This window comes from Pimephales promelas, chromosome 20 (genome assembly GCF_988280905.1).
Source record: "Pimephales promelas chromosome 20, fPimPro1.hap1.1, whole genome shotgun sequence".
NCBI lineage: Eukaryota > Metazoa > Chordata > Actinopteri > Cypriniformes > Leuciscidae > Pimephales > Pimephales promelas.
Window position 1 is genome coordinate 21,237,833 of NC_142788.1, and position 124,126 is coordinate 21,361,958.

Genomic DNA, 124,126 nt, shown 5'->3' on the forward strand with positions numbered 1-124,126 from the left:
AGTTAATGTACGTTTAAACTGTGTGTGTAAGGAACACAAAGTGCATATCACAGCAAGTACACTGACGCTTACTGTTTGCGGGCGAACCCTGCATCACTGTTGATAAAAGTGGCCAAAAAGAAAGAAAATGTGTTTGATATTGTGTGTTGTGCTTCAAAGCCATCATCTATTTTTCTTTTAATATATTTATAAACTGAACACATGAAAGAGATGAATATGGTGTAGTAGATATCATCCAAGAGCTGGTTCAGGATAGCTTTGTGGTAGAGATGCCTCCCATAGCAGGGCTGCCTTTTAATTAACATGTTCCTTTAGACGGGAGGTATATTTTAATCGCACATAAGAATCTTATCTTAGCCGGTGTCTGCTTAATTATGCTTTATCTCTTTCGACGGTAGGTGTCGCAGACACCTGCGCCCTCCGGCTGCCTTTGATATTTAAATCATATCCTCACTGTGTTCTGGATTTTGGAGGGAAAGAGAGCAAGAGAAAGGCTGCTCTGGAGGGGAAATCAGAGGGATGGAGGATTTCAATACTTGTTTAGGGTCAGTGGGTGTTTTGTTTTCGGGGCATTTCTTCTAGGGTCAGAAATGAATGTGGGCTAGGGGCAAAAATTAGGCAAACATGTGGCTGTCGTGGTTAAAAGAGAAATGCAAATGAATAAAAAGTGTTGATTGTGGCGTTACATTTAGATCTGCTTAGGTTGCATCAGATTTCTTTTTTCTTTTTTGCAGCATTGTAACCAACTACACTTTCTGTCGAGCTTATGAATTCATTTATGTATTCTATTATTCAACATAATATTGGTATCATATCGAGAGCAATAATCGCCAATGATGTTTTTGTCATAAGTAGTTTTTATATTTTTTGGTGGCTATTTACAATATGCAATTGTCTTGTAAAAAAAAATGGATGCCAACTTTGAATTAAAACAAAAGCAGTTGGTTAAATGGAATTATTTGACATAAATAGCAACATGTCGGAAGCCTTATGCCCTTTACAAAGATAAAATGCCTCTGGAAGTCAAAAGACAATTCTATGTCTTTCATTAATTCTTTTAGATTTCAATTCAAGGTGCTTTATTGGCATGACAAATATTTTTACATTTAGTTCTGTCAAAGCACTTAATAGAAATTGCTGTCAGATAGAAATACCAAGTTCTGTCGTGAAAGTCCAGCCCTCGGTTTCACAGACAATGCATAAACTTAGTCCCAGACTAAAAATGCATGTTTGAGCTGTTTTAAATGAAAGCAACTTGAACTGACATATCTTAAATACACCACTGACATTGTTTTGTCTCAAGATGCACTTCAGGAAAGTTTTTTTTTTTCTAAGGCATTTTTATAAAAGCTACCTTCATGTTCTAAATGAACTAAGGCCTAATCCTGGCTTAATCTAAGCCCTGTCTGTGAAATCAGGCCTAAATGCAGGGTTGCCAGGTCTGTGCAACAAAAGTAGATCAATGACCAGTCAAAAGTTCCGCAAAAAATTTCTCCATCAGGCGGCCAAATTCTCTAAATTTGTACATTTGGGGGTGTTGGAGAGCTGAAATCATACTTACGGTGGTGGAAACCTACCCGCGGCAACAATTTACGGCCTAAATGGCACAGACTGATGATTCCTTAATACAACCTGATGACATTGACGTCGTTTACTACATGGAACGTGCTGATTGGTTCCTGCAGCCAATGAGCTGGCTGCTCAACATGTAAATAGCTGGGGAGTGTTTACTCCACCCATACACAGTAGATTTGCAACTGATCATTTTGATATATGCCCATGTCTGATGCCACAGCAGCGGATTGGTTTATCTATTGGCTATACCAAGGCCCTGCTGTACTTCTGCGGCATGCAGCAATAATCTACAATATAAATAATCAGCAGCAGCAGCACAGCTATTCCGCCAAGACCAAATACATTAGCATTGTCATTCCCATTATCATGCTAAAATTCTTCCAAGAATTGTCATGATGGAACTGAAAATAAAGCAATAAAAGAAATAATATAAGTGACAAAGATATATAAAGTGAATACAATGAATTTACTAGTACAAGTAAACAAAAGTAATTAAAAAAATGAAATATGAAAGAGCATTTCTCACATTGCACTCTTGTCCTTTTCGCATAGAGTTCAGCTGATTCCTACACTAGTAGACCATCGGATTCCGACCTGTCCCTGGAGGAGGACAAGGAGGCGTCTCGGCGTGAGGCCGAGCGCCAGGCCCACCTCCAGCTCGAGAGAGCCAAGGTTACACAGTCAATTACATCTCCCCTTTAAATAACTTTAACTTCTCTTAGTTTTTTGTTACTTTTCTAATGTTTTCTCCTTTTTGTGTAGACCAAACCCGTGGCATTTGCAGTGAGAACCAATGTCAGCTACTGTGGGGCTCTTGATGAAGACTGCCCGGTTCAGGGTACTGCCATCAACTTTGAAACCAAAGATTTTCTACATATAAAAGAGGTAGGAAGCGATCAATAAACTAAAGTGATCAGTAAGCTGATGTTTCAGTGCTTTATTGAGCACATTGTCTCAAATCCTACAGAAGTATAATAATGACTGGTGGATCGGGAGGCTGGTGAAGGAGGGGGCAGATATTGCCTTCATCCCCAGCCCTGTTAAACTGGAGGCCATGCGGATCAAACAGGAACAGAAAGCAGCTCAGAGGTCTGAACTACAATTTCATTTCATCATATCTACTCATTGAATACTGTATAGAGACCCATTCACACCAAGGACGATAATTATTTAAAAGTTTGTTCATTCTAAACATTAAAGAATAGCCACAATACTCCACACTATAGCTATAACGATAATGGCACAGAAAGACAATATCATTGGAACGATAACAACATTGACAGCCAATCAGAATCCATGCTGCTTTAAAGAGCTTGAGCATTTAAAGCCACAGATGACATAACTGAATCCCGTGTTTATAATAAAACGAATGGAGGATGATAGCATGCATTGGTGTGCCCGCTAAAGAAGCTGACATGGGATTAAAAAACAACACAACATTAAAAGTTAAATAAACAAGAAGTTAATAGTGAGTAGCGTATATTTTAGAAACAATATCGGCAGTTACTTTTGTGTATTTTGCTTTGTTCAAGACAAAGCCAGAAATGACCCTCGCCAACAGTGATGATAATTAGTGCTGGTTCATTTTTGCTATTAAAAAGAAATCTCAACTCATAAGTCCCCCATGGGATTCTGAGTTCAAAGTATGATAGCATACATTCAGCTATCCACATGTCTTATCGTATAATTTCTAAACTGTTCATGTTGTCAACAGGAAAATGGGAGGGAATGCTTCATCTGGGGGCTGGAGGTCTACTCCTCCTTCTGCAGGTGAGAGGTATTTAAATACTTTTACTGTAATGCCAGTACTGTTGAGCCACTCTCATTTGCCCTTAGGGCATACCCTGCTTTTATCTGTCGGCATGATTTAATATTTCGGTAAAAAATTATTTTGCCATTTTGCGCAAAAACAGTTAAATTCTGATTTTCTTGTTTTCAACAAGCCAAACAGAAGCAGAAGCAGGTAGGTGGTTAAAGATTTTCCCTCGATTCCTTAATGCAACAGTCCCTTAAAAAGTGCTATTGCATATTCGCAGTTAGTGTCTGGCCTCTCTGATGATTCACTTTAAGATACTTTAATGCTGTGTTATTGAAACTGGATCCCTTGAGGCTACTCATTAGATGTTGAGAAATGTTAGTTAAGATTCAGAGCATGTGAGTGTGTGTGTGTGTGTGTGTGTGTTGCAGACTGAGCATGTTCCACCCTATGCTGTGGTTCCATCTATGAGGCCTGTTGTTCTGGTTGGCCCCTCACTGAAAGGATATGAGGTAAATTCTGCAGGGTTGAGTTTAATGAGTAAATAAAACTTTGCATATGTTATGTTGCAGTTCCTAATGTGAAACATTTACTAAGAAATCATCACTCAGTCATTTCACAAGTGTGTCTTTTACCTTGTAAATGTGATGACTATATATTAAGTCACAAAAATTGCAATGAAAAGCAAAACAATGTTATTTTAGTATTATTTAGATAACATTATAGTATTTCTAGAATTTTAGAAGTAGATTTTTTTGTTTTGTTTTAATTTTAGTTAGTAATAGAAATAGTCCTAAAGTTAGAGTTTGGCATAAAAAATTGTTTTATATTTAAAATATTTCTATACATCTTTAAAGCATTTTTATTTCAGTTAATTTTATTCATTTTAGTTGTTCAAAATAAACTTATATTTCAAGTTTTTTAAAAGTTTAAGTTATTCATAACTATATATATATATATATATATATATATATAGTTACGAATAACTTAAACTTTTTATTTATCATATCATATATTAGATAAATCAGTCTCTGCATGATGATTTTTGAAATGTCATTTTTGCTCAAATTTAATGTATTAAAATGATTTTCTAAATAATTTTAATACATTAAATTTGAGCAAAAATGACATTTCAAAAATCATCATGCAGAGACTGATTTATCTAATATATGATATGATAAGTCAGTGACACAATGACCTGCACTGTTTGTCACAAATGAAAGAAAAACAGTTAAATAAAAAAAAGATTATAAAAAGATAATGCAGTTTATACTTATATTTACATTAAATATAAGTTATATTTATATACTTATATTTACATAAGTTATATTTATATACTTAAATTTACATTATATTTACATATACTTATTTATATTTATATACTTATATTTACATTAAATAATAGTTTTATTGTTTACATTTAATATAAGAGTTTTGTTGTAATTTTATAAAAATGCAAAAATGAATGAGAAATATTTATGGTCAGTATTTTTATTTATATTTAATAAATAATATATATATATATATATATATATATATATATAAAACATAATTATTATATTCAATAAAATACAGTTTCATTGCCCGTGGAAGGTAATTATGGTGTGTAAATTCTTATCATTCACTTTTGGATCCTGTTATATATGACTGCTCGGGCAGTGTAAGGTATGAGAGGATTCACGAACGTGAAATATTTAAGTCCACAGAGCTCTGGACACATTTGTCAGTCAGCTCTTTAACAGAGACACCAGGGACCTGCTTCTCCTGCTGACTCCACTCTCTATTTCAGGAGTCATTCATTTTTCAACCTGTGTCTAAATAAAACCACATCATCCAAACTATATTAGCTTTTTACATTCTTCACAATCCCCTGTTTAGGACTCCCAGTTATTTTCCCTTTAGATTCATTAGACAACAAAATCACTGGTTACATGTTAACACTATTTATAGCTCAAGACCTGAATTACCTCAGATTGACAGGTTAATTATACAGTACATGAAACGTTTCTGGGGTGTGCATGTTTTCTCACAATCTTCTCTGATACAGGTGACTGATATGATGCAGAAAGCCTTGTTTGACTTCCTGAAACACAGGTTTGATGGGAGGTGAGTGAGTGAGCTAAGCTTAAAGGAACACTTCACCCAAAATTTGAATTTGAAAAAATGGATATAAATGGCTTACTCACCCTCATGTCGTTTAAAACCAATATGACTGACTGAAGAAAAAAGTTATTTTTGTAGCCATTTTAAAAGGTACACTGTTTACCATGTTGCCCTCTAGTGGTTAAAAAACAGACTGCATGCATTTTACAGAAGAGCATTAATTGTTGTGGTTGTGCTTCAGCTGAATATGGTTCTTTCTCTTAACTAAAAAACAAGAGAGAGATTATCCTACTGCTCATAAAACATTCTCTACTAGGCTTACGAGATCTAACCAGAGAAGCTAAGGATCTCAAGCTGACTAGCTGAAGACGTTACACTCTAAAAAATGCTGGGTTGTTTCAACCCAACTTTGGGTCAAACATGGACAAACCCAGCCATTGGGTTCAATTTTAAAATAACCTTTTAACCCAATGTTTGGGTTTGTCTATATCTGATCTAAAATTGGGTTGAAACAGCCCAGCACTTAGAGTGTACTGTATCTCCCGTTAATAGACAAGGTACTTCCAGCGCAACAACAGCTATAATGAAATGACCCTTCACAATAGATAATGCTTTACAATCAACTCTGTTAGAGAGCTACATGGGGCAATTTATCTGTTCAATAAAATACCTTACTCACCTGTTGAGTAATATAAACGTCATCTCTGTGTCACCTTTACAACAGTTCAAATCCCTCAGTTCTCACTATCTCCGAAAAGCCAAGCCAATGTTGATTTTCATTTTACTATGAGCTCTGTCATGAGCTTTTACTACTATCATTTTACTATGAGCTCTGAGAACGGGTGATTGGAGGTTCAGTACTTAGTGTGTTCCATGTCAAGTTTTTTCACTCATTGTGACTGCCACGCCATACACTGTCAAAAAATATTGTTGGTTTAACTTAAAAAATTAAGTAACCTGGTTGCCTTAAAATTTTAAGTTGATTGAACTGGAAAAAGTGAGTTAAAACAATGAAGGAGATTGATTTAATCATCAGAAACTCATAATAATAAGTTATCTGAACTAAGTTGATTTGACAAAAGAAAAAATGTTGTGATAAATCTTCAAAACATTTTTTACAGTGTACACATCAAAGTAGCTAGAGCAAGAATGAGCATACGGGCGAGTGACGCATGTACGCAATTTCCCACAAAAACCATCCACTCAGGTATAAAATATAAACACTTATAATAGGCTTACCGAGCCCGTTCTCATCCCAAGGCGTCATATACGACGCTTCTAAGCGTAAACATCCAACGCACGTGGCACCCTTTAGCGGCCTACTAGTGGTGCCACAGTGCGTTGGATGTTTCCGCTTTTGCAAAAGTGTCGTATATGACGCCTTGGGATGAGAATGCGTTGGCTTACCATAGTGAATCAGGGTAAGACAAAACCCACTTTTTGGAAGAGGAATTGATGATGTATTGAATAAGTTACATAGTGTGCCTTTAAATACATGTCAGTGAATGGGGACTGGGGCTGTGAAGCTTCAAAATATCAAAAAAACACCATAAAGTATCATAAAAGTGGTCCTGTGTGCTATATTACGCGTCTTCTGAATGTTTTTCTATTTTTTTGGCAGGATTTCTATCACACGGGTGACTGCAGATCTGTCTCTGGCTAAAAGGCCTAATATCAATAAGAAAGCTATCATGGAGAGGTCGAACACTCGCTCCAGTCTGGGTGAGTGACAAACATACAGGGGTAAAGCTAAATAGTACATAAATATAATGAGTGATAAAGTATTTTTGAGTATAGAGGATCTTATTTGTTGTTTCATTATTAATGTAGTTCCTATATTCTCATGTCTCTCTCTCTCTCTCTCTCTCTCTCTCTCTCTCTCAGCGGAGGTGGAGAGTGAGATTGAGAGAATATTTGAGCTGGCTAAAAGTCTGCAGTTGGTGATCTTGGATGCTGATACTATCAACCATCCCGCACAGCTTCTCAAGACCTCTCTAGCTCCCATCATTGTCTATGTGAAAGTGTCCTCTCCAAAGGTGCAACAATATTTAACGGGTCAATAAATCAGAACCCAAGTGCATTTTATTTACAGACTGATCAAACATAAAGGGCAGGGCAGGCCAGGGGTTACATTGGTTCAATTAAACAGTGAACCAATAACATCATGACACATCAGACAAAGGAACACATGGCAGGATCACATGACTATAACAGGGAATGACATGACAACAGGTGCTTTTAATGCTTGTTTAATGTGCTTTTAAGTTTTTTTTCCTGTCCCAGACTTGGACTTAAAATATGAAGAATCCATAATAAAAATGCAAATTATTACTTTTAATAATTCAATTATCATAAAACTATGATCATGAGTAAATAATACTGTTATGATTTATTATTATTTGAAAATTGAAAATGATTTATATAATTTAAGACCCATTTTCTCCCTCTATCAATTTCACCATAACCAGCAATTTGGCCCCTATATTATTTAGATATTATTATTATTATTATTAATCACTCAAAATTATCAAACAAAATACATAGAATTGGGATTAAAGTTACATTTGCAGTTTCAAAAAAAAAGAAAAATCTCTGAACATTGATACTAGCCTAATTAATTTTGTGTTTGAAAAGTGTGCCCACAGGGTTAAAAGTTATATAATTCCCTGAAGCATTGCTCCCACTTTGTCCCTCATTTTCTGTCACTCCTTCTACCTCAGGTTCTTCAAAGACTCATTAAGTCCAGAGGGAAATCTCAAAGCAAACATCTCAACGTGCAATTGATGGCTGGAGATAAACTAGCACAGTGCCCTCCAGTGAGTCCCAGTACTGCACATACATCCAGCTCCTGTTAACAGACATTAAACCCGAGCAACAAATGAACAGATGCAATATCCTGCACTTTTACATACTGTTTATCCTCATTAGGAAATGTTTGATGTTATACTGGATGAGAATCAGTTAGAGGATGCCTGTGAACATCTGGCCGAATATTTAGATATATACTGGCGTGCCACTCATCTGCCAGGCGCCGCCCCCCTGAACCCTCTACTGGAGCAAAATGTAGTTACACCCCCCTCAGCTAACTCTAGCCAACAGGTGAGTGTTTAAATGTTAACTGCATGGACTTCACTTGCTCGATTGATCTTAAACACTCTCTCATTCTCTATCTACAGTTCTCAGAGACACAGGAGCTAATTGAATGAGTACTTCCACAAATAAGCGTGAGTGTTGGATCGATTTTCATCCGTTAAGATCAGTACCGTTAATGTGTATTTCCTGGTCAGGGTTTATTTTGCATGCATTATCTTTTTTATTGTTAAAATTATAATATTAACCCTGAAACCGTATTCTGGACAAATGTGGGCAAAATAGTTTGCCTCCTGAACACACAAACTTTTTTGACTCAATTCTACAATGTTAAGTGGGTGAAAAAAACTCCTTAATCTTGTATTTGGGTCAAAAATGGGCACCCATAGAAATGAATGGGAAAAACTGTAATTTAGAGCATTCTAAAATAAGCCAAAATAAGACTCAAGGTGACAGCAAAGTCACTTCATCTTTAGGTTTTAGCTCTAAGGAATGATATTTTAATGTAGTTAAAAAATAATAAATAAAACTACATAACAATTAATTTACATAGAAATAATTTACATAGAAAATATGGTACTTTTTGAAGTAAATAAATTTAAAAATACCCCCAAAATAAAAAAAATAAAAAAAATACCATAAATGGATAGACAAAACTTTATCGAATACAGTGATATAATATTTATAATAAATAAACATTAGGATCACACCTGAGTCCTCTGTGCCCACATTTGTCCACAATTACAGGATTAAGGGCTATAAAGTGAATACGGTTTGAGGGCTACTAATAACAACAATACAACAGCATGTTTATGTTTGAAAAATATTTAAAATAATGTCTTACATACATCAGACTAATAAATGGCGATTTCATTTAGAAATTTTCTGTTTTTATTTTATTGATTTTTTTTTTAACTACTTTTTATCATATCTCGGTAATCTACCCTATATTTGGACACTTTCACTAGCATAATAGATTAATGTAAATTCTACAATGGCATCTGAAACCAGTTTTATTTTAGAATTATTTATTCTACTGTTCTTGTGTTCATTATTATTTTTAATTAGCTTTTATTTTTATATTTTTTATTTTAAAGTACATCATTTTGTCATTTTTATTAGCTTTTTTATGAATATTTCTATATAATTTGTTTTAGTACGTTAACTTTTTTCAATTAGTTGTGATGCAACATTTCTATTTGTTTTGTTTTTAAAATGTATTTATAATGTAATTTTACCTAACAAAAACTCATTTGAATTGTTTTCATTTATTTAATGATTAACTGAAACACTTTGACGAGATGACCACTAGGTGTCAGTAATTACAACGGCCCTATTGCACAACAAACAAAAACATTGGTGCACTATTAAATAACAAGTGACAGTAGGCTTGTCACCAGGGTGTTTATAACCATAATGATCCCTTTCTCCACTGCTCTCTGACTGTTATAGAGTGACACAGAACATTCCAGAAAGACCCCCAGAATATTCCTCAAAGGCCAGCCACTCACTGCCCCAGAATGAGACGGGGCTCAGAGCAACTCCCCCCCCCACCCCTGATGAGAAAGAGGAGGAGCGGAGGGATGGAGAATGAGATGAGGGCCAGAGGAGAAGTGGACCAATCCCAGCCTCACTGGCGGTGACAGCACACACCCTTCGGTGCACTAACGCATGTGTCGTCCTTTACATCTCAGGACCACTGCTGCAGGCCTTCAGCCAACACACACACACACTGGCTGGTATACACACATTCAACTGGTCTGAACGTCCCTGCAGAGACCCACGCTGAGATCAAAAGCGGTTTTCCCTAAAACCCCTGGGTGATGCCGTCTGTCCGCCAGGTTCTGCCAGCCTGACTCTTATCTCCGGGGTGAGGCTGGCACTGGCATCAGAGCATCCGTACCATGCCCTAACAAAGAAGAGCACCCCGTGTCACAACTGCCAGTCAGCTCACCACGTCTCCACCTCCTGCATCGCTTTTGATTTGTTTTTTAAAGGTTTATCAAGACCGTAGCTTTTGCCCAGTTCACTTCATTTAAATGATTAGCTCATAATTAATAACCCAATAAGCTTTATGTAGCACAACTCTCAAATTACAGTTGGGACTATTTGTAACTGAAAAAGTTCTCCTGTTCTCCTTTTCTTGTGTCCTTTTTACTGCATCTACTGGGAATCTTTAGTTTTATATCAACCGAGGTAAATCCACTAGTAACTCATCAGTATTTACAACCACACTGCACGAATATCAGATCAATGAAAAGCAGACCACATGAATGTTTGTACATCTTTTGCTCAGATCTCAGTATTGCATTAAACATCATAAAACAGTATTATTTACTTTGTGGTTCTCTTCTGATGGGACAACAGCTGATTTAAAAAAAAGCTAAATTATATAAATAGTATGGAGCCCATGACATGCAGGGGGGAAGGGGATATATTGTGGCCACAAATTAAGAATTCCTTCTCTCGTTTTATCAAATTGTGGCCATTTTATTTTTTGTAGTAAATCGTGGCCACACATTAGGAATTTGTTTCCATGACTTATTACAAGTAAATCGTGGCCACGATACTAATTTGTTTAACTAAAAAAAGGGAACAAATCAGTACAATGTGGTTATGATTTAGTAAAATGATGGAACAAATTATGTCGTGCACACTATTTACTTACATTCTCTAGGACACATTTCTCAATATGTGGTCATTTTTTCAAAACTAACCAACTTTAAGCTTGGAACACAAGATAATTAACTTCACATTCAAAATGCACTAAAACACTCTCAAATCAACACTAACACTTGCAAAGCTTTAACCAATAAACTCACTTTGTCACTCATAAAACACTAACAACCGTTAGCATTGTACTGTTTATAATTCACGGCAGTACGTTACTTAGTCCATGTTTACATTACAGTTCAAAATTATTCCTAAGTTTTCCCTTTGTTTGGATGGTAATGAAATTGAAAGGCGAACATGTGTAGGTATAATCGAATTACTTTGAAAGTTTTTCATTTTTTTAGATTCAGAATATATTTCAATATGGAATTACTGTAGAAATATAGCAATTTTCTTTTATTTATTTTTGAATTAGTAAAACATGCTGACATATTAGTAAGTTATGGGAATGAATAGTTAAATTGTGGCCTTGATAAAAAATATTTTATTTCCTCCCTGTCATGTGCGGGGCTCTGTAATACTGCAACTAACTATTTAATCATGCATAATTAGAATGACACAATAATTAGGCTTTTTAACTTTTAAAAAGAGGACATTACTAATCAAAACTATATGGCTTTTTGGTACAAAGTAAATTTGGATTAATACCAACCTGGATGTGTTGGCTGACATGCTCTCGTCCTTGAAACAATGAACAAACTAAGCAAAGTAAAAGAAAATTTCACTATTATTTGTAATGAAGTGAAACATGGTTTATTATGCTGCAATGTGCTTTTGAGTTATTCACTATTTATTTTGATGATTTAATTATTATTGTATTATTTATTTTTTAATTATAATTTGATTCGTATTAATATTTTATTTTGTATTCGTATTTGTTTTATCACTGTACATAATCGTACCATTGTTCCAACAGCAAAAGTAAGACACTAGAAGTCCTGAATGATATTTTTTTTTTATCTTTACCATCAACACTTATATGCATGATAAGTGATGATCTTGCTGACATATCTGATTCTGAAATTAAGTTTTGCTTGCTACTGTTCTTCCATGCAATAACCAAGACATTACCAATTTTAAATCACACATAACAGAATGACTTATGTCTTAATTTGCAAGACAATCTCTTAACTAAATGTTCACTAATTTTACTCTTTGCATACACGCAGATGCAATCCCATTGTACAATGAAGCGCCTAATCATGACTATGCATGACAAACGATCAGACATTTGTAGGAATACACTGCACTGTAAACTGAATGGGAAGATGCAATGGGCATAGAAATGTATAAACCGTCACAAACCATCCGCTTGAGTATACAGATTGCACATTAAAATTCATTGCCCTCATCTGTATATAAATGCACAAACAAATGACTTTCTGTTAGTTTAAGATGTACAATATTATTTGCATATATCGAACAAAAATGTTATTTGGGACCATGTTGAATCTTCTGTCAATTTGTGAATCACTGAATATGAAAAGCAACAAGCAAGAGGCTTTAAAGCACAATGAGCTCTTCCCAATCAAAAATGTGATTGATATCCTTCCAGGTGAATTTTGTACATAGTCAAAAACTATGTCTTTGGGTCTCCAAAGTATATTTTCAAGGCTAATTGTTTATTTTATTAGATATTATGTTGTTCTCTATCACAATTTACTGTATGCAACACCAGAGGAAGGTGAAACTTGGCTTGTACTAATAAAGGTCTATCAAAGAATAAAGGGAAATCAATATGAATGCACTATTTTGTTTTTGAGGTTTTCTTTTGGTTTACAATGCAATAAAAGCACTATGTAAGTGTGTAAACCCTCTTCCAGTTGAAACCTTATCGTATTGTACTAATGTGACTAAGTTCATGGCCGAAAAAGGAAAAGAACTGCTGAGCAAAAGTATTGTGTGCTCTGGGGAAGAAAAAATGATTAAAAATGAAATTAAAAGAATGGTCTCTGGTTTCTGTCACTTGTGCATGTATTGTTAATACATAATGTCTTTTTAAAATAAACATTTTAGTATAAGAATACTTTAGACTTGCTAAATTTACTTTATCTTGTGGTGTGACATTATTTTAAGTCAGTTAATGAGGTTATAAAAGCCGCGTGCAAAATTATAATTAGAAAAGAATTATAGATTCTGTTATAAAATAGTTTTAGATTAAGTGTATATTATGTCTTACCCGGCATGTCAAACATTTCACAAGTTTATATCAACTAACCAGCTACATGTAAAATGGTTGAGGAATCTCAAACATAAATTCAATATTTCCTCTAGAGGTCAGTGCAGGAGCAATAGTGCAGTCAGAATGAAAGGAAAATGTAAAAAAATATTTTCATGATTTGTAATCACAACATTTTTTCTTTTGTCAAATTCACTTAAATAATTTATGTACTTCAGATAACATATTATTTTGAGTTTCTGGTGATTAAATCAATCTCCATCATTGTATTAACTCAATTTTTCCATTTCAATGAACTTAAAAGTTTAAGGCAAGCAGGTTACTTATTTTTTTAAGTTAAACCAACAAATCTTTTTTACAATGTGTCTAAATGCAAAAACACTTCGTCTTTCTGTTTTTTTCTACAGATTTACATCTTTTAAATGTGAAACTGCAATAGTTACTTGAAGGAGGATTTCTACCTGATCTGAGCCTTAAAAACATTTGTTTGTTTTTATTTTTATTTTATTTGACATATAACCTCAAATTCATCAGGTTATTCAGGTGATATTAAAATATTGACTTCAATGAAAGTTAATTTTAAGCAGTGAGCATATTTTAAGTCACCAGCTAATCTGTTATTCTGTTTACAATGCAGTGCACGCATTTAGCAATGAGGTCACATTTTGTCAAATATTAGACATACCCAAAATTTGGGAAAACTTGGGGTCAGACTAAGTCAAACACTCAGATTTATGCTTGAACATGGGTGGAAACGAAGAGCATTTACTGTAGATGCTTGTTACTGCCGCAAACTAACAGCAGCGAATTGCATTTACTGCAGGGGTGTCCAAACCCTGTCCTGCAGAGTTTAGCTACATGCCTCAACATTAGCTGGTTCAGGTGTGTTTCCATTTGGGTTGGAGCTAAATTTTGCAGGTTCCCAAGAACGGGAACTTTGAATTTCCCAAGAATTTTGCAGGCCCTCCAGGAGCAGGTTTGGACACCCCTGGCCGAATGTGCTAGATTTGCAGTTCAAAGTATGTCCGGCTTGTTTGTAATTGTGTTTACTACAAGCACCGTGAAGCAGACACACCATACCTCCACACTTTTCCTGCACTGCTGAGTGGGTCACCCTGGAACAGGAACTCATTAACACATGCTAATTAGCTGCCTGCTGGGCCTCTGTCTGCTGCAAGTGGGCGGTTGTGGGTCAGGGGTGTTGTTAGAGTCTCTCTCTCTCTCTCTCTCTCAGTTGGATTTCTAGAAGCAAGAAGAGCTGATTACTGCTGTGGCTTGATATGCTCTCAGTATCACGTTCCCTGTCATCAGAGGATAACAGGCCTATAACAAATCTCAAAGAAAGATTTGGCTATAATGAGAGAGCTGGAGAAAAAGAGATGGTGGTCCTGATCGACTGACCGGAACGTAAAGTTCGACAGAGAGCAATTGCCCTGATCTACTTGACCTCATCGCTGTATTCATCAGATCCACACATGCTGCAGAACAAATGGGCTTTGCCATTTCCATATGCTACTTTTCTTCATTTCTGTATGCTCCATTTCCCTCCTGAGAGGCTGACACTGAAAATGCTTTCATTTTTATCTGCAAATGACACAGCCATCTGTCACACATGAGGGTTTATCTTTATCTCTGGCACGGTAAACAAATGCTAAACGTCCATCTACGCAAGTTACATGCATGAAACGACACAAAAATACAACATTAAACATCTCCATAATTAATAACTTCCCAGCAATATTGCTGTGTCTTTATTGCTTTAGTGCATGCAATATATAGTTGTCCCTGGAAGTGAATAAAAAAATAACTATGTAAATGAATATAGAACATTTTTACAGATCTTTCTAATGAATTAAACAAATTGTGAAATTTGTGGATAGTTTGGTCAACACATGTCTAAAACCTTCATAACATATCTTTCATCATGCAGTTTAGATATAATAAAAGTTTCCCAAAAGAGTGGGTTGTCGGAAATGTGTTTCTGGAGTCTTGACAAAGGGAATATGTCAAATGCACTGAAATATTTAAATAATTGAGGTCATCTCAGAAGGAAATTAGGAGATTCACAGATCATTAAAGGTTAGAGTGGTTTAGGAGGAAGGACGAGAATGTGTGAACAGTCCTATTGTCCTCATGTCTGTGGCTGTTGATGCTGAATGAAAACAAGTTAATTGATTACTTTAGACACAATGAACATGTCAGAATATGCAGGAAATCTGGAAAAATTGGCAAAGGGCCTATACTTTGCATGTCAAAGCATTGAAGAAGTAATGGGACCACGAGCATAATAAAAGTGAAAACTATTCTGACCCGGTATGTTAATTTTATGCACGAATTTATATAAGCATCTTGTGTGTGTAATTTGGTCAACAGACTTCTAAAACACTTTATGGGGTTTTCATAAAATATCTTCCATTAGTCATGTCAAGTCACCTTTATTTATATAGCACTTTTTACAATATAGGTTGTATCAAAGCAGCTCCACAGTGATAACATGAAAATAACACAACAAAGTTTGTTTCTAGAAGAAAATTGTGTCATCGTCCACCAGAAGTAAGACAGATCAATTATATTGTTGAATATTAAATGTCCTCAATTAAGCAAGCCAAAAGCAAAGGCGACAGTGGCAAGGAACCAAAACTCCATCAGGTGACAGATTGGAGAAAAAATCCTTTGGAGAACCCAGGCTCAGCCGGTGGCCAGTTCTCCTCTGGCCAACAATCGAACAGTGTGTGATTGATTCAGGCAGCATTACAGTTAGATTGGATCAGACCATTCACAATATTACTCCGTTCCATCTGGTTGGAGGTCGGAGTCATCACGTCTAGTCGGTATGGAGACCAGTTTGTTGAGGTGTCCATGAGGCCTTCAGGGGGCTGATGAGGCTGGCACTTCAGGAAAACGTTGTGGTCATGTCCAGGCGCAGGTTCACCGTCTGATCAGGATTTGGACCGGATCGGGCTGACCTCAGTAAACGGAAAGACTAACAATAGCGTAGATGCCATTCTTCTTAATGAGTACATCGGATGTTTATAGGAAGTGTCCTCGGTTCCAGCTGACCTAATCGCAGCCTAATTATTTAACTGATTTGAATAATAGAAATGTACAATGTTCTATGTGAATGCCAGGTAAAAGAGATTGTCTAGATTTAAACAAGTAAAAATGAGATTAGTGCACTAGTCAGTAGAATGATGTTTCTGAACAAAGGGCAGCTATAAAGTACATATTTAAATCTTAAAATATACTGTATATGCATGTATGTTGCATATAGAAATTATTATGCATCATGCATAATGTATGTTATTATTAGGGCTGTGCAAAAATTAATTGTGATTAATCGCATACAAAATAAAGGTCTGTGTTTACATAATATATTTGTGTGTGCTGTATATAATTATTTTGTATAAATAAATACCTATGCATGCATGTATATATTTAAGAATTATTTGCGCTTAAATTCTGTATATATATAAAAATACATAATCTATATTATATAAATATAAATATTGTATATATGAATAACACATTTTCTTAAATATATACATGCATGTGTGTGTATTTATATATACAAAATAATTATATACAGCACACACAAATATATTATGTAAACACAGACTTTTATTTTGGATGCGATTAATCGCAATTAATTTTTGCACAGCCCTAGTTATTATTTAACTTTAATTTTGAAAATATTCCACATATTACAATATTTCACATCTTACATAATTATCTTAAATAGATGCCATGTGACCATAAAACTCTGAGGTTAAACAAAGGTAGGAACCCAACTACAACCTTCTGACACCTTATTCCTCTATCTCCTACAGCAGATTGTGTTGTGACACACTGGGCTGTTGATTATTCAGCTCCACCTGCTTTCCTGTGCTTTGTGCCCTGCTGTTACAGCAGGGGAATTCTTCTCATACATACTTCATGTGGTCTCCACCCCTGCTGCGGATACTACAAGCCTCATCTATGATACCTCTAACTGGTTCAATATCGGTTGAAAGGCATAATAAAAAAAAAAGAGTACAATGGCTTCCATTCAAAATGAAGACAAAATATTTTAATGCCACCACAGAACATTGTTTGCAGTTTGACATTGTACGACTTTAGGGACAAAAACTGAGACAATGTGCTACACACATGCAATATTAATGTATAGTGCTCTGAAACCATTCAGTGATGTGAAATTAGACCATCTAATTTCAGTTTGAAGAATAATTGAATTAGTAGGGGAGAGGGGAGAGAAGTGTTTGCGTAAGGTCTATTCCCCTCAGCCTGCTGTCTCTGAGGTGTTTAACATACAAATATAACCTTGAAAGTGTCAGAGCCTCTGCGCCTAGTTTCTATCAGACTACTTTAGCCTTCTTAGACTCCCTGGGAGCTTACATTTTGAACTTCCTCATCAGGCCAATAAACTTTTGCCCTCACATTCCGTCCTTAATTAAACTACTGAGTGTCCAAAACAAACACAGACTGGGATCAAAAAAGCAATTGGTCCAATAATCCAGTCCGTTAGTAATGTTTCATCTTTTTAGTCAAGGGGATTTTTTAAGAGGAGTCATGCAAGACTTTACAGTAAAATGACTAAACATGTCAAAATGGATACATTTGATCAAAACAATGTTTTCAGTATAATGGCAGGGAAAAAAACCTAATAGTTTAAGAATTAGCTATTGAATTTTTGGAGGACATACCCTATGGTTTGGGGAATATTTGAGGTTGTTGTTGTGATTTTTAAAAGAAAGACCTCAGAGAAATGAAAGGAAAACTGAAAGAAAGTAGGCAATTCACAGATCATTAAACTAGGTGGAAGTAAAGTCGTATAGGTGGAGGGACACTAATCTGTGAACAAACCAAATGACTGGCTTTTGGTGCTGAGTGAAAATAATCTAATTAACCTAGCTATTCGGGAGATAATTAAGACGCCACATTATGCAGGAAAAGCCGTGAAGTGGCATTATTTAGTTTGTTTGTGACAGACATACATTGAAGCAAACTTCTCAGAGGCTATTATATATTTGTAAAGCGTCTTTTGTAATCACAGAACAACCCTAGTGTGGATATTTTGGACAACTCATGTATAAAATTAGCATTCTTGTGGAATTTTTCACCGATAAGGATTAGCCAAAAGTTTCCCAAAAGACTGAGTCGTCGGGGAAATACGTTTCCATCCAGATGGAGGAGGGAATAATGCGAGACGTCATGAGCATCCTGCAAGGTGATTGGCTGTTGTGCGGCATATATAAACCCACAGTCCACAGTGCAATCACTTCGGCGCAGTGTTGTGTATTATCACCACAGAAACAGTAGGGTACTCGCGCATCCTCGTGTCGGTCTGTTTTAGGCGTATTACTTTTTGTTTATTTTATTCTGTTAGAAGACATCGTGAAACCATGAAAGAGAGAAGAAACGCACAACCAATGGTTGTCAGATGTAAACTGGTGCTGGTTGGGGATGTTCAATGCGGGAAAACTGCGATGTTACAGGTTTTGGCGAAGGATTGTTATCCGGAGGTCAGTAGCCTACAGAATTTCTCATGAACTTATTTGTTAAAACAATTCTGTAATATTATTAATGCTTATTCCGAATGACATTTATGTCTAGAGTAACTGTTGTTTTCACTCATGCATGTTAAGAATAGTGTTATTGAAACATTCTTTGGTTACCAAGTCCGTTAGGATTTTACAAAATGACGCAATCATTAAATTGGTTTACGTAGAGGCGGGGAACAGTAAAAATTTAAAGTGTTAACTTACCCCGGTTTGTTTTTAAGCATCACATAGGCTATACATGTAGCATCACATGCATGTTCATCAGTTTTAATATGTTGCATCTCTTCCTCAGACGTATGTGCCCACAGTATTTGAGAACTACACGGCCTGTCTGGAGCTTGAGGACCAACGTGTTGAATTGAGTTTATGGGACACGTCAGGTAAGATTAAATGGGTGACCCCATGACTAAATATTAAAATGCATCTAAATCTAAAGTAACGTTTTGTTTTTGGCATGTTATGTAACTTGGAGCACATCATTATGTAAATGCGTCTCTACATAAAATGAAATGTCTTGTGTAATGGAGGAAAAACGTATAAGCTCTGTTAATTTATAAAAACTTTAAATCAAATACATTAGTGGGATTCTTGATTGGTATACTGTTATGAGATAATGTGATGTCAAAATGGACTAGGAGTATGGCAAGCCGTTTTGTCATTTATTCATTCCCAGGACATTCATTTTGACATCAACAATTACATTTTTACTAGTTAAAATGCCACTTCTTGATATCAGGAATTAAATTTGAACTTGTAAAAACTAATTCTTGATATTTGTAGCTAATTGAATTTTCACTACTTAAATTTCGCCATAGGCTGTTGCCATTCAAATCCAATTGTTGATATCAGGAATTGATTTAGTTGAAATTCCAATTTCACATATCAGAAATACAACTTGTACCACCTGTCAACACTCCCGTTTTACCCGGGTTTGTCCCGTTTTTTAGCCCTATCTCCCGGTTTGTTATTTCTCCCGGGAAACTCCCGTAATTTGCATGGCCCAAACTCCTTAATGAATAAACGGACCAATATGTTTGTCTAATATTGACCAGTTGCCAGATCTTGTATTAAATACATTATATTCACACAATCCACACTACATAAACAATTTCAACCCGTTTGTCATCTCAATCTGGCAACCTATACCCCAGTTGCGCAGTCGCGGAAAGCTCAACCCGAGCGCGAGCAAAAGAGTCAACTTCAGAATAACAGTCAGTTGTGTGAACAACACAAGGCATCTGTGTATGTCTGAGCACTTTGGACAGAGTGGTGATAATGAGATTAAGATGTTTACATGTCTGTTTATTAGGATTAAAATTGGCGTACTCCATAGTTTAATGTGAATATGGTTACTACGATTTAGAGCTCAACCACATTAGTTTGTATTGCGTTTAAATGAGAAATAGTTTAATCACAATATTGCCAAAGTCCCATTATAATCGCATTATGAGGGTGCATGTACACACACTGATTGTCACTAGTGACAATCAAATTATACAGTAGATATCAAAAATGAACTTTTTCACAATTCAATTGTTAATTTTAAGAATAGACATTAGCACTAGTAACCATGTAATTATTGATATCAAAAATGATGATTTTTACTAGTACGAATTGTATTGCTGATATATGAAATTAGAATTTCAACTAAATCAATTCTTTATATCAACAATTGAATTTGAATGGCAGCCTATGAAATTTAACGCAATTACAGATATCAAGAATTAGTTTTTACTAGTTCAAATTTAATTCTTGAAATCAAGAAATCATATCCCTATTGATTAAAAGTCAAAATGGCTTGCCATACTAGGAGGGGGAATTTTATTAGGGACAGTGCATGTTAATAAACATTTCTGTAAATTTGCCAGAATTAGCCAAAAGACTATTTTTTATCAGCAGCCCCACAATGTTGCATCTGTGTAGTTAATATCATCAGTTATTCATGCATTTTTGCTTTAGAGTGTATTCATAGTCTAATTGAAATTGTCTGGAGAAAACACTAGAAATTGGAAACCACAGAATTGTTTGATGTTAGAAAATGTGCCAATATCTTAATAGTCAGTAGTCACTGTCAATTGCTACATTCCTTACAGTTGTTACAAATTGTAGCTGTTTTATATTCCGCTCAAGGAAACAGCCTGGCTTGTTTTGATCCGTGTTGGACCAATCCAGTCATGCTGATTACTAAACCAGACCTGCTTTGAATATTCAACATATTATTTATGCTAATTCTGAAGCAGAGTAGGAAAATGTAAATGTAGAATAATTGTAACAGATGCTCAGTTTGCAATAGAACACCATATACAAACTATTTGCAACAAAGAAAATATATAACATGATGTATATAATATATAATATCTAGTGAACTTGAAAATCATTCCAAGAATTGATACTTGAATTGGAAAATCCAGTGATTATTTTATCCTAAAAAGTGCCATGTTAATGTGATTGTTTCCAAGATGACTGATGATAAACCCTGTACACACTTAATCCTGGAAGTCAGCCAAACAGATTAGAGCTTGCCGAATCAAGAAAGCACCTTTTTTTTTTGGTCCAATATGCATGAGGCATGAGACTATAGACTATGTCTGTCTTTCTAACAACTGCTGTACATAATCCGTAGCCTAACGACTACATGATCACTGAGGCAGTACACATCTCCCCACGGCTTCCCATTGTAGCCTATTGACCTGATTACAATGTGCTGTGTCTACTCCTCACTGCTCATTTCTGAATCCCTAGTAAATGACAGGCATGATAACCTCATGTCTCTTTGGAAGTGTTGCCAATAGAAGCATCATTAGCACCTAGTAACGTCTGACTGTCAAGTGTGGCTGATAGTACTAGGTTTCTAAAATGTGTTTGTGTACGTGTGCGATAGTGATTGCTAGCGAGGGAGAGAGAGAGAGAGCAAGATTAAGATTTCATGTACAGATTGCTGAATGAAATATGTGCTGTTAATATGCCCCTGCCTTTTGCTCATGCTTTTTGATCTGATATAGTCTGCTTGGAGACAAGCCAGCTGAGAGAGAGTATGGTTTAAGGGGATGAATCGGGGCTTGAATGAGGATGAGAGGGCAAACCAGAGTTTTATCCAGTTTTTAGCTCTTAATCATGGCTGGTGTTGTAGAAGTCAGACTGTATTTCCATGAAGTTAAATGGATATTTCAATTCAATCTACTCTCGGATATAAACGGAATTGGCTGCATATCCATAAGTTCGGGGAAAAAGATAAATTGATTATTTGGCAAAAAACTAAAATGATACTGAAGTATTTCTCACAAAACTATATTCTCCTAGCAACACTATTAGTATCTTATGCTCACCAAAGCTGCATATATTTGTTTAAAAATACAGTAAAAACAGAAATATTACAAAATAAATTTTTCCATGTTAATGTAATTTATTCCTGTGATGATAAAGCTGAATTTTCAGTGTCGCATGATGAATCATTTTATTTGCTGATTTAGTGCTCAAGAAACATTTCTGAGCATTATCAATGTAAATATCGTTCTGCTTAATACTTTTGAAGGTACCATACATTTTCTTAGAAATATTAATAAAATGTATTTAAAAAATCTTAAATTTTAAATGTCTTTACTGTCCATTGATCAATTTATTGCAACCTTGCTGAAACACTATTTTTTTCTTTCTGACCCCAAACATTTCAGTGGTAATGCATGTGTGCATTCATTACCTTCAATGTGCATTTAAAAAAGATTTAATTGTGTAAAAATAAAGCTGGTAAAATTAGGTCATTGCACTTTTTCAATCACTTTGATTTTAATTACTACTAAAGAAAATTTAGCTTGAACTTCAGTTAGAAATGACAGAAATTGTGACAAGTGAGATGGATTTTAAAAAAACGACATAATAAGAACATTTTACAGTCTGGCAGATTTGATTTGGAGTGTTTTCGGTTATATGCTGTGTGCTATTTATATCGGCTTAGTGATACTGCTCAATGTGAACACTTCTTATTTGTCTTTTCCTCATTGATTGTGCTGACCTCATCATTGGGTTTCCAACTGCTTTCTTTGAGGCTCAGAAAGGATTTACAGGTGAAAATCAATCCTCTCACTTAATCGCGACAGCAAATTGGACCTTCTGCAGGCTCTTAGAAGATGGCCGTGTGTATTTCTAATATGGAGGCTATATTTAATTTGCATTGGGGGGGGGGCATTAGCAATGGATTAGGTGGCATTTGCTGTTACACTGATGGATGTACATTTTTGTGAATATAAATTCTGCTGCTTCAGTATGGGATGACTACACAAGATCGGATGTGTAAAAATAGTGCTCCATTAGCACATTAAAACAGCCAGTAGATTAATGTGCTCTCCAGTGGCCATTGGCAGTTGATGACGGGCACCAATGAGGAAACACCACAGCAGCTCTGAGATGGTATTCCCTGAGGGGTCATGGCCAGCCCCTGCAGTGAGAGAGAGGGGGGATTCTTTGTTAAGCTCCCATCATGTTCTGTGATGGAATCTCTGGGATCTTAAGGAAAAGGGGGGTTGGGGATATGGAGAATGCTCTAGGTTTTGTTCTCATCTCTAGTGGGAAGACGGACAGGGGCTTTCACTTGCTTCTGGCTCCTTTGTGAACGTTGACCTCTCTCAGCCCCCTGCTTGCATCTACATGAGTCTCAGAGTGCTGATTAATTCTCACATATTCTACTATATCGGAGTTTACTCTTATTCAGCTTATAAGTTCTGTTATAATATCTGTTGCAACTTGCAAATGCACATATTTAACTACAAGTCAGTAAAGATTTCAACAAGTACACAAAATAAGGGATGCACGAAATTTATGGGCCGTTATCGGCCCAATAAGAAAATTCGGCCGATATATTAAAGATGATAAATGGATTTTTTCCTTTAGCTGAGACACTTCAGATGCTCAGTGTGTCATGATGGATTTGAATTGCTTGAAATATGATTGCAATCACTTACAGTTAAAGGGATACTCCACTTTTTTTTGGAAATAGGCTCATTTTACAACTCCCCAGAGTTAAACTGTTGAGTTTTACCATTTTTGAATACATTCAGCCATTTTTTTTTTATATTTTGAAGAATATCAGTAACCAGACAGTTTCTGGTCTCATTGACTTCCATAGTACGAAAAAATATATACTATGGAAGTCAATGGGACCAGAAACTGTCTGGTTACTCATATTCTTCTAAATATTAGAAAATCGACTGAATGCATTTGAAAACAGTAAAACTCAACTGTTTAACTCTGGGGGAGTTGTAAAATAAGCCTATTTCCCAAAAAAGTGGAGTATCCCTCTAAAATACAGGTGACAGTCCACTGTCAGCATGTGCAGTGCAAGTCTGTCATATAGGCTACATATAAAATTATAATGAGAACATTATAACTGTGTGCTTGAGACATGACTTTTAATGGTGAGACTTTTGTTTTTGTAATCAGGCTTTCAAATATAAATAATTATTGGTTATCGTATCGGCCAAAATTTTTATCGGTGCATCCCTACACAAAATAACTTGTGCTTTGTTTTGAGTCAAACATGAATGATAATGATTTGCACATCAATAACAACTGTTCTGATTGATTCAGGTCATTAAGTGAATTATTCTTCCGACTGATTAGTCTTTTTAAACACTTAATTAAAAGAATCATGTTATTTGTTCTTGAGTTAGACTTGGGTTGCTTAATTGAGCTAGTGACAACCCTAAAATAACGTATTGTCTGGAATTATTTTTGCAGCCAGACTTTTTCATAGTTCAATACAGCAAGCTCATTCACTTGTGTAAAATGCTTTCTTCTTTTCATTATGATACCATCTTCACACTAGAGTGATATTTTCTTTCCCTAGTAAATGACATTAAGCCATAATAATTGACAGGATCTGTTATCACGGTCTCATTTAGACTGTCAGAGAAGGCTTAGTCATGAGGGACGAGCATTGTGAACATGACTCTTTTAATAAGTACTGAAGTGAATCATACCCAAGACCACCTTTTCAAGTGACGTTTTTACAATCCGAACTGTGACGTCAAGCACACTCAGGTCAGGTGCGCACCAAAAATCTTTCTTTAGTTTGAAAGTGATTCTTTTCATTATGTTTCAGAACATGTCTGATGCAACTTGATAGTTACATTCATGGTTCAGAGTCATTGCTGAAACGCTGCTAAAATAGTTTTTCAAAGAATGAAAGAGATCAGCAGATGGAATACGCTCCGGCTCTGGTCTGTGCGGCACACAAAAGCAGCCCACTCTACCTCCATCTGTTCTCTTCACAAGACTCTTCATGCACCCAAGGAAAAGGCCATCTCATATCAAACACATGCTCACGTTGGCCCACTTTTCAGTTAAGCTAGTTTGCTCTAGGCATGGCTTCACAACAAAAAAGCATTTAGTGTGATTGTAGCTACTCTACACTGCTCTTTTTTCCCCTTTTTGCATGCTTCACCAACCCTACATCTGGTAATACACGGCCAGCATAACATCCTCATCTTAGTTATCCAGGGAACATGCGGCCCAGGGTTGAGAGCGGAGAAGCGGTTTGTTCACACATAGTGCAGTTCTGTGGTCCAAGACTGCAGGTGGTATACATGATTCATGTTGGAAGCGCTCCCTGCCAACAGTATAAGCGTCACGGTGTCCTTTTCTGATTTCAAACAGTGGTTTGAGTGAGTTTTGGTAAGCTCACCATGTGGAGGTCTTTTTCTCTGACTGCTGGGATGTGGCATTTTGTCAAGATTAATTGAAATTGCTTCTTGTCCCTCGGTGTACATCTACATCGATCTCTGCATTATAATCAACAGCAACTGAATGCAGCCTCACGCCCAGGTTTGTGTGTTCGTGATTTCCTGGTAATAGAGGAAAGAGGCGGTGATCTGTGCTTCAGAGTGATATGTCTGCAGTGTGGCTCACACTCACTCAAACCCATTCCTACTTTAACCAGAGATCGCTCCATAATGAAATGAGTGAAATTAGCTTTTTTAGTTTCATGTTGAATTTTAGTTCATTAAAACTTAACCAACATGACACACAAAGCCTGCCCCAACGTTTCTGAATGGTGCCGCGATTTCGGCGGATTGCCAAACTAACTTTCAGTGCAAATCTAAATTTGCTGGAAGTTGTCTGGGTTTTCCCAGGCTAGCTCATAAGAGTCATGTTGGATAAGTTTTAATCAACCTAAAATCAACATGACATACAATTGAATATTAATGTATTGTTTAGGGATTTTACTTGATGTTTACAGATTGAAATCAGAGAAATATTATTTTAGTGGGCGTACTTGCGTAAAAGTCATTTTTGAAAAATTATGTAACGGTTCTTGCAGAACGTTTTTCAGACTTTATACTGTATTCTATATATATATATATATATATATATATATATATATATATATATAACAAAGTAAGTTAATAAACAGTGGGAGTTTGAGTCACTAAAAAATAACCTAATCAACTATTTGGGAATCAAATGTGGTTTGATTCAAAAATAAGAATCAAAGAATCAGTTATTTTGGGAATCAACTGGTCGCACTGAAAAGTTTTGATTTTCTAAAATGAAATAAAAATGATTCAATTCATAACAGTGACATGTTCTGATGCAGACCCCCCCACCCCCTTTTTTTTAAGTAAGCTTCTAGAAGTAAGCTTTTTTATGAGGCTTCTAGACTGCAGTGCATGGCTAACAATCATTTCACTGACTCTTGCAAAGACGTGGAGACTGTTACACGTGAGGTTCAGAAGGAAAAAAATCATCCAGTAAAGGAGACTCTGCAATAGTGAGGTGTATATAAGGCTGTTTACGCCCCCCAACCATCTTCTCAGTACCAAGTGGGTGGGCACTGCTCTGTATCAAATGATTGATGGGCAGTTAAGGGATGCCTTTAGGAAGACGGCGCTCTGCAGATGGTTGACTCCAAGGCTGTTGCTGTGGAAACAGAGGGACTGGAGGTACTGGGGAGGGGGGGGGTGACTTAAGGATTCTGAGCAAGAGCGGGAAAGAGTGCCAACCCCATCGCTCCAGTTGCATAATCTACTGGAAAAAAAAAAAACGAGGAAGAGAGCGAGACACCTAAATCAATGAGGATTTAGAGCTCAATTGTCATTTTCTTCATCTTTACAATGCCAATATGGCACGCAGTGAGAAGAGGGCTTTAACAGGATGTATGATGAACAGGGGAGCTCTACCTCTGGCCTTTGTCTGCTTCTGTCTGCAGATACAGCACATTCACAGACAGCTGTGTATGTACTGGAGGAAAATATTTAGAAGTTGATTTTATTTTTAACTTATTTTATTTGTACTTCAGTCTCTCTCTCTATTAGGAACACTATGCTAATACTGTGTTTGACCCCCTTTCGCCTTTATTTTATGTGGCATTGATTCAACAAGGTGCAGAAAGCATTCTTTAGAAATGTTGGCCCATATTGATAGGATAGCATCTTGCAGTTGATGGAGATTTGTGGGATGCACATCCAAGGCACAAAGCTCCCCTTCCACCACATCCCAAAGATGCTCTATTGGGTTGAGATCTGGTGATTGTGGGGGCCATTTTAGTACAGTGAACTCATTGTCATGTTCAAGAATCCAATTTGAAATGATTTGAGTTTTGTGACATGGAAGTAGCCATCAGAGGATGGGTACATGGTGGCCATAAAGGGGTGGACATGGTCAGAAACAATGCTCAGGTAGGCCGTGGCATTTAAATGATGCCCAATTGGCACTAAGGGCCCTAAAGTGTGTGAAGAAAACATCCACCACACCATTATAACACCACCACCAGCCTGCACAGTGGTAACAAGGCATAATGGATCCATGTGCCAAATTCTGACTCTACCAACAGAAAGTCCCAACAGAAATCGAGACTCATCAGACCAGGGAACATATTTCCAGTCTTCAACTTTCCAATTTTGGTGAGCTCTTGCAAATTGTAGCCTCTTTTTCCTATTTGTAGTGGAGATGAGTGGTACCCGGTGGGGTCTTCTGCTGTTGTAGCCCATCCGCCTCAAGGTTGTGCGTGTTGTGTCTTCACAAATGCTTTGCTGCATACCTCGGTTGTAACGAGTGGTTATTTCAGTCGAAGTTGCTCTTCTATCAGCTTGAATCAGTCGGCCCATTCCCCTCTGACCTCTTGGATCAACAAGACATTTTCGCCCACAGGACTGCCACATATTGGATGTTTTTCCATTTTCACAACATTCTTTGTGAATCCTAGAAATGGTTGTGCGCAGAAATCCCAGTAACTGAGCAGATTGTGAAATACTCAGACCGGTCCGTCTGGCACCAACAACCATGCTACGCTGGTCCTGTACCGTATTGTCTCCTGTACCGTATACGCACTGCAAATGGAGTATGTGAAACAGGTGTTAAACTAAAAATTAATGTTTATTTTGTTAATGTTTCTGATGATCAATACACCAAAATTGTCTATTCATTTTGTTAATGTTGCTGGTTTGTGGATTTCAAAAATGCTTGCGGTCATCATTTTGTATTGAAATGTAATTTAAAAATATTCTCTACCTCTGAACTGACATTTTATTTTCTCCTGATTTCCTCTCTCATCATTGTAGTCATCTCTTCATTAGCATCTCTCTCTTGTTTCAGGATCTCCATACTATGATAATGTGAGACCCCTCTGCTACAGTGACTCCGATGCCGTGCTCCTCTGTTTTGACATCAGTCGCCCAGATATCTTTGACAGTGGACTTAAAAAGGTAACTAGATATTCCTATTAATATTCAAACCCACCACTGACCTCAAGAAAGCACTGCATTGGACTTTCTTTACCATAAAATGTTTTGTCAGGTAACCTTAAAATGTGCTTCATGTGGGATTATTAAGTTTAATTCAGAGTTCTTTATGAATGATTAATTTGTTTTTGCTTTTTTACTGTACTTCGGCATTTTGGGGCTGTAATATTTATCACACCATACTTGCCAGAAGTGCTTGGCACTTAAGAATCAAGATTACAATTGTCATCATGCAACCCTATTTATACAGAACAATGTGTTTGCTCTGTAAGATTAATCAAAAACAATTATTTTATATATTTCTGTCTCTTTGCAGTGGAGGGCTGAGATCCTCGACTTCTGCCCTAGTACTCGTATTCTCCTTGTTGGTTGCAAGACAGACCTTCGGACAGATGTCTGCACGCTGATGGAACTGTCCAATCAGAAACAAACACCCATCACTCATGAGCAGGTACAGCCACACGTTGTTTCTTTCCTCTGTTGCATTGATCTTGCTTACTCAGGCTGTAAGTCAATATTCTCTGTAAAACTGCTTTTTGAACTACACTACCACAATTAAAAGTTTGGGGTTAAGAATTTTTTTGAAAGACCTTTTTCTGTTTTAAACGGTAACTGCCTATATAGACGACTCACAACGTGAACAAAGCTTTTGAATTTATGACCTGTATCTTTGGCTTCTATTAAGAACCAACAGCGAATTGAGTTTGTGCATCTGCTTCCATCACAGGGCTCTGCCATGGCCAAACAGTTGGGTGCCGAGGCTTATCTGGAGTGTTCAGCCTTCACCTCCGAGAAGAGCATCCACAGCGTGTTCCGCACAGCTGCGCTGGCTTGCATTAACAAGCTGCAGCCACTTGCCAAGCCAAGCCCGACCCGCCGGCTGTCCAAACGCCTGCTGCACCTCCCCAGCAAATCTGAGCTCCTATCCTCCACCTTCAAGAAGGAGAAGGCCAAGAGTTGCTCAGTAATGTGAGTGGAGAACTTCACCCCCATAACAAAAGCTACACCATTACCTGCGCTTTGGTCTGGGGAAGGGGGTGGGTTCCGATGGCCACATCATTGACGTGTGGGATCCTTCCTCACCCCCCAAAGAAACCCCTTTCAGAGCAAGTGGACACCTCGCTGTCCTCCTTGTCCTGAGCTCTTCAACAGTGCATATGTATTTTCAGTACTGTATCTTGCTTTTTTCAAAACGAGATTCAATCATCAGCCGTCATCTATTCACTCCTTGTTCTTGAGAGATTTGCTGTCGTTGTGCCAGTTGAAGCTCGGAGTGATTCAACTTAGGAAACAGATGTTTTTAAAGAGGTTCCAAAGTTCAATGTAATGTATAAATACGAGCTCTCTAGTGTAAGATTCAAAATACATGCCTACAGAATGCACTGACTAAATCTGAGGGAACCGATCCAAGGGAATTGTGAAGCCGGGACCGTTGGGGATCTGTGCGCGAGGCCTGGGTCATGTAGAGGAGAACGAGGCCCATTTGGCTTTATCATGCTGGTCGAATTGGCTGCAGTGCTGGAAGCGAAATGTGTGTTGTTGCCATTCATATCTGAACACTAAGATGGAGGAATAGAGGGAAACAAGGGCCAAAAATATGTTTAAAAAGACCATTTATGATGCTACCAAAGTCAATTTTCCCTTATTTCCTCTATTAGAACACTGTCTGATATATACATGCTTCTATTTTTAGAGGCAATATCTATCTGAGAGATAGGATGGGTGTGACTGGGGAATATATTACAGTGATTATCTGTATCTTAACATCTCCTGCTGCTCTGTAGTGTAGACAACCATGAATTTGTGAAGCAATCCCTGTTCTAGTTCGGGACTCGATCGGATCGAATTTGGCTTTCTTTTTTTAAATGACCTCGAGAGATGTTGAAGAAGGCTGTACATCGCCTGGTTTGAGACAATTAAGTTCAGGCCAGCTTGGGTTTAGTTTTTCATGCATCTTATGTAGCAATCTCCTGTTTCATTGCCTCCATGCTCATTTTCAGCACTAGCAGCAGAAATATTTGTGGATGATATCGTCCATCGTGCTTCTAAACTTGATTCTCAATGGGAAAAATAAAAATATGTTTTCTTGTGCAAAGTGCAAATCTTGAAGTCTGCTTTCCACCACAAAGCAATAAATATGGTTCAAGTGCTTATAATTCAAAGTGTGTACAGTGGCAATAATTAAAACAAAAAAAGGCTATTATAAATTCATGCTAATGCTTTGTGGACATGCGTATATTTATGTGGATATACATCAGTGCTGCTGTAAAAACAAGCCACTATATTATGACTCTGTTGAGCCTTTGTTAAAGTAATTAGATGAAAATATGACCATTGGAGTGCAATGTTTTCCCCCCTCATTTTCAACCAAATTTGAATATTAGTGTTCTGTTCATGAGCATAAGAGAGGTTAATTCATGGAATGGAAGGAGATTTAGACTGGACATTTTAATATATGGATCAGGTGACCTGATAGGGGCTTTGTTTGTGAATCTTCAAGGCCAAACTGGAAATGGAAACAGACTTTTGGAATAAAACCGAACAGGCTGGTCCTGTTTAATGAAAGATATTTTTCCATTATTTAACTATTATTCAAATAGTTGTTTTTGCTTTATTTCTGTACACTTGAAATCAATATTTTGTTCAGTGGCGGAGGATGAGATGCGGGCAGCCACTGTGGCCGTTTACAAGCTCCGCCACTGTGATCACACACCAAATTCCTTATTGCATTGTCTAGTGACTTTGTAAATAAAAATGAAAATGAATTTTGGGTGCTAGGGAGTATGAACAGCGTGTAAACATGTCATACATTGTAGCTGCCAATTTATGTTTGTGAAGTTCTGGGTCATGTGAGCGTCCCCAGATGAAGGACATTCATTATGCTGCCATTGCACACTGTTTGGTACAAATATACTTCAAGCATGTCCTCTAGTTCTTCAGTTGTACATATCCTGTTTTGTAATCTTTGTAAGACATCTAAAAGAATGTCACAAGATTAAATATTTGTTCATGTTGTGGATTGACAAAGATGTGCTTAATGTAAAACTGCTTAGTCCTATTTATTTGGATTCATCATTTAAGGCAGGCAACTATTTTCTGTTTCATGTTTTACACTGTTTTATTTCAGAATGTTATTTTTGAAATGATGTCTTCTCCTTTTGTCTTTCCTGTAATAAAGCTTGCCTTTGTGTGGCACACACGACCTTGAGTATTGAGTATTTGAGTTTGTTTTTAAACGTGAACTAAGGCAATTCATAAAATACCCATTTACATATTGTATATATATATGTATATATATGTACGATCTTTAAATGTACCTCAAGTATCAACCAAGGGAAACTGAAAAATGTTGCCCAATAATTGTTTCTTTGACTAAGAAAGACATGCTTAAATTGTACATTTATATGGATATATACTTCCATAGCATACTTAAACTTATAGTAACCCATGTCAAAATAAGGTAGCTTAATTTCTGTAATATTCAAATAGGATCACATGACCCTTCGGAAATCATTCTAATATGATGATTTGGTAAATGGTAGACATGCTTTTAATATAATATTTTGAATAATAATAATATTTTGCCGAAACCGTTTTTCAGGATTTGATGAAAGTTCAAAATTAGTTAAAAACAGCATTTATTAGAAATGGAACATTATAAATGGATTTAGTGTCACTAAATTCCTTGCAATCAATTGAATGCATCCTTGCTGAATAATTTCTTTTAAAAAAAAAATCGTAGAATCTATTTCTTCTGTAAATCTATCAAAAAAATGACTGTGTCATTTCTATTTCCATTAATAAAATGCTAGCTCTCCTTCTGTTAGTGTCTGTTTGAATGCCAGGTGGGCTGTTGCGTTGGCACGTTCCTTCCTTTCATCAGCCAGTGTAAGACATCTCCCTTCTTAAGTACACATTACCTCGATTCCTTGGATACTGAGCTGGGGGGAACATCTGTCTCAAGACACAACATCCGGGAGGAGGCGTGGGGCACAAGCTGCTGCTAGTGTCCAAAAGAGGAACGCTGCCAGGAGGACATGAGGTTGAGGTGGAGACCCCGACTCAGCAACCAACCCCATCTTCAAATCTCACCGAGAAACAGCTCTACAAAGACAAACGTAATGAAGTTGCTCATTCAGCGCATGTAAAATGAGGATATCATAATAAAATATGCTAAGCAACAAAGTAGAACATCAGATTAAAGAAGTACTATTGGGAGCATGTGATGTTTGTTTACAGCCGAGCTATTTGCAGTCTTTAAGCCCCTTGACTTGACCATCTGTGAAATTACGTTTTGTGCATTCCAAAGTGAGGACTATGACTCAAAGCTGTACCCAAAGTATGTATATCTATCTATCTATTAAAAAAAATTAATTGTGTGAATTAAACATCCATATTTGGTGCACACATGAACGCCACCACAATGTCATAAATGGGTCAATGACATGATGGGTCATTTTTAAGGCTAAGAATAATAATAATAAAAACAAAGATATGACATCCAAAGTATGCAAGGTAGTACAACTTGATCTCTTTTATTGAATCCAAAAGGTTTTAATTATATTTCACTACATATACGGGTATTTTAAAGATTCAACCTTCCAGTTCAACCTTCCGAAGGCCAATACAGCCATTTCATTTGTTATTAAAATATCTTAAAATGAAATCAATTTTATTTTATTTTCATAAATATAGTTTTTTCATGAATAATTATCTGCAAGTTAATAATTTTAGAAATATTCATGGTTAAACCGAATTTTAAACTGACTTTTTTTGGTGACAAATTTTGTCCATCTTGTAAAAAATGACATAAGCAGTGTTAATTGATTATTAAAAACAACATAATCTCATGTTAACACTCCAAAGTTAATTATCTCGATCAATTTTTTTTTTAACACTTAAACCTTATTCGTCATTGACTGAGTAAGAATACGAGTGGGAAGCTCGGGAGTTTCTTTAAGCCCCGATCTTTACGAGCTGGGGGAGTGTCAGTGAACAACATAGCGGAGCATCAAAATACTTAAAGGTTTATTGACAGGCTTGATGGACAAAGCAAAGTAAGCTAACTGCCTAAACAATATATAATAGCATTATAATATAACAATATAATAGGTAACGATTAAGTAGGCTACAGTGGCTTCATAAATCAATTTAAAACAAAAATCAAAACACACTGATGCACATTCCTTTTTCTTCATTTTAATATAAGTAGAGTTTAAGAACCTTGCTGTATTTTTGTGTAATTAATAAAGAGAAAATACACCGCTATCTTACTCGACAAAAGTGCTTGAGCACACCTGACGTCATAAACACGACTTCCCACATCGGAAATACAAACTTCCCAGTAGGACTTAAACGTACGATTAGGTGATATGTGGGAGTTTATCAAAAGCGATGACCTCCTGCTTCATATCTTTGGTGCTTTGATCCACTCAACAGCGCTTATGAAAGCATGCTAGAAGGATCTAGGTTATTGTTAAATGCCATGCAATAGCCGCGTGCAGCGAAAGTACAAGGACCCGAGGGTCCAGTCTCACCTCAGCCAGCTCTAGTGTCTGCTAACACAAAACATGTGAAGTAAAAATCCCTCAAAGTAAACAAGGCCATACTTATCCACATGGAGAGGGAGTTGTAAGAGTGCATACGTTGATAGTCATAGCAAATTAGGCCAACATCTGGACAGACACAGGGAAAGGAATTGCTCACTCAGCTATGAACAGATATGGTTAAATGCCACAGGCATCATGGCACAAAACCAGAGAAAATTTGCAGGGGAGCTCATTTTAAAGTAGCTTATTTGAAATCGTTTGCTTGTAGATGTCATTGATTACATATAAACAACATTTATGGTTATGTAGTGATAAATCAAATCTTCTATAGCCTCATTCAAATCTAAACTAAAAACCTATCTTGTATAATTTCCAACCCGCCTCTGTTTAGTGTTCTGCTCTGCTGTTTTATATTTGGATGTGTATATGTGATTGTTTTGCTGTGTTTGTTATCTCCTTGTACAGTGACCTGGAGCTTGGGAAAGGTGCTTTATAAATACAACTTTTTTATTTATAGTCAATTATTAGTATGCAGACATTTAAGTCTAGAAGAGAAGATATGAAGCGATTCACTTACAAGACAATATTTCTGTCAAAAATCACATTATTTTCTAGCAATAAAATAATTAAAGTTAAATAGTCTTTAAAAATAAATTAGGGTAAATTAAATAATGAATCAAAATATTTGTTAAATCACATTTTTGGGGTACTTGGGTAAAACTGAGAACATTCAATTATTATTAATTATTAATATCAATTATTGATTATTATTATGTCTAATTATTCCTATCTTGTTGTAGAAATGGATCACTAATCGATGACAGGTAAGGACTTTTTGTGTGTGTGTGTGTGTGTGTGGGGGGGGGGGGGGGTGCTGGACCTAGTTCATTAAAATTAATAGTTTTTGTATGATTTTAATTGCTGGATACAGTTAAAGAAGGTTTCATAGAAAGGTTCATAAAAAACAGAAATGGAAAAATTAAAAAAAGACATTACAATGTATTCAATTAAATAGAAAGTCATGCCAAAAGTCAAAGTCATGTACCAAGTTTTTTTTTTTTTGGTCATTAAAATTAATTAATTTAAAAAAAAAAATTAAATACACTAAATTCAATTCAACAGACTATGTCAAAAATATGACATTTTGTATGATTTTAATTGCGGGTGCAGTCCAGAAGGTCTAGATCTCCGAACAGCCAGAGTTTTTAATTGATTTGTTAACGTTAAAAAGGTAATGGGACAGTAAAATACACCCTATTCATTCGGAGCACAAATAATTTGGTATGAAATAATCCCCCCGACCCCCACACGATCATGTTCTGACAGGTGGACCTTTTTTTTCAACATTCTACAATGCATCTTTACTTCAATTGTCTCTGAAAGAACAGTGAGTTGCAATAACCATGATCCCTGTTTGGGTGGGTTTCTTCTCCCTCCTGAGGAGGGGAAGCGAGCATCGCTCTGTGATTACTGATGAGCTGTCTGCCTCTGCAGCAGACCCACAGACACTTCCAGTTTCACACAGTCTCTGCCGCAGTGCAGGAGCCAGCCAGCTCATCAACACCAGTGCTTGTCTTACCAAGATCAAACTCTCTTCTGTGCCCCTCTCAGTCTTGAGTGTGATTGATGTTTTGATAGAGAGTCAGCGGTGTATGTAAATAAATATGATTTTTGTTTTGTTTTTTGTGCACTAATAATGTGACGTATTTGATATGGCACTTCATTTGTGAAGGTCCATCGCCGTCAGTGCGCTCTGGGCAGACTAATGAAGCAGACAGAGCTGCAAGGATAACATGTGCCCTGCATTTAACCAATAACAAAAAAAGATTCAAAACCCCACAGAGCCACTATTATAGCAGAATCAAATAAACCTCAAAATGAAATGGACTTTTAAAATAAAAGTTAATAATAATTATTAATTTGTTAGTGATTAAATTATACTTCTCATAAATATAAGAACATTAATACAAATATCTAATCACATTTTAAAATGTATTGTTGTAAAAATGGTTCCAAAAAGAGACGACAGTATTTTTTTACATGGGTGGAAATCATGCGGTATCTTTTCTTTCCAAATATTCTTCTCATAATTGTAATTAAACCACTCTTAATAGGACGATTATGTTCATGGAATGTTAATAAACATCATAAACAATTTTGTTAACCCAAGCAAAATGGCTCTTCCATGTTTGTGCTCCTTTAATCATCCTGCAAGCAGCTGATAGTGTCTGATCCCGTAGTCTCCCATGAGCACTTTGTCCACCCACTCTCTCTCTATAGGGCAAATGCACACATGATCAATTGTTCAGCGTTCCTGAAGCTCTGCCAGACTCGCTCTCTTTTGTTGTTTTGTAAACAGAAGCAGCGAAATCTTCCTTGAGTTTCTAGGACACATCCAAACACTTTAAACAGAACGTCCTGTCCACGACTCAGTCAAGCAAGTCAAGACTTCCTTTCCCGGATCAGTAATCCCAAATTTAGCCATTACTCTTTTCATCTGTGTGTATTTATTTTGATGATTTAAACTGCTGCTCATTTAATCGTCTAATTAAATATTGGTTCCGATTATAACAATATCCACATGCCTGCTCTGCAGACTGAAACGGGATATTGAGCAACCCAAAGGAAAGACACGCGAACATGCAACGATATGAACACACTGGCATTGTGCTTTTCTTCGTGCCATCACTAGGCAACAGTGCACACAAAGGCAGTGCGTTCTGATGTGCAGAATGTGACAGTGTTGAATGCACAGCCGGAGCAAAGGCACAAGTCAGGTTAAATGTCATTGTTCTAGTTGCCTCCAACTCAAAGAAAAAGAACGAAATATAGTCGGGCACTCAAGTGATGACCGACTGTGTTCTGCAAGTGAATCTGGCGAACAAGGAGGGTGGTAAACCGCTGTGTACTGTACTGACGGGCCGAATGATTCATCCCAGACAACATACCCAAATGCACAAACACACTTTTTTCAGTTCAAGTGTATGATGGGATTAAATGGAAGTAATGTATGCTCTGCGTTGGGGTCACCTTGTCTGGATTTCTTTTGCGACAATGTCTGCTGACTGTACGTTATCCTGCATTAGGGGTCGTTCACAAAGAAAATGCTTTTTGCATTTAAAAATGGAAGACACGGGCCATTAAAAAGAAAAACAAACTGCAAGGACTTGCGATGGATTCTTTAAAAGGTTGAACTTATTGTAACTTAAGCCCCACGTTTTTAGAACAGCATTTCAAGTGCGAGATACTGAAAAAATTGCAAGTGTGACGGTCAAAAGGCCCTCGTTTTTTAATGTAAATGGACTAGATGGATGTCTTTGGCCCTGTTTACACCTGGTATAAGATGGTTTATCAGATCACAAGTGGACAGTGCTAAATACATGTGTAAACAGTGCCTAAAACGCTATGTGCTTTCGAACGCAGCAGAAACAAAAGCTGCTGTTCTCCGTGTGTTTTTCGTAGTCTCTAGGCACGTATGTACGTATTTAGATGTAAATTTAGCAAGCTGATTTTTTTCCATTAGATTGAAAGATCTGAAAAAGCCCATTTACCCACCCATAGACCCTCCCCTTGAAGAAATCTGAGTTAAGACCTTCGTTCATCTTCGGAACACAAATGAAGATATTTTTGATTAAATTTGAGAGCTGTATCACTACCACATAGGCACCCTAAGGGATTGAAACTTGACGGCCCAGAAAGTCATCGAAGAAAATGTTTAAATATTCCATGTGACTATAGTGGCTCAACTATAAGTTTATCAAGTGACAAGAATACTTTTTGAGCGGAAATTTTTTTTTTTTAAATAACCGACTTTATTTGACTATTCCTTTTCTTCCTTCTGGGCCTGAGGCGAGAGTTCAAGAGATTTCCACAACGCATTTTAATAGGCTACCTCTACCTCGTTTGTAAATGTAAAAACGCTGTGTGAATGGCTTAATGGACAATAATGAAAATGAGTAATGATGTAAAATGTAATTGTTTATCCATTGTTTGTTCCTATTAGTTCAGTACATTAACAAATGTTAACAAATATAAATTTGGATTTGAAAAACGTAATTACCGTTGACTAAGATTAATAAATGATTTAACTGACTGCTGAATGGTGCAACTGACCAGTCAGAATAATGTATCCCAGAGAGTTTCTAAATCTCTAAGTGCTTCTTTTACACCCTATAAGTGGCTACAGCTCAGAACAGGATGTGTGGTGTGAATGACTATGAAGATTCCCCCCCCCCTCCCCCCCTCTCTACTCTAGGTCCATAAAGTAACTCTATGAAAAAGGAGTCCAACTCTAAGAGAATTACACTGTGGGAAAGTATTATGTTGTGTCAGACCTTCACTTCCACCTTGTCAGCAGGTTGACTGACCCATCCTGTTCAAAACACAAAAATAGCTGCTGTATTGTCGGACCGAGGTCGGGTCTCAAGGGCAAAGCTCTTACTGAAGGACTGAGGATCGAGGAATTGGACTGAGTCGGAAGTGATGTTAAATCCCAATGACATGCGATTAGGAATCACACTCACTGAGCAAGCACTTTGAGGATGTTTCTCCATGTACTCACAAGGACTATATGGGAAGTGAAGCACAAAGTGAGCTTGAAGGAGGTTATGTAAGAAACACACAGTGACTTTACGTTCTGTGCTGCTAACAGAATCCAAAACAAGTCATGGTATTTGGGAGTTGATGTAGCTTTCGTGACGCTTCACTGCGGTTTCACTTCGCAGTTGTTTTTTTATGATTCAGTCAAGTAAACATATCAAACTTGGGGTTGCACAAACAAAATGTATGTATTTTATTTTTAGACAATGGTAATAGTAGGCTATATGGATGATTAATATGGAATTTAAAAAAATCATTTTGAAAATAAAACAGAAACTATGAATTTGGAAAAGAAATATTGATAACACTTACAATAAGGTCTTAAAACATTTTTAATTAGTAAAATGTAATTTTTTATCCATTGTTTGTCCTATTAATTCAGAGTACATTAACAAATATAATTTTGGATTTTAAAAAACGTTGTAATTGCCGTTGACTAAGATTAATAAATGATATAGAAGTATTGTTCTTTGTTAGTTCATTCATGTTAGCAAACAAAGCTAAGACATTATTGTAAAGTGTAACTGAGACATTTCATATTCTGCAGTATTTCTAGGTGACTGAAAGAAATACATGAATTATAGTAAAAAAATTTAACTTAATGGTATGCTGACAATCATTTGTAACAAAAATGTTGCCATAAAACAGAAGCATTTTCACTTGTAGATTCCTCTGAATATCAAAGTACCACCACAGTAAGGGTGGTTTCCATGTAAGTCCATAAAATATTCATCATCTCAACCTGCAGCAAGGTCGGTTTTGACTTTGTGTTTGTATGAACATCCTCTATATTGTTATGAGCACTCCATCTTTCTCAACAGCACATTGATACAGACCAAATAACCAAGAGCTCTCACTATGTAGATTTGCTTGTCCTTACAAACAGATATAATCCTTGTCTTCATGCATTTTCACAGCAGTAAGTCTGTTGTCATGGGAACCTGAAGACGTACACAGGGAGAATGTTTCCTCGTTCCAATGTCTTTATCCAACAAGAAGATATAGTCACTCACCCATGCATCCATGCACGGTGTGAATATTAACACTGATGTGAAGAGCTCCTCTCATACATTTTTCATACACTGAAACGCCTAACAATCACATAGAGAGATCCGACAAAGAAAATCAGACGAGAAATGCCACCTGCTGGCATTTCTTATTCCATTGTCTTCATTATAAAGCCACTGTATTCTAATCATGCCATATACTGTATATGTTCAACCCAGAACCTCTAGTTTACCTAAACAGAGCTAGATGACATTTATATGTCCAGGCTGCACAGGTCATGGCATTTAAATCATCTGCGGCTGTGAGTCTTTCAGCCTGACCTATTTCTGTTTAAGCCAAGTCTGGCACACACTAGGATAGACACAGACACAACAGACCGAACACACACACACACACAAACAGCAAAGTGTATAGCGTAAATGTGAGATAATGAGACTTTTCAGGTGACCAGTGTTGCCTAAAAACCAACAGTACCTCATGGCAACCGCTTCTAGTGATATAGCGGACTTGTTTACAGTTCCATCAATACAGCTCCACGGGCCATCTCTCCCATCTTCTGCACGAATCATTAGGCTGAAGGCCTTGCTAATGGTTGCCATGTAATTGGAGACATAAATAAGGCCACCCAATCCAGACATGTATCACCAGACAACCAAAAAAGGAATGCCAGCAGCAGATTTAAAGAGGCCTTATTCACCAACGCCAACGCCAGGCCACAAAAAACACATCTGTTCTGGTACTACTACTATCATGAAGTGAGAAGAAATTCTCTTCGACTTGTTTTGCTCAAATTTTTGCTTGACTATTCTCAATTAATCGCAATGATTCAGAAACAAAATAATCACGATTCTGGTTACAGTAACTAATTGTGAAAAGTGTCATGCAGCATCTATTTAGATCTAGTAGTCTACCGTCACATCAGATGTTTCAATTTACAGCTTGTTTTTGCAGTATTGAACATTGTAGCTAATCACTGATGAGTCTGCTAAACGCATCATTACAATGGCCAATCAGAGGTGTTTAAATTACTGTAGTTACATATGGGGCGCCCTTTGTAAAGCGGCTCACGCTGAAAATAACAGCAACATTTTGTCACATTTAGCTTCAAACTATGTTTAAAAAACTGGTATGAATTTTTGACGGTCACTTTTTTAGCACATTTACATGTATTTTGTCAACTTAGAGATATTTAAAAGAGTTAAATCTAAATATTACATTTTACACCTAAATGTTAAATGTTAAATCTAAATCTAGATGTTGAATCTAAATCTAAATGTTAAATATAAATGTTCAATATAGATACTAAATCTAAATATTAAATCTAAATGTTGAGTCTAAATCTAAATGTTCAATATAAATACTAAATCTAAATGTTAAGTCTAAATATTAAATCTAAATGTTGAATCTAAATCTAAATGTTAAATATAAATGTTGAATCTAAATCTAAATGTTTCAGGTGAAACTAAATATTTAGCTAATTTGCTAATTGAAAATGCCAGTAACCGGAAGTACCAATATAAAAGCTAAAGGAGGTCAGTGTTAATAGTGTCAAATAACAAATAAAAAACATCTCATCTGGGGAAATGGACTCTTGGACATGGATTATCGCGATAATAACTACCTAAAATAATAATTTTGTTAAACGGACTTAAACGCAGCCAATGAATGAGAACACTAGCAGCAAACAGTAACAGGGAAAATGAAACCAAACTCAGTGAAACTCAACAAACTCCAGACAACAAGACATTGGACCTTTTTTGTCCGCAACTTAGAGCACAAGGTATAATTTATTCACAATTTTAATAAAAAATGTGTTTTAGTGCTACTAAGAGGACCAATGTGTGCTTGACTTTTAAGTCACTGTCCTGATCTAATAAACAACAATAAACTATTTCAGAAATGTTTTCAGCTTATTTTGACTGCATAGCCAACATTATGTAATTTCAGTTAGTTGCTTTAAGGTACTGGAAATCTTCGAACAGCAACCATGCTTGAAAAAGCTATAACAAAAACTAATTTAGTGACTCTGACACAAAAAATATGAATGAAAACATAGTTTGAGTGGGTGGAATAGAAAGATGCTTCTTTGCAGTGATTTACACTTATGACATTTGCAGTGGCATGTATGCCTCTGTCTGCAGTAAGTAAATTATGGACAACAATGTTTGCCGTCTTGATGTGTAAATTGAAAATGATATGCCTGAAACCAAACTGATGAAATTGAACACACATCTTTGAACTTTGTGTTAAACCAATAAGAAATGAGCATCACTATTCTGAGGTGACTGTGAAAATTGTTAGATTCTGTACAGAGGATTTATAGAACTTATTTTAAAGGAAGTAAAATTTCAACATATCGTTTAGATTAATTTGATATACCACACAAGCTTTTCATTACAGCAGTGGAATACAGTTTAGAAATGAATTTTAGATTTCTAAAGTAATTTAATTTGCAGCCAATAAATATGAGAATATTATGGATGTTTCAGATACATGGCACAAAACATGTCTTCTCTTTTCCTATATGCTCAGAAAACTAGATCAAAATGTTTTACTGAAATCAATCATTAACATTTCATATGGGGTTAAAATTGCATGGATTTATGTAATTCAGTATTTCCCCTCGTCAGTACCATCACAGCTCTATCATTCTGCCAGCAAACGATTCCTCTGTGACCCTTTTTACCCACTCTGTGGACATTAGCTTTATATATAAGAATAGATTCCAGGGGTAACTACTGATCACCATTTTTGTTTCTCTTTCACACAGAGCAATGATGATTATGCTTTAACTCTCAACAACATAGGCAACATACAGTAGGTTTATACTAATTATGAACTGTTCAACCAAGAGCTTTCAATCTGTCTTCTGGAAATCCAGGCAAAGCAAATCTTTGCCAGAGCTGCTCTCGTGCCCTAATTATGAAGTCTGTCTGTGAATCTCACATGCATCTACAGTAAAGGGCCTACTCTGCTAAAAAGAAAAGCCATACGATGATCTGAACCAGAAGGTGCAAGTGCTTATGCATTACATTCTTTTACACATACTGTATTGTGATGTTATAGAGTAGATACAAAAATGGAGATGGACCCAATTGACAAAAAACTGTCATCAGAGTCTATGGTAAAAGATTAAACAGATGTAGAAAACAACCTCAGCACCACTGAGTAAACTGCCTGAGGCTGATGGCTGTGGGGGAAAGAATCAGCCTGTTTTTCCAGATAATTATTGACATGTATTTAGTCCCCAACTGTTACAAGTAGCCTACAACAAATATAAATTATGAATTATAAAATGATGAATAAAGGATAATATAAAGGAAAAAACTATGGAAAAAACTAAAGGAATAAAGGAAAAAACTATGCATATAAACAATCTGTCATTCTGCAACTACACTGATTTAAACTTGACATGAAACTGAAAGTTTTTTCTTCTATATTTTTTCTCCATTTTTCCATATCTCTGTGTAACAGCTTCTCGAAGATTGGGTCGTTGTTGCTTGCTATAGACCTTAGTCAGGGTAACGCCATTTTTTTTTTTTTTTTTTTTTTTTGATAGGAATGAAAACGATGCTATGATAATACAATGCGTTCACGATTACACTGTTGAACAATAATCTTTCTGAAAAAAACAAAAAAACTTTCTTTCAGTAGAAGAAAGTTGTGGGTTGTGAAAATTAGTATCTAGAACTTTCAAAACTGAACTTTCAAATATTTTCTAGAACTGTCCTAAGCTAAAACAGTATGTATTTGATTCACTAAAAAGAACCGGTTCATACAGAATGATTCATATGGGACTCAATTTACTACACTGTCCGGTTTTAATTAAGTTGTTCGTTTGGGAACCGTTTGGACTTATGTTATTGAATCATTAAAATACAGTTCCTAACGCTGCGTCCCAATTCGCCAAACGTTTATTACTACACCCTAAAAATATGTAACGTTACTCTTTTTGTGAAGAAAAAGTAGCCTAAGTAAGTTACATATTTTTGAGTGTGTAGTAAAAGAGTTGACAAGCTTTGGGACATACTACCTTCGATCTGTCGCGTACATCATCACCTTAAACGTCCGTGTCAATCATTTAATCACAGTTAAAATCCTCCATTCAATGAAATATAATTTCTTACCATTTCGGAGAGAAATGTAGCGTCGTTCATTTGCCAACCGTGGGTCTTTCATGCGGACGTAACACTCTCGAATCATTTGCAATCTGAATGTAAGTAAATTATGTAATTAAAAGTTCATGTATCTTTACAAAAGTTCACAATGCTGCTGCAGATGCAATAAAATCTAGCCAAAATTCAATAAATACATTTTCGTCAGGTTAGACAATGATTAATCACTCAAACCTTTATCTAATCCTCTCTACACAACCGCCGGTGTTCTGATGACGATTCATGTGATTTGCTACTTAGGCCTATGCGCATGTGCAAACTCAAAAAAAGTTTTTTTTTTTTTTGGTTTTTTTTTTTTTTTTTTTTTTTGTTAACAAAAGGTTGGACTACAGTTTTGGTCTACAGTCAGAATTATTACTTTGGTCTACAGTCAGAAAAAAATACACTTTTTAAGCAGTATTTATTTTTAATTTTTTTTGATTCACTCAAAAAACTTGGTTCATAAGAGTCATTCTTTTGGTTTGACTACTTTGGTAGTCTGTTTGGTTAGCTGTGTCGTTTTGATTAACTAAAAAAAGATGATTAAAAAGTGTTATTCTTCTAGGAATTGGTTATTGGACTACACTGGTTACGCAGCAAGTTTTTGATTCACTCATTAAAGTAATTTGCATTGTTGCTTGCATTGTTGGTTTCTTGTTGAAGCGGTGCATGGCTCACACTGAAGGGGCAAAAATGATACAAGGGGCCTTAGAGGGGCCCCCTGATTTCAACAATTTCATAGGGGCCCACAGCAACAATTTGCAGGTACGGCCCTGTTTTAGTATGATGTTCTGTCAGTCTCGGCAAATGCAAGTGTGAGTACCGAATGTTCCTAGAGTACATACCCGAGTCTCATTCTCTCTTTTTTTAAATTAATGCATGAGACTGGAAGTAAAACTGGATTTTATTTCTCATATCCCTATAGGCCGATTGTTAGATAAAGATAGCACATCATGCATCGTGTTAATGCCCATGCTATAGAGAAGGTGTGCTGGGATGAAAAGAAGGAGAGCGATAGATAGAGAGACAAAGAAAGAGGAAGTTGAGAGAGAGAATCAGCATGCCAAGTCTGCCCAAGTGCAGATCTTATAATTAAAGAGCACCGTGGGCACAAGGAGCTCTGTGGAGATGACAAGAGTAAAATGCATACAAAGCAGAGTCTTGTAAAAGCACAGAACTTATCTACCAGAAATCAAAGGTTTATATTTTATTTTACTTTATTTAAAAAAAACAGTAGAAATGCATTCTGGGTTTGTTGCAATGCTTTCCTGCCCCTCGCAACCCCCACCCTCTCGTTGCAGGCAGATGGATAATGACATGAGTGAAATTGCCCAGGGAAATAGATATGACAAGTCAAATCACAGAACATACAATTCTGCTTCAAATGTTAAATGCACCATTTCACACTATTACAAAACAACAAGAAAATCTTATCGGTCAAATTGTTTGATTAATAATTTCATTATTTGACGCAAGGATTGTAGATATTAATAAGCAAATACATTTTTATTTAAAATATTTATTTATTCATATTTTTAATAGTCTGATTTGAAAAGCAGACTATTCATGCAATGCTGCAATATAAATCTCAGAATATCAGCTCATCCAAAATATCAGGTATATGTGATCATTATCCATACACGTGTAATTCAGACAAACAAGCACACACATTGTGCTCTCAATCCTAACAGAATATAGGGATAGAAGGAGGAGAGAATAGAGAGAGAAAGGCAAAGACAAAGAGCTCTTCTGGCAATTTTTGTCGAGAGGAAAGCCTGGCTGGGCCAGATGGGCCGGGCCGTGAGATGGGGGAGCAGCAGATGTCCAGAAAAGCTTGGGCAGATTCTCATATGGTCCAGCCTGGACATGGTCATCACACACCTGAGCCACTCCAGCCATTCAGCTCTCACTGAGGACTAGCATAAATGGGAATGAAAAGCTCCTTTTGGTTTAAGTATTGGCTTATGTCAAGATTATTAAAGGTCCAGACAAGCTACACCATTTCCTTCCAAGTCCTTCCTGTTCCTGACATTACAAGAAGAGCAACTTGTAACAGAATTCCATAGAATTAAAAGACTTCCATCCATGCATGTGTCACATCTGGAAAATAATTCAATAAAAAATGAGCCATTCTCTCTCGACCAGACAAATTCATCTTTTTATTGTTGTCCTGTCATTTAATGTTAGTTAATAAATTAAATAGAATTAACTGACAGTAAAACGGTTAGATCCAGTCCTTGATTCTGATTGGTCAACAGCTGTGCTTTATTCATGATAAAACGATAAAACTTCACCCAACGGTTCTATTTATCACTGCGCAATATTATGCTAACATTTTGACTCTTTATCTTTAAAAAAATAAATCAATTGGAGATCCCCTCCCTTCGGAGACACAAAAGAGTGCTCGGTTAACCTTGCCATGATCCAGGTGACATTAACACACTCTTCTTTAACACAGAGAGACAGAGAGGGGTCATGGCTCTACAGTAGACCTTTTAAAGCAGATGGGGATCTAGTGCAATGCTCAAAGGCTCACTGGCATAATCGGAGGAAATGCCCTGAGACACATTTCAACACGGGTTTTCCAAGTACAGTGCTGTGCTCTTCTCATTTCACCACCCGTCACTACATTTCTGCCAAAAAAAACCCTTCAAGAATGAAAAATATCGCCTGCAAGAAGATAATGGAATGTTGGAATGGAAAATATTTTTACCGTAGCTGTTGTTGTCTTTTGACGTCAAAAGTTGTGTATCAAACTCTAGCCCACTGTATGGCGCAAACCATCATTTGACGCCAAATAAGATAGATGCGAACATTGGCAGGTTGCATCCACCCATCCTCTAAAATAATAAAACAAAATGAATGATAACATCACTGTGTCACATGTATGTTCTATAAAGGTTGTCCCTCCAGGTGTTTTTGTGCTGCATATTACTAAATTCAGAGTATAAAAATAATAATCATACACATAGTGTTGTTGGTATAAGATTTTTACTATATACTAGGCCTATACTGTTCTGGGCATCATTCCAGACGATGGAAGCAGAGATGGATCCCTACGATGGCTGGTCCTCACTGCAGAACACAAAATCCAGGAGGAGGAATTGCATCCAGATCCAACTACTCCCACCTTACATAACGAAAAACGTACCGATCTCCACCCACTGATCCCTAACCCCACCCCTAATCCTACCTATCTCCACCCATTAGATCTGGATCCAACTCCGCCCCCTGGATCTCGTGTAGCTACTGCAATGAGGTGCTACTGGTGGAATGGGCCTTTGTTTGAAATCTGGCTCATTACACTTTCTCGTAGGAAGGCAGAGATGTTATTTGTGTCGAATAATTGAATACACTTACCAGGGTTGAGGTCCTTCTGTTATCATAATAATGTTATGATATTAATTTTAAGACTAAGGATACACAATAACAACAAAATACATTAGGCTACTTCAGAACCACATGCAGCCTACGCTGCAGTTTTTCAATCCAAAACATTTCTTTGCGAGTTTAGTCAAGTGGTAAAATGGCGCCCTCTGTTTTATTTTAGGTGCAATGCCTTGCTCCAGAAGATTGTATTTAGGGCTATGCATCTCTGATGTCAAGAATCTCATGTTTTTTACCTCCAGGAATATTTCTTCGCAAATTGCACACAACTGCTCCATTGGTAGGTTTAATGTTTTTTGTTAAGTATTAAATATAGGGGAGACTTGTGCTAGAAGTAATAAACTGCGGTTAATATTTCTCAGGGTGGGTTTATTACTAATTGTCAGTTTCTGTTTGGAAACATATCACTGTAAAAAACAAATTTTCAAGATTTGTTATCACAACATTTTTTCTTTTATCAACTTAAATAATTTATTTAGTTGAGATAACTTATTATTTTGAGTTTCTGATGATTAAATTAATCCCATTCATTCTATTAACTCACTTTTTCCAGTTAAATCAACTAAAAATTTTAAGGCAACCAGGTTACTTACTTTTTTAAGTTAAACCAACAATATTTTTTTTCCAGTGTGGAAGCTTGTTTCCGGAAAAAAAAGTCAGAATAGTGAGATAAAAAGTCTCATTTCTGTCTTTTTTTCTTGGAATTGCTAATTTATTTATCACAATTCTCACGTCCAAAATCTCGCAATTGTGAGATAAGAAGTTGCAATTTGTATTTATGTATTTTTAATTCAGTGTCACAAACAAGCTTTCATAGGGTAATGGCTACAAAAAGATTATTGAACAATTCAGAATTCATAATTACATTCAGGAAAAAAAAATTTCCAAATACTTTAACCTTTTGTGATAAATATGCAACAAGATATTCTTTAACATACCTCTAAAATACTAAATCTTTTATGGATAATGTGGAAATTACAGTTGTGCTACTCATGATAAAGGTGATGTTAAGGGTATTTAAGCAGAAAATAATTCATGATATTTACAAAAGAGTGAATCATTGTCATTTTGCCATTTACAGAGATTAACACACGAGGCATTGAGAAGTTAAATCTGGAAGGGAAAAAAAACAGAACACTGTCTAACAGAACAGAATCCCTTTATTCAAGTATGAAAATGTAAAGCACATTTTTATTTGTAGCATACAATTCAATTATGTAATAGAAATCAACACAACTATAAAGGCAAATTATTTAATTTGAACAATCAGTCATCTGAAGAGGTCTATTTTATAAATCTGATTTTGAAGTGCATAGAATTTTGCATGACAGTAACATTTAAGTCCTACTAATCCTGATTGAATTGGTCCTTAATAACATAAAGGTGGGAGCACGAGAATATGGTATAAAAGAAAAACTTAAATCTGATACTGTTTTCTGTTTAAAGATACTGTAAAACATAATGAACAACATAAAAACCTTCTTAACACAAAGTAAAGGTTTTGGTTTGCGCAAAACTGTCTGAGACTTAGTTTCTAAAGTATGATGCATTTTGCTTAAAGCTGAAAGACTGCTATAAAGTTAATGCTTCATATTGATCAGAACAAAGTTTAACCAATACTAATGAGTAATAGTATACTGTTAGTAATAACAGGCTGTGACCTTTAGCAGAAGGCACAATAACATTTCAATGAGAGAAATACAAAACAAATCTGATAAAACTGCTTCATGAATGACAGCCGCCATTTGGGTGAATCTCACGAAAACGGGTCATATCTCACACAAAAATCAAAAGAAAAAATGAATTTACATTTGGTATTTTAAAAGAAAATAAAGCTAATTATTTGTGTGCGTGTTGCATTGTGTTAGTTATTATAAACATAATGTATAAAATAATTTCTGACTTTTTTGTGATCAAATGTAATAATTACAGATATTTAATTTATTTCTTTAATTTGTGACAAAAAACTATAATTGTATTACTGTTTCACTGTAATATAACAATATTACTTTGTGATATTAAAGAAAGATATCGAGAATAATGGGTATAACAAAACAAAAGTATGCTAAACGCAATATATTTTTCTATTTTTTTCTTTTGATTTCAGAGTTAAATGTGACCTGCATGTTTTTGTGAGAGTCATATGCTGTGTTATTAATTTGTTTTCCACTTCAGCAAATTTGTATGGACGATTCTGCTGATTCTTCACAATAAAATCAGTGCAAGGCTTTTCAGTCTGAGGCATAAACAACACAATGGTAACAACAAAATTTTGAGCTATTATGCTTTTAGTTTGGTTTAAGTGGTTCACACGCCCTTTCATTTTGACATCATTTGATATATACACGTGACAGAAGTTTTAACATCCAAAATGGATGAACTCAAAAATCTGTAAACAGCATAAAAATAAAAAAACTGGGGAAAACTGAACCCAATGAGCAGAAAGCAAAAATATTACTTTTTATGCACATCTTATTGAAAAGAAAGACAATAATGGAAGTTATAAAGGATGAAAGCTAGGACAAACTGAAATCGACTTGCATCTCTATTAATAAGACCTTATTATTAGAAAGGCCCACAAATAACCTCTCTACATCCTGCACTCTGGAAGATCAGGCAGAATCCACTTTAAATTCTCATAATAAAAAGATTACCTACATTGCAAAGTGCCTCTTAGTGCTGATTACTAGAAAAAAAAGTTGTATGGGATTGTCCCAGCTGTACCGATTTAACTGTACTATGCCATTTGTCTCCACCCAGATGTGACCATAAACTAAAAAGGTTATTAAGCATAGTTTAGATGGAAGAAACAGAATTAGAAGAGGGAGGCTAGCAGCCTTGTGATTCTAACCTGAAAAACAGGGAAAAGGAAGGTTGTACCGCAGATATGGAAACGTGTTCACCTTCACATTCACACTTTAGCAGTCTAGTGGGTATCTGAAACTCAGCTGAGACTCAGTAAAGTGCACCCCAGGTTTGTACCGCAGAAATACTGTATTCACTCAGGTAAATAAAGAACAAAGCTAAACATAAAGATTGAAATGAAACATTGTGAAAACGGTGTCCTGCAGCAGATGACTGTGGCTTGTTTTCGACACAGTGGGTTTGTGAAAAGACTGGTCAAGCACACACGTCGCCATCCTTTTGAAACTTCTCAAGTGCTAGAAACAAATCAATCGGCTGTTATCCCTTTCTCGCGTAGTTCCTCTGTCACCCGCACAAGGTATGTAGGATCTGGGTAACCAAAGCTGGGAAAATAAATAAATATTAAGTTATATTAAATTAAAGCTGAAGTTAGAAAGCTCAATGTTTCTCTATTTTTCCATATTAAAAGGTATTAAATTCATTTATAATCCAATGTACAAGTTTACACTATGGTTCAAACGTTTGGGGTCAGTACAATTTATTTTTATTTATTTTTTTAAATAAAAGTAGTTCGTATTCAGCAACAATTGACAGCACAGACATTTATATTGTTACAAAATACCAGCCAGTGTTCAAAACTATCTGTTTGCCTTAGCTCGATTCAAAGCGGGAAGCTTGTAATAATGTTTTTAACTCCAGTGATAATGGTGGATTTCCGCGGGAGATTCGAGCATGTCTTTGCATCATTACGTCACATCTGTACACATAAAGAAGGAGTCTCGGCTAGTCTGCTATATTGCGTGTGAGGATTTTGTAGGATGTTGTTTTCTCACAGCACTTGATAAAATTAAACTCATCAATTTGATTGCCGGATCCAGAAAGGTTCAAACGACAATCACCAGTGATAACTAGAGATTCACTCGCTGTAAAAAGACTTCATTTGGACTTCAGAGTGGCTACAGCAAAAGAAGAGACAAGGATACATATCAGAAGGCCATTACATGTAGTCACGCAATATTGACGTTGTTAACATTAACAATTTGCGAACAATTAAGTATAATTTGCATGGTTTTGCGTGATTTGATAACTTATAAGCGATTGTTAGATTTAATCAGTGCGATTTACTGCAATGTCAGAACCAGTTACTTGCTAGTTCAGAGGACATTTTCCGGTGAAAATTAAGGTGTCATATGCTGACGCTTTTGCCAATGCGTAGACATCCAACGCACATGGCAGCCTTTAGCGTCAATATAACGCAAAGCATATGGCTATGTTTAGGTCTGGGGTAGGGTTAGGGTTAAACCACTAAGAGGCGCCTTCTGACCCATATATATCTGCATCTCATATTGACGCTAAAGGGTGCCATGTGCGTTGAATGTCTAAGCATTGGGAAAAGCGTCAGTATATGACGCCTTGGGATGAGAATGTGTTGGAATGACAGTATCCACACCGGCGTGGCGACTGACTTTAAAAAAAATCTTACCAACCACAATTTCTTTAACAGTAGTGTATCTCTGCACAGCCTTCATTATTATTATTTTAATGGATTTGTAAATTATGTAAAAAAATTGTTAATTGAATGTGGTATTATATGCATCATTAGAGGCCAGGTTTAAAATGCAACACGTTGCAAAATGTTATATTGTGTAATGTGTATACAATATTTACAATATGTAGTAACATCTCTGTCCTTGGCCAGAAAAAAAACAACAACTTGTAAATGTTTTTCATGTTAGAACGATCACGATATAAAGGTTCTATAGGATGAAAAATGTAGCTGGGATCTCCTCAAGCCTCTGTTTGGCTTATTAGAATTAATCAGACAAACATATGGCATATGAAACGTGTCACGAAAACATTTCCTCAATTTTTTTTCTATGAAAGCTGATCATGGTTTCAGGCATTTTTTACCCAAGTCGCTCTGATCATAAAGGTTTAGTAAATCAGAATGTACTAGAACCTCAAAAATCTACTGCAAAAAAGCGAATTTAGTGCGTCATTTAACGTATGGATTTTTGAATATATATTTTTGGGTTGGCTTGTATCCAAACCAACAGCTTTAATTAAAAAAATATGTTCAAGTCAAAAGGCAAATCCAGTGAAGAGATGCCTGTGGTATAACTGATTTTCCCAGATATAATTTAGCAAGCAACATTAAATTGCATACCATCGTGGTCCGCCCCATATGGAGGTCTTGTGGTGGATATCATTCCAGGTAATAACATTATGCATGCCAGTGGTCATGGAGGTGCCTATGGTAAAGATCAGGCGCTGTTCAAATGCCCGTCGCAGCATGCAGAGGACACGGTTTCCCTCAGGGCTGTCTGGCAGGTATGCCACCCGGTCTGTGCCTGGGTACCTCACCCCAGGGTTTGGGTGCTCTTGCTGAAAGAATTATAAAATATAATAGTGTGTGATTACAGTTTGTGTGTGCTGTATAATGAAATCTGGTCTGTGGTTATCTGAATGCAAAACACTTGTCAGTTGTAAACCGCCTGTAAGCAGTACTTACCGCTTGCAAACCGGGAGGGAAACTGTAAATAATGCATATGCAGCCATAACCTTCATGGCCAGGCAACTCCAGGTCTTGGTCCCTTTCAACCATCATGCTCCCATTGGCCGGTTGGTTCCCGATAAGTTGACCATACACCAGCCTGCACACAGGACATGCCTTCTTTACTTGAAACGCCTGTTCTAAGCAGGACCGACAGAACGCGTGGCCACATTTGTCCAGAGTTGTCTTTTCCACAATTTCGCCCATGCAGATAGAGCAAATGGTGCTCTCTTCTTCATGACCGACGGCTAATTCAGCCCCGGTCCTTGCCACCGCCTCATGTTGCATGGGTAAAACCACACAGGTCTCCATGTCTGCGTTTTTCCTGTACTTCTGCTGCTGCCTTTGCGAGCGCCGTGGTTGAGGGGGAGGCGGAGACAACAAGCTCCCTTCCCCGTCAGGCTCCACTGCCGCCACACACGGTAACAGAGAACGTTTCCTCTTAGGAGCCGCCTCCTGTTTGGTCATCTCCTTCCGGGCACAGCGGCATAAGTCAATGAAAGCTTTCCGTGTAACAGGAGAAACCGGCCCATCCATCATCCCAGTTCTGGCCCTGCTGCTGCCCTCCACCGGGGAGAGACGCACGGCACAGCAGCCGCCACGCTCCCCGCGTCGGATGATGTCTGCGCTTAGTCCCTGCTTGTCCTCGAAGTCGACCAACCAGGGCCGTCCAGCGGCTGCAAGGTAATCCCACACCGCCTGTGACACCAGCACCTCGTCACTGCCCTGCCCCGCACGCACGCTCATCTCATCAGATGAAACTGGGAGGAAAAGAGATCAGTTTGCAAGAGTAGTTCAAATTGCCAACAAATTAACAAATTTTGCAATTATTTAGTGCATTATTTTCCCAATATAATTGGTAAATAACATAAATCAACAATATATAGTTAAAAAGTAAAAAAAAAAAGTTAATTGCATGAATAAATTTGATATGTTATACATGCATAAATACATGTTTCTTTTTCTTTTTTGAAAGAAAAGTGTACATTTTAGGTGTCTGGTCATTCTTCCTTTTTTTTTTTACAATTTTAAAATCATTTTTAGCTTAAAAAATGCAATTTAAATGCTAATTAAACCAGTTTTAGATGAAATACTGCTGTAACTGATTGCTTGACTACAATTCTTGAAGTTAAATAGTAGCTTGTGCTTGTTACCAGTTCGCTCTTTCCTTGTCATTAGAAACATATGATGGATAATACACGTGTAATGAGTCAACCCTGCATAAATTCACAATACTTCACACCTGACAAGAGCTGCAGGCTAGCATGCAGATTCTTCTCAGTCAGATCTTGCAAGCTCCCTGTACTTAATCTTTTATAAAAAATGAAAATATTGTAGGGTTTAATCATTATAACATAATTTACCCTTTCACAATCCAATTTATTTGTGACTGTGCAGCAGAAGGGTGGAATATTCTAGACAATGAAGTTTCTTGCATGAATGGGCTGTGCTGAGTATTATCAGCTCATTCAATACCAACAGGCAGCTGTGCAGAACCACATCAGCTGCTCTGAAATGTGTTCACTGTATAAACAAAGGATCATTCTGTGTTGCACTACCTGCTCATGAATGTCACTTGATGCTTGCAGAGTGATTACATTATTGAAACTAAATTACCTTGTGATCCCATAAATTCTCGTTACTTGCAGTAACAGGCCTATTTCCCTGTTTTAGAGAAAATAAATATACAAGTTAGTAGATCAAGACATTGTTTATATTTAGCGGATTGTCCAGCAAACTGACACACGAAGAAAATGATGATGGCAGCACGTTGCCTTTAAACCTAAGTATTGCTAAATTAAAAACAATAATAAATAAATAAATAACACAGTGACAAAGCCTATTGTGCTCATGTAATAAATGAATTCACCTCCTGTAGTGACTTTGCCGGAAGAGATGAATATAAAGGGAACCTACCGCAACTAGAGAATGCCTGCTTCCACTCGACGAGGAAGTCAACAGACGACCGCTGCATTGAACGTGCCGTAAAAAAAACTATGATGATTCTTGCGAATTTATGCTTGGGATATCCTATTCAAGTTCAGATGACACTTCGCTTGATCAACAGACCAGCTCAGTCTCTTTGTGGTTTCCCAATTCCCCGTCCTTGGTCAAAAGAAGACAACATGCATACAAAGAACACCGTTGACTGTCACGACGAAAGTGTTTTGTCTTTAGCTCCTTCGCGACTCTAACTCGGCGTCTCTATGTCATATTTCGTTATCACATAGTTCGCTTTCAGTAATTACAGTGAAAATGCCCTGAATACACGGTAATATAGGCAGGAAGTTCGTCACTCTTGTGGTCGTTGGTTGAGCCGGATTAGCAACTACAGGATGTGACCACTGTGTGGAGCTCTTTAAAGAGACCACATCATCAATCGTCTTGTATTGTTTGACCTTTGTGCTTTTTCCGATTAACTCCTTCACGGGATATGTATTTTGAATTATGAATCATTTGCAATTATGACTTTATTAAAATCACTGCCATTGCTTTATTTGTTTGTTTGCCGACACGTTTTGTGTATAGAAGCTTTAGCAATATTGTATGTAACGCAAAACATCATGCCAATAACGTACTTTAATTATAATATAAAATTATACAAAAGGAAACACTAAAACGTAAAATATCTAACACAGATAGATAGATAGATAGATAGATAGATAGATAGATAGATAGATAGATAGATAGATAGATAGATAGATAGATAGATAGATAGATCATTGTTTGTATTTTTAATATTATAAAGTCTAATTCTGACTATAGATAAAGGAAAAAGTAAAGATTATAATCATTGTTTGTATTTTTAATATTATAAAGTCTAATTCTGACTATAGATGAAGGAAAAAGTAAAGATTATAATCATTGTTTGTATTTTTAATATTATAAAGTCTAATTCTGACTCTAGATAAAGGAAAAAATAAATATTATACAAGAACAAATATTTGTCAATATATCACATTATTTATTCGTATGATTTGTATGCATAAATATTATGTCTATATTATGTAGTATGTTCCAGGATCATCGTGACATCTTGTACAGTCGAGGCGGAGCGAGGTCTGCGTTACTATGGAGACGCATTTGCTCAAGGTGCGCGCATAGTGCGGAGCGCGCAGCAGAAGTCGCTAGAAACGTTGAGGTGACGTCACTACGCGCCATTGAGTAGACTGACACGCGCGATTCGATTCGTGTGCAGGGTGACGGAGCGGCGCATAAACAGCTAGCTTCCGTCTTTATGCATTCGCTTTGAACTGACAGCATAAATTCAAAACACTAACACAGGCGAGAGGAGGAAAGGGTCAACGCAGATTTTTGTGTAAACTGAAAGAAGATATCGACATGTGAGTCTGATTGGCAGTGATAAGGATGCACGAACTTATTAGCTAGTTAGCAAATGTGTTCATAACCTCTATCAGTTAACGCTAAACATCAGATTTTCTCACATGCGGCAGTTATTAAATATAGACATTTAAGAGAATACAAATTATTCTCGGAAAGACGTTTTGAATAGCTTAGAAAAACCTTAATCGGTGGTGGAAACAGCGCACATTGCTTACACAGAAGAGCTTAGCTAGCTGGTTTGCAGCTAGATTGTCAGGGCCTGAAGTTATTGTAACTAACATGAGAATTGCTACTGCTCAGTTTGCTATTGCTTAATTCTTCTTAATTTAATACTTAATCTGCATGACTAGAACGTTCTAGCAATGTCCACGCCCCAGATTAAGCCTTACGCAGTTCAAGGTTTGCAGGGGCACCAGATAGATAAAAAGGTTTGCTGATATTACATGTTTAAGACGGTCTAAAATCAGCTAGTCTTCCAAGCTGGTGTTCAGTTGGCCAGCCAGTTGCCCTGTTGAAAGGTCTTAGCTTGGTCTCTCAGGCTGGTTTGTTGCATGGGTTTGGGTCACTTCATCTGAGCATGTGGGTTATAAGCCAGCTTCCAAGCAAAACCAGCTGAGCACCACTACAGAGACCATCTTAAGACCAGAGACCAACAGGCAATAATCCTGACCAGAATATCTATGTGTATTCAACTCCAGATTGTTCATTGTTATATACCTCCATTTAACTCTCAATATGTCAAATTAAACTTATTTGAATGGCATATATATATAATCTTTAGCTGTAGTTCATGCAGTCAGTTAAAATACAGTAGAAAATATTAGAAACAAAATTAATATTTTTCAGGGGCTTGGTTCTTTCGTTGTTTTTACTGTAGTGAAGCCCAAGGTAGATTGTTTAGAGGCCATGCAATGAACCTGCCAGTCAATAAAAACTGGTCTCTCTCAATGGTAACATCATTGTTGCTTTACCCCCGCCAGTGCCTCCTTCTCGCACATCTTAATTTAGAGCTGTGCTTTTCGTGTGGAGTTCTGGAGTTTGACTTTTAACTAATGCACTTAGCTGGTTACTTAGTTCACCATGTTCCCCATTAAAACTAAACAACATCGCTTCATTTCAATGCCATATTGAAGTGTTGTATAACTTTAAATTCTGCATGCTCTTTCAAATATATCAGTTTTAATTCCATTTGTTTTACAGGCAGCCAGCAACTGCCAAGTGGTATGACAGACGAGAGGCAGTCTTCATTGAATTCTGTATAGAAGACAGCAAAGATGTCCGAGTTCAATTCAACAAAACAAAGCTTGATTTCAGGTACATCCATTTTCAAATTGTTATATAATGATACTCCGTTAAAATGTTTTAGTATTTGCACTGCAAATTGGAGTGCTTGCCTCTTTAGTGTTTTAAAGTACAATATAGTGCTATAGTAGTTAATTCTAAATTGTAATATGCTATATTTTTTGTTTTAGTTGTGTTGGAGGAACAGATAACATGAAACACCATAATGAAGTAGAACTATTTGAGTCCATTGACCCAAATGTAAGTACTCCACCTTAGGGGTTGTCACGGTACCAACATTTCAGTAGTACCAATGCCAGTCAAATGTTGCTGTTCTCGATACCAATTTGTGTACCAGAGCAAGAACTGTTGAATTAAATACTTTAAAAAAATGTTGTTCTATTTTGTCTTGTCCATTGTTTATCACTGTCAATCATAACAGTTTCCGATTCAATTAAAGTGCAAGCTCACTGAATAATGCACTCTTGTGAATAATAAAAAAAATCTGTCTTAATTGTTCAATGAATCTCTTATTTACTTCATGTTTACTTCATGGCTCACATTAAACAAACAAAAAAAAATGGGGTTTTTCAGTGGTGTTAAGCCGATTCTCATTAGCAACTCTGATTGGCTATAATGGTCAACGCTTAAAAAAAAAGAACACAATAGACAGCGTCAACACAGAAAGCAGCGTCTATCAGCAGATGCCCAAAAATACCTGGTACTTCAGAAATGCTGGTACCGTCAAGTTTTTGTTTTGTTCCGACCGGTACCAGTAGTAACGGTACGTTTGACAACGCCACTCCACCTGATAGTTTCCTGTCTGATTCAGGTTGTAAGAGCTCAATCTGCATGGCTCATGGTGTTCTCATTGGATTAAGAGATACTTAGAACTCTTATTCTTTTGCAGGACTCTAAACATAAACGCACAGACAGGTCTGTTTTTTGCTGTCTAAGAAAAGCAGAATCTGGCAAGTCTTGGCCAAGGTTAACAAAAGAGAAGGCGAAGGTCAGTGTTGGGTCCGCTTAAACTATTATAATGTAACTCCAATAAGATCCCTTTTGGTAATTGATGTTTCTCTTGGTTCTTTGTGCAGCTCAATTGGCTCAGCGTTGACTTCAATAACTGGAAAGACTGGGAGGATGACTCGGATGAAGAATTGTCCAGTTTCGATCGCTTTTCAGAGGTTCATGTCTATATATATATACTACTATTAATAATAATAATATGAATACATTTCTGGGAAAATAATAATTTGTCAAAATAAATCATAATCATTTGCATTTGATTTGTTTGATTTTAAAGATGATGAACAACATGGGAGGGGAAGATGACCTACCAGATGTGGATGGTGCAGATGATGTGAGATAATTATTGAAGAAATAATATTATTTTTAAATTACTGTTTTATTGTAAGTTAGTTAGTTAATAACCTAAAAATAAAGTTTGTATAATTGCGCCATTGCTGAAATGTTCTCCGTGTTTGACCTGATTTTATTTCAAATTCCAGGAGGAGTCTGTGGATAGTGATGACGAAAGTAAGTTCTCAAATTATCTGTCTGTCCTCTGTAGCCTTTTTTTTTTCATTATTCACTAAATTATAAAGGGTTAGCTGCTATTAAACTTTATGCTGCATTTATTGGTTAAACATTTTAAATGAAATGTATTCACTTTTTTAATTTATTTACAAAAATATTTCAGAAATGCCAGACCTTGAGTGAAGAAACAGGACACCGTCATGCAGAAGAAAGCAAGAACTTTCATCGAACACTTAAAAGAAGAGAGAGACTAAGTTTGAGTTGGTAGCCATTTAAAAACTGCATAGTTTTCAGAACTGTTTTTCAAGGTCTTTCTGCAGAAAGTCACAAGGAATGATTTTTACTGTTGTGTTGATGGCAACGTTAGCCCCTCGACAATGCATACACACTTTACTTTACTGTTCTGCATGGACAATTACGAGCTCTCAATGATGTATTGTGGACACCAGTTATGGTCAGTTTACTCAATGGCTTCTAAGTCTTGGGCTTTTCCTCAGTGTCAGTGGGGTTATTGCATCATGTATTGTTGACATTGTAATTTGTTGTAATGGAAAAAGGACATGAATGACTATTTCAACATATTCTGTCTTCTCCCTCTCATTCAAACTGTACATTTTATTTAATTCATTGGTTTGTTCCTTTGTGTTTAAGCTGTGATTTCCTTGAAAGAAGCATTTTCTTAAGGTACATGCTTCCTCAATGTCAGCCAAGACATTTGGTTTTCACTAGTGCTATATTTCACATCAGAATGGCATATTCAAAACCCTTGCACTGATTTATTGCAAACCCCCATTTTAAGTGTTTTAGCAGCAGTTTTTATGCGTCAATCCAACATGTTCAAAGTGCATAATCATGTCTGTACACACTGCTTGACAAAATAATTTCAGGTTGGCAGTTAGTATTTGTTGTTTTGTATCACACATAGACGTGTAGCGGGGAATCGTGCACTGGTTTCTTCCATATATGTAAAGACAAGTAATAAAAAATATGCTCACCGCTGTACAGAACAAAAGGGTAACTTCTCAACAGATTTAAAAAACATTATCTATAGATGACCTATTTGTGTTTGCACTCTTAATATCAATGCAGGTGTAAGTAAAAGATAAGTAAGAAAACTATGTTGTGACCTGTCATTTCAGGTCTATAAATTTCAGTTTGTTAAAAGCAGTGAGGTTTTTGTCTACATATTTCTAATAAACTGTCTCTAAACAACACTTTTTTTGGTCCTATGTTTGTACATAATTTTGGATAATTTGCAGCAGTGCGCGATATATTATCCAATATTTGCGTTTATTAGATTTTAGCAGTAGCTAATATTGTCTGGTTTTGGCAGCATATATCGTGTTGTCGCATTCACAATTAACCCTCAATTCTAATATTAAGATTTATCGTGAACACTGTTAAAACGGATATTGTGTAATATGGATTTATCAAATCGGTGACAGGACAGGACATTTTGTTTGTGCATTCCTAAAAAAAAAAACATCCGGAACATTTTGTCCTTACTTATGAAAAGAGAGCAATTGTGCTGCTGCCACAAGATGTCGCTATAATTCCATTTCTGCTGAACAGGTCTGCAAGAATGAAACTGCACTTTGTGTTTTTGAGAAGTGATACTACATTAGACAGGACTGCATCTGTTTTTAAAGCTAAAAGTGTGGGTGAAAACAAAACTCTGTGTATTATAGAGTTGTTTAACGTTTGTTTTCCTTTTCTTTATTGTAAAATGACTGCATTTATATAGTGCTTTCACAGACCTAATGGCCACCAAAGCGCTTTACATTTCCCTCACATTCACCCATTCACTCACTCATTCATACACCGACGTTTTTTAAATCAGTTCATCCCAGAATTAAAGAAATTACTTCAAATTCACCAAATTCTTGTTCAACCACATTAGGTGGAAGGATCCAGTGATTCCAGGCAACAATTTCCTGATCATACTATAGTTTGAGGTCTCATTTCTAGTTGGACCATTAATGTAAGAAGGTAAGGGTGTCATTGAGCACTTATCTTCAGCCCTCAGTTTCTGGAGTCAAAATAAAGGGCTTCCTTTTAAACCTTCCATTTTTAAAGGATGCTTAGAGGTTTTAAAATAACTAAAGATGACTTTAAAGCCACACTGCCAAGTGGCGCTCGACCTGTAACTTTCGCGTCTAGCGTCCCTAGAGGCCACAAGCGATGCAGCAAAATTAAAGTCAACAAAAAGTCAGCCTCCCGTGTCTTTAGATTGTGTGTGCTTGCAATGTTTGAGGCGGGCCGGGCAGCCTTACCGCGCTCGATTATAGCAGTCTGCTGAGAGAGAGCGAGTGGGGTGAGCCCCGTGGCCTAGGCATAACAAAAAAAATTGTTTGTTTCCGGTTTCCGACCGACCCTGTCAATTTATGTGCGACCCAAATTTATTTTATTAGCTTGGGGAAATAATAATAATAATTAAATAAATAAATACACAAATAAAAAACTTTGAGGCGAACTATAAATTCACGTTTTTGTACAGCACCGTCTTTTTATAGCACGCGATGCAAGATGCATCTTGTCCTCCAGCAATGCTATTAACAAACGAGGCAGATATCGTTCGTCAAACTGAACTATAATACATATTATACAAGTCTTTTTTTGTCATTTAGGATACTTTTATTCATATTCGCACACATACAAATACATGCATTCATAGGCATGCACACACCACATAGCCTACTAATACCTCCATCCGCCTAGTTTTATTAAAAATCATACCAAAAATTCCAATCATGATCCCAATCCCATCTTCTGCTGTCTACCACTTCTTTCGCCATGTATTTGTTCGTTTCTTTTATTATTTTATGCAATCCAAAACACTCTAACCTGGCGCGGTTCGTATCTCCAGAGCCCGTCTAACTTGTCCGCTTGTCCGGGACAAATGGATTTTTGAATTACAAGTTAAAGAGAATTTTACTCGCCCTAACGGATAAGTAGACTGATTAGAACATCAATAACAAACAAAAAATAACTAGGGAATCACTAAACCGAGAGAATGATTCTGATTTTATTACATTTATTGCAAGTATGCTATCGATTGTGGATAATAAATGTACTGTTTTACTGATGGAAAGGTTGCGCTGTTGACGCTCGTGCAGAGAAATCTACACACATGAGCGGAGCGCACATACACAGTTAACAACATACTGCCTATAAAAAAAATCTAAATGTGGAGTGTAAGCAGCCTCAATTATTTTTCCTGAATAGCATCACGATTGAAAAAGTGACATTGATTTCCTACAACAGTTCAATAAACAGTTAAGATTAAGTCACTTACTGTTTATAAGCAATATTGGGTGTTTTTGTTCCATTTCAGCAGCGAAAATAGTTCCAAAGAAAAGTCACAGCAGAACCACGACGCATCTCACAGGAACTCATCCTGTTTTCATTACTGAATGATTCAGCATTTTGAACGAATCGGTTGAGTCAAAGATTCAATGACCCATTCATAAACATCTCTCATTCTTGAATGAATCAACCGTTTGAACGAATCGTTTGAATTAATGAATCAATAACTCACTCATTTATACGGTCGCCTGCCGCCACCTATTGGCAGTTTAGTGTTATGTCTATAAGTAGCCTAGTATAATTCTTTCCAATATTTCTTATTTGCACATTTAAATCAATTTCATAACATTATTTTATGAAATTGTATTTTTTCAGTGTAAATGATTTAATTTGATCAGCCCTACCTAGGGTAACAGTATGCTTCATCTTTCATTTTAAATTCCTAAATTTGATCAATAAATTCAATTATTTAGAATAACAAGACACTATAGGGCATTTAATAATATTGGGGGAGGGGATGCCCTTAAAGGTGCAGATATTACAATTTGCCTTTTTAAATATCAAAGCTGAACACTGATGAGAATATTGCTTCAGAATAAAAAATAAATAAATTTTAAAAATCCGGACAAGCAACTTTTTTACTCGGACAAGTGATTGACAGATTTACTTACTTGTCCGGAGGACAAGCACGTGAAAAGGCTTAAGGGGATAGTTCACTTTGAAATTAATTTTTGATATGTTTTAGCTTACCTCAAGGGCATCCAAGATGTAGGTGTCTTTGATTCCACAGTAGTTTCAATTTTGATATTTTTAGGTTTGACTATCCCTTTAATGTCGAGCCCGGAATAATTTCGTACCCATCCCTTGCTGCCACTGAAAAAAAATAAATAAATAAAAATTCCCTACCAACCCATGACCTCAACTGACAACCAAGCGGAACCAAACTTTTTTTTTTTAGGCCCTATCATGTCTGTGAGTGAATGTGGGCGCGGGACAGCGGGCACATTCACTCCACCAGAGCCCGTCTAACGGAGAGCCTTGGCACTTCCTATTACCCCCATTGTGCATCACCTTGGTTGCAGTTCCATTAGAATTCCACTGGAGGTGATCACGGGCGAGTGCAGAATGAATGGGAGTCTATGGGGCTAAACGGCTAACTGTGTCTCTTTCACCTGCTTGTTGTTAAATCAAAATAGATTTTATTGTTGATTCCGCAAGTTCAATGTAGATTATAGGCCAAAAGTCGAATGAACGAGTACTTATGTCCTTTTGATTTCTTACAGGTTAGGCTGTTGTTGGCCAGAACACGCTAGCATTCTGCTATTGTGTGACGTCATCACATTTTTGAATGGATTTTTAGAACAGATAAGTCAACTTAAACATGCATTTTTCAGCTGAGTGTATTTTCTTAGCCCTCCCTTTTGAATGCAACTTTCAAATTACTTGACAAAAAATTACATCCTGAGAAAAGTGGATTTCTGGGGGTGAACCCCATTGACCCCCATTCATTCTGCACTCGACCGCGAGCGCCCCCGTATGGACAGAGACGCGTTACTGCAGCCAGTCGGCCTGAGCTGACTGTAACGTTATGTGTGTTGGTTTATTTTTATAGAAACCGTGGGACATGTGGAGTGTAGAGTTTGTGGGTACTACTGAGTCGTGGGCACGTTCACTACATTTAATGTAACGTTATATTTGACATGAGTCGATTTTATTAGTGCGAGCCCTGCACTGAGGCGGTCTGTGTTTGTGTGTAGAAATGAACACTGCTGTGGGCATTTTATTACACTCATAACTGTGGCCGGAATACCAGAAAATACTACACTGCTTATATGAATTTATCTGGGTTACCTTGGAAACGGCATTTGTGTGCAGGCAAGCGTCCGCATCGGTCGAGCACCCTTCCTCTCACGCCAGCGAGCGAAGCGAAAGTTAATCCTCATCCTGGCTTTTAATTTGTCACTCTCCCCTTTTCTTTTTTTAGTTTCCTCTGATAAAACCGTTGCCTTCTTCCTTGTAGCTGTTGTTCGGCCATGACGAAAACATACAGACGGCAACGGCAATCAAACGCGGGTTGAGCTCAAATGTTAGAATCTGAGTAAGTTTGGGGTGGTGAGGGAAGTGACGTAGGCCGGAAAGCGGTCTTGTAGTTAGTAGTTCTTTTTGTGCTCGGGTTCCTACCATAGACAGGGTTCCTACCGAAACCCGAAGTTACAAAGTGCTAGTAAAAGCGATACAGACACCTTCAGGGTACGGCACGGCAGATGTGTCATTCAAACGATTTTAAGTCGATGTACCATCTCAATGGGTTTTGGTAATACATTATAAAGGTTGAAGAGTTCCACAGTGTGGCTTTAATGGGCTATATGCACGCATAAGTTCCGCATTTGACGTAAGGATGCTCGTCCATTTCCGGTTGTGTAGATTAAAGCGGAGGAAAACCGGAGAAAACGGGATTATGGCAGAGTCTTCAATATTTACTGTCCTCCCGTCTTTGAAACGAAACGTACATACGTTTAGATGTAATTTTATATATAGTTATGTTTATTTAATATAATTTTTAAAAGAAGCATAAACACAACGAGGGGTGTCTGTTTTATCTGTTTTTGTGACTAACGTTTCATTAGTATAACCATGGAGTATAAAATTCAATATAAATTCTCGGTATTGCATTGGACTCTATGATCGGCGGAAGTTATCGAGCATCCCTAATGCTTCACCGGAAATACCGCCGTGCATAGAGCCCATAGTAAAATTATGTTAGTTTTAAATCAAGATTTACCTGATAAGCAAAATTACACATAGGAAATTAAGTTAACGTTTGCTTAAATTGGTCAGAAATATAAACTTACAAAGATATTTGTTACTTAAAGATATTTTTGATATTCTTGATTTAAAAAAATGTTTAAATATTTGTATGGTAAAACAACACAAGCACTTAGTAGGAAAATCTTTTTTTTTTTTTTTTGCAAATGAGCATATGCTTTTTTAACTGTCTGTCAGAGATGTTTATTGTGCATTCAAAATGAAACCAGGTTCTTCTTAAATACCTTAACACAGCAGATGGAGATGTAATGGTATCTGGAGGGACTGTATGTTCAGATCAACAGTTGATGGGTTGAGTTTCCTGAGCTAGTGTTTTGTTTAAGACAGTGGTGCTATGGGAGGTTGTGTTGGTGTCAGCAGTCTGCACCAGAGGTAATAGAAAAGTCCTCACGCAAGCGGTTTTAAGCTGTCTCTCCCGTGCGACAAAAGGTGGCTTACGGACAGATGAGCAGGCAATGGCGTGGGGTAATCCAGCCCACAATAGATGTACACAAATTCGGTTGCTCTTGAGCCGGCCTTGCAGAGCTACTGCAACTTGCAACCCAACCGGAATCACCTGCTTCCACAGAAAGTGCAACTGGCCTGATCGTTTTTTTTTCACCAAACATGAAATTGGATATAGAGGGGGTCAGATATATGATCCCTTGATTGCTTAGCTAATACTCATCTTTGGTTAAGGAAGTGCTTCTTCTTAAAGAACCACATTGTATATTGCAACATGACTGAAAAGATTATAACTGAAGGAACTTGCAATCTGATATTGAATGTTTTCTAAAATCGTTTATGCCTAGTTAAGTTCACACTTTGGCGTTTCGACCAGGTATCACACTTCTTGCTCTAATATCATTTGCAAATATAGCACTTATCATTTGAGACAATGGCCTGACCACACACACACACACAAAAATCGAATCAAAGGCAACAGAAACTGTTGTGGCCAGCATTTTGGTTCATCCCAAATGAAAGAGCAAAAGCACAAGCAAAGCAGTATCCTTTCACTAGACTAGCTCACCATGATTGCCCAGAGAAGAGGCTCAGTGTTGCCCTCGCCCCACTATCACCTCCTGCCACCAAACATGGATTTTCCAGAGCTTTATTGGGCCTTAGGCCAGCGGTCCCGCCAGCACACACAATGTAAAACTCTGCCTAATCACTTCTGCACAGAACCAGCTGGCTCTGCCCTGACCAGGGAATGGAGGTGCTACGGCAAAGCCCTCATTGTGTGCAGTGGAGAAGTCACCATTTCATGCGGTTACAGTAAAAATGGTTTCACAAGCATGCGATTTGTGTGGTCTGCTGTGTGTTGATGATGACACAACTATTAAATGCCACAAGCAAAGTGTTTGAAATGATTCAGCAATGCAAAACTACAATGCATTTATCCAAAGCTTAACATTGCATTCTATATTTTAAATTTATTTTTAAATATTTTAGCAGAATAAAACATCTAGCAAATATTATATTTACATAAACAGCATCATATGTGATATTCAATTGTGTTATTTTATTTTTATGTTGTTACTAAAAAACCTAAAGACTTTTCTGTCCCGTGCATGTAGAGTGTTTGTTATGATAGGTTCCATCTATGTGAGGCTTCCTTCTGTTGTATGAGAGGGTTTGTTTCTTTGTGTCAGCACTTAATCCACACTGTGAAGGGCTCTAGACCCTTTTAGGGGCCCTAGTGTTGTAGCTGGGGCCAGAGAAGAGGCAGTTCCTAAACACTGTTCTCTGTTGTGCGCTGGGATGGGACAGTGATTCTCAGCAGCTGTTCTTCTAAATGTCATCATGTTCCCAAATCTTATCAATACACCATTTGCCTTTCATCTGCTGTTAAAACATTTCTATTTCTGACCTTATAATGACCTTTGTCCTCCAGTTTGAGATGTTTCAGTTGAAAACTAAGTTGAAAGTAAAATTTCCCACCACGATTCGTTTAACATTTCACCGTTCCTAAAATATTGCAAGCTTTCCGGTGACGATCATGAGCTAGAAGGAAGCGCAGGACAGAAAAGGGTTAACAACTTTTTTTGATTTGATTTGTTGTTTTGTCTGCAGCCCCCTCCCACAATTCAGCCAAAGGATTATAGTGTCACTGAGGGTCACGGTCGTTATAAATACCCCTGTGGCCTCTCCACTTCCCCATCAGAGAGGTTGAATATCTGCAGGACATGCTCATCATTTGTCTATCTGTGTTCTTTTATTAAATCTCATCTCGGACTTTCACGTAGATGCAGAGATCACCAGCCAGTTTCACACTTAAGGTTTTATGACAAAAACCCCAAGGTAGAAATTAGCGGAGCAAATGATTTCAGTCTTGTGAAGCAGGGCTGCTTTTCACGCGAACTTCTTTGTAGGTCATAGGGGCATTTATGCTCGGTTTTCCATAGTTTATACGCCTTTGTGTTCAAAGGGAACACATCCAGATCTGAGAGGAAGCTCTTGGAGGTTCTTCTCCTTCTCACTCTCAAGTCCCTCCATATTTTTTGGCGTCGCCTCCGAGTCATAGCAGCCATGTGGGAGTTCCGGTCCATGTCTTTTTGGCGGGCTGTGTTTGCCGAGTTCTACGGCACCATGTTCTTTGTGTTCTTCGGGCTGGGAGCAGCTCTGCGTTGGACCACCGCGCCACACAACGTGTTCCAAGTCGCCTTCTGCTTCGGGCTGGCAGCTGCCACACTCATCCAGTCCATCGGCCACATCAGCGGTGGCCACATCAACCCAGCCGTCACGTTCGCCTACCTGATTGGCTCCCAGATGTCCCTGTTTCGTGCTTTCTTCTACATCTGTGCTCAGTGCTTGGGCGCGCTGGCTGGAGCCGCGGTGCTGTATGGGGTCACGCCAACCAACATGAGAGGCAATCTGGCCCTGAACACGGTAAGAGGGTGTATATGAATCAGTGAGTTCATTAGTCAAAATAATGGCTTATTCACAAGTGACACAAACTGCTTTAAACCATCGAGATAATAACAGTGGACGATAAATGTGTTTTGGATAATTTTTTGGCAGTTTTTCCTACTTTTCCGTATGCGTATATATGCTTTCAGCTTCAGCCAGGCATCAGTCTGGGAATGGCCACCACCATAGAGATATTCCTGACTCTGCAACTCGTAGTCTGTGTCTTCGCTGTGACGGATGAGAGGCGAAACGGGCGACTGGGGTCTGCTGCACTGTCCATTGGTTTTTCAGTGCTTGTGGGTCACCTGCTGGGGGTAAGAGGACATCCACAGGACAGATTCAGTCTTAAAAGCAGCATTGGTTTTAGCCTCATGGCCCCGATTGTCCAATGCAAAACAGCACTAAAATGTTAACAAATAGTAAATGCATAAAAAACCTCAGGTGCTTAGCACATGAAACAAACTCTAGTAATTAAATAATTCGCTGGGATCGTTCACCTAGAAATGACAAGGCTGATTAATACTACATAGCATATCTCAATTGCTTGTGTTGTCACAATCTGTTAAATGAACACATTAAGATATTATAAACATTAAAGGGATACTCCACTTTTTTTTTCCTTTTTTTTTTGGAAATAGGCTCATTTCACAACTCCCCCAGAGTTAAACAGTTGAGTTTTACCGTTTTCGAATCGATTCAGCTGATTTTCTTATATTTAGAAGAATATCAGTAACCAGACTGACAGTTTCTGCTCTCATTTACTTATATATATATATATATATATATATATATATTTTTTTTTTCCCTACTATGGAAGTCAATGAGACCAGAAACTGTCTGGTTACTGATATTCTTCTAAATATCAAAAATCATCTGAATGCATTTGAAAACGGTGAAACTCAACTGTTTAACTCTGGGGGGAGTTGTAAAATGAGCCTATTTCCTAAAAAAGTGGAGTATCCCTTTAACATCATGATTTTCTGTAAAACAGAAAACACTAGCCTAAATTTGACTTGACATGAATCTCATTGCAGATGTATTACACTGGAGCTGGAATGAACCCTGCCAGGTCTTTTGCCCCTGCTGTGCTGTTTAGGAACTTTAATAACCATTGGGTGAGGCACATTTCCATCATATTCAGATGAAGAAACATTTTGCGTATTGAATCATAAACGTTACCGTTTTCCATCTGTTCTCGTAGGTCTACTGGGTGGGTCCTCTGATCGGCGGTGCTATGGGCGCCCTGCTGTACGACTTCATGCTCTTTCCACGCATGCGCAGCCTCTCCGGGCGACTGGCCATGCTCAAGGGCAACCGACCTTCTGAGGCCGAAGCCCAGCAGGAGACCAGAGGAGAACCGATTGAGCTCAAAACACAAGCCTTATAAACACTGCCAGGAAACTTTGAATCTCTGAAGCAACACGTAACTTACATACGATCATTTCACACACCTCATCTTCACACACCTCCGACATACCAACAAAGTTTGCCATAGGGAGAATAACACACACACTTCCAAAGGCAATCGAGACACTATAACCCCTTCCCAAGGACTAAGAATGAGGGTAAGATGACGACTTCCTGCTGAGGACTGCGCTCTGTACCTCCAGGTATGGGGAGCGAGATCAGGTGGCTAACGCCGCTCAGGGGCACCTCTGTCGTTTCTAGTCTACTAAGAGTGAACTACGCTAGAAGTGGACTTCTGCATGCTTTCCAGTTTCACAGGGTTGAAATCTCACACATTCATTTCATTTCAGTTTATTTTTTCTTTGATTTTTCAGAGATGTGACACGTGTACAATATTATTAGCATTTTGCAACAGATTTCTTTACATTTTACTTACAGTCGACATTATTCAGTTGTGCTTGGTGTGTGTGTTTTCCAGTTTGGCTCTTCCATTTCCACCATTCGCCTTGTGTTTGTATCAATGCGATGTTCTTTTTTTCTATCCCTCAAAATGAAGGAAACATTCCTTTAAATCTTGGGTTAGGTGGATGTTTATTCACGACTAAAAGCTTCATAAATCCTTTGGGAATTTGGATCCCTGTTTGAGTCTGTCTCAAGCTGTTGTATCGTTTTAACTGTGGCCTAATGGTCCAGTATGTGTTTCTTTAAAAGAAGCACAGTCACACATAATTCATAATATATATATATATATATATATATATATATATATATAAACACGCAAAACTCAACTAGTCTATTGTTATACCATAACTTTGACCTGATACAAGCACTTGATCCCCCTCCCTCCCTCACCATGTCATTTTAAAAACTACTGTTTCAATGAACTTTTTCTGCCATAAAACTGCATGCCTAAATTTTGTGTTTAGATTAATGGGTTTGGCATTATTTTGTGTGTACATAGCTAAACTTAAGCTAAAGCAATGATATTTTGTCTCGGGCAAGAGCATATTTGTGTAATTCATTGTAAAAGAAATTGAAAAAAAAAACCAAAATTGGTTCAAAACATTATGGATACAGTGACAATTCCTGTTTTTTACAGATGGAGAGGGATTTGTTAAGGTAATTTAGTCACCTCTTCCTCATTGGCCTGCGATTAGAGGATTGCCGAGTGACTGAGATGTCCGGATTTAAATGCACATTAATGTTCTTGTAGCATATGGATCTGATAGAATGAAAAGGCAATTACTCCACCCAGGTGTTCTGTCACTCTTTTCCTCTCTGCACTCTTTCCACTCTTCTACCAGTGTCTTGGTGTTCAAGATCTGACTGAAGGGAGACAAGAGGGCTCGGTAAAATCAGATATCATTTTGTCATCAAAAGTCTTGTGCAAAATGTAAAGATGACCTTTTTTTGACTGTTGAAGCTAGCTGAGTATAAATAATCATTTCAAGTTAGTAACTGTCTCCTCTCTGGTAATTTAACGAGGGTGGCGTCCGAAATAATGCCACAGAGTCTCGAATGGCATTTTGACTTTATTTATCAGATTTTTAACATAGAAATTTGAATATTTCTTTGAAAAAAAAAATCATATATATCTGCTTTACACATTTGGTCACGTGTATTAAATGAAAAAAATTGCAACTTTGACATTTTTTAATGACAAATGCATTAAGTGCTTTATGCTATTCTTTGGCAGATAACATGATTTAGATGAAATCTTCAGGATCAATAATCAGACAGGAGTATATCTAGCACAATCATCCGTTTGACCTACAGAGAGAACATCTGGATAGACAACAGAGACGAAATTGTGTGGTATTCCCCAAAAAGGACTAAATACATACAAACAGTTACAGATGGCACCTTTGAAAAAAACATCCCATTAGATATTTTCCTAATCAAAGCACTAAGATGAACGATTTATATTTTACAAGATATAGAACAGTATTGTTGAAAGGTAAAAAAAAAAAAAATCACAGTTTATGGAAAGGAAAATGTATATTACATTAAAAATTTAAGAAAGATGACCTATAGCACTAAGGACTTAATACAGAAGAGGTGAACACATAGAACACTGTAGAGTATGTAGAGTCATTATTATGTCTACTTTTTATATGAAAACTTAGTTAATTTGTCCACACAAGATGTATTTTACATGATTCATACTCATAAATTATGTAATGAGAGGCTTGCGAAATTGAGTTCATGCTGTGCAAGTTAAGGTGGGGACACACTTAATGACCGCAAGGACAATTATGAATGTAATTTGAAACTTACGTCTGATCATGCCAGAACGCGCCAGTTGCGTTCAGTCGCTGTTCACAGTCGGTGTTTAAAATCTACTCCAGTCGTTGGAAACAGTCTGTAAGTGTGTTCAGTTCAGTCTTAGAATGTTTCAGCTAGTCGTTAAGTGTGTCCCCAGCATTAAGGAACAAATGATATATGACAGAGTTAAGTAAAACTCACCATTGATAAGCAGTTAATAAAACTGAGATTTTAGTTTTACTGGCCAGAAGCTGACAGTGGAATCATATGAGTACTAAATATTGAAAATTTCATTACAAAAAACTCATGCAAATAAAACAGCTGAGTGAAAAACTGTTTATATCAAAAATGGTACAAAAGTAATAATTGCATATAGTTTAATAAAACTTTTGTCTGTGTCTAAAAGAGCACATGTGATGCTATTCATTTCTGCTTACCTCACCAAATCTGTGTCTGTCTCATTCAGGACATTGTTAATCTACTCTGGTGACATAACCACACTGAAATATGCTAAATATGTTTTATGATGATCATAACTATCATTAAAAAAAACTTCTGGTATACACAAATGTGTGAGTTCAATGGAAAATACAACCACTTGATAGCAAACAATTTCCTGTTTCACTTGTCAGTTAAAATGCTGCTTTCAAGAGATTTCATTTGACAGAAACAGGGAATGACTAAGCAGTTTAGGTACTAAAAGCTAATGCGCAAAGGGTCTTTTTGCCAACACTTCACCTGCTTTCTCATAGAAATTATACAAGTTGCTATTAAACATTATTATTATTACTACATATTATTATTGAGTTAAACACACTGGTCCTTTAAACTGCGTGTTTTTTTATTTGCGGGAGGAAGCGAGTGTGATGCCGAGTTGTTTATGCAATCCATGCCATAATTTCCATCCCTACAGATACACTTGTTTTTAGAGCAAATGGGTGATGTGTCATTTTAGGACATATGAATTGCTCTGGAAGTCCATGAAGCTCCAAGCCATTTGATAGATCTCCACAAGCAACAGTGGGACTGTACCTCTTAATGATGTACCTAAAATTGATCCAAAATTTCATCCAGCGAATCCATGTCATCTGAGGGAGCTAGTGGCCTGTTATAGAATAAAGAAAAATGAGAACGTTAATCAAAAACAGCCGTGTGATTGATGGAAAGACATATGCTACAGTTTACCTAAATATATTTTGTCATCATTGACTCAAGTCGTTCCAAATCTGTATGCATTTCTTGAAGTCATCATGAAATCAAATCTTAACATTCGTATTTTTTATATGTAATATTGTAGTGTTTATTATAAATGATTTATCTGTGCACGTCATTATTTATTCATATTACTTATAATCTTTAATCAAAAACGTTACCCTTCTCTCCCCCCTCGAAACAACTTCTCTTCCGGTCAAAAACTATTACTAGAGGGCGTGGCTATAGAGTGGCGAAGTTTGTAGGACAACTCGGAAGTTAGCGGCGCATGGGTTTCCTCCATCAAAAAGCTATGCATTTTCCCTATAGACTTTTGGAAAATCGCCATGTTCAACAAAGAGTTGTGACCCTTACATGTTTTGTTTTGGCTATCAGGATAATCTTTACAAGTTAATCCAAAATGTATACATTTTGAAGCCTATATAAAGTAAAAAAAATAACACAAGCAGACACAATAAAGTTTAAAAAACCCACAAGCAGGTTATAATTGGTGTGTTTTATGTCATAGATCAAAGCATGAAAATATTTAGAGGCTTTGTTCACAACAGACCTTATTTCAGGTGATTTAGCAAAAACCCATAGACTTCAGGGCGAGGGAACCGGACGTGCTAATGCTAACTCACTTCTGTGTTTTGGTCTACAAAGTGACATCATAACTTCGGCATTCAATTGGGGTCTGTCTCGTCTCTGGCCCGCCTCTCAGAAACCTGTGATTGTCACTGACAGCCAGCAAATATGGTCTTTAGGTGCATTTTTGGTTGTGCTCCTGACTTCCTCTTTCCTACCCCAAAACAAGCTTGTCTGCGTGCCCGCTGGCTCAAATTCCAGCATTTGAATTATGGCTCGCTGTTGCCCGCCACTTTGGCTGCTCATCCTCGTTCTCAAAAAAAATTCTTCATGGGAGGGGTACAGTGGTGAGAGAAATCCTCCACAACTGACTGTAAACTGGCATTCAAATCTGCCTCCATTTTGTTAGCAACGCCCAACCACCAACGATCCAATCAATTCCCGAAGGACGAAATCAAGCCCCGCCCTAAAGTCGTTTCACTCAGATACACGTCACAATAAGGAAAAAAAGGACTATCTCAACTTCCGTTTCATGATGACTTTAAATACAAGGGATTTAATGTGACTGTGACTTACATGGCTGGTGGGTAGATTGGTCCTGGAACAGACATGGGGTCTGACATATATGTGGGTGTACAATTACTTGGATGCCTGGGAAGGGCAATAGAATGGCAACAGTCAACAGTGTTGTTTATTAAAGAGATCAACCATTTAATTCAGCAAGGATGCATTCAATTGATCAAAAGTTTTCCTTTAACAAATACAATGGTTATATTCACCAAAGAGTCTTGGTTTCACCAAAAAAAAAAAAAAAAAAGGTTTCCAAATCAGCATATTAGAATCATTTCTGAAGGATCATGTGACACTGAAGACTGGAGTAATGATGGTGAAAATTCTAATTTACATTTTACAATTAAAAAACAGTAAATAAATGGCTATTTTAAATTCTAATAACATTTCTCGATATTAGAGTTCCCTTTCGTTGTCACTCCGAGTTCCGTCGGATGATGACGAATGAGGTTTTCGCACGGAAAGCCTGTCAGCTTCGATCAATATAAAACGAGCCAAAGGCAAAAATTGCCATGGGTCAGCGGATTTTGCATAGCGTAACTCAGCCTCACCTCATGGGTATTTAAGGAGGACGCTGGCAGCAAATCAGACATGTTTTCGTTAAGTAATGAAGATTGACTCATTACTTGCAGAAGATTGTGAGCTTTTTTAAGCCTAATATGCCCATTAACAGTGTTTCAAATTAGAGACTGTTTTGGCAAGAATGCCTCCAAAGCTTGTCATGGATGTGTAAGTTTACAACAAAGCCTTCTGATCCAAAAATATGATTGCCATTTCCATTTCTACATGATCCACGAGCAGACATATGTTAATGAACTTCCGAAGTCAAAGTATAACTATACTTACGTTGGGAAAGGACTCTGATTCCTGTGGGAAGAAAAGAGGTATTTTACACACCACACAATTAAGACTTTTAAAAATAACTATACTGCAACAATACGGACATCTGTGGCTGTTTAATTGTTTCATTAAAGATCTGATTGCTCAAATACGCACATAGTTAGTCCATAGTCTGGGCCAATAGAGAAATCCGGAGCGAGGTCAGTCTGAGGTGGCATGCTGGGAGTGGAGGAGCTAAGGTCTCCTCTTATCATGAAAGAAAACATAATTATGTGAGGGACATTGTCAAAGTCTTCAGTACTTTGTGATCAAGTTAAATGACTTGAATTAATTTCCCTAATTACCTAATATAGAAGCAGTTCTCTTTTTATACCCCAAGTTATTGTTGTAAACATAAGAAAATGGCTCTGTGCTCATTTAAAAAATCTATGAAACATAATATACATTTACAGCAAAAATTGTACTTACGGGTTGACTACTGTTGTTAGTTTGAATGGCAGGTATCCATCAGGATTAGGGGGGGAAATCACTGGTGTCAGGACACAAGAAAACAGAAGCATAAATCTTGGACTGTTTGTGCATCATTTTTAATGAAATATTCAAATATACTAGGTACATTTTGTGCATTTTCTCTTTTTGGTGAAACCTTAAAGCTGCAGTCCACAGTTTTTCCTCTTTGTCGCCATCTCTGTTCAAAATCTGCAATTACAGTCGTTCACGGAATTAACAACTAAAGCCCGAAACGCACCAAGCCGACGGTCGGCCGACTAAGTTTCCTCGGTGTGTTCCATGCCGTCGGCTGAAATGAGTCCTCTTCGGCTTTGTTTCGCCCGATTCGACGTAATGTGACGTAATGACTCAATATAGCAACTAGCCGAGACTTCTTCTTTATGTGTACAGATGTGACGTAATGACGCAAAGACATGCTTGAATCTCCTGCGGAAATCCACCAGTATCACTGGAGCTAAAAACATTATTACAAGCTTACCGCTTTGAATCAAGCTAAGGCAAACAGATAGTTTAAAGCTACGGACTGCAGCTTTAAGATAGAAAATATTATCTTTAAAAGATCCTGTTACTTGCCTGTAAAGAATTTTTTAAATACATCAGTCTTTTTAAAGTCTGGATACACATAAGAGATACAACTAATATCCCGTATGCGGTCACCAAGGCCAGCTGAGTCCAGATCCTTTTTGGTGAAAGGTTGGATATTCTGGATTTTCCTGCCTCCATCTGAGCAGAAACAACAGTGACATACATGTTATTACTTTTAAATCTATTTTTAACTGTAACATCCCCTTTTGCTGTTCAACCTTTAGACAATCTGCTTTTTCTTTAAAGCCACTACACAGAATCCAATAACAGATGACATAAAGAGCTGCAGTTCTAAATCACAACTGAAATCTTTTCTGAAGACCACTCAAATCTGTACCCACTGACACTGATGTGGTCCTGACAAAATGTGTATAGGGGGTGGGGGGTGCATGTTTGGGGGTTATTTGCAAGTTTTTTTGTATTGTACCCTGCCAGGGGATTGCAGACGTAAATTCGCCAATGGCTAACTCTGGTATAATGCATCAAAAGGGTAACATTTACGTTTGAAATTGTACATGGTCCTTAATTAAAATGAGACTTACTCTCACTGGGACCCACATAGGCAATGGTGATGCCGCCCATTTCTGAGTCACTAAAGCGCAAAAGAAAGGTGCCGTTGGGCTTGTTTTGGAGGAGGACATGGAGATGATGTTTTCCAATGAAGCCATAAATCAATCTGCAGGGGCAATGAGAAATAGATTTCTATAGTATTTCTCCTTAGTGATTTAGACTTCTCATTAACATCTTAGGAAGAGTAACTGTACCCATCAGTCCAATAGTCTCTCAGGCATTTCTTCGTAAGATCAATCACCCCTTCAAACCACTGCCAGAAGGTAAAGTTTCGACCAGGCAGAACTTCCTGTGTTAAAACAGTCACAGAAATAATTATTCACACCAATTCGCCAGTTAAACCTTCTGTGAATGTTATCTACAATAAACATTCATTTAAATTAGGTGCTAGGGTCTCTAGACTTTATTATGTTTAGGGGTCTTGAGACAGCATGGGAACATTATAGAAATTTATCACACAACTTATCCAAGATTGTTTCACTATGTAAATTGTGTCAGTGAGTTAATTAATGCATAACTTTGAAAAATAATCAACTAGTTAGCTGTTAAAAAACACATGCTTATAATATTGTACATCAATGCAAAATGCACGTTAGTGGCACCTTGTTGAATTGAGCCCAGGACACAGGTATATCTCCGAAATCTTGAGCAATGTCTGGCTGGTCAAAGATCTTCTGTGCAAGAAAATGAAGGTTGTATCTGTCCAAGGCCCGGTGCGTCTGCACCTCAGACATGAACTTATTGCTAAGAGCTTCACACATCTGCTTCCAGGGCACACGCTCCGGAATGACGAACGGTATTCTGTTCTGAATTCAGCACAACACAAGGCACATGACGACGTCTATTTCAGTTCAGTTCAGTCTTTGATTTGTTAACAAAACATGGCAACAAAAGAGCTGTTGTGTGTTTGTTCTGTGTTACTCACAGGCTCAGAGAAGGCGCAGTCCCATATGATGGTCGCCATAGCATTGATTTCCTGACTACCATGTACAATTACAACCACAGGAAGAGAGATTGTCTGGGAGAAGAATAAGACATTCAGTTATTACGGTCACCACACATTTTATATCAGTCCCTCCTAGATTCCGTCATCACAGAATTTAATGCAAACTATTGGGTTATTATAATTAACTGAAGCGTGACCGGTGTCTGAGGCACGTGTAACATCACACCGAGATTCTTTGTCCATGAATTCCCAAGCGGAGTGCCCATGAATATAAAAAGGTTCCTGTTTTACACGTCATCAGCTTTTTTTGTCTTCAGGAGACGTTTTGTTTGCAGCATGTGATAATCAAAGAAAAACTATGGATAAACCAAGCAGCATGTGCTTTAAAAAGTGCGTTTCATGACACCTGCGCATACCCTTGTGAGCAGAGCACGTGCTCCTAGCACTTGAGGCATGCATTCACAGTGAAAAAGCTCCTCTCACGCTTTGCCTTCTTCTCGAGAGATGAGGGGCAACCATATGCACTCTGCGTTTCGGGTCCTGCTTTTGCTGAAGCACATCAGAACCGAGGGGATCACAGGTCAAGCTTGAGCGATCTGCTGGATCAGGAAGCTCATTTTATGTTATCTTTCGATCAAGCAGAGAGCATGTTGCTAGTGCCATCTAGCTCTGAGGAAATAGATGTAGCTAAGAGGGTGAAATTGTTGGGCCCTGTCCTTCCGTCAGGCAATTCAATACAGGGAATTGCTGGATGTAGTGGCCCAGGTCACGACCAGGTTGAATCTTGGTCGTGTGAGAAACAGAAGAAAGTGATTCGGGGCAATGTTTGTCACACGAGCCTGCTTGTTTCTTCCTGATCTGAACACTGAGGTGGAGAGATCATAGAAGAGGAGGCCATATTCAGGCTTTTTCCACATTCAAATTATTTGAATACAGAGGTTTATTACGCTGACCAGCTATATTTTGCAGGCTGAGGCATCTTCGTTAAAGGCTCCAGTCTTGCCATCTAAATCCGCCCTCCAAGAAAACAACCCTGCTGATGATTTGCACACAGCGCTGTCCTCGTCAGGAGAGAGCAGTTCTCATTGCTGCTGAATTGGTGCATTTCATCTGTAAAATGGTTTGTATACATTGTCTTTCGTTTATAAAGTCTTTACTGTGCAGTAAATAATTTTATTTAATGCAAAGCAACATACAGGGATGAGCATGCTCCCATTAGACATAGCGTCAACACCAAGACGCAGAGTCTTGTTCCCCTTCTCAGGGAACAGGGTTGTATGTATGAACTCAAGGTTCAAAAACTGTAAGTCGTGAAAAAAAAATATGATACATATGTTTTGCCAGATGAGAACTTCATCTATCATCTTTTTACTCTTTTAATTCCTTTTATAACCGTTTTAATTTTCCTTGCTTTTATTTTTGTGATTACTTTAATTCCTTTTATAACTGTTTTCATTTTCCTTGCTTTTATTTTGTGATTACTTTAATTCCTTTCTGTGTAAAGCACTTTGAATGAGCATAGTGTATGAAATGTGCTATATAAATAAACTTGCCTCGCCTATGTTGGAGTTACCATTGCCTTGTGCATGGGGGACAAGAGCCACAATTTCAGTGATTATGCACAAAAATATTTGGTAACACTTTACAACAAGGTTTCATAAGTTAAAACTTGTTAACTACATTAATTAACATGAAGTTATAATGAACTACACGTCTATGGCATTTACTAATTTTGTTAATGTTAATTTCAAAATTTACTAATATGTTAATAAAATCAAAAGTTGTATTTGTTAACATTACTTAATGCACTGTAAAGTAACGAACAAACAATGACCAGCTGTATTTTTATTAAATAACATTAACAAATACAGTAACAAATGTATTGCTCATGACTAGTTCATGTTAGTTAATATATAAACTCATGTTAAAAAATGAAACCTTATTTAAAACTGGTACGAAATATTTTACAGGTAAATATACTCTTATTGTCACTAACATTAATTGCATAAGTACATCATGGTTATTGTAGGGTTAATCTAATATTAACACACACAAAACCAACACTGCAAAATACACACTATATATACATATTTCAAAAATCAGTAAAAGAAGAGGCATATCCACCTGAATGTGATAAGAGCTCTCACAGCCAGTGATGGTTATTTCTGTGTTGAACAACAAAGCAAACTTTTCCTCTGTCACTGATTCAGAGCCTTTCCTGTCAGCTCGTTTGATCCTCTTTATGGACTGAAGAGGAGAAAACTCTTATTAGAGTGATTTTTCTCAAAAACATTAAATTAACATTACAAAATCGATATGACAACCAGATTTGACAAAGCAAAAAACAACACTGTTTGTGACAGAACAGGGCAAATCCACCTATTTTTCACCATCACCCACCATGTTTCTAAAGGTAGCACATGTGCTCTTGCTAGCGGTGTTGTGTTCTAAGATAGCCGTGTAGTTGAGAAGATCACCAACATTTTCACTAAGTGGAGAAAAACAGACAGCAATTGATTATAAAACATTTGCATATTTATGTTAGACCTCTAAAATATTGAATGGCCTCTGTATGGTTAACAGCTCAACTGAAACCCTGAATCTGTTTGCTTATCTTGTTATGCCTTCACTTCCTCTTTAAGTCTGAGAACAGCAACAAAGGCTGTCAAATGTATGTCAGCTTGTATGGGCAGATTTCAACATGTGGCAAAGGCACAAAAAGTAACATTACGACACAATTACACTCAAGTTATAGATCAAAGATGATACTGTGCATGCAGTAACAGCACATGCAACATGTTTCAGCATCATCATTTCTGCTCAGTATTGTTTCTTTGGTATAGAGATGGGCATTAATACATGAAAATGTATTTCAAATAAAAATACAAAATACCTTAGTTGAAATGGATCAAAATATAATACCAAATATAATACAGATTTTTTTTTTATATTTAAATACAAATACAGTATTTCGTTTTTTTAATATACACAAAATACATGTGAAATAGGCCATTCAGTTTAGCATCACAATTAGGCTGAAATTTTTCCGGACCTATTCTGAATTTTCATGTAACTACTGTAATGTTGTGTAACGTCATGTCGACCTACCTCTACCACCAAATTTTTAAAAAGACTAGGTTTAAAGCATCTGTGTGCCATTTCATCTCTGACTAGGTCACACTGAAGTCTATTACCTGTTGTGAACACTACTTGGAAATGATAGTGCTGGTAATGGTAATGCTACTTCCAAAATGGAAGCCTAACCACTTGTGATTTTCCTCCGAGTCCACACTTTTGTGACGTAATACTCCTTTGCCCTGTCCCAAATGGCACTGGTCTTGTTTATCAAGTCCACAAGATCGTAGCGTGTCCTATTTGTCATTTTAGGTTTCAGTAGGGTACTCGCAAGCGTCCCTCGATGTGCACTTTTCCAAGCATGCACTGAAGCGGGCTCCGCAGCAGACTACCTGACAGTCAAAGCGGCATTACATCACGAAAGTGTGGACCGGAGGAAGAACGCGAGGGCTTAGGGCTCCATTTGGGACAGGGCCTCTTTGACTGTCGGGTAGAAATTTGCTGTGATTTTAAGTTCATTGTAAGTCCACAAGACTGCAACTGCACACTAAGTCTCAGTGCACAAATTCCCAGAGCGAGATCTCTTTTGCATTGCCACTTCTCTTTTATTCTTTCATGTTAACTAAACACAAAGCTGAATGATGTTTTGTTTTAACCTTACAGCCAACAAGTAGAATTGACCATGACATCCTCACTAAATATCATTCCTTATGATTATCAATGCAGAAAATTTGCCCAACCAATGCTATATAGAGTCATACAGCTGCACCTCACATGCATGGAATTTGGGGTTTGGGGCCTGAACTAGTTGATACACAAAATCAGGAGCCTAATAAAGTGGTTGACTGGCACAAAGTACTTTGCATTTCCAAAATACAAAAATACTAAGCTTCAAGCTGCAGTTTGCAGTTTTCCCTTTTTGTTGCCATCTCTGTTCGAAATCTGCAATTCCAGTTTGAGGAGACTGAGACTGTCAGTCACCATGTTGGTGTGGATACTGGCATTCAGAATTACATCTTTTATAATAATAGGGTAATGCTTAAAAATAAGCCTGGATTCTTTAACATCAGTTTATGCATAAGGCATCATGAACTAACAATGAACAATACTTTTACAGCATCAATTCATTCAGGAAAATGTTATTTTAGAAATACACTATTGTACATTGTTATTCATGTGTTTATTCATAAAATAATGCATTCATCTTGAAATGTTAAAAATGCATTAGTATATACTACCGTTCAATAGTTTTGGGTCTATAAGATTTTTTAAATGTTTTTAAAAGAAGTCTCTTATGCTCACCAAGGCTGCATTTATTTGTTCAACAATACAGTAAAACATTAATATTGTGAAATATTGTAAAATATAATTTATTCCTGTGAAGGCAATAAATTTCATAAATCACAAGCTGATTTGCTGCTCAAGAAACATTTTTATTATTAATGTTGAAAACAGCCGTATTCAGCTAGGATGCATTCAATTGATCAGTAAAGACATTATAAATGATCAATTAGATGCATCTTAGCTGAATACGGTAGTGGATATAAAAATTAACATATATTTAAAATATTATAATTTATTTATATTAATAAATACTGTAAAATAATTGCTAATAATCAGTAGTTCAATGTACCTTATTTAACCATAATCAACAGTGTTATCCTTAATATAATTATTGCTATCAATTTATTGGTAATTAAAAAAAACAAAAAAAAAAAAACTTTTTCTGTATTTATGATTCTTAATAGATACTTGTGTTGTGTGTGTATTTAAATAAGACAACATACTTACTTGGGTATGACACTTTGTTGTCCTAGGTTTCTTGCTTGCGCCTCAGTAATAATCTGCGCTTTTAATACAACGGGTTTTCCAGGGACCATCTTCTCTCCCAGCAGATAGCGTACAGTGGAGGAAAACTTGGATTGGGTTTTGATGACCTGGGGAGGCTGCTTGTCTACTACCAATGAACTGATTTGCCAAGACAAAGAAAGCACAATATCAAAGGCTAGAAGAAAAAAAACACTCAAATTTTCACAAGATTGCATACGATAATCATCTGTTGTGACTGCATGATGAGTAACTACACTGCAATCTCATATTTCTCAGAACTGAAAAAAGCCTGAATACTTCTGTATGAGAGTCTGGAGCAGAAGTGCCAGGCTTTCCTGCAACGTGTGAAACTCTTCAGCCTCTCCGTGGTCAGCCTTCATCAACATGAGCTCCTGCTTCAGATTACTATTCACCCCAAGCAACTGCTCACACCTGCAACAGAAAAGGTAGGAAAGAGAATGTGGAAAACACAGAGACAGAATAAGGCAGATGCCAATAGGTTGCAAGACATCATGCATGACAACAAAACAAGGTGGAGTGAAACAAAATATTATGATCCAGAGTACATTAAATATGGGTGCACTTTCCGCAGGTTCAAACACGTGCAATAATATAATTTTCTATAGGGCACAGCTGATTGGTTCCTGCTGTATCAGTAGAGTAGCCAAAGAGCTTGCATGTTCAAACTTAAAATGCTCAGTTAGCATTTGCCTTAGCAGTTTTCAGAAACCCTCCACCTTCCCCAGCTCTATCTGTATAGTAGATCTGCTAAGGGCAATTCATCTATGCTATATAATACAGCAGCAGCCTGTCTTTTTCACAACAGCAAGTCATGTATGCATTGGCAGTGGCAAGTCATGTCCTTGGTCTGCAGCAACAGTAGCAAAGCAGATCTATTCCATCAAGACCAAATATATAAACATTGTCATATCCATTACCATACCAAAGCCTCAGTAGTTAGTGCCACAATGAAAACAACGTGTTTTGCGTGAAATCTTGTTCACGGACTGCTGATTTTCAAGAGGCACAGAAAAACCAAACACTAAAACCATGAAGACAAACCTGTTGAGGTTTTCAAATAACAGCAACAAGATTTGATCACAGCATTTATAAAAAAAAATAAATAAAAAACAATCACACTTCTTTTGCATTTTATATTACAATATATTTCAGTTGATAATCAGTTGATGTCATATTAAAACGTAAAACATATTGTTGGACCTAAGCAGCTCATGGTGATAAATAAATGAAATTAAAATGTTAACAATTTGGTTGTAAGGGCATTTCTGTTTACTTTTGTATGATAAACATTTGTGGTACTGTGTTGGGTCACCACTTGACATCTAATCTGAATCCTGAAGTGAAACTAGATCTCCGAAGAGAACTATTTTCTCCACATTTAAAAAATGTTTAATAATACATAAAAAAAATATATAAAATACGTGAAAAGTGGTTCAATTGGGAGATAAAGTTCAAGAAGAGACATCCAGAAGTAATGACAGAAATACTGTGACCTTGAAGGAAAAATGCATGGCATAAAGCCCACTGTTCACGATGGCAAAAAAGGCCAAAGTAAACAAACTAAAAACTGAAAAGGAAAACCAGTTTGGTGGTGAAAGGTTTCACCAAACAAACCTCTTACGTGGAAAGATTCAGCTGATAAGATTCATACAGTTACACGAATATAACAAAAAGGTCCAGTGGTCCTCACCATGTCTGCAGAGAGCCAAGGTTGTCATCGAAGTGCACGCCAATGGTTGCTCGGTGCTGTTCCCACCTCCAGGACTTAATTCTGAGAATAAGACAGGACTGGCACTGCTCCAGGGCGTACACGGCCTCCTGAAGAAGCTGCACACGCTTCTGTAAACTCGCACAGATATACAAATCGTGAAAACAGCTCCATTTTAACTGCTTTTGTCATTACCCTGATGTACGCTTAAGCATGCATTTGAGCTTTTACCTTTGCACTAACTGAAAAGTTGTACTCAAGCTGCTTTATGCGATTCTGTCTAATGACTTGATCCGAATGCTGTTGATCCAAATCATTTTGAACTGTAGGGAAACAAAAAAAAAAAAGTATTAGATATACTGAGACACCTGTTTGCCTGTGTGCATGTAAGCCCTGATAACGATAACCCAGTCCAGGGCCAGGGTTACGAACAGTACATTTTATGTTGACAAATGTATGTAAATGAGTAATCTCTGGTTATCACCTAATTACGGAGTACAGTTTAAAACGAGTGATGTTTGCTTACTTCCTGTATATCATAAAATTAACAAGTGACTCTCTCATAAGGTATGAACATTGCTTCTAGGTCTGCCAATAAAGGTTCAAAGAGTGTGAATTATTCCCTAATTATGTCGAAAGAATTTAGTATGAAGCATTGATTGCTAAAAGGTTAAAGTACAGGTGATTCTGAACATTTGGAGGTGCTGCAAGAGATGTTAACAAGTTGTAGGGCTTGACCCACCGAATTAGACACACCGACTGTTTTTCCAACCCTGCCAATTTGGCATAACCATGGTATTTTATCTGTCATACAAAGTATCAAAAACTTTGAAACTCTCAGCTCACTCCAGAGATGAAACCTTTACAGATGTTACAGACATTGTGGTCCGATCGCTTTTTGCTTCCATTTCCCTTTTAGGATGTTTAGCTGGGCTGTGCAAACATTTCACACTCTCCAAACTCATAACAACTGCTCCAAGCTCATTTATCACGCTTCTGGTTTCCCATATACAGACTGCCCGCAAAATGGTTGACTCGTAGGAAGTGCGCCTTTTAATTGGCCAATCAAAATTATTCTGAAAGGGATTATATTTGTATGATCGTTTTCTGCATTCAATTTGATAAACAGTTGCTTACAGTGCCTATTAATTAATTAATACGTTTTAAAAGTAATAAACAGGATTTAAATATAATAAATAACTGAGTACTCATTATTAAATTCAATTGCAAGATAATTAATCAATGATTTAGGTTTGTCTTTTAGAGAAGCAAATGATTACATTTTATAAGTTAAAAAGAGTTGTTTAATGGATTTTAAATATTTGCACATACTGAAGGCGATCACTGAAGAGACTTTCACAGATGTCCACATTTACTCTAACTCATAAGTGTTTGAGCCTACACTTCATGATGTATTTTGCATTGCTAGGTCATCAAAAAAAGTCACCCACACTAACATGTTGAGATTTGTTGGAGCCTTCATAATGGAAATGACTATTTACGCATCTGCTGGTCTAGGGTTATGCCTTATTGCATTTCTCCCCCTTGTGTTGCTGCATAACTTTCTGTTAACCATTTCACAACAGCCATGCAGACAAAATCGTCACATGTGCCAATTGTGCAATATCACAGGGCCTTGTGCTTGGCCTGCAATAATACAGTTTTTTATACAAATTATTTTTTTTATGGTTGATTTTGACACAACATGATTCTAAAATTAAATCCCTGTCTCAATTCCACTATGTATAGTCAAGGTAAAAACTAAATCATTTCAATTTTCAATTTCAGAAGTCACTGTGAGGATCGCGGCGAAAAAATTTCAGCACTTCTAGAGATTTTGAGGCTGAGCAGTTTGTTCAAAGCCCAACGCGCTCTCTTTGAGGCTCCGCGGGAGGCATTATAGAGGAGTGAGGGGCCCGGGTTACGTCTCACTGTGATCCTCAGGTCACCAAGGCTATTAACCGAAGTAGGCTTTTTCTGCTGGGCAGAAGCGGCGCTACATCAGGGAATAAGCGAAGGGGCTCCACCTCTTTCGAGGTAACGGAGTCTTGACCGTAACGCCACAATGATCATGTTCCCGCAATAAGAACATGAGTCATCCATGAGCGCCATTTCACTGTGCCTATAGCCCAAACACGTGATACAGCGATAATGCCCGTCAGCCGGAGTCAAACATTGGCCGCATACAGAAACACAAGATCTGAATGAGAGATTGCGACCCTCGCTGTCAGTGTTGTTACACCAACACCACGAACCAGAGATTCCTCTAGGCCAGGGGTAGACAAGTTCGGTCATAGAGAGCCGCTGTCCAGCAGAATTTAGTTCCAACCCTAATCAAACACACATGAAAAAGCCAATCAATGAGTTCAGGATTATTTTTTCTGTGTTAGAGCCAAACTCTGCAGGACAGCGGCTCTCTGGGACCGAACTTGCCTACCCCTGCTCTAGGCAGAGACTCAGTGGATCTTTGCAGGAGACAGGAACAGCATATACCATCTGGCTCCAAAGCGAACGACAAGGATGTGAACGCACCTGCTGCTTGTTATTTGCTTGCGCCATGATGCACAGCAGCTGGTGCAATTATCGCATACCATATGCATTGGCTCATTTTATTTCATTTAAAGTGGATAGGCTCTCGCAAGCGATCCCCATTCGTCAGAATCACTTCTGACTCACGTTGTAGTGATCTGTAGGGGAACTAATTTTACTGTCCAAAAGGATCAAGCTGACAAAATATTGCATTTTACAATATTAAATCTGGCAGGAGTACCTTCCTAAAACCATCATATTAGACATAGTTCAATACAGATTTGGATCTTCTACCTTGCATGGGCTCTATTTCCTGCTTTTCCCAATTCAAATCCTCTTGTAGCTGATAAAGCGTTTGTCGGCAGTTCTGAATTTCCAAAACTTTGAGCACCAGATTGTCCACATCAGCCTTATGATCCTCGCTTACAGGTTGTGGGGTGCCATTGGCAGCTGGAGCACCCCCAGTCATGGGCTGAAAGGGTGGGAAGCCTATACCCTTTAGACAAACACACAGACAAATAAAGCTATAACACAACGGACATTTACATTACATATTACACATAAATGTTCAGATACTTCAGAATTAAAGTTTTCTTGGGCTTACTACCTGTCTTAACATGAGTCTTTCTTTCCTTAGCATATCTCGAACCATCCTCACAAGTTGCATGGGTTGTGCCTGGTACACGCTCTGAGGAATAATTAATGAGGTTACATAGTAAATAGTCAGAAATACAAACAGTGTGCTCAATATCACAAATCAGCATGGCAGGCTGCCAATAGTAAAATGTCTTTCTGTATTGTGATCCATAAGTGTTCACAATGTAAAAGAAATGAAAATCAACATGATTCATCATATTATATAGCATATAATGGATTTCTAAAAAAAAAAACTATTTTTTGCATTGCAGTGCAATAACTCCTTGCTTTGACATAATTAAGACAACTGTCCTGGACAATCCACATGGTGATGTAGATCATATAAAGCAGGAGTTTTCACTTTTTCATGCCATGGGCCCTCAAATATGAGTACTCTCCTGCTAAACTATAATGGCAGCGATATATTTCCGTGAATAAGGACCCATTTACACTGTGTGAAACACAACTATCTAAGTGATTGTGCAAGTGTGCTTTCAAAGACATTTTGTTATTTGTAAAATGAAATAATTACCTTTTAAATTGTTACTTTATTGAGGCCAAAGCAAATAGAAAATGTTGATTTTGTACTTTGTATAAATGTTGTATTTTTTCTACTCATTATTACAATGAGAAATGTTAAATGTACAACACTAAAGAGAAACAATTCAATTTAAAATTACATGTAAAAACATTTTTTTCCTCACATTTTCCATGGACCCCAGGGCACCAATTTGAAAACTCCTGTTTTAAGATCATTATTTTAGTGTTATTTGAGTTATATGATGCAGCATCTTCAAGCCAGCAATGATTATGAGTGTTAGGATTGTAGTGCACACCAATTTCTTGCTGCAATGTTGTAGTTTGACCTTCTCCACCACATTAGGGTTTTTTTGAGCCACCTCCTGCAGCAAACACACCATCTGATCCAACAGTATTCGGGCCCGGGGCTCCTGCTCCATGTTGTCTAGATCAAATTCCTCCCTAAATCAAGCACAGAAATGACATTTTTAAGTCATCTTTGGTAACTCTGACAAGGAGCAAAGCCTCTCTAGTCTAGCTTGTTGTTCTCCGTCCAACCTCCTTTCCTTTTGTGAGTCACTATGACAAAACATGATTTTCAGCCTTAGCATTATCTCTTTCACATGATGGAAATTCCTAAGAAGTTAAATTACACTAAATTGTATGTTTCGGTTTGTAAAAAGCATTACAGTCACTCATACTGTTTCAATTCCACTTATTTCACTTCGTCACCAGTAAAGGTGCACTCCATTTGAACTTCGTGAAAAGCTTTATCGTTAAGGAAATTAACTTTTGATGTTTGAATGTGTATACATGTAAATATGTACACTCAGATGTGATAAATACAGTTATATCAGAAGAAAATAAAAGCTTTTTATGTAACATGAAGTGGGTCACCTCATGGAGGCTGCCATATTGGGATCACATGACCAGCCAAATCGCTTCACCAACTTCACTTCACTTTTAATCAAACACTTTCTTGTGTTGATTTCAAGCTACTAGTGTCAGTTCAACACAACATTAATGAAAAAAATAAATACTGCGTCAAGCTTAATACAACATAAAAATAAAAGCATGCTTTTAATATGCAACAGTGATGTCATACCATATCTGATCCTCTATCCAGCTGGCCAGATAATGTCTGACATCCAGAGGGAGTGGTTCTGTGTAGAGTTCATTCAGCGTCTCAGTTGGTATGTACTGTAATTGTGGGAAAATTTGCGCCCACAGCGCCATAGTGTGCAAACACTGCAACAGTAGAAATCACGACATTACCACGCATTGAAAACTGCATTTTCAATTCCTTGGGAAGGAATCATTCACTAAAAATGAAATCTATGAAGATTACCAAATCTCATGATGTTCTAAAACATAGCTGTTTCCCATTCAAGATCAGTTCATATGATCATATCAGTCAACCTCCAAAAAGCATCTCTATATTCAAAGTTTTCTAAACTAATCTGATCACTGAATTGGTTCAGTTCAATTTGTGAAGAAATAGTTGTACTTGTGTAGCTTCAGAATGCTTGAAATAAAACTACAAACAGTTAAGGTGGTCCTTTTTGGAGCTTGACAGACATGGTCTCTAAAGACTGTCAGTGCATATAATCTATTGAAAATATATAGAGAAAATATATAAGTTTCATGGAAATAATTACAGAATTTGGGATGAACTACGCAGAGATAATTGGAAATCTGAATTCTTCTATGCAAAACAAATGTCATTTTTAGAAATTCAGAAATAGCATCTGATGACAGGATAAAGCTCAACATTTTGTAGCATGCTGTATTTCAGGTTATTTTCTAGTTTATTTTAGTGTAAAGAGCACAGACAGATGTGATGGCGAAAGAGCAGAGTGTGTAATTACTGCTCTGTGTGACTTTTGTTTGAGCAAGGGAGAAAGACAGTATGTCTGTCTTATCTCTCCCCAACATAAGGGGACAGAAGACACTGTATACCACAGCACGCTTAACAAAACAACAGCCCGGCAACCCAACCATCACAAATGTAACAAGTTTGCTTGCGTAGTTGGTCATTTTAGCACATTCATTTGCTTTGCTGCACCGTAAGAGAAGATAATAACATACTTTATTGTGGTGTATAGGCTACACCAAATTTAATGTGATAATGCCTCTGACCTTAGTCATTCTTGACCAAAACATTTCTTTAAAAATTAGTTTTTTGTAATGGAACTCAATTATTTGTAAATACGATGAACACATATATTTTTAAACGTCTAGATATGACAGTTAAAAATGAAATGCAAATTGTCAGGATCTAAAATTGGAAACCCTTCTTCTAAGAAACACAAACCCAGTAATGTTATATGAGGTAAATGTGTTAACTGTAATAAATAAATATGTTGCATTCCATCAAACATTAGTAAATCTCATTTATAATAATATTCTGTGAACATCAAAAAGATGCTATATGTCGATATTGTGCGTTTCAGTGGCCGTAGAAAAAGTGTATACTTTACATACAAATGTCAAAGAACAGATTCATTCATTTTGACGGGATACATTGACGGTTTCTAGTTCTACAAACCTACAAGCACACGTGGTGTGTTAAATTCAAAAGCACTGAAACCAAATGTGCCCAAAGGCATGTACAGTAAGCATGCTAGATCATGTCCATAACAACTGTGTCACTTCTCATTTCTTTCTGAAAAAGATGTTGATTGGTCTTGAACATGACCACAGTATCAGAAATTTTTACACTAAAACCTTAAAAAAAAAAAAAAAAACAAAAAAAAAAAACAAACTAGGACCAGGCTTAAGCTGTGTGTATATGTTATAAGAAAAGTCATACAACTGAACAGCTAATCACCATTTGTTATGAAATAACTTGAACCCCCTTAAAACTTGAAGGGGCAGTTCACACAAAAACGGAAAACACTGAAATTCATTGACTTTTGTTGCCTGTACAAAAATTATATTTTGTGGACTATCCCTTTACACCACAAATGCAAAACACAAGGTCACGAGATAAGGATCAGTAGTAACCAATATGTCTATCTAAAAAGCCTTTTCTTTTTTTTTTACTTTATGATTTTTTTTCCTATTAAATATTGTTTTAACCAGCCTATTAGTTTTCAGAAAATTGTATATAAATATTTTCCTGGGATTTCTTCAATATAGGTTAATCCCTTGATGACGTTAAAGCTCATGACTCATCTTTATTTGGGAATCCCTCAGTTCCAATTAATAGATCTGCTTTTCCTCAATTTTTTTTTGCTCTAAAGGTTGACTAATACTAATATTTGAAAAGGGATCGGTGCAGTACAGGTGTACAGTAGGAGGAAAAAGACCACACCTATGTGCAGACATAAAATTCAAGTTCATTCTTAAATGTTCACATGCATGTATCACATGAGACAACAGATTCCAATTGTGTGAACACCAGAACATGCAGGAAAAACTATTTATGTAGCAGATAGAGCGAAAATAAATGAATAATAAATGGAGCAATTCCAAGAGGGTCCTCACACCACCTAAATAATATAAGAAAGATCTTGAGGAAATAAGAAATGGCATATTCATGAAAGCATGCAAGGCTTGTCATTGGGTAGTCATATAAATCAGGCCTATAGGTTATCATTTGAAGAGCACAAAACGGTTCTTTCTCTAACATAAAAAAAAGGATTACATAGTAATGTGTTTTGTTCTTTATGTTTATTAATCTTTTTCAGCACTGTTATATGTATTACTGGCTGCAAAGCAAAGTCATATTTTTAAAAAAAATCTTATTTAATAATAAATCAGTGCCCTATTTTATGTATTTGCAGAGAAGAAAAATATATTATTCCAAAGTCTTTCCTGTTTCATTAAGGTATCAACATGGTCTCAGATGTTTATATAAACAGAAATAAAAATTAAAGCTGCAATCCATAGCTTTTTTGGTTTAAAAATTATCCAAAATAATTTTAGGACAAAATACATAACCAGCCAGTGTTCAAAACTATCTGCTTGCCTTAGCTCGATTCAAAGCGGTAAGCTTGTAATAATGTTTTTAATTCCAGTGGTACTGCTATGCCACTGGTATGATTGTGATAATTATCAACAAAGTCGATAATTGCGCGAATAACTGCAATTGAAGATTTCGATCAGAGATGGTAACAAAGATGAAAAACTGCGGACTTCAGCTTTAAAAAGGGACAATCTAAGCATCTAAAATGAATGTGAATGAGATAGCTCGGAAAACTGGGTTTTGGAGAAATCTGATGAGGTGGGTTTTAGTGCATATTGAATCGTCTCTGTTTGATTGTACACTTCAGTTTCTGACACTGTTGAATATTTCTGAAAATCCACAGGAAACACGTGTGAGAATACTGGTGTCTTTTTCTTAAAGGTAAAATCTGAGAAGCAAGAGTTTTACTCTTTATTCAATTTCTTTGACTAAAAGAAAAAAAACAAAACAAATGTAATATTAAAGAGTTATATGAAATTAATTTGCTGTAATGGAATAGAAAGCAATCTCTCAACCTCAAATTCTCACAGCAAACCAGCCAAAGCAGTTGGGATCTGACACATGGAGCACTCATTCACTTTACCCATTATTATCTCTTTTCATCGAATGGATGACTGCATTCATAAAGGTCATAAACAAATGACAGAAAAGAAAAAAAAACTAACAACATCTTAACACAGTATTTTAAAGCATTTAAAGCAACTACTCATTTTAAAGCATTGGACACTGATTCAAACATTGTTGATGCTGTGATTGCTGCGAACTACTGGCTTCACAGAACCTTTAAAAAGTAGCTATTATTTCCTCAGACTATAGTAGGGAAAGACATTTAACTTTTTTGTTTTGCGCAGAAGTGTGTAATGTCAGGAGTTTCCTAATTAAAATTAGATAGATAGATAGATAGATAACCATTTTATCTACTTTACACATAAACAAACACGTCACTAACCCTTTTAATGCACGTAAAAAGGCCACAGACAGCAAAGCCACCCATTAGTATTCATATAATATTTATGAAAAATAACAGCATGAGGGTGTTCCATCCCTAAGACTGAGAATGGCACATGCAATGTTACAATAACAGTGAGCAAGGTTAGTAAAGGACAGACCACTCTCTAGTGCACAAAAGAACATAAAACACCAATGCCACATACATATGGGGAACAGAAAGTAGGGCGTGAATTTATGAAGGTGCTCGTGCTACACTAAACTTTTTCCACTACACCATGTTAGCCTATAACGTGACATTCGCAGTCTACTACGTTTTAGCCATTTAAGTAGGCCTTCCTCCCTCCCTTGCTGTTTTCAGTACCGTATGATACAGGAAACTTGTTGTTTAATATAATACTCATTAAGTCAATATCTCTCTTATTTTTTTCATGCAGTAACGTTAGCCTATATCATGACCATAACGTTAGCCTAATTTTTTGGCGTCGTTAAACGAGTCTATAACGGCATAGCTAAACCAACTTCACAGATATACTGAGATTAAATTATTATAAAATGTGGTTTTTAATCGCAAAATAACTCTTTGGTGGATTCTTAATGTTTATGGTTGCTCGCTTCGCTCGAATTTTCGTGTAACGTCAGGCAACAGTAAAGGAAAGTAGGCTATTACAAAACTCATGTTCACAACAAGATTAAGTGATAATTCAGGTCGCGATAAACTTACTGTACGTTGTGTATATAGCTAAAATATGCAATGATGTGAAAACATAACTTACCTGATTTCGACGCCAGCTGTTTTAACACACGTAAGAGATATAAGTCTGCGCCTTCCGTGTGCGTTTGTTGTTTTTTCTCTCTTCTATCCACCTACTTTCACTTTACTGAAGTTGCTGCCTATTGGCCATTCTGATGCAGCTCTTCTACCTGGTAAATGAGAATCTTTATCCGGTTGGACATAATTTAAAATAATTCTATCTATATAATTCTAATAATAAATCTAATCTGTTTTATTTACATATACAGAAAATAGGCTATGTTTTTAATTGTTTTTAAATCCAGTTTGCGAAAATTCTGCCTCTGTTAATATGTTCAAATTTTTATCTTCATATTTTAAGGGATACTTTTGTGAGTATTTTTAATGTCTTCATACTTATCTAACTACTGAACACCTTCATATTTTTCTACGTATCTTCATGTTTTATTTTTACTCCCTATTTTAATAATTTTCTGAATGTTCATTAATTTTTAGATTAACGTTATTTTATTTTGTATTATTGAAATTATTTTATTAACATTAATAGCAACTTATTTTATAGGCCTATTTTATAGGCTATTTACCGACGAAATATATATATATATATATATATATATATATATATATATATATATATATATATATATATATATATATATATATATATATACTCATTATAATTGGCCTAAAAAATAGATTTAGACTTTTTTTGTTATAGGCTATTTAATGAAGTACAATAAATTGCGCTAAAAATCAGTGCTCAACTAAAGAAGGAAAAAATTCAACTGCATTACCGCCACCAATGACCACATAAGCATAGAAATATATGATGTAACATGTTGCCTTGCTCTCTCGCTGTCTCTCTAGTCTAGTAAAGCTATATATGCTTGTGTCTCAAAACCTGGAGAGCAAGCTAGAGAAACTCACTCCTCTATATTTCAGGACAAAACGTTACTTGTAGGCGGGGAAACAACGCCTTCTTTGAAACGCTTGATTTCCAGTAAGGAGTTTCGAAAGGGTTTCCGCTTCTCAAAGAGGCTCATTATTTATTTATTTTCTAATTAGAAAAATGTCTAATTATAATGTATTCTTTCCCGTCCTCAGGAAAGACATCTACAAAGGATATTTTAATGCACTAAATTTTTAATTTAAATGCACTATATTTTAATGCACTAAAAATAAAAGCTGGCAGTGCTGCAACGTTTCACTAAAGAATTAAGCAAAGAAAGCGATTTTGAGAAAAATATACCAATTTCATGTTTACGGTATTAAAATAAGCAAATCCATCAATACATTTAGTATAATTTATAGCAGGATACCTTATTCTGAATAATTCATGAATTTTGGATCTCGATAGGTGAAATGTTGCCATGCCCAATCCTTATAAGCGACGTGGTTTTTTTTCTTTTGCTTGTAGCTATACATAGTTTTGTTTTGTTTGTTTTTTTTAAAGAAAAGTTTCTCCCTTCACACTAGGCGTAGAAACCAATAAAATCGCTTATTCATGCGTAATTTTTGTGAGAAAAGTCGCTTATTTGGGGGATGTTTTATCCGTTTAGTTTGCTTGTTTTGTAGCAGATCTGGCAACACATATCATCGTTTACATCAGGAAACGTTAAAGTCAGGAAACTGCCTCGTCATTACTACGACTAATCGTTTCAATTCTCACACCCACACCCATTATCCTTTGCTCGCCAATATTTTTGAGAAATATATGACTAAATTATAGATCAAGGCGTATAGCATAAAACAAAACATAAGTTACACACACCCAAAAAAGCATTATTTTGTGCTACCACTAGAGGGCAGTAGGTTATAGCCAATTTGAAAAGCGACCTGATCTGTGTTGGTCAATTGAAGTTGTTTGTTATGTAATAAAATTGAATGGTACAACTGAAAATTATAGGCTACTAAATGTAAAATAATACTAAATGTACAGTTTAAAACATTGTATTAAATCCAAACACATATCATATGCAGCATGGCCATGCAGCGAAGTTTGCTTCAACCATCAGCCATTCCTCATATCAAAGTCCATTTCCTGACCAGTCATGATACATTTGACCTGTCTGAGGCTGTTGGGATAGTCAGCAGAATGCTGTATGAGCTTCAGGGGTTGTTTTCATTTCCAGCTTTAACTTAAACAAAGTCAGAGTTGACTTGATCAATCTCCTGCTGATAGAGTTTGACAACCCCAAAATGGAAATTCTGAAGTAACAAATGTTATCAATAAAAAATCCATAATAGTTGTGCAGAGTGTTTAATTTCTATCACAACAAACCATTTGCAGCTGTTTTGAAGAGTAACAACTGGAAAAAATGCGAAGGAAAAGATACTTTTCTAAGATGCTATGTCGCTATCATGCTATCATATTAGAAATTGATCCCGGTTGATTTTTTTATTTTTTTATTTATTTTTTTGTGAGGCAATTTAAACATTGTCAATTTAAAATTGTAAATTGAATCTCCTTTTTTAAAATAGCGTAATTATGTAAAAAAAAAAAAAAGAAAAGAAATAAGGAAGTCAAAAATCAACAAATTGTCAGTGGATTGACCTATTGTTTATTTGCTCTCTATTTGTTTCTCCTCTCCTTCACAGCTTGTCATTATTTCGGGGTCCTCTTAGGTAAAGACCCATCACTGAGCAGCACTGATCGCAGCACATCTGGAATCAATACAGCCAAACTGGGTAACTAGAGGGTTGGGTGGGGGGTGGGGGGGGGGGGGGGGGAGTTAGGGCTAAGGGTTGGGCTAGTTACGGTTTTGGCCCTGGGGGTCCATGTGTCCCTGACTCCTAAATAGACTTGATTGCTAGCAGCTGGCAGCCTTAACTCACCCTGTGTCAGGGATCTCCTCTGATGTCAACCTTGTCTGTATCAAGGCTAGACAGGACAAAGGAGAGCAAGACATGAGCAGTCATGAACAGAAGTATAGGCAGGGTCTATGGGAAGTCTTGCTGCTCTGCATCTGAACCCTCTGGTTTCCATCATGATCTTTTCTGCACCTTTATGAGAAAACATGAAGGAAAATTGCCATTTAAAATACAACAAAATAGAACAAATCTGAACCAGATATAATGTATAGTTGTGGTAATAATTATTGGCACCCCTGGTAAATATGATCAAAGATGGCTGTAAAAAATAAATCTGCTTTGTTTATCCTTTTGATCTTCCATTAAATAAATTCATAAAAATCAAACCTTTCATTGAAGTAAAAGAATTTAAGTGGGGGGTAAATGACATCATGAAATAAATGCTTTCATTAAATACTTTTTTTTTGCATCTGAACAAGAAAAGACCTCCAGCAACAAAAAAGCCATACAAAACATTAAAGATCTAGTGGTATATTTCACTATTGGCATGGCATACTTTTTATCACTGTTTGCAAAAAGATTAGGATAAGAAAAGGTGATTTTATGCTAAGACCACTCTTATATGTAAACAAGCTTTATAATATAGTCTACTTTAGCTTTAGTTATACAGCTTTCATCCTTCAGACGCTTGATGCTCACATCTGTTCAACTAGAATGCAGAATTAATTTAGTCATGAATATTATTTTGTTATTTTTTTAAGACAGAGGAACTGTGGGATTTTACATTTTACATTGAGGTATTCATATTAACTCTTTCCCTGCCATTGACCGGCTTTCTGTGTTTCTACTGTTATACAGTGGCCGCTATTACACATCTTATAAAAGAGTAGAGAATCTCAGGATCAAGACAGAGATGGTAATCACTGCAAAACATGAAATCCAGGGGGAGTTGGATCCAGATCCTTACCTACCCACCTACCCACATATCATCAACATGCTCAGATATTCCTACAACAAAACCCTACCCAGCACCCAGCTCCTGTTTTTTTGAAAATGCTGGTCTGGAATAAGTTAAATATTTGTAAAATGTTTATAACACATGTGAAAGTGTTTTACAACTTTATGGTGTACATATAAATGTGTCCATTGGCTCTTTACTGATCTTAACAGTCATTTTTCTGTCATTTGTCACTTTAGATTGTAAATTTAGATTCTGCTCTATTTCTGGAGTCAGAGAGGTCGAGTTCAAGCTGACCAGGTCACATCACTCAGAGTACACCAGCAGGGATGGTTGCTATGGTGAGGGTTATGGTGGAAGAGATATAGGGAATGATGGGGATTTTTTGCTTGCTTTTTTGCTTAGCTTGAAAAGTCAATTTTCTGATACACTCAACAGGAAACAAAACATTTTTTTAAAAAAATTGGTGCTAGTTAACATTGTGTAAATAAATTGCAAACTGTTCCTGTTTCTAACTGGCCTTAATTATGGCCCTTTAATTATTAGAGCTCATAAAACTGATATTAACCAACTATCTATAGCCTATCAGTTGAGCTTTTTTTATACAGGGTATATATATTTTTAACACCCTTTTCAGATTTTTTCAGTGCATGATAATTGACCTTCAAATATTACTAACCCTTAGTGCTTCAGCAAGGTGAGTGTGTTATTGAGTGGATGAATTAAAGGATATTATTTTATTCTACTGGCAACTGAAGAACAATTATCCTTTAGATAGAGACTGGAGGGCAAGGACTGTGTGTGTAACCATCCATTATTCATCTTAATCAGAGACTTAAACATCAGCATCCATCAGCACTTAAAATTAAATTTGAGATTAATCTCCACAAAGGGGGTGGGGGGTGGTGGGGGTTTGATGTATACCCTATAGTTTAAGACATCAGTTGCAAATACACACAGAACAATATAGTCCTCTTACCATCAGTGCTTGAGCCCCAATTAAGCCAAATCCCATCTGGATTTTTTTGTGGACTGTATTGAACCCTTGACCACAGATGGAACATCTTTATTTGACACTGGAAGCAATAAAATGTTAAATACTGAATTAAATTAAGCAACATAATAATTAACTTTGGAAAAGATTCAAAGTTTTTATTTGGTTTATAGCCATGGCCCTTAATATCCCACAAATCTTAGTTCCACTGACCTTATATTTTGAAATCATGTGCATGTGAGAAGGCAATTCACCCTTACAATCTGACACTTCTTGACATGTACAGGAAGTTGAGCCATGAGAGATTTTTGACATATTCTCTTTAATATTGTGTAATACTTTTTTCTTAAAATACAGTCTTTTTTGAGGTAGACCATTACATTTCAAGAACATGTTTAAAACAGACATCAAAAAAGACATGAAATAAATATTTTCATGTACAATATGCTGCAAAAATGAGGTAGAAATGGTTACAGAAAATGTACAAGAACAAGATCCAAGAACAAAGTTACTGTACTAATAGTTTCAAAACAGCTAATTAATGACAATTTCGTTGGACAAACTGTTCAACTGCTCAGTATCTTTTGTGTTCTTGTTTGAAACCAGCCACATAAATGACTTATATCATCTGAATAAAACCGCTGTGTCTTTGGTTTTATGAATAAGAATTGGTGCTGATTTTTTCTACACAAGATGCATTTGATTTGTGTGCTTAGTGTGTCCCTGAGTCTGCCAGGTTCTGTAGTTTTCTGTCTCTTCGGCACTGATCAATATGTGCTCCTGGGGTCATTCTGATTGACCTGTATGGTATGAGTGAAGCCACCAGCTGTACTTGAAGAGCCGAACAGTGCTATAGGGTTACTGGACATCAATCAGAATATGGCTTCTCCAAAAGGCTGTGGTGATATAGAGGAGGGGGGGGGGGGGTGGGAAATCAGCTCATCACAAGACTGTATAGGACCAACAACCAAGGGGACAACCCATTGTGTTAAAATGGGTGGGCCAGTAAAGAAGTGATCGGAGGCTGTCATGTCACAGCTGATCGAAATTCAACAATCCACAAAAGCCATTCTACAGACAATATAAATGAACTCGGTCTCAGTTTCTTCAGCAGTGTTGATTTGAAGACATTTGATAACTCTAGCTTTTGTGTACCTCATAGACGAAAAAGCTAAAACATATTTAAACATTGGTAGAGGCAGCTCCATCTGGATTGTCTATTTGATGAGCAGGTTTACAATTTTGTATACATTACACGTGTATACAAAAAACACAATTTATGATTAGACATGATTAGCTATCAATTATATAAAAACAATCTGATTCTGATCTTTGGGTTGTTGTTCTTTGTATTGTTTTCTTGCTCTTCAAGTACTTACATAGTATAAGTCAGAGTCCTTCAAAAAATGGCCTTTGTCCCTTGAAACAGTTTGTCCAACAAAATCAAACCTCTTGTTTGCCATCTAACACGTCATGAAGACAATCATCACTCCATCAAAAATCTACATCAAACATAAAGGGTTAGGATAAGGTAAAATGTTTTCATATAGAGTTAAAACATGGATTTATGGCATCAGATATTCTCTGAAATACCTGAATTACATTCATCATTTGTCTTGGTAGCATTTTCAAGTTTCACCTAAGAGGTAACAGCACAGATGCAGTGTGTATACATGTCTGTGTCAGGTCTGTTGCTCACCTCCAACCTCAATGCTTACTACCAAGACCCTAAGATTACATACATTCTTTATTTATCATTTCTGAGGTAAAGAAATTCTTCCTGAGTATTTTCAAACAAGACTACATATACTAATAAAATAAACTGAGTAAAGCAAAAGAGAGAAATAGTCATTCATGGACCCTTGCTTTTTGTGTGAGGGTCCAGAGCAAAGGCTCTCACAAGATTGTGAGGAATGTGATGGGTTGTTTACATGACATTGTATTTGGAAAAGTATTACCTTTAACAAAGTGTTCTGAAACAAGTGTGCCACTACCAACAGTAAAAGTCTGTCTCTTTCTATTATATGACTTTTTATGGATTAGCAATTTAATACTTTTTGGGTAGCAACGCATACCCTTTTGGTAAAATGACCGTTTTGACAAAGTGCACAAGATATGACCGCGGCCTAACAATCGATTTTGCAAAATACTGCTGCTTTCTTTCCCAAGAGGTTGCATAACAGTAAATACCTTTTGGTGAATGCTGTAACTTGGACAATATAATGTTGTTGAGCATTTTTGGTAAAAACAGAGTAGTTTTGATAAATCCCAAGCCCTTTAACACCAAATGATCAAAGTAAATCAATACAAAAGATACAACACCACTGGAGTGGACTGGCAATAAATAGGATCCTGAGAGTTGCAATCAATGGGGGGTATTTTTTCAGGGAAAAGTCAAGTGATCTATAACCTCCAGGTTTATTCCAGGATCAAGGCTAATTGGAATTCCAGTGAAATTCCAAAATATAATTCAGATATTCTATCAGATAAGCCAAGCAACTAATAAATGCCCCTTCAAGAAAGGCCTAATATTTAATTTCTTTGGGAAAAAAATAAAGTATATGTATATTTATAGAAAAACAACACACAATGGCATGTTCCCTAGATTAAATGCATTAAATCCAAAATGCCTCCCATTCATAAACTGTAATTTCTCAACGAGTTCCACTCTTTTGGCTGCAACAAGTATTTAGAAACAGTTGTAGCAGTCTCCAACCAGTGGCTGACTAGGTTCTCAGTGGCTATAAACCTTGCTCCACTCCATACAAGTGTCCAGATCTTTGGAGGTGCTGTGAGGACGTACCTTGCAGAAAGCATTTTCAAAGTCTTGGAGGGTAGGGGAAGAAAGGGATGCAGGGAGGCCGTGCAAGGGCACGGGTGCTGAGGCAGAAGCGGATGCCAGAGCCTGCTGGCAGAGCTGCAGCAGCTCCCAGACTGAGAAGCCTTCAGAACGCTGCAGTACCGCTGACATCTCCCTTTCACCCAGACTGCAGCCTTGGGGCACCAGTGCCTGCAGAAGCACGTGCCTGCGTGTGCTCGCATCTGGCAGGCCTATATGATAACGCTTGGAGAAGCAGCGCAGAAGGGGATCTTTGATCAAATCAGGCCGTCTTGTAGTGCACACCACCAGAACCAGGCTGCTCTGACCGTGTTGGATCTTCTCAAGCTGGGCCTGCAGTTGCTGTCCGAGACCTTCCTCTTCAACAGACTCCACCTCACTGAGCATGACCACTGAAGGGTGTCGGGCCGTTGCCACTGAGAACAGGGTGATCAATAGTTGCTCTGCCTCTCCTTTCAATTTAGAGGCCAACGTTACACCACTCAGCCTATAGAAGGTAGCACCCAGTTGAGATGCCATGGATCGTGCCAGTGTGGTTTTTCCCCCTCCTTGAGGGCCAAACAGCAGGACGGTTCTGGGTGGGCGGATGGCAGGGTTGGGTCGCAGGACAGGCCATAGCAGGTCCTCCTCCAGTGCTGCTTTGATGTGACAGTTCCCAGCCAGTTCACTCCAAAGCAAAGCTGGACTGCAATCCTGCAGTTCTCGGCTTACTAGCTCCAGCATTTGGGGATCCATGCTTTTCATGGGATCTGAGCACTTCTGAGAACGATGTTGGGAGAAGCCCTGCTCTGCACCTCTGTTCTCCCCAGTCATGGCTGCCGGGGGGCTGTAGTCCCCTGCGGCTCCATACGTTGGTGAAACTAAGGGCTTTAGCCCACTGTACTTTTCAACTTCATCTCCTTCAAGGCTCGACTGAGACGAAGGTTTACTAGGCTTAAAGGTTTGAGGATCTGTGCTGGCCGTTCCAAAGCCATTTCCACGGCACTCAGCTTTATCAGTAACCCCATATGGAGAATCTACACCAGCTTTCATAGGGTCATAGCTATACTTCCTATAGCGTGAACTATCTCCATCTTCCTCATCCAGGGTCATCTCAAATGCTTTTCTCTTTAGAGAGCCCCCAGGCTCTGAGCCCCCTAGACTGCTGTTCTGATAGCTGCCATAGCTGCCACCAACCACTGTGGGTCTTGAGGGTAGTGGAGAGGGGGCAGCTATACCCGAGGGGATGTAAGGGGCTGTTGGGTGGGTGTAGCTAGGAGCAAGGCTAGTCTGGTGAGGGTAGGTGCTAGGGGGGTAGTTATACACAGGCGCAGAAGGTGTGTAACTGGGGAGAAGTGTGGGGTTAGGCTGAAGGGCATGTAACGAGGTTGGTGGAAGTGCTGAACTGGGTTGGGGACAGTACGCTGATGAGAGGTAGGTGCCGTTGTAACTGGGGGGGTAGTCACTGGAATGGGGCCCACTGCAGGAGCTGCTCCCACTGTAGCTTGAGTCTGAAAGGTTGCTGTTAACAGCTGACACATTGCCAGAGCCTTGTGGGCCAGCTGATGTGGGAACCACCTTTGGCCCAGACAGACCATCATGAGATGAAGGAGGCACTAAGGAATATGCCCCATCAGTGCTGTGCGTAAGAGGCCAAGGCTCCAATTCGCTTTTCTGGCCTCCGTTGAGAGCCCCAAAGGCTCCAGGCTCAGGGTATGCACCCACAGCTGGGCGTTCATATGGCGAGTCTAGCATGCCTGAGTATTTCTCAGCGTAGCGCTTCAGCAGGTTGGAGGCAGTAAGGGCTGAGATGTCGTCATTTGCCCAGGCATAGCTGTAGGAGCCACGGCCGCGGCTGGGGTAGAGCTCAGACTTGTGGGCAGGGGATGAGGTGGTGGAAGACACGTCCAAATGCTGCTCAGGCCACTGGCTCAAGGGCTGGGCATGCTCCGGGTTCCAGTGCATCTTCAATAGGCCTGTAGGAGATGGCAATTTGTCAGATTATGCAAGAATTTGCTGTATAACAAAAGTGTACGTTCCAAGCATTTACAAATCAGTATTAGATGGATATAATGATTTTTTAAAAGAATTATAAGAAAAGTCAAAATGACTAAAGGCAAATTATGTATGATTGTGGGGCCATTTTGCTTGGCGAGACAACTCTTTTGATATTGTGTGCATGCACACAGAGGGAGTCTTTTTTCTGCGGTAAATACAAAAGACAAGGGCTGTGAATTTTCTCCTTTCAAGCCCTCAGCCATGTAGCAGCCTTGTGTTGCCATCTGCAGTTCTCCCAAAGGAGAAACTGTTATCACCCTGCGCATGTTTCTCTCAATTCATCCCCTCCCACCACCACAGTTCGTCCACAAAGCAATTTTCCAAAAGGCCTCTATGGCCAGCTTGACAGAAGGAGGGAAAGAGAGAGAAGGAAGAACAGAGGGGGAGAGGGAGGGACCAATATGGGGAAAAGGGGGGTTGGGACGGGTGGACGAAATAGTTGTGCTATTCATTGGCCACTTCCCATGAAGCACTGGGAGTGTGGAATGCCCTTTCCTCTGGCTTTCTCCAGGACGGCTTTCCTGTGATTAATTATGCTGTCCTAATGCTAAGGGGGTCTTAATGCACATGAGGTGTGGAAAATAAACCTTAATAAAAAAATGTCCACATCCAGTCTCTGCCATGTCATTTCATAACACAAATACTTTTATTCAAAGCTTTTCTGTGCTTCTAAAGTTGCAATAGACTTAACAGCATCACAATTTAAAGGCAATCATAAGAGATGAATTCTAAACTGAACAATCAAAAAGTTAATTATAAAGGTATGCATAATGTATGTCTGTTAATAGTAAAAAGATCTCAATACTTCAATTGGAATTGCACTTCTTGATATTGAGAATTTCATGGAGCAGAGCATTTAAAATCAGCCATTTCATGAGGGTCTGCAACTGCAACTTCCAGAGGCATTAGCTAAATTCCACACATAGCTTGGCATTATTGAACTGTCAGGAATCAGCCTGGGGTGAGGGCTACAGGGGAAAATGGGGAAGTAAATGAAATAAACTGCAAATCTTCAACATAGGCTGCAATCGGAGGAGAAAGTGATGATTTGTTATTCGCACTTCTGTCAGAGTATGCAAGCTGCTGCTTTATTGCCATTTAAATCAAGCCTCAGTTCTGGCTTCTATGTTCCGCCTTACTGTTTTCTCCCAAAAACCTGGCCCTCCCCCCTTGTGTGCTCTCTCTGTTTCTCAAACTCCTACCCCTCCCATTGCCAAACCTTCCCATGTGTGTCTTCAGATTACGCCTGCTATTTATTCCAAAAGATCACACCAACAGACCAGATGGCCATTGGATTACCATGTCCTTCATATTCATCTTCAAGTTCCCTATGTCCAAACTAGCACTTTACCCCTATTTCTAATATAACTATAAGATAAAACATAAAAACGACTCTGAATATGTAAACAAGGTGGACACAGGTAAAGTATTTGGTCATCGTCCAGTCCGTAGAAACAGTGTATATCCAGCAGGACAATCCCATCTGCAGGCTGGTTTGTGAAGTGCTGTATGGAGCACAATAATGGGGCCAGTGTGCGACAGAGATGGATGGCAGCCCAGGGGAGCTCATAAAACCTGCAACGGATAGGAAAGGAAGGGGGGGGGGGGGGGGAGTGGACAGCAGGCGCTCCGGCCGCCGTGTGTGCATGTGCATGCACGCGCATGAGTCTATGTGAGAGGATGGGGTTTGACATTAGAGAGGTCATTCAGGCGGCCAAACTGCTGTCCACTCCATCAATATACATGAGTGTGTGTGCATCAAGACACACGGGAAATCGTTTCCAAATTGAAAACTACTTCAAGAAGAACAGTTTCTCTAAGTGTCCTACCCAGCTAAAAGTGCTACCCATTAGTGTTATCAAAAATATAGATATTTCGATACGTATCGATGCTGAAATAACTGAAACGATTCCCATACTCCAATACTTCCAAATACTGTACATTCTCACACTCTCTTCCCTCCAACAGCGAGTTGACACATACACACCTCTTCTCACTAACATGTCTCATTTACTCCGGTCGAAAAGTGTTTGTGTTACATGGGTTAGGGGAATTGCACATAAATTTACTAATTTCTGTAAGTTTTTATGCTCACACCCAAAGGACACACACCACTAATCTAAGTGGCGTGCACATAAAGTTTAGAAAATCTCGCGAGTACCCAAATTGAGTTCTATTTTGTGGGTTATTGCACTTAAACGATCAAATTATGTCAAAATGCCCATCTTAACGAGAATTCAGGTAAACACATTTGAGACAGTAAATAGTTGAGAAAGAATTTGCATGTTGTATATTGGATCATATGTGCATAAGCTCTTAAAGTGACAGCAGTCTAATATACCTGCTGCTGTCTGTCATGTAAATCAAAGAAAAAAAAGACAAAAAAGAAAATCACTTGTCTTGATTGAATTACTTTTGTTACTTTAATTTTTATTATTTTTTACAATGAAGAATAAACATATTTACAACTATCCAGTGTTATTTTATATTTGATTATTTAATTTCAGTAGTATTTCTTACCCAAATACTACTGGTAGACCCACCTGCAAAACTTAAAGCCATGTTTATTCAATTTTATTCTATTGTATTTATTTCTGCTATCATTTGCAATTTGTTTGTTTGTTCTTATTTTATAAGAATCTGTTCTGTATCCGTTCACTTGTCTTTTTTTGTGTGTAAATTTAAGTCTCAAATAAAGCCTCCCTGTGCTCTGTTTAAGCTTTTGCCACAAAATTGCCCAAATTATAAAAAAAATATGAGATAATAAAACTAACGTATGGCAGCATATGGCAGTTTTCCCTGTGGTATCAAAAAATGGTATCAAATAATCAATATTTTTCAAGGTATCATCGAAGTAAAAATTCCAGTATCGTGACAAAACTACTACTCATTAGTATGAAATCAACCACAGGTGAACTGTTCTGCAATTAGAGCTATGCCTCAGCAGGGACTATCTAATAATCTAGATGTGATTTAAATGTGTTAAAAGTGTTTCTATTTAAATCACCACAGCAGCTGAAATGAACTCATTCTGGGCATTTGAGAATAGATGGTCCAATTACACTAGTAGAAGTGGGACTGACCGCTGAAGGATACACATTTCAGTGAATAAATGACAGTATCAAACCAAGAAATAATTTATAAAATGTGCCAAAAGAGAGTGAGATGATACGCTTTGATAAATATAGCAGCAGTCACATACGGAATGAACAAAGAATATTCTCATTAAGATTAGACAAAACATCAAGCTCCTGAACTCAATTTACATTTTAAGGATCTTTTTGCATGACAAAAACTGTACATAATGAGAAAACTGTGTATAATGAGAAATAAAAAAAAAATGACAATTGATAATACATTATTAATTATATTTTTTTAGCTAATACAATTAAATATCAGTAGTGCAAAGAAATATATTTTTGATATATTTTTATAGTAGCAGATTTCTAATAATTTTCAGCAAAATTTTCAGTAACCACTACCATTGTAACAATGCACTAGTTGCAGTAAGCCATAATTAAATCATTCCCTGTTTAACATCTAAATTATCAAGTGCACCTTTAAACTAAAAAATGATTTTAAAAGGAGAGAGACTGAATTGAACAGGTAATTAAGATAGATAAACCAACAGGTAGAACTCAGTATTAGCACAGCTGTATGAGAAATGCTGGAAAAAGTGCAGCTTTATCTCAACTTTGTGCCTCAACATGTACACAACAACATTTTCAGTCTCCCTCTCACACACATAAAACTAAATTATAGCCACAGGACCAGTTCTAATCACACACCATTAACTACAGATGCATAAACAGAGCTATAGAGCAATCCTGGCCACTGCTTTGTGTGAGCAGCAGCGAATAGCTTGACGTGGTGGTTCTGCGCGGGTCCGAGGCTGGCAGGGAGACAGATGTTTCCACTGGTCGCCTTACTGTCTGTGTGTCCATTGTTGCACAGCCCATCCAGCAGACGTCCTTCTGGCCTGACAATCCTGTTGGTCCTGAGACAAAAGCTGAGGGATCCTATTGTCAGAGGCCTGCCTAATTATGGAAATCTTATTAATCTATTCAAGAGCAGTGCGCTGACAGCCTTTGTGCTGTCCTGGGATTTATTGAGGGTTCCTCTGGAGATGTGCGCGTGTGTTTGTTTGTGTGCGCCATCTTGATATTTCACAAATATATGTGGAAACCAAATGAAAAAATGAATTATCAGTGGGTTTTTTAATCCATTTCTAGATTTAAAAAAAAAAGTTAGGATAACCAAAATTTTAGTTATGACTCAAAGCGACTACAAGCAGGATGTCGGAGCAGAAGGTTCTGCAATGTGAGAGCCGAACAGGCCCGGCTGCCGGAGGATGCTCAGCTTTTCACAGCTCCCCAGGGGTCCGTGTGCACTTTCAGGCCGCGTCACTTTTGTTTAGCTGCCCTGAGGAACAAAACCTACATGGATGCAACAAGCCTTCTGGGACACGGGGCCATTAAACCAGGCAGATTGCACAGGGGCCAGTTGTAAACAGGAGCAGGCTGAACCAATCCAATCAGGTATTATGGTGGGCACCCATTCCCCAAACCCCACGCGTAGATTTAAGTAGGTTTATCTACTAAAGACTCCCCCCTCATTGCAAATTCAAATATTAAATCCTACAAACACAGTTCAAGAGACCCTCTGCATCTGCACTGCAACTAAACAGCACACAGACAAATGCAAAGAGTACACATCCAGCTACCCTAACACTGTTGAAATAAGAGACAACTTTAGAGGGAAGCAACCGGGAATATCAACACACACACACCCACCTGATAGCTCAGTTCAGAGTATTTGATTAATTACTACCACTTGCTGTCAGTTAAACTTCAAAACAACTGAAAAGAAGAAGTTGTACGGGTGAACAGTGAGCATCCTGTTAGGAATTATGTCCTGAAACTTCAGCCCACAGTGCTGGTATGTGTGGAACTCCCTTTGAAGAACGCAGATGCCACAAAAGAAGGGCTCTTTCAAGAGAGAATAAAGATGAAGGAGAGAGAGGGAGGGAGAATGATGAGAGACACAGAGAGAAAGGGTAGATCTGCTTGAAAAGACTGCAGAGGGAGGATTGTGTTTACATGAATTAATCACCCCAGTGCAGATAAGATGGCACCCAGCGTTCTAATCATCAGCTGATTTGTATTCTGTATACAGACGTCTCTGAATCGATGCTTTAGGCTGAGGAACTGCAAAATGTCAATGATGTTAGTAAGCCCATTGGGCATTTTAAAGTCATGCAAAGCCTTTATGATAGTTATTTAAAAATCCATTCTTTCTTCAGGCTGTAAAGTGTTGGTATTTCTAATTTTCATTTAAATTCAAATGAATAAATAGAGACATTCTATATTAGAAAACAATGAACACTTAAAATATGTAGTTTTTCTAAATATTTCTGTAAAAAAAAGCATATTGTAGGCACGCGCAATGGTGAAGCACACCAATTAAACTAAAAAAAAGACCCCAAATGATGTGAAAATCTATTATGTTCCTGAATGAAGGCAGATCAGATAAATAATAAACAACATAAGGAAAGTAGTATGAGGTCCTTCCTTAAAAATCCTGACAGCAGCTCCTCATAATTTACAAGGCATGCATAACAGGGCAGAACTATGACAATTTTTATGAAGTGATGCATTAGTTACAGCAGTGTGGTTAACATGATCTCTCTGTCTCTTTCTTTCTGCTCATCTGCTCCCTTTTCATGGACCTAAAAAGATGTAATAGCAGAAGAGGCGGTGGGCCTTATGAGTTTTCACACCTGCTCCTCTGCACACTGCCAGACCCCGTGGCTCTTTTCAGCCAGACCCGGTGGGGTCCCAAGAGGAAGGAGCCTATCTGCTAGAGTGGCAGTGAGTGATCTGATTGTTTTTTTTTTTCCTTCTCTCTCTTGCTCTTTCTCACTAGTCATCCATGTGAGCTGCAGTCCATAATCTCTCAGCTTTGAAGGTGTTATTGATTTGCCTTTTGGGACACAGTAAACTGCAATCCGTGCGTTCATGTTAATGATGACTAGAATAAAAATGGGGGGGAAAATAAATGGAAAAAAAGTGTCATGATGCTGTCAAGTGCAATATCTGTTTAATGTGTGAATAAATCCTTGTGCACATTTGAGCTCATTTTGCAATGAAAATGAGAGAAACCCACAGCCTAGGTGGTTTGAATGAATGATACGATGCTCATAATTTTAAAAACAACATCCCCATCCCCCTGAACAGCTAATTCTTGTCCACAAATGGCCAAATGCCTGGCACCCCTCCCCTTTAAGAAAAACAGGGTTCCTATTTTCTGCGGCCGCAGGCCAGGTTTAGGTCATTGTGTCCACTAATATATCAAAGAACAGCTGTCCTTAGGCTCTGTGATGACCAATCACCCCCTTCCATCTGTCCCTCTTACCCAATCTCTCCTCCATCTCCCCCTGTTCTCCTCCATCTCCTTCTTCCAATCCCTCCCTCCTTCCTTTTCGCCCTGCCCCCTCACAGAGTGTCCGGACTGTGTATGAGTGCCCTCTCTAGATTTCGCTGACCGCTTTATTTAATAACCCAACAACCGTGTTGGGATGTTCCGTGTGCACACTCACAAATATGACTTGGATTGAACGCTGGACATAAAGTATGTTACGCAAATGCCTAATTTGAAAAAAAACTTGCTCCCCAGCAAACAAATTTAGGTTCTGGGAACATTAGTTTTTGGTTCCCAGAACGTTCCTAGAACTTTCCCTTAAGGTTAAGGGAACGTTCCCGGAACATTCTCCTTACGTTATAAAAATGGAACCTAAAAATAACCTAAATGGAACGTTCCTATTCTTGTTTGGTTCCCAAAAAAATAACCTCATGGGACCATTCGGGAACGTTCTTGCTGGATCCAGCTTAAAGGGATAGTTCATCCAAAAATCTAAATTCTGTCATTTACACACCCTCGTATCATTCCAAACCTATGACTTATATTTACATTTATGCATTTGACAGACGCTTCGATCCAAAGCGACTTCCGTTGCATTTGATCAGTTTTTGCTTTCGATGGGAATCGTTGACCTTTGCAGTGCCATGCACTACTGTTTGAGCTACAGGAATGCTTTTGAAGATATTTTGACAAATGAAGATATTTTGAAGAATGATTTCAACCGGCTTTGTCCACGTAATGAAACAACATTGGACCCGATGATCTTTCATTCACTGTATGTGCAAAAAACAACAACTCCTTCTGTGTTTGGAAAAGGGCACAATTTTCATTTTTGATTGAACTATACCTTTAATTAGAGAACCATGGACAAGCAGTTTGAATGATATCTTGGAGCAGTGATTGCAAGCTTGATGCCCAATAACACTCACAAGTCCGGGACTTAATTGGAAGCCGAATTGTGGCAGCATCAGGCCTAATGAGCGGTCTTCAACGATGGTGAGATGATGAGCTGAGGCAGGGGGGTCCCAGGCAGAATGTGCATCGCTAAGCCTCTTTTCTTATGGCCACAGATTCTTCCTGAATTCTTCCACAGATCCCACTGACTGCACTGCGGGCTAATTAAAGTCCATTCACACCCAACGCTAATGATCCCACGCTCATTCACACAAACACTTCAGCACCTTGCCTGTTTACTCAAAGGTCCGCATGCCTCTCCAGAAGCGTATTCACCCTGTCGCTCTCATTAGAATAGATGTGTTAGATGCTCGTTGTTAATCTCTCCTTCTGCGCCATCCAAAGCGCCCCTTCCTATAGACCAAACTCAAAGCCTTAATGACTTAACAGATGCAATTAGAGTGCCTCATCTGCCCAGGCCTTTAGTGTGGAGTAGGGAAAAAATGAGGTCATAAAGCGAGAGAGCTGAGGCTATGCTTGTTTCTCTTTACACAAGGAATATGTTGGACAGCAGGGCCCCCAAGCAACAAGAGTTAGAGCACTCATGGGCTGCTGGCCTGGGACTGATTTAAGGGTGTGTTTGAAGTGCAGATTACAGATTCTTTGCACCAAATCCCTCCAGGAGTATCCATGGCCCCAGGAATCTCTCTCAGATTTCCTTCAGCTCTGACTATGAACCTTTTCAGCTTATGGTTCCCTACATGCTCATCAATGCAACACTTTTGTTTGTAGATGCAATGAGACTATATGTAATTGCGTGTGATAGACATGAAACAAAATGCTCAAACGCACATTTGGAGAACAAACATGCCTGTCCTCTTGATTCAAACATAAACACTGATGTCAGAAATGCTCAGTTGCTCCACAAAGAAAATTCCAGCATGGATGTGACACTATTCACATATATACCACATAAGCTGCCCTACATTCACAGACGAATTATGAGGCAGAATGAACAGAAAGGACATATCGGGACTGCGAACGACCTGGAGAAAAAGGAATTTGCCTGGCTTTAAAAGCTCAAAGGGTAAACTCCAAAGAATATCTAACACCTTTGTGTGCTGTCCTAATATCACACTAGACACTCAGGGAAACATTCACACACACATATGCACAGTCCATCCATAAGCATCAAACTTTAGAAACAAAAAGATCAGTTCTAAGATCGAAATGCATGCTGCAGTACTGGAAAATCAGGATCTGCGATATTAGCCATCTCAAATCAGTGGTTAAGAGGTTTGTGCACAAAATCACACACACACAAACAACAACTTTCAAGATCTTCAAAGAATTCAAAATATTCTGACAGGGCTTTGTGACATTTTTGAAAATAAAGCGTGCAAAGAGAGACTAGACAGAAAAGAGCTTCAGATTAGAATCACTGATTCATTATACAAGGAAAGGCAGAACTTTAATCAACTCTAAATATCAATTAATAAATCAATAAATCATTTATGCAAACTACCAAAGTAAGATTTTTAAAAATTATTTAACAAGAAATCTTGTATGCTTACACCATATATCTATTTGACAAAAATACAGTAAAAACAGAAATATTATTACAATTTAAAATAACCATTTTCTATTTTAATATAGTGTAAAATGTCAAGTATTCCTGGGATAATTTTCAGCATCATTACTCCAGGCTTCAGTGTCACATGATCCTTCAGATATATTTCTAATTATTATTAATGTTGAAAACATTTAGTATTAACATTAAATATTAACCTGCTTAATATTTTTGTGGAAACCAGGTTAATATTTTTAAGAAATAGAAATCTTATGTTACATTTTAAATGTCTATTGAAGAACTCAATGCATCCTGGCTGAATTTCAATTTCAAAATTGAATATGAATAAAGGAGTTTCTTGCTCACCCGAATTCCACATGTGGAATTATGATTGGTACTGAGTGAACACAAAAATATAAAAGCTCTTCCCTTGAAGACAAGTCTTTCTTGTCTTCCAAAACATTTGTAGGCCTACGGAATGCAGTTCTAACTATTTGCATGTCAAAATGAATGTTTCAAAACAAACACAAAAAGTAATTCCATCGGCACAAATGACAAAGGTCCTCTGAATGTCCTTCTAAATGGAATTATAACACCATATTAGACATCAATGGTAATCGGTTGCTGCAACAACCTAGCAAGCCAGCTGAAAGGTATTCAAGCTGTCGGCTCATTAATACATGATTACATCTCAAATTGAGGTGCCTTGGTCCTTTAGTTTGATTTCCCTCCCTCTTTTCATGTAACTGTCATGCCTATATAGCGCAGAGAAGAAGAGCTAAAGATTGGAGAAAAAAGCATCTCTTCAGGCAGAACTGGGGGAAGAAACCCCATGCTGGCCTACAAACAATGCTGTTTTGGAGAGGGCCAGCTTGGAGCTCAAATGAAGCCTGGCAGGGGGGTTAGGAATGGGGGCTAAAACTGGACACATCAGTTATTAGGTCAGTCGAGAAAAGTGAGGAGGGGGAAGAGAGCTGGAGAAAGGGAGACAGAAAAGGACAGAGATAGAGGAGGTAACTATTCTAGTAAGCTGGACACTGGTGGGTAATCATGGTGAGATGACACTGGCAGAACCACAGGGTTTCTCACCCTCACACCTGTCCTACCAACCATGACATATACTTTGGGTGTTTCCATTAAAACATCATGGGACATTTCATTTTTAAAATGTGGCATTGTTCAAACTGGTTACCAACAAACCAAATACCTAAGTAGCCGTAGGGCAATTTTTTACTAGTCTAGAGTTGACAATAAGTTATGTATTGCCTTTTCTGGGGTTTGACGTCAAAAATGTTACACTTACTATAGGGAACAATGGGACTCAGCATTCTGCGGATCTGGTCTCGATTATGGTAACAGTTCTGCGGAGAAACCCAGGTTAGCGTCTGTACGGCTGTAGTCCATCGCTGGCCTCTACTCACATTGGGACTCTAAAAAACGTGTTCCTGAAAAAAAAAAGAGGAGGAGGAAAATTCAGGAGGGGTTAATGTTCCACATTTACGCATACACTGCACTACATAATCAATGTGATTGTTTTAAAATGTAAACAAACAAGTTTATGATGTATATATGTGAGCATAGTGTGCAACCTACAATCAAAAGCCTCTAAGACTTCATCCCAATTTTAGGGAAGAGTGAAACACAGGGACTCTCACTGTGGGCTGAACACACACAGGGGTATTCATTAAGAGCCTGCACACAGGCATTAAGCTGATTGTATGGTTGTGTCCAGCTTCTAAAGAGGGCTTTCTAAATCTCCCTGACAAAAAACACCACGCATACCATAGCCGTTCCCCTCGCCTCATAACAGCAGCCAGAGAGCATGCTTTCACAAAATTAAGCTCATTTCATCCCTTGCCACACACTCCCCTGGCTCAATTATTATTTTTTCCATGAGAAAAAAAGATATATTAAACAGAAGACATATTAAAAAAAACAACTACCGTATATTGGCAATCACATATATATATACACACACACACACATAGGCTATATATCTAGCATCCTTTTGCAATGAATGAATAAATAAATAGCATTATATTTAATTTCTTATACAATGTCTTAAAATGTATATAAATCATGTATTTATTATTGAAGCATATTAGTGATAGAAAATCTGTTTCTGGAACGAATTACAAATATTAATTCCATTTGTTTTTAAATAAATAATAAAAATCTAATATATAATGAATTTAGTATATCTAAAAATGCAGCATGAACAATTTGTTTGGTGCTTCCCAAAGGACAGCGTCATTCCTTCTCAAGTGAGCGTGTAGGATAGCTCACACATGAATGAAAAATATTACATAATAATGTTAGTCAAACAGCATGGCGTCCAGCCCTGCTTTCAGGAAATGTAATGGCAACTGACAAACCATTCTTTACAAAATTATGCTTAAAAATTAAATAAATAGTTTTATGTGTACAGAAATTATTTTGTGTAAATATGTATTTTTAATCACACCAATGTTTTAATGATCAGTTTATTATTAAATCTGGTCAAGTTAACCTACACATATACATATATTACACACACCTATAAATGACAACACAACATAATACACAAGATAATTTTATTTAATATAGTATATTTTTATTTAGAGGTTCACGCATATGTTTTAATACAAAAAATGCTTAAAACTTTAGTTAATATAGTATATTTTGTATATTGAAGCTCTCTTTTTTGTGACAAAAATGAGAAATTGTGTTAAACTAATATTGTTGGACCAGAAAAAAATACAAAACTTTATTCAAGGGTGATGCTTTTACAATATTTTAAACTTGACATGGAAGCTTTTACATTTGACCACTGACTGAAATACTAACCTAAATAAACAACCTCTAAACTTCCTGACACATCTATATACCAAACTCATGCACACACATGCAGACAGCAAGAGTCATTCGCCTAAAAACCGACACCTGCATGCAGTGCGGGGAATGCAGAAGAGGCTGTTTCACATTAAAGGAGGGAGAATGCAATGAAACGGAGAGAGGAAGAAGAAGAGGACAGGCTATCAGGAGAAGTAGAGGACAGTGCAATGCAGAGTTAAGACTTTGAATCATTTACAGCTTCAGATGAGAACAACAGCAGCAAAGTGTCCTATCAAACTATTAAACTAGTCAAGGTAGACTCACCTACTCATGCCTGCATTTCCACATCAGATTCAAAAGCTGTTAGATAATCCCTGGAGCAGACAGGCTCGTGTGTGCAGTACTATGCTTTTTTTCCACATATGGGACACGACTCAACTCTCTCTCTCTCTCTCTCTCTCTCTCTCTCTCTCTCTCTCTCTCTCTCTCTCTCTCAACCAGTGACAACAGAGCACCCACACACACACACACACACACACACAATTACCCTCCCCCAGCTTTCCCCATCCCCCTCTCCCTACCTCTCTCTCTCTCTCTCTATTTTTTGTTAAAACTATTTAAGCAGAGAGAGAGAAAGAGAGAATGAGAGGAGGGCTATGGGGTGGGGGCAGCTGACCAATCATGCTTGGAGTGCAGGCTTGTATTCTTTTTCTGAGAAAGAAATAGAGAAGCTAGTTGTGGTGGAGGGAAAGCCAGAGGCTGAGCTAGGCGAGTCCCTGAGGGAATTAGTGTGAAGATGTTTATTTTGGTCAAAAATCGCAAAATTACTCCTGACTCTGATAACTGATCAATACTATATATGGTAAACATTATACCACAAATTATGACTGGAACTAATAATACTACTAATAATAACAAGTTAATAATAATAATAATTGAGTTTTTAAAAGAAATTAATCATTTACCAAGGATGCATTAAACTGATCAAAAGTGACACTAAGGACACTTACAAAAGATTTACAATCCAAATAAATGCTGTTCTTTTTTACTTTGAACTTATTCAGGAAAGAATCCTGAAAATCCACAAAAATATTAAGCAAGACATTCAACATTGATCATTATAAGAAATGTTTCTTGAACACCAAATCATCATTTAGAATGATTTCTGAAGTATCAGGTGACATCGAAGACTGGAGTAATGATATATTATATAATGTATCATTTTCAGTAAATTTTTAATATATTTTAAAATATAATAAAACAGAAAACAGTTATTTTAAATTGTAATAATATTTCACAACGACTGTTTTACTGCATTTTTGATTTAAAAAAATACAGTAATTTAAACACAAGATACTTTCAACTTTGTTTTTAAAATCAAATCAGGTATAGTTTATGGTAAAAATTCTATTATCAAAATGTATAACTTATGATTCAGGTTAGTGGATATTTGTTGATCAATGACTTAACTTAGTAGTTGTTATATGGACTTTCACAAATATAGATAAATAAAAACATTATATTATGAAAATGCATAATTTCACCATTATTTTCATAAATCAGTACAGAACAATCACTTGTAAATTAAAGTGAGTTGAATTCTAGATCAAAGACTTACATACGTGAAGCTTTCAAATAGACACTTACACTTTTATATGTCAAATATATTATATTATCAAAATGTATAATTTATGCCTCAATTTGGTTGAAATTTCAAGACAGTCACTATCCTTTTTCTGTCTGTTAACTGGACTTGCATCAGCAAAGGTCATGACCGCTATAGGAACACTTTATTGACACCAAAGTCCAGTCTGACATGCTCAAGCGATTCAGCTCTGCTTCTGTGCCTATTTCAACATACTGAAACAACTCAATTCACTCAATATAATAGTGAATCATTTTATCTTAACATTAGAAATTGGTTTCAGTTTAGCATAAAGCTCAAAGTGTGAGGTCAAATGCTTTTCTGTGAACACATGATATGACTGCAGCTGCCACACTAAACATTTAGCATGTTAGCATATAGGAGAGGCCTGGAGTAATAGAACCTATACATTCTGACTCCCACATTTTCACAGGTGGACTGGAGAGTCCTGTGCTTTTATTTTTAGTGCTGATCAGCAATTTGCGAGGAGTGTAAAGAGTGTGTGAGGTTATGGAGCATTTCTGCACAGCTGAGGATCTGTTTTTAGAGCGTTGTGTTTAGCAATGTGCACTCAAATCCGTCGCAACCAAATGTAATGCGTCACATGGCACTTGTGGTGTAAATCTCATACCACTGTATCGCCTCTGAATACACCTATAAACAAAAAAGCATACAGACTTCAGAGTTTAAAACATTGGGGAAAGTGTTTGAGCAAAAAAAAAAAAAAAAACACCCCCTAAGGAAAAAAGCCCACCGTGCAACCAGTAACCAAGTCAACTCTACACAGCAACTTGCTCCATCAGCATCTATAAAACTATCCTTTGTCCAACAAAGGTCTTTTATCCCCATAATGCTGCCATTCAGCACAACCCCCGTTCAAAAGAAACTTTCTCACAAAAAGCCTTAACCGGTACTATTCTTAGTGGCACAACAGTGGAAATCACTGTAGCTCAGCACAAAGCGCGGGGTGAAGCGGTAGATTGCCATTTTCATCCTTTTATTTCAACTCTTTGTAGCTTAAAAGTGCGCAAGCCACCATTTAAAAAGAGGAAATGCTAAATACAAGCATTTATAATCCCATGCGGAAACACCAATTAACTGTGCGTCACTCTCTATTAACGGTGCAGTTTTTCTTCCCAGGCTGACCTTAATTGGTATATGATAGTGGCTGTATACTGGAGAAGATTGGCAGGGCCTTGTGAGGATGCAGGCCCATCACTCCATCGCCTACCAGAAGAGAAAAAAAATGAAGCATTAATGCTGAGGCAAGCAGTCTGGCTACTGCAAACCTGCTGAGTGCAGCACTAATGACCACAAAGCAGTCTTACATCAGAGCTAAATGGAGGAACAGAGCAGGATAGAGGGAATTTGACAGGTGTCACTCATAAAATCAACCTCAAGTGTGCAAATTTATTTCACCACCCAGTACAACCTCAACCATCACATGTTCTTGAGCATATTAGATTGTAAACACAAATGAACAAAGCAGCTGAGCTTACTTGATGCAGCACTCCAAAGCAAACACTATGGATGAGAAACACAGCTAATGACCTAAAACGCTGAAAATCTCAATCTGACCTCATTGCTGGAGGTCATGCCAGCTTTTAGCAGCTTTTCCATCTTCCGCCTGTACAGTGCAGGGGGTTCAGGTGCACGAATGACAGCCCAGTGATGAATCAGGGTAATAAGTAATTTGGTTGAATGAGAAGCTGCAAGCCTCGCAGTGTTCCCCCGCTGGTACTCATTAAGCGAGCGAAAGAGCAGGACTACTCCAGCACAACCCTTAATGAAGATGACATGCTAAAAAATAGTCTGCACTCATCTGTGTTACAGGGTTCTCACACCTTATGGCCAATACATTTTTCCATTACTTTCCTAATCATTAGTAATTGCAGAAAAAAAAACATATAGATGTTAAAAATATCAAATAATATATAAATTCATATTTTAAAAGATATAGCACTCACAAAGAACAATTTCAAGCAGAGAAATGTTTTTTAAATAAAAATGGATAGTTTTTAGTAAGATTCTTTTTAAAGAAATGCAAGGATTAATTGAATCGATCATGTGTGACAGATATTTATGTTACAAAAGATTTCCGTTTCAATAAAATGCTTTCTATTCGTCAGAGAATCCTGAAACTTTTTTAAAGGTAGTGATATATGAAATTCTCCTTCATATGTTTCGGAGTGTGTGATAGCTTTTAGGGAGTGTGCCAGATTTACTCAGGCTATTGCTATAGTATTCTGTTTAAATGGCTAATTTTCATGTCTCATTTTAGGTGACAGCTGTACACTGCTGAGTGCTACACATGGCTGGTAGAGGAAATATTGTCATGCTTTTTCAAGCAACCACCTAAAATAAAATGAGCCTATAATTAGACAATACCATTCTAGAGCCAGAGAGAATGCCTCTCCTGGAGACATGTGTTCATTCTCTGCTATAGCTGAACACGTATAAAATAGGGCAATCATCTTTAAAAAAGAAAAAAAGTACAAGCCTTACATATTGGTCAGACTGGAAAAATGTCAGGATTATACACAAATGTATGAGACATATATATAAAAAAACATATTTAGTTTGACATACTTGATCAATAGCATGACATTATTAGTGTGACCAGACACTTTTTGAAGCACTCATTGAATATGACTTTTAATTCCAGAGATAATAAATAAATACATAAAAAATAAACATTTTGACAAGTCTGAATTTTAATGATTTCATACAAAAAGCTATCACGTTCTACATACGCAGTAGACAAAGATCAGTGAGAGAGAGAGAGAGAGAGAGATTTTTGGGGGTGTGCGCATGAATGTGGTGATAATCAGTCCCAGGCTGCTGAAGTTTGGTGATATGGTGTCATTAGTCGGCCAGGCGAGTGCAGAGTCTTTGGCAGAGATTAGGACGGACTGAAACTCTAGCCTGGCCTCTGTGCCATGCAGAAGAGGGGAGAGGGGTCAGATGGATTATTACTGGCTGTTTCAGATGTTTATTATTCCTATTCTATCTCTAACAGCTGAAAATTGAAGAATTAAGCAGCAGCCTGGGGGATCAGTGCAGAGGGGTTAAATCCAGCACTTTGGCTCCTCAGAAAAGACATTTCTCAGCTATTTATGCTCTGTGCTTCCACACAGTTGGGGTTTGAGTCAATGGAGGAAGATAGAAAGCAAGAAACTTGCTGAATGGGATTCTTTTTGTTTACTCCTGCCTTTCATTGCTGATCTTCTATCAGTTAAAAAAACCCAGAAAAGTCATCTCTTTCATATCTTTAATACAGCAATGAGATTGAATCGAGAACATAGAGGATTCTGATTCACAAATGTAACTCTTAAAGAAAATAAACTTGACATAAAAAGGTTCAGAAGTAATTTCAAATGTCACAAATTGCTCAGATTTAACAAGATACAAATTCTGTAATCGAAATGGAAACTCAAACATAATCGTCAAATTATTTAAAGAACAAATTATATATGCTCCATTAACATTTTTTAAAGAGAGAAATATATGCAACATAACTGAAAACATCCTAAATTAATCCTAAAATATGAAAGACTAACCACTTAATTTCAGACTGAATCAGAAAAAGCAACTGGGCTCCATTTTTACGCCTTCCTCTGCCACAGACGTCCAGTCACGTCCATGCAAGGCTGCTAATCTGGCTGGGAACATGTGACACCCCACGGAGAAACATGAACTTTCTGTCTAGCGCAACAGGCAAGGAGTTTAGGGGAGCACATGGGTCACCTATGATGAATTTAGATTTTAATACCATTCCAAACACAATACATATAGGAAAAGAGTCATTGTAAACTACTGAGAGAAAGAAAGAAAACAAAAAAGAAAAGAAAAAAAGAAAGAAAACAAATTTGATCCTAACATTTGGTTATATTGTGTTTTTAGAGCTGTGTTGAAACCAGCTTACAGAAATATTGCAAACTATACCTGCAAAGACTTCAGTGGAAGTATGTGGTTTACAATTTTCTTTGATTAGAGTGCCAATGCTCTTCTAAGGCTGAAAGAGGAGTCAGATGAGAGTACTTTAGACCTCTAATTAAAGACAGAGGTGGGCTAATCCACTAGCTTCAGGGTCAAACTTTGGTTACAGTGGCTAACCACTCGCATGGTTGCCATTCACGTGTGACTAACCGCGTGTGTGTGTCTATTAAATAAAGCTGTCATTTAGTTTATTCAAATTAATATAATGTTAGTACATTTAAAACTCACCTACCAATTTAAATGTCATATAGAAAAACGGACTAAAACCATTAAAAAATAAACGTTCACTGAAATAAATTATTCAAAAAATATAAATATATTTTATTTCAGCTAGTTTCCAAAGCAACATTGTGCTAAAATAACTACAATTATTAAAACTTAATATATAAATGTATATATTTATATATCAATGAAACCAAATCATCCAACACTGGCCCTAATAGAAACTTTGTAAAATAAAATAAATTAAATTTGATAACACACTTCAAATGGCCTCTTTGACAAATATAAAATCATTTATAAATGATTTATAAAATGACAAATTATAAAAATTATCAAACAAACATACACACACTCTACCTCATAACCTTGAACTTTTTATTTTTATGTCATAGACTTGCTATTTGCATTTCTGGAAATCTAATCTAATCTAATCTAAAACTGTCAGAATCGTCAAATCTCAACAGAACATGGCGCATAAACATGGAGTGTTTTTCCCCCCCTAGGCAACATGTGAACAATAACTTTTGGGCTGCAACTCTCTGTGTGTCACTTGAGCTCCTTCTGTCCATTCAAACCTCCACTGGCCCATTGTGTCGGGATAACATTTCCACCAGCTCTTCCCTCAACTGCGCCTGGTGTCAGGAACGCTAAATATAGCTGCAGCTCTGAGTTGGCACGGATGAGTCACGAACAGAGAGATGGACACATTCCAGCTCGCATACACACCAGCCGATTCTCACTTGCATGATTCATGAAGTTCACAGTTGCCACTTATCCGATCAATGTCATTGTCTTGGCAAATCACAAAGTGCTTGTTTACCATTCAAGGTCCATACTTTGTTTACATTGACTTTAAAAGGCATAAACGCAGCGTTATCTAGTACTGTTGATTTCCTATCTGCTTCTCTGTGATTGATAGTTTCAGAGCAGCGAGTCGGCCAACATATTGATTGGATATTTTTCAGTTTGGCAAAAAAAAAAATTTTACCGGTCAGGTTGTCTGATGCAGAGCGTTAAGCAGCAGTGATCAATGGTTAGGGAATATGTGGCTGAAAACATTCCCCAATATGAAAATTTTGACTGACATGAGCACAATATATCTAGCAGGATGAAGGTTTGATGCTCTAGCGGAGAGCCTGAAGCTGCAATAAATTGAACAGGCTGAAACACGGGGGGGGGGGGGGGGATGGCTGGAGCCAGAATGGCGTCTGGAGAGAGAGAAAGACGGAGACACTGACATAACCCACCCACACTGCGTGGAAAACTTGGTGGTGAGCCATATTGCTGGTGCCTGTTAGCCCAAGGCTGTCAGTAAAGCTGACATCAGCATGATCTTTATAGTCTATCAATAAATGTGTATGTATTTGAATCCTATGCCATAGACTGCATTTGAGTACACCATCTAGCCCAAGAACAAGCACAGAAACACTAAGGAAAATCTCAGAATATTCCTGAACAATACAACTGATACAACTGTGTAGCAACAAACGCAGGCTCTTGTCCAGCCATGCCAGACTCTCCAATGACAATGAATGCCACAAACAGGTGTTCTCATTTAGGATTCTTAGCAATTTAAGCAATGAGAAACAAGAGCAAAAGTAAAGGTAAAAACTCGTCTAAAAGAGCAACATGACATCATGACTTTTGCGTAAACATACACGCCACTTTCGAGTCAAGTGGCGTGTTATCTTTACGCATTTTGAGCTATCCGCGTGTATCCGCGTGTATCTCTACACCATTAATGTCCGCGTCATTCCGCGTGTCTGTACACGCCGTCAAATGTCCAAACGAAACGATGCAAAATGTACATCTACATCTGGGAGCTATCTTTTTCTTTCCTAGGATGGTAAGGGAACAGTCATAAATGCCATTAACCCCAGTGAGTAAGTCATATATTTATATATCCAGTAATAACGTTAAGTCAACGGCGTTCATAAACACGCTGAAAAGCTATTATGCATGTTGATAGCACACCAAAAATGGAAATACGAATTGGCGTGTCATACACACGCTACTTCATGAGATCAGTCTGAAAAGAGAGTACATTTAAAATGAGGATAAATGGGTAGTGGGTATTCAATCATTTAGGGAACAGCATTTTGGATTAAATAATTAGTTATTATGCTAGCAGCTTTTATGGCTTCATACACATTTTCTATGTAGCTTCTCTGTCTTCTCTCTCCAACTGTATAACAGTGAAAACACGGGAAGGCCGAAATTTCCGCCAATGGCAGGTAAGCATGTGCTGTGTCCCAATTCAGAGGCTGCATCCTTCAAAGACCGCATTTGAAGGCTAATTGCATTATCGCGACACAACGATGACTGTCCCAATTTGAAGGCTGCTCCGAATGCATCCATCATTTCCCATGAAATGAAGGATACAACAGATGGATTCTTCTTGGCCTTGCCTACCTCAAAATTCATTGCGCGCCAGTGACGACAGGATTTTTTGAGAAATTTTTTATGAAAATTTCCATCAATGGCAGAGAAAGAGTTAAAAGTAATTCAATTTTAGCTGAATATATTTATTTTCTTATCTAGTCCATTAAAAAAAAAAATAGATATTATTGCTTATTATTTCATGACATTAACTAATTTATACAATTTGAAAATGTTAAAAATGCATTAGTATAAAGAAATGTACCAAGACTAAAAAATGCAGTAGGATTGTTCATTGATGTTACATTTTGGCTTTTGCATTTATAAATGCCAACAAATAAAACTTTATTGTTAAGTGTACATATTAATTTTAAACTCATATCTAGATTAAATAAAGGCCATATACATGCTATGCATGAACTACAAATAAAAAAGGATTTCTGACTCTGGATGCAGGAAAAGGGATATAGAACTCTTAAGAAAAATAAAATGTCTGATGACTGAAGCAAATTGATCTGTTCAATAAAGGTGTTTTTTTTTTCATATCAGCAACCTTTTTTTCTTTGACTTTTTTCTCCTTTCAATTGCTGACCAGCGGAAAAGATAAATGCACCCAATTCAGCCTCTAGCTTTCTATCCAGAGCTCACATTAACTTTGTAATAGCTTCTTTCCTTGGGAGGCAAGATTCCAATTCAACATTTCATGTTATATGAATGAGATTCCTATAAATGGCAATACTTATGCACATATATTTTCAGTCCACGTCTGTCTCATTGTTGCTCCTATTGAAGCTCAGATGGAAGCAGCTACAAGAGACATATTCAACAGATGTGCCGACTGCCGAGGTAATGTATATGTAAACATATCCATAGACATATACAGCTCCTGATTAACACATCCAAACATTAATGCCTCTGAATACTCTCCTCTGGTAAGATCATTTTATTATAGACACACTGAATGCAGGCCCTTCAAAGCAAACATGCCTGAAAATATGGGGAAATGCACATATAAAATATCAAAATACATTTTTTTGGTTGGCCAATTGATCCAAAAGACATGAAAATTGGTCCAATAAATGTCCTTATACTATAGAAGCTGCATCTCAAAC

At 37.3% G+C, this 124,126-nt stretch overlaps 7 protein-coding genes and 1 long non-coding RNA gene across 12 annotated transcripts in view; 5 read left to right on the forward strand and 3 right to left on the reverse strand.

Annotated features, from left to right (window-relative positions):
- Positions 1–13,143, forward strand: part of cacnb3b (calcium voltage-gated channel auxiliary subunit beta 3b) — a 16,999-nt gene extending 3,856 nt beyond the window's left edge. The window contains exons 2-14 of the mRNA XM_039653106.2: positions 2,128–2,247; positions 2,338–2,460; positions 2,543–2,664; positions 3,290–3,345; positions 3,519–3,538; positions 3,763–3,843; positions 5,379–5,437; positions 7,056–7,156; positions 7,319–7,470; positions 8,155–8,250; positions 8,363–8,533; positions 8,611–8,658; positions 9,977–13,143. Coding sequence (XP_039509040.1) covers positions 2,128–2,247; positions 2,338–2,460; positions 2,543–2,664; positions 3,290–3,345; positions 3,519–3,538; positions 3,763–3,843; positions 5,379–5,437; positions 7,056–7,156; positions 7,319–7,470; positions 8,155–8,250; positions 8,363–8,533; positions 8,611–8,640 — 1,131 coding nt within the window. The 3' untranslated portion in view covers positions 8,641–8,658; positions 9,977–13,143. The remainder of the gene's footprint in view (positions 1–2,127; positions 2,248–2,337; positions 2,461–2,542; positions 2,665–3,289; positions 3,346–3,518; positions 3,539–3,762; positions 3,844–5,378; positions 5,438–7,055; positions 7,157–7,318; positions 7,471–8,154; positions 8,251–8,362; positions 8,534–8,610; positions 8,659–9,976) is intronic.
- Positions 13,144–18,643: 5,500 nt separating this feature from the next.
- On the forward strand, positions 18,644–29,649 carry rnd1b (Rho family GTPase 1b). The gene is made up of 5 exons (XM_039652761.2): positions 18,644–18,895; positions 19,227–19,314; positions 28,520–28,629; positions 28,982–29,116; positions 29,393–29,649. Exons 1-5 carry the CDS (start codon positions 18,776–18,778, stop codon positions 29,636–29,638), a joined length of 699 nt encoding a protein of 232 aa, XP_039508695.2. The 5' UTR covers positions 18,644–18,775; the 3' UTR covers positions 29,639–29,649.
- Positions 29,650–50,384: 20,735 nt separating this feature from the next.
- Positions 50,385–62,382, reverse strand: dtx3 (deltex E3 ubiquitin ligase 3). Of its 4 annotated transcripts, none has more exons than XM_089124161.1 (5): positions 62,242–62,352; positions 54,399–54,446; positions 52,740–53,542; positions 52,395–52,612; positions 50,385–50,610 (listed from the first exon to the last, which is right to left on the reverse strand). In XM_089124161.1, the coding sequence occupies exons 2-5, from the start codon at positions 54,409–54,411 to the stop codon at positions 50,535–50,537; spliced, it is 1,110 nt and encodes a 369-aa protein (XP_088980287.1). In that variant the 5' UTR covers positions 54,412–54,446; positions 62,242–62,352; the 3' UTR covers positions 50,385–50,534. The 4 variants fall into 4 exon arrangements, with proteins under 4 accessions (XP_088980287.1, XP_039508570.1, XP_088980286.1 ...); XM_039652636.2 differs by lacking the exon at positions 62,242–62,352 and adding an exon at positions 54,699–55,101; XM_089124160.1 differs by lacking the exon at positions 54,399–54,446 and having other exon boundaries at positions 62,242–62,382.
- On the forward strand, positions 55,960–59,488 carry ptges3a (prostaglandin E synthase 3a (cytosolic)). The gene is made up of 8 exons (XM_039652936.2): positions 55,960–56,125; positions 57,327–57,440; positions 57,599–57,668; positions 58,318–58,416; positions 58,505–58,594; positions 58,714–58,770; positions 58,919–58,946; positions 59,110–59,488. Coding segments are annotated over exons 1-8 (480 nt in total). The 5' UTR covers positions 55,960–56,123; the 3' UTR covers positions 59,130–59,488.
- A 5,207-nt stretch (positions 62,383–67,589) lies between the features above and the next one.
- Positions 67,590–71,236, forward strand: mipa (major intrinsic protein of lens fiber a). Its single transcript, XM_039651471.2, has 4 exons — positions 67,590–67,949; positions 68,120–68,284; positions 69,005–69,085; positions 69,172–71,236. The coding sequence occupies exons 1-4, from the start codon at positions 67,590–67,592 to the stop codon at positions 69,355–69,357; spliced, it is 792 nt and encodes a 263-aa protein (XP_039507405.2). The 3' UTR covers positions 69,358–71,236.
- stat6 (signal transducer and activator of transcription 6, interleukin-4 induced) lies at positions 70,897–93,613 on the reverse strand. Its single transcript, XM_039651468.2, has 21 exons — positions 93,455–93,613; positions 88,866–89,008; positions 88,078–88,222; positions 87,213–87,293; positions 86,900–87,101; positions 84,308–84,399; positions 84,059–84,207; positions 82,645–82,779; positions 82,309–82,485; positions 79,843–79,930; positions 79,567–79,689; positions 77,422–77,514; positions 77,099–77,302; positions 76,691–76,785; positions 76,469–76,602; positions 75,915–76,064; positions 75,300–75,360; positions 74,988–75,077; positions 74,838–74,858; positions 73,998–74,072; positions 70,897–72,747 (listed from the first exon to the last, which is right to left on the reverse strand). Exons 2-21 carry the CDS (start codon positions 88,994–88,996, stop codon positions 72,690–72,692), a joined length of 2,304 nt encoding a protein of 767 aa, XP_039507402.2. The 5' UTR covers positions 88,997–89,008; positions 93,455–93,613; the 3' UTR covers positions 70,897–72,689.
- LOC120462793 (uncharacterized) lies at positions 93,561–98,228 on the forward strand. Of its 2 annotated transcripts, XR_016148256.1 has the most exons (4): positions 93,561–93,605; positions 96,031–96,120; positions 97,102–97,159; positions 97,454–98,228. It is a non-coding gene; the product is annotated as an uncharacterized LOC120462793 (long non-coding RNA). The 2 variants fall into 2 exon arrangements; XR_005618415.2 differs by lacking the exon at positions 97,454–98,228 and having other exon boundaries at positions 97,102–97,419.
- Positions 98,229–98,369: 141 nt separating this feature from the next.
- fignl2 (fidgetin like 2) lies at positions 98,370–115,282 on the reverse strand. The gene is made up of 3 exons (XM_039651469.2): positions 115,094–115,282; positions 113,259–113,400; positions 98,370–102,989 (listed from the first exon to the last, which is right to left on the reverse strand). The coding sequence occupies exons 2-3, from the start codon at positions 113,281–113,283 to the stop codon at positions 100,930–100,932; spliced, it is 2,085 nt and encodes a 694-aa protein (XP_039507403.2). The 5' UTR covers positions 113,284–113,400; positions 115,094–115,282; the 3' UTR covers positions 98,370–100,929.
- Between the last annotated feature and the right edge of the window lie 8,844 nt (positions 115,283–124,126).

Coding starts and splice junctions, on each gene's coding strand:
- rnd1b (XM_039652761.2), top strand. CDS start 18,776: ATGAAAGAGAGAAGAAACGCACAACCAATGGTTGTCAGATGTAAACTG. Junction 18,896..19,226: donor CGAAGGATTGTTATCCGGAG/GTCAGTAGCCTA, acceptor TCTCTTCCTCAG/ACGTATGTGCCCACAGTATT. Junction 29,117..29,392: donor CACCCATCACTCATGAGCAG/GTACAGCCACAC, acceptor CTTCCATCACAG/GGCTCTGCCATGGCCAAACA.
- dtx3 (XM_089124159.1), bottom strand. CDS start 54,756: ATGCAGCGGTCGTCTGTTGACTTCCTCGTCGAGTGGAAGCAGGCATTC. Junction 53,543..54,698: donor GCAGGCATTCTCTAGTTGCG/GTAGGTTCCCTT, acceptor TTTTCCTCCCAG/TTTCATCTGATGAGATGAGC. Junction 52,613..52,739: donor TCCCTCCCGGTTTGCAAGCG/GTAAGTACTGCT, acceptor TAATTCTTTCAG/CAAGAGCACCCAAACCCTGG.
- ptges3a (XM_039652936.2), top strand. Junction 57,669..58,317: donor TTGAGTCCATTGACCCAAAT/GTAAGTACTCCA, acceptor ATTCTTTTGCAG/GACTCTAAACATAAACGCAC. Junction 58,771..58,918: donor ATGTGGATGGTGCAGATGAT/GTGAGATAATTA, acceptor TTCAAATTCCAG/GAGGAGTCTGTGGATAGTGA.
- mipa (XM_039651471.2), top strand. CDS start 67,590: ATGTGGGAGTTCCGGTCCATGTCTTTTTGGCGGGCTGTGTTTGCCGAG. Junction 68,285..69,004: donor TTGTGGGTCACCTGCTGGGG/GTAAGAGGACAT, acceptor ATCTCATTGCAG/ATGTATTACACTGGAGCTGG. Junction 69,086..69,171: donor GGAACTTTAATAACCATTGG/GTGAGGCACATT, acceptor CTGTTCTCGTAG/GTCTACTGGGTGGGTCCTCT.
- stat6 (XM_039651468.2), bottom strand. CDS start 88,996: ATGGCGCTGTGGGCGCAAATTTTCCCACAATTACAGTACATACCAACT. Junction 79,931..82,308: donor CAACAAAGTGTCATACCCAA/GTAAGTATGTTG, acceptor TTCTCCACTTAG/TGAAAATGTTGGTGATCTTC. Junction 75,078..75,299: donor CTAACAACAGTAGTCAACCC/GTAAGTACAATT, acceptor TTTCATGATAAG/AGGAGACCTTAGCTCCTCCA.
- fignl2 (XM_039651469.2), bottom strand. CDS start 113,283: ATGCTGAGTCCCATTGTTCCCTATA. Junction 102,990..113,258: donor GAGTCCCATTGTTCCCTATA/GTAAGTGTAACA, acceptor CATCTCCTACAG/GCCTATTGAAGATGCACTGG.